The sequence below is a fragment of the Medicago truncatula genome, chromosome 3 (genome assembly GCF_003473485.1).
Source record: "Medicago truncatula cultivar Jemalong A17 chromosome 3, MtrunA17r5.0-ANR, whole genome shotgun sequence".
Lineage (NCBI taxonomy): Eukaryota > Viridiplantae > Streptophyta > Magnoliopsida > Fabales > Fabaceae > Medicago > Medicago truncatula.
Window position 1 is genome coordinate 48160192 of NC_053044.1, and position 132034 is coordinate 48292225.

General features: G+C 33.3%; 15 protein-coding genes across 18 annotated transcripts; 5 read left to right on the plus strand and 10 right to left on the minus strand.

Annotated features, from left to right (window-relative positions):
- The first annotated feature begins 328 nt into the window (after nucleotides 1–328).
- LOC25489896 (probable manganese-transporting ATPase PDR2) lies at nucleotides 329–13969 on the plus strand. The gene is made up of 21 exons (XM_013606179.3): nucleotides 329–577; nucleotides 671–763; nucleotides 2777–2979; nucleotides 3253–3325; nucleotides 3418–3590; nucleotides 3680–3851; nucleotides 4634–4738; nucleotides 4832–4942; nucleotides 5050–5136; nucleotides 5231–5413; nucleotides 5518–5568; nucleotides 5650–5775; nucleotides 6754–6833; nucleotides 8299–8407; nucleotides 9815–9943; nucleotides 10349–10414; nucleotides 10516–10587; nucleotides 11521–11672; nucleotides 11895–12006; nucleotides 12094–12210; nucleotides 12546–13969. Exons 1-21 carry the CDS (start codon nucleotides 329–331, stop codon nucleotides 13656–13658), a joined length of 3576 nt encoding a protein of 1191 aa, XP_013461633.1. The 3' UTR covers nucleotides 13659–13969.
- A 1579-nt stretch (nucleotides 13970–15548) lies between these two features.
- Nucleotides 15549–19002, plus strand: LOC25489897 (protein DYAD). 2 transcript variants are annotated; one of them, XM_024777678.2, is made up of 8 exons: nucleotides 15549–15796; nucleotides 16406–16798; nucleotides 16897–17280; nucleotides 17365–17422; nucleotides 17511–17591; nucleotides 17704–17996; nucleotides 18129–18243; nucleotides 18334–19002. In XM_024777678.2, exons 2-8 carry the CDS (start codon nucleotides 16461–16463, stop codon nucleotides 18427–18429), a joined length of 1365 nt encoding a protein of 454 aa, XP_024633446.1. In that variant the 5' UTR covers nucleotides 15549–15796; nucleotides 16406–16460; the 3' UTR covers nucleotides 18430–19002. The 2 variants fall into 2 exon arrangements, with proteins under 2 accessions (XP_024633446.1, XP_013461634.1); XM_013606180.3 differs by having other exon boundaries at nucleotides 15551–15796; nucleotides 17508–17591.
- A 2183-nt stretch (nucleotides 19003–21185) lies between these two features.
- LOC11424027 (tetratricopeptide repeat protein 27 homolog) lies at nucleotides 21186–33338 on the minus strand. The gene is made up of 20 exons (XM_003602650.4): nucleotides 32862–33338; nucleotides 32116–32251; nucleotides 31643–31956; nucleotides 30334–30415; nucleotides 29939–30257; nucleotides 28447–28505; nucleotides 28199–28288; nucleotides 27316–27407; nucleotides 27122–27220; nucleotides 26956–27033; nucleotides 25347–25431; nucleotides 25185–25243; nucleotides 24970–25039; nucleotides 24393–24484; nucleotides 23854–23916; nucleotides 23622–23688; nucleotides 22751–23008; nucleotides 22403–22525; nucleotides 21848–22000; nucleotides 21186–21754 (listed from the first exon to the last, which is right to left on the minus strand). Exons 1-20 carry the CDS (start codon nucleotides 33245–33247, stop codon nucleotides 21659–21661), a joined length of 2721 nt encoding a protein of 906 aa, XP_003602698.2. The 5' UTR covers nucleotides 33248–33338; the 3' UTR covers nucleotides 21186–21658.
- An 8206-nt stretch (nucleotides 33339–41544) lies between these two features.
- Nucleotides 41545–46537, plus strand: LOC11435049 (calcium-dependent protein kinase SK5). Its single transcript, XM_003602651.4, has 7 exons — nucleotides 41545–42187; nucleotides 43355–43498; nucleotides 43630–43782; nucleotides 43891–44006; nucleotides 45465–45632; nucleotides 45751–45975; nucleotides 46135–46537. Exons 1-7 carry the CDS (start codon nucleotides 41638–41640, stop codon nucleotides 46264–46266), a joined length of 1488 nt encoding a protein of 495 aa, XP_003602699.1. The 5' UTR covers nucleotides 41545–41637; the 3' UTR covers nucleotides 46267–46537.
- Nucleotides 46538–51651: 5114 nt separating this feature from the next.
- Nucleotides 51652–55600, plus strand: LOC11435051 (calcium-dependent protein kinase SK5). Its single transcript, XM_003602653.4, has 7 exons — nucleotides 51652–52278; nucleotides 53167–53310; nucleotides 53441–53593; nucleotides 53702–53817; nucleotides 54587–54754; nucleotides 54872–55096; nucleotides 55265–55600. The coding sequence occupies exons 1-7, from the start codon at nucleotides 51720–51722 to the stop codon at nucleotides 55394–55396; spliced, it is 1497 nt and encodes a 498-aa protein (XP_003602701.2). The 5' UTR covers nucleotides 51652–51719; the 3' UTR covers nucleotides 55397–55600.
- A 432-nt stretch (nucleotides 55601–56032) lies between these two features.
- LOC11419954 (acyl-coenzyme A thioesterase 13) lies at nucleotides 56033–57903 on the minus strand. Its single transcript, XM_003602654.4, has 2 exons — nucleotides 57446–57903; nucleotides 56033–56371 (listed from the first exon to the last, which is right to left on the minus strand). Exons 1-2 carry the CDS (start codon nucleotides 57767–57769, stop codon nucleotides 56228–56230), a joined length of 468 nt encoding a protein of 155 aa, XP_003602702.1. The 5' UTR covers nucleotides 57770–57903; the 3' UTR covers nucleotides 56033–56227.
- A 10762-nt stretch (nucleotides 57904–68665) lies between these two features.
- Nucleotides 68666–70060, minus strand: LOC11424379 (uncharacterized). Its single transcript, XM_003602655.3, has 3 exons — nucleotides 69499–70060; nucleotides 69264–69392; nucleotides 68666–68988 (listed from the first exon to the last, which is right to left on the minus strand). The coding sequence occupies exons 1-3, from the start codon at nucleotides 69814–69816 to the stop codon at nucleotides 68845–68847; spliced, it is 591 nt and encodes a 196-aa protein (XP_003602703.1). The 5' UTR covers nucleotides 69817–70060; the 3' UTR covers nucleotides 68666–68844.
- A 1465-nt stretch (nucleotides 70061–71525) lies between these two features.
- Nucleotides 71526–75028, minus strand: LOC11419955 (acyl-coenzyme A thioesterase 13). The gene is made up of 6 exons (XM_024779953.2): nucleotides 74608–75028; nucleotides 74407–74519; nucleotides 73433–73619; nucleotides 72340–72587; nucleotides 72110–72256; nucleotides 71526–71941 (listed from the first exon to the last, which is right to left on the minus strand). Exons 4-6 carry the CDS (start codon nucleotides 72538–72540, stop codon nucleotides 71798–71800), a joined length of 492 nt encoding a protein of 163 aa, XP_024635721.1. The 5' UTR covers nucleotides 72541–72587; nucleotides 73433–73619; nucleotides 74407–74519; nucleotides 74608–75028; the 3' UTR covers nucleotides 71526–71797.
- A 2026-nt stretch (nucleotides 75029–77054) lies between these two features.
- Nucleotides 77055–78361, minus strand: LOC120579451 (acyl-coenzyme A thioesterase 13). The gene is made up of 3 exons (XM_039831724.1): nucleotides 78156–78361; nucleotides 78047–78088; nucleotides 77055–77411 (listed from the first exon to the last, which is right to left on the minus strand). The coding sequence occupies exons 1-3, from the start codon at nucleotides 78357–78359 to the stop codon at nucleotides 77163–77165; spliced, it is 495 nt and encodes a 164-aa protein (XP_039687658.1). The 5' UTR covers nucleotides 78360–78361; the 3' UTR covers nucleotides 77055–77162.
- Nucleotides 78362–78803: 442 nt separating this feature from the next.
- Nucleotides 78804–83259, minus strand: LOC11431157 (acyl-coenzyme A thioesterase 13). Of its 3 annotated transcripts, none has more exons than XR_005645300.1 (4): nucleotides 83044–83259; nucleotides 82814–82960; nucleotides 81974–82201; nucleotides 78804–79278 (listed from the first exon to the last, which is right to left on the minus strand). XR_005645300.1 is itself a non-coding variant. In XM_003602659.4 (3 exons), exons 1-3 carry the CDS (start codon nucleotides 83233–83235, stop codon nucleotides 82043–82045), a joined length of 498 nt encoding a protein of 165 aa, XP_003602707.1. In that variant the 5' UTR covers nucleotides 83236–83259; the 3' UTR covers nucleotides 81597–82042. The 3 variants fall into 3 exon arrangements, 1 of the variants encoding a protein (XP_003602707.1); XR_005645301.1 differs by lacking the exon at nucleotides 78804–79278 and adding an exon at nucleotides 81597–81850; XM_003602659.4 differs by lacking the exon at nucleotides 78804–79278 and having other exon boundaries at nucleotides 81597–82201.
- A 1274-nt stretch (nucleotides 83260–84533) lies between these two features.
- LOC11428661 (putative esterase C31F10.02) lies at nucleotides 84534–86814 on the minus strand. The gene is made up of 3 exons (XM_003602660.4): nucleotides 86439–86814; nucleotides 86208–86354; nucleotides 84534–85260 (listed from the first exon to the last, which is right to left on the minus strand). The coding sequence occupies exons 1-3, from the start codon at nucleotides 86628–86630 to the stop codon at nucleotides 85117–85119; spliced, it is 483 nt and encodes a 160-aa protein (XP_003602708.1). The 5' UTR covers nucleotides 86631–86814; the 3' UTR covers nucleotides 84534–85116.
- Nucleotides 86815–88570: 1756 nt separating this feature from the next.
- Nucleotides 88571–91196, minus strand: LOC11431158 (uncharacterized). The gene is made up of 3 exons (XM_003602661.3): nucleotides 90931–91196; nucleotides 90682–90828; nucleotides 88571–89109 (listed from the first exon to the last, which is right to left on the minus strand). Exons 1-3 carry the CDS (start codon nucleotides 91114–91116, stop codon nucleotides 88966–88968), a joined length of 477 nt encoding a protein of 158 aa, XP_003602709.1. The 5' UTR covers nucleotides 91117–91196; the 3' UTR covers nucleotides 88571–88965.
- A 7711-nt stretch (nucleotides 91197–98907) lies between these two features.
- On the minus strand, nucleotides 98908–106467 carry LOC11430464 (cleft lip and palate transmembrane protein 1 homolog). Its single transcript, XM_003602662.4, has 12 exons — nucleotides 106025–106467; nucleotides 105209–105355; nucleotides 104979–105093; nucleotides 104800–104888; nucleotides 103559–103662; nucleotides 102993–103030; nucleotides 102107–102342; nucleotides 101651–101744; nucleotides 101353–101543; nucleotides 100732–100951; nucleotides 99798–99965; nucleotides 98908–99480 (listed from the first exon to the last, which is right to left on the minus strand). Exons 1-12 carry the CDS (start codon nucleotides 106238–106240, stop codon nucleotides 99323–99325), a joined length of 1776 nt encoding a protein of 591 aa, XP_003602710.1. The 5' UTR covers nucleotides 106241–106467; the 3' UTR covers nucleotides 98908–99322.
- Nucleotides 106468–113739: 7272 nt separating this feature from the next.
- On the plus strand, nucleotides 113740–116992 carry LOC11425568 (putative pentatricopeptide repeat-containing protein At5g08490). The gene has a single exon (XM_003602664.4). It carries the CDS (start codon nucleotides 114236–114238, stop codon nucleotides 116855–116857), a length of 2622 nt encoding a protein of 873 aa, XP_003602712.2. The 5' UTR covers nucleotides 113740–114235; the 3' UTR covers nucleotides 116858–116992.
- Nucleotides 116993–122224: 5232 nt separating this feature from the next.
- Nucleotides 122225–126356, minus strand: LOC11419957 (protein SUPPRESSOR OF GENE SILENCING 3). The gene is made up of 6 exons (XM_024779023.2): nucleotides 126186–126356; nucleotides 124663–125684; nucleotides 124246–124549; nucleotides 123917–124161; nucleotides 122923–123083; nucleotides 122225–122650 (listed from the first exon to the last, which is right to left on the minus strand). Exons 2-6 carry the CDS (start codon nucleotides 125671–125673, stop codon nucleotides 122446–122448), a joined length of 1926 nt encoding a protein of 641 aa, XP_024634791.1. The 5' UTR covers nucleotides 125674–125684; nucleotides 126186–126356; the 3' UTR covers nucleotides 122225–122445.
- Between the last annotated feature and the right edge of the window lie 5678 nt (nucleotides 126357–132034).

The window sequence follows — 132034 nt, forward strand, 5'->3', positions numbered from 1 at the left end:
AAAATAAAAATAAAAATATACCTTCAATTTTTTTCGTTTCTTTTTCCATATTGGTGATTATATAAATTGGGCGTATAACTCTTTAATTAAACGAAAAAGGCAGATTCTTCACCAAAAACAAAAAAACGAAAAAGGCAGATTGAGAGTAAAAAAACAGAAAAGAGAGACTACACGGCGAATCATAGTTGGGAAGAGTCGTCAGAAACAGAGACAAATCCTCGCCACTAGCGTGGCGTTAAACCCAACCTCTTCACATTCACCAAAAATTCTCAACCAGATCTACAAACCCTAATCACCACTCTTAATCGATTATCAAAATAAGCGATTAATGTCGACTTTTCACGTCGGCGGTAAGGTCGTAGACAAAGTTGATCTACTCCGGAAGAAGCAATTGCCATGGCGCTTAGACGTTTTTCCTTTCGCTATTTTATACGGCGCGTGGATTTCAGTCATTCTTCCTAGTCTCGATTTCATCGATGCTTGTATTGTTTTAGGTGCACTCGCTTCTCTTCATATTCTCGTTTGTCTTTTCACTGCTTGGTCCGTTGATTTCAAATGCTTTGCGTATTACAGCAAGGTTTGTTGAATTTTGGAATGTTTCTTATTGCGTGTTTTGATCAAGTTTGTTCAATTTTGGAATTTTTGTTTATAACTGCGTTTGTGTGTTTAGGTTAAGAATATTGATCAGGCTGATTCATGCAAGATAACTCCGGCGAAATTTTGTGGTTCAAAAGAAGTTGTGCCCCTTAATTCGCGGAAATCGGTAAGTGTTTTGCCTGTCTTTTGATTATTGAGTTGAAATTGAAGTGAGGTTTTTGTTTTTAGTTGTTTAATTGGTGTTGTATTGTAATTATGAGAAGTGAGAGATATATTTAGATGTGAGTTTACTGATTGAGGATAGTATTGAAAGGATTAACTTTTGACTATGACTTAGTGTGTGTGTTTAGTATTTTAAAAAGTCGTGGTGTTACCGCACATTTGAATAGAAGCTAACAATTGGAGCTTTAGGAGACCTGCGATGAGAGGGGTCTTAAAGGTGAGGCAGCGGTGAGCTACAGGGTTGCCAAAAACCCACTTTGTGCATGTTTGGTTATGCGGTGCGAGAAATTGATTTTAGTTAAAAGTGAGTAATGAGTTGAATGTAAAGTGTTTTTTTTTTGTTTGTTTGTTTGTTTATATATCCGTAAAAAAATGAGTTGAACAATTAATCTGCATGTTAAAATCACGTCTGGAAGGAATGGAAAACATCAACATATTTCCAAATAAATTATACTGAAAAACATCTGAACATTTCAAAATAAATTCTACACTTCTAGAATCAATTTTGGCACAGCCAAAAGTGGAACCAAACTTACACTTAGTACTCTGGAACAGTTTATGTCTTAACTCCCAATCCTGTTTTAGAGAGTATTTTGGATCTTATAGTTGGTAAAGAGGCAAGTACACACAATATTTTAGGATTTTCGTTTGATTTGTAAGATTTAATAGAAGGATTTGGATACAGGATTTAAGGGGAGGAAACTTTATTGAAAATTCAGGGAAGATATATATATTGAGTTTATGCTTGAAAAAACCAGATATAAGTGAACCATAAGAATTTTGCAGCTCAGTGCAATGAAAATTGGAAGAAAGTCTGCTACCAGTGTTTAGGAATGCTAATGTCTATTTACATGCCGGTGAGTTCATGCATGGAATATCCTTTAAGGCTGCCCAGTTGAGGTAAGGTAGGTTATTGGGTGAAATGGCTTAAAAAGGCAGGGGTAGGGGGTTCACATATTTATTTATACCTCGTTGTGTGTTGCTAGCACCTAAAGAGGACTAGTATAAATTGCACTTTTCCATCATTTTTGAGCAATTCTTAATTGCCAATTTTGAGGTTTTGAGAGGAGTAAATTAGGCATTGGTTTTTTTTTTTGGCAGTTTGCACTGCATGCACTGACTGGGTTGCCTATGGTTCGGAAAGGAAAGCTAGATTCAGTTTTAAGGACAATTTTTGGTTGCTACCTCTTTTATTGGATAGACCGATCTTTGCTTTTTTGTGTTCCTAGCATACCAGCCACCTTGGCAGGGTTTCATTATTGATATGCTAGGTAGTCAATTCTGGATAGCGGTGCGGCCGACCCCAAAAGTGGGATAGCGGGATCGCCGGGATTGACCATTTTTTTGTATAAATTACATGAATAATATAGAGTATAAACAACCATATACTAAAAACTCATGAAACATTCATAAATCAAAACACAAGTCTTAATCAAAACACTCTAGCATTCCCAAGTCTTAATCAAAACATTACATCCAATTCCAAATACCAACAAAATTCAAGGATTGGCCGGGATCGTGCCGGGATCCTTTCTGGGCTACTCCGCTCCTCTGGGATCACGCCTGGATTGTACACAGTTAGCATATTTGCTAATTTGATGTGTTCATTTTCTTTCTTTATGATTTTGTGTTTAGGTATAATCTTTGCTTGATTTATGCTGGAAAATTTTCTTGTGGTTAGATATTCTTATTTGTTGATGCTCATTGTGCATAATTTTGGTGCCATTGTTTGATGATTTAAAATTAATTGTATTATTTATACGCTATATTCAATGTATTGTTGTGCTTTGATACTGCTGTCCCACTTGCCAGCAGCTGCTTCTTTGTTTACATGTTCTCCTTGTCTTACTGACTCTTTTGTTGAGTTTTTTTTTTCTTTTTCCCTTCTCTTATCCCGTTCTTTCTTCAATGGTTCTTGCTTTGACTGTCTACCATGGTTAAGCATTTTCTTGTGCAGTCTGCAGGTTCTTCATTAGCTGTGGATTTGGAAGAAATTTATTTTGATTTTAGAAAACAATGTTTCGTTTATTCGAAGGAGAAGGGGACCTTTTGCAAACTTTCTTACCCTACCAAGGAAACATTTGGATATTATGTCAAGAGTAGCGGTCATGGCTCCGAAGCCAAAGTTCTTGCTGCTACTGAGAAATGGGGGCGGAATGTGTGGGTTCCTTTTTCTTTGATCATCATCATTTTTTCCACATGCATCTATTTCCCTCCAGTACACAATTTTTTGCGGTGAAATTATAATGTGTTTGTTGTTGAAAGTTTGTGCTTATACAGTATTTATGAATTAGACATGTTTTAGATGCAACCCGTTGCTTTGGTATTTGTGATGATTATCCGTTCCTTCTGTCTTTCTCAAAACGCGTCTTTTGGTCTCTTAAGATTATGTTTTAGTTTTGATCTCTAATGTTCTGCTGGTTGATCTTCTAGATTTGATTATCCTCAGCCAACATTTCAGAAATTGATGAAAGAGCACTGCATGGAACCTTTTTTTGTTTTTCAGGTAAATCTTCTATGCTCTTTTTCTCTGTTAATTGTGTTTGCTCTTCAATCTAACTTTCGATTTGGATTGCTTCTTGCTTATATTATGACCAGGTTTTCTGCGTTGGTCTTTGGTGTTTGGATGAATATTGGTACTATAGTTTGTTCACTCTAGGTATGCTGTTTATGTTTGAGTCAACAATGGCAAAAAGTCGGTTGAGGACTCTGACTGAGTTAAGACGTGTTAGAGTGGATAATCAGATCGTAATGGTACATCGTTGTGGCAAGTATGTTATCTCATCATTAGCTTGCTCATACTTGCGGGGGTTTAATGCAGTGCATTTTTAAAGTTTTTTTGCATTTGTGTTGATTATAGGTGGGTAAAAATTTCTGGTACAGACCTTTTGCCTGGAGATGTTGTCTCTATAGGTCGCTCTGCTGGTCAGAATGGAGAGGAGAAATCTGTACCTGCAGACATGCTTATATTGGCTGGAAGTGCAATTGTGAATGAAGCTATTCTCACAGGCGAGTCTACTCCTCAATGGAAGGTATTTCTCTTTTCTGAACTAATTGCTAAGATAATCATTTATTGTCTATGCAATAATGAATATGTGATGTATAAAAAGTATATGTTGGTTTTCTGGGTCAGGGGGCTATACATGTTTTTTTGAAGTTTTGAGTAGATGAATTTGTATTTGATTGCAAAGTTTGCTATCATTTTTTGCTGGTCTGGACATTGTTGACTGTGGTTGCTTGTTGAGTACCTCCTTGCTATAAGTAATGGTATTGATTTTGCCCATGAAGCTTAGCCAATTATTTAGACAGATATCATATCACTAATATAAGGAATCATTTTGCTTCAAACTTGATTCATGGTTTGTCTGTCCGTCTAAAAGTAATGGTATTGTTTTTTACCCATCCAGCTTAGCCACTTGTTTAGACAGATATGATAAAACATCTTGCTTAATTTTTGTTTACCTTGACTCGCCGATAGGCTCTAAATGTGCCCTGCTATTTTTTCGCCTCCTGTCTTTATTTACTATATATGCCTACTGCGATGTGATTCGATCACTATATGATTTACATAAAACATGCAATTTTTGTTTCAGTTTTTCTTTCCAATATTTTAATTTTACTTGCATGTCTATACTTACTCTGGTTATTTGCATGTAACTATGTGTCTAGTTTTGTAAATTCACTATCATCCTTGGAGCCCTCTTTCTCATGAAAATTAACAAGGCTGGAATAAGACATCTCTGATCTTTCTTTTTTCTTTTCCTTCCTGGTGTTATTTTTAACGATTCTCATTAAGATCTGATCTTCCTTCTAGATTTCTATTGCGGGTAGGCATATTGAGGAGAAGTTGTCAGCAAAGCGAGATAAAACCCATGTTTTATTTGGTGGAACTAAAATATTACAGCATTCTCCAGATAAGGTTATTTCAGGCTGGAAAAAATATCTATTTTTATATAACGTCCGTGTTCATGCTTCTGATCCGCTTTATTTTTAACAATCTTACCGGAGTCAGACCTTTCCTCTAAAAACCCCTGATGGTGGCTGCTTGGCTGTTGTTCTGAGAACGGGATTTGAAACAAGTCAAGGAAAGTTGATGCGAACAATCTTATTCTCCACAGAAAGGGTAAACTGATATAGACTTTATTAATCCCCCCAAAATACATTTTCGGCCTCATTTTGACGAATTAGATTTTTTTTTCCTTTCCTGCTTTCTGATTTGACAAATTGTAGGTGACTGCTAATAGCTGGGAAAGTGGATTGTTCATTTTATTCTTGGTTGTATTCGCTTTAATTGCGGCTGGTTATGTGCTTATTAAGGTAATGCTTCCCTACTGATGAATAGTAAATATAGCTTGGTTTTGATGGTGATTTACGATCCAACTCGATGAAATTTAAATGGTATATGCTGCAGGGGCTAGAAGACCCCACAAGGAGCAAGTATAAACTTATACTAAGTTGTTCTCTTATTGTTACTTCTGTGATACCTCCCGAGTTGCCAATGGAATTATCAATAGCTGTTAATACTTCTCTGATTGCACTGGCACGCCGTGGAATTTTTTGCACAGAACCTTTTCGGATACCATTTGCTGGGAAGGTACCTGAAGGTTTACTGTTTTTGCTATTGCGCTTCCTTTTCTTTGTCAGATATAAATCATATACTTACAGTTGTTTTTATTGAATTTCCTACATCGCCTATAGGTTGATATATGTTGCTTTGACAAGACTGGGACACTTACATCTGATGACATGGTATACCCACATAAGACATGGTATTTATTTATTATCTTAGACCATGTTCTGCAATATAATGCCTTTATTCCCATTTTATAGGAATTTTCTGGAGTTGTTGGGTTGGCAGAAACTACAGATTTGGAATCTGACATGAGTAAAGTGCCTGTGCGAACAGTAGAAATCCTGGCTTCTTGCCATGCATTGGTATTTGTTGAGAATAAGCTGGTATGACTCTTTTCTCTGTGGGTGGTTAACTTCAGTTTTAGTTTCCGAACCTGGTTACGCTGTTGAATATGAATATAGTAGCATGCCACAGTTCAACATTTTTGCTCACTTTTTCCTCCTGAATTCATTGTCGTTTATAGTTTTTGTAATGTAGATTTGTGTAAAGGAACATAAAGAAAGCAAATCACAGAATATATATCTTGTCGACTAAGAAATGAGACTTATTTATATTAAGGGAAATGCTAACAAGTGCCTTGAAGGCACCTGTTAAGAAGTCTAGAGAAGAAATTTTGTCTTGAAAATGGTGCATTCAATGCATTAAAACTTTCAAAAGTAACTTTTTGAACATAAAATTTACCAATTATTTCCATTTTTAGATCCTTAACAAGACCCTTATATTAATAATCTTAAGTAAATAAGGAAACAGTCACAAAAGTTACTATATACTCTTTGAAACACTTGTGGTAATGTCACATACTCACATGCATCTAAACGGGCTCTATATAATCCTTATTCCTTATTTATTCTAAACCTAATTATATAAGAAAATAAATCATGAAAGATAAGGAAACATAGGAATTAATCCCAAAGGTGTAATCCAAGATATTCTAATCTGTAAGATATTTTTGGAATTGTTTCCTTAAACCAAGATCGTCGCTCATGTCACCATATTTTTATGGATATAAAGATCCGAAGCTGCATACTGCAGATGCCATGCTAAATAAATTTTCTAGATGACAGTAGTCAATTTTCCAGGGATTGGAAAAATTCTCCCTTTTACCCTTTCTTTCCACAATTCGTCTTCACCCCAAGTTCTACTTTTCTCGGTTACAAATATTTTTCATGCTTTCGGCTTGATGTGCTATAGGTTTTCATGATTTTTTGCTTGAGAGTGAGAAAGAAATAGATTTTTACTCCTTCTATCTTTGCTATTATTTTTTGATACTATCTTACTATAAATTCCTTAATATCCCACAGGTTGGCGATCCTCTTGAGAAGGCCGCACTTAAGGGAATCGATTGGAGTTATAAATCTGATGAGAAGGCCGTTCCTAAAAGGTGAATACTTTTCTGCTTAAGCATCTTAATTCTGCACGTCTTATCTATTGATTCCGCTGATTTGAATTTTTTTTTGTTGATAATTTTTGGTATTTGAGTTCATTTTATTGGATTGTTTCCCACACAGTCAACAAGATGTTTAAATCCCAGTGTTCCTGTTGCGACAGCTAGAAAATATAATGAGAAAGCAAACAATATTTGACTAATGGGGACATGGTACTATATGTGCGTGTGCGTGTGCGTGTATTTGTAGTCAATAGTGGCTGCTATATCTTAGGAGCCCATGGGTGCTACTCAAAACCCCATAGTGTTGAGTTGAGTTGAGTAGGTAGCTGTAGTGAGGCAAATAGCAGCAGCCACTACATGGAAGCTCCACTCCAAATACCTGATTATGCCCTTAATTCAGCTCTAAAATCAGGTGTGCCCTCATTTGTTTTCTTCTCGCCGAATAGCCAAACATAAGCTCTTCTCCTCGGGCCTGAAAGAATTGGGAACCCAGCTGTCCCCTATAGAGACACAAACCATAGAGAGAGAGGAGGAGGAGGATGAAGAACAAATAAGGTCTAGTAGTGAAGAGAATGAATGAGATGATGAGAAATTGCTTGGAGATAGTAATTCCATTTGAGGAATCACTTGTATCTATGTTGAATGCTTAGCGGAGTTATTTTGAGCCTTTTAGACTCAAACATATTTGTTTTCTATTGGGTTTGAAGATCTGTACCAATGAACTTTGATTATTAGTTACAAATAAGTCTTTAATTGTGTTCTTCTATTTATGAGCTTTTATATTTGTATGATATAAGTTTCTTGTTTTTTTAATTTTAAATTTCGTGTTTTGTTTCCTTAAATTTTGACGTATTGACGATACTGGTGCCCACCACACTGCCATAGTGTTTTGGGGGTTAGATGTAATAATACCTTATTCAATATTGGCTTCATAGCTATCTTATTTGTTGTTTGAATCACTATCTCCATTCCATTTTAAATTGAACTCAATGTATTTGAATCTCTTGTGTATCTATTTTGGACATGAAGTTCATCTTGAACTGTGATTCACTATGATGAATCCTAATTCATTAATGAATCACAACCTGAACTCAAGTGTCCACTTTGTTTTTGTAAACTTCTATAGCTAGTCACTTCTCTTTCGTCATTTGATTTACGACTCAAATATTGAGTTATTTAGAGGTTCGTATATGATATGCCAACTTATATTTTTGCTATGTTAATTGTTTTTACTGTAAAATGTCATATTTTTATTGATCATGCATCACACGATTCATAATAAGATTTGATTCATGATTCATAAAATGGGTTCTGATTTAAGATTTGAATCTCGATTTGATAACCATGGTTTGATTGATTTAGTTTATTCTTTTCACCCCTTGATTGTTCTTCCCATGTTTTCTTTTATAGTTCTTTCTACGTCGTCTTTGTTTTTTCATGATTCGTTATCAAATTTCAGGGGAAGTGGCCATCCTGTCCAAATTGTTCAGCGATACCATTTTGCATCTCACTTAAAACGGATGGCAGTCATTGTTCGTATTCAGGAGGAATTTTTTGCATTTGTGAAGGTTTGTTTGTTTCTCAGTCCGGAGTAGAAATGTACAGTTTTTAGAAATGACACTTTGCGATGGCTTTTATTTCTGGGGTTATGAAATGGTCAACAATATAACTCCATGCTGGGAATGAAAATAAACAGTATAAGTTACCCTTGTCTGATGTGTGTTAAGTATTCAATCATCAAAGAATCTGGGACTCATATATTTTATGTTGTTAACTTATTGGAAAACAACAGAAGAGAAAATGAAGGAAAGTGATGTGGATAATCGGAGAAAAGTTTAGAACTTGCACAGAGGGTTCTGAGAACTGGATCTATTATTTTTTTCAAAATTATTTAAATTTACAGAGGGGTAATTCAATTATAGTAATCAGCAAAATGTATAACAAAAATCATTTATACAAATTTGGCAGTTGCAGCCATACAGTTTCATAGCTGCTATGAGCTGCTGTACAGCATCCACAGACCATTACAAAAATCATTTATGCAAATTTGGCAGTTTTACCATTACAAAAATCATTTATACAATCGAGTTCTTCAAAAGCTTTTGCTTTTAACTTTCTTGCATGTTTGAAGTTTACTGTTGACTTTTCTGCTATGGTTTTCTTTATTTTATGCGTCTTTTGTGCTTCTATTATTTCTTATGCCTCGTTAGATTGAATTATAATGAATTGGCTTAGTTTAAATATAAGGTCAACGTGGTGCTGTAAAGCTCCTGCCAGATTTTAGGGTCCAGGTGGGAGATTCATTATGAGTCCATTGTGTCAGTCACTAATTATGCATTTAGATTTGATTCGTTACCTAGTTTTCTAATAAATTTTCACCTCTCATATGTTGTGTGCATTAAAATGAAAATTGTGTATGCATGTGCACGTCACAGCAAGGGTTGAATCTAGATTTTGGCACACAGTAATGCTTTTGATATTTTTTTCTTTAGTTTTTTTTTTTTTTTTGCGTTCAGGGGTTGGTACTTGGTTTTATTGATCAGGGCACTCTTCATTTTTCAAAAGCTTCTGTGGATGCTACATTCTGCAATAAAATAGTTCTTAGGAACTAGTTTTGATCCTTATCTTTATAGCCAAATTTTTTTGAAACTGTGTTTACTCTTGGAATAGTTTCCTGTTTTACTTTATTTACTGTTTTGAAAGCTCTAGATGACGCAAATTGAGAACAATTTTTTTATGATCCTCAGGTAACAAGAAATGAAATTAGAAAACTTTTTTAAACCATAGGGATGCACAAATACTGACTCAGCATTCGTTTTCTTTATTTTTTATCGTGTTCCCTATTTGTTATTGATCAGCAGTGGACATTTGGACGCACACCTATTTAATATTTTAAGTAGTGGTAACTTAAGATTTACTGTGTTATTTTCCTTTTTGATTCTCTCTTAGCAATTTTCTTTTACCTTATATTTCAGGGTGCCCCAGAAATTATACAAGATAGGCTCATTAATGTGCCTCCATCATATGTTGAGACCTACAAAAGATATACACGTCAGGGTTCTCGTGTTCTAGCTCTGGCTCACAAGTCTCTTTCTGATATGACAGTAAGAATATTAGGGATTTGACAGTGTGCTTTATGAACCTTTCTCCATATTTTTTTAAATTATGCATAGGAAAACAGGAATGATAACCAGCGTAGTTCAGAAATGAATAAACTGTGTTGATTGGAAACATTTCCAATTTATTTTTATTTCAGCTTTAATTTCTATCGACAATTTTTTGTACTTTGTTTAACAAACCAATTTAATTTACCTTTTGTATCATTTCAATCACCTTGGATCCTCAATTCAAGTGTAATTGAGAGAACCAGAACTGCATTTGTTTACGTTGTTGCAGCTTTAGAATGCTCGATTTCCTTCCTCCCCTACCATTTGTTGGATCATAAAGTAATTGAAGGTTGAACATTTGCATGTTTGGACTGTTACTTATCATTTGTTAATTGATTGAAGGTCAGTGAAGCTAGAAGCTTGGATAGGGATATGGTGGAGAGTGGGCTTACCTTTGCTGGTTTTGTGGTAATCAATAATCTTCCTCCTCACATGATACTTTTGTAAATTCTAGACAATTTTCCTCTTAAATGACTTTATGCTAAAAGTTGACATCATGTTGATTTTAGGTGTTTAATTGTCCCATAAGGTCAGATTCAGCTGCTGTTTTATCTGGATTGAAAGAATCTTCACATGACTTGGTAAGTGTGCCATTGAATTGATTTCTCTTTTCGGAACAAATAACAGAACTTTTTAGATTGCAAAATAATTTATCTTACAAGAGCTAGAAACACCAGCCTTTGGGCGGTGGGTCAGCGGGGGGGAATGAACAGATAACCCTAGTTATTTTCTTATGGCCTCTGGGTTGTGTTTTTACCAAGCAATGAGTACATAGTAGGAGTTGGGCTTTAATTTGAGTAGATTCAGTATTAAGAGTTGTCCGTTTTTTAGTCTTTCGTTTATTTACTTTACTTAAAGTTCCAGATTAAAAAAAGCATTCGTTACCCACTACCAGAAGTTAAACTAAAAAGTGCATTCCCTTGTGTCAAATTGATTTTACCATGCATGATAGTGTAATATTATTTAAGAAAATATGTATAAATGATATATAAATCATGTTAGTAGAAGATTATAATTATGTCACATAAAAGTAGTCATGATCTCTTTTGGTTATTCTTATTGGCCGAGTCATGCGGTTCAACTAGTGAGTGGGGACCCACTGGTTCGACCACTGACCGACTATATTGACCGGTTCGGCGACTTGTCCAAGTTTAAAGACATTGAGTAAATGAATTACCTTTGAGGTAGGACTTTATTGACGTCGTTTGATTCATGCAGCCATTCTTATCTAGTGGGAGGAGATTTGGTTATGATTGTCATTATTGTTTCTGTTGTTCAACCTCCTCGGTTCAACATAGTTTAGATTTTTTTCTCACTGTATGGTCCATATTTGATAGATACTAAAGCCTCACAATGTAATTTATTGAAACAATTAATACAATTTCTGTTTCTCTCAAATTCTTTAGATTCTCTAGTTTCTAACAGGTGTTGGGGCAAGATGGAGGGATTTGGGATCCCTGTTTAACTAACAATAACAACTATTTGACAAACATCTTTTTCGGCTAAATTAATAGGTAATGATTACTGGTGATCAAGCTTTGACAGCCTGTCATGTTGCTAGCCAAGTTCATATTATATCAAAACCAACATTAATCCTTAGTCCAGCAAGTAATGGTGAAGGATACAATTGGGTGTCCCCTGATGAGAATGAAAACATTCGCTACAGGTAATTTTAAATTTTGTTTTATCTGGTTGTGCTATCTTATATATCTGACTATTCTTTACTTGTTCTTATTCACTTTGATAAATTGCTGTTGAGTGTATGGTTTTAAGATGATGTTCCTACTCCTGAATGCTTCTGAACTATTTTCTGCTGTTGTTTCTGTTTGTTATTTTTCTATTTTGTTTCTTATAATTTTAGACTGATCATAGATATACTTTGTTTCAGTGGGAAAGAGGTAGAATCTTTATCAGAGACTCATGATCTATGTGTTGGAGGTGATAGCTTTGAGATGTTGCAACAGACATCAGCTCATCTTCTGGTCATTCCTTATGTGAAGGTTCTGATTGATTCTTAAACTTAACTAAAGATTAGAACCTGGCTATTTGTACTGCATTCATCAATGACAGTCAAACTTTTGTCTCAGGTTTTTGCTAGAGTTGCTCCTGAGCAAAAGGAACTTATCTTGACCACTTTCAAAACAGTGGGGCGGGTAACATTGATGTGTGGGGATGGAACCAATGACGTTGGAGCTTTGAAGCAGGTATCCAGTGTTTAAGAAATTATGTTGATAATCAATAAACAATAACTTTTTCCTGAATGTTTGAGAAATAAATAATTTGACAGCATTTTAAATGATCTGTAGTTAAAATGATCTGTTGACAGCATTTTTTTTTAAATAGCTATGTAAATCTCCATAGTGTTTTCATGATTGTAGTTAAAATCATTTGAATCTGGTTTCTACCATGGCTGGTATTTAATCTGTGATACTGCTGGTCTTTACACCACAAGTTGGCTCTATTATGCAGTTCTGTTTGTTGTGTTTCTTTTACCTAAGAGTATAGGCTGCAGGACTACAGACTAACTTCTTTGATTTAGGCCCATGTAGGAGTTGCTCTTCTTAATGCAATCCCTCCAACTCAAGGTGGAAACCCCCCTTCAGATTCATCTGGGGAAGACGGTACAAAATCTGCTAAGCAAAAGAAATCTAAGCTTGCGCTGGAAACATCTGCAAAGACGGTTAGTCCAACTGGAGAAGGCACTTCAAGAGCCAGAGTTGCTTCAAAATCAGACTCTACCAGCAATTCATCTGTTAACCGTCATCAAACAGCCGCTGAGTTGCAAAGACAGAAACTTAAGAAGATGATGGATGAGCTTAATGAGGATGGAGATGGCCGTGCACCCATTGTCAAGCTCGGTGATGCCTCAATGGCATCCCCATTCACTGCTAAGCATGCATCTGTTTCTCCCACCACTGACATAATTCGACAAGGTCGGAGTACCCTAGTGACAACCCTCCAGATGTTTAAAATTCTGGGCCTCAACTGCCTTGCTACTGCATATGTGTTAAGTGTTATGTATCTGGACGGTGTCAAGCTTGGTGATGTACAAGCCACAATAAGTGGTGTCTTTACTGCTGCATTTTTCCTCTTCATTTCACATGCACGCCCTCTTCCCACTCTCTCATCTGAACGTCCCCACCCCAACATTTTCTGTGCTTATGTCTTGCTTTCCCTCTTGGGACAATTTTCAGTTCACCTGTTTTTTCTAATATCATCCGTCAAAGAAGCTGAGAAATACATGCCAGATGAATGTATTGAACCAGATGCAAGTTTTCATCCCAACCTGGTTAATACTGTTTCCTACATGGTGAGCATGATGCTCCAGGTTGCTACATTTGCCGTAAACTATATGGGCCATCCTTTCAACCAAAGTATATCTGAAAACAGGCCATTCCGGTACGCCCTCATTGCTGCTGCCGGTTTCTTTACTGTGATAACATCTGATCTCTTCAGGGATTTGAATGACTGGTTGAAGTTAGTGCCATTGCCAGTGGGGTTGAGGGATAAACTGTTGCTTTGGGCTTTTCTAATGTTTTTCGTATGCTACGCATGGGAGAGACTATTGAGGTGGGCTTTTCCTGGTAAAGTCCCAGCTTGGAAGAGGCGGCAACAGGTTGCCGTATCTAATTTAGAAAAGAAGAAACAGTAGTTGACAATGGGCGGTGCAGTGATAGCTAGGTCAGACACGAGACATGCGGCCTTCAACTTGTGCACCAATTTGCAGAGATATATGTGTAATGAATTTTTGTTATAGGATTTTTCTTTCTAGTTCTTTTCCCATTGATTGGTGGGTAATTTATCTAATGTTAAATCATTTTTGGGAGAAATGTGGGTTTTAGATCACATGCCCTGCCAATTATCTAAGATGTTTTCTTAATTATTTTATTTATTATTCAAATATTACAATTCATTCTGTTTGACTTCTTAACTTGGCGAAATGGAGCAGCATCATGTTAAGAATTCGTTTGTAAAATGTGAGTGTACTCTTGGGCAATCTGTATATGCCGGTGTTGCCTTGTATTTCACAGATGCACGAAAAACTTCCGCTCAATATCTGAACTCCGTAACTATAAGCAAAATAAAAACTTTTTTTTTAGTGATTTGAGCACGTTTATTACGTAAGGAACATTCCTGAAAACAGCAGCTACCAAGTCCTTCGAAGTCCGGAAGGAAATTTAAATGGAAGTCCTACCCTTTCTACTCTTAAATATAAACCACAAAAACATTATATTGTGGTCCCAAAACACTATATGTAATATGTTGTCTGTATATTGTTTACTTAAGAGACTGAGCGCAGTAGATGTAGATGCATATTTTTCACCAGATTAAATTTGTTGTTAAGGGGTCCGGTTTAGTTAACTACTTTCAAAACACTGAATTATTGAAATCGTTTGTCAAGCTTGTAACATATGATCAATGTTTTTGTTTTTTTTTTTAAAGTGTTTTTATTATTTTCATTAATGTTTAATTATCTCCGTATCATTGCTTATCACGTCTGGCATTGGCATCGGTCGTAAACAACATTGTTCTAAACATGATGCATTGAATTGGTTTAAATAAAAACACAAAACTTGCATTTAGATCCACGACAATTTGCATCTCGATTATGTTTCATGTGGGTCCAAAATACTACAAATTACAAGTTTGATTCCTACGACGTCCTCTCACAATGGTTATAAACACATGCCAAAACAAACTGATATCGAGTGTATGTTAAATATGACAGTTAATTTGTTGAAATATTATTAAGAATGTTTAATCACTTTATTAGAGCACAACAACCATGTGAGAGTTGTCACAAACACATGCTAAAACAAAACTAACTAAGATAATTTTCAAATGTAATCGAGATTTTATAGAATGATGAAGCATTCATTATTTGTTCTCCTCGTTGGAGAATTCATGATGTGGCAGTGACAATATCAAATAAATAGTTTAAAAAGTTTAAATAAGCTGCTGCATAAGAAAATCATTAAAAATGCAAATTTCATAAAAATTACTCTTTTTTTTTTTTCTATCATTAGAGCAAAATATCCACGGTGACCGATTGATAAATTTTGATTCGCAATGACAATTTATAACACCTATTAACTAAAAGCAGAAAAACACAAGAGACTACGAAAAGTTACATTATTATATTTTTAAATGTTGTATTTTTTTCCTTCATTTTTAACACCATTAAATATACTATTTTTGTGTTTGTAACCAAATTAATCATTCAATAGTTTATCTCTCGTACGCTTGAATATACACAAATATGATATGATATTGTAGGAACAACTTAATTTGATTATGTTTAAAAAAAAAAAAAAACTTAATATTGATTATGGAACCAAACTATCCATTAAAGATGTAATATATGTTTTTGTAATGATGATAACAGTGAAGTCATTTTTTTAGGGTAAAGTGACTTAAGCACTACTCCATCTGTTATAAATATAAATATAAACAAAATTGAACCTAAATTTTGCCTATATTTAAAAACGGGAGAGTATGACATAATACTGTAAGTGTCCCTCTAGTTAGTCGGTCGAAAGAAACGGCGTTAAAACGTGGGCGCCGTTAACCCAACAGTAACAACACCTCGCGAGAAAGAAGTGAAATGAAATGACCAAAAAATATGATTTGAGCAATGTGGGGTTTTTGGCGGTTAGGGTTTAATTGAGAGAGAAACGATTATTCATTTTCATTTTCACTTTCTTCTCTTCTTACGTTATTTTTGGAGCACCAACTCGCACTGTGTTGTCGGCGTCACTCACACTTTCTCTTTCTTCTTCGCGCTTCTTGGTAGGGTTTTCCTTTTCCAATTCTTCCATTTTTTCAATTCGCGTTTTGCATTTACGTTTATTACGTTTTTCATTATCAGTTTCTTCGTACTTTGTTTCTTAATTTGGGATTAGGGTTTTTCGTTGATACGATTTCATCTCATTGTATGTTAATCGTTTTTGTTTTTTCAATTTATTTTGGTGATAATGTATTTTGCTCGATCGAGTTTAGTTGATTTGATTTGATTACTGTTAGTCAAGTGAAATGCGATAAGGTTATGAAGAGAAGATATTGGTTCTAGGGTTTCTTCAATTTTGCAATGTAACAGTTAGATAACTTGTTTTCGTAACTCTTGTGTGCCAAGAAATCCAATGTTTTTTACTTGCTTGGCTTTTCTAATTTATGAGCTATTGGGTGTGTGCTTTCGTTTGTAAATATTGCTTTTGCTTGTATCGGCGTACTAGTGATGACTATCGTTCCGTGTATATGTTATTGAAGAGTTTCAGAATGATAGTAGTATTTAATGTTTCATGTATAGATGTGATTGAAACAACCTTGGTGACCCAATGGATCACCTACTAAGCTTTTAGGTTATTGTTAGTTAATTGTGTTAGTGTGTTGCTAATGCAGCTGACTTTGGAGTACAGACAAAGCACTTGCAGTAGTTTAACTTAGAGCTGCAGGGATGGATAGGTGGGGTGTTCATCGTCAACAGACATTCATTGGTTGGCGTGCAAGTTCTTTTCCTTCTGTTACTAGGAAGGAAGAGGACTCGGACAACGACAGAGAAGAAGTAAATGTTAAGGATGAACCAATATATTTTCCAGATAGTAAGAAAAGGAAGCGCCTCAGCCTTAGTCAGCTTAGAGAGGTGAAAGTAGAGTCTTGTGAGAAGCTTAGAGAGGTGAAAGAGGAGCCTTATGGTCAGCTTATTGAGGTGAAAGAGGAGTATGCTGGGAATCAAAGCAGTAGCAAGAATAAGAGAAAGAAGCATGATAGTAAGGACAGATGGTCAAGCGAGAGGTGAAGAAAATATATCATTTTTTTTTTACTGTTTGCGTGTTTATGTCTACGATTCCACCAAGTAATTATATATGAGTTAATCATGTAATCTAATGTAGGTACAAGTTGGCTGAGCAAAGCATGTGGGAGGTGTTGAAGGCTGAGGGGGCGACTTTTGAACACCCAATAACCCGACCTGTACTAAGATCAGCTGCCCGTAAATTCATCGGTGATACTGGACTTTTAGACCACTTACTGAAGCACATTGACCGTAAAGTGGCACCTGGGGGGACCGATCGGTTCCGAAGATGGTTCAACCCCGACGGAATTATGGAGTATTGGTTGGAGAGGGCTGACTTGGTTGACGTCCGCGAGGAGGCTGGGGTTGATGACCCCTATTGGATACCACCATCCACTGTTAGGGCCATCCATGCCCCTTGTCAGGATGCTGATTCTTCTGCTGAATTGAAACTGCTTAAAATAGAAATGGCCCAAATGAAGAAGTACTGAACTTGAAAACAGAATATCAAAATAATATTTTATGGTTGCAATTTTATTTTTTCCTAATAATTTTATTTGCATAGCAGAGATATGCAGGAGCTCATTGCCCAGAAGGAAAAGAAAACTGAAAGTAACATGATGGAGGTGAATGTTGAATGCTTTAATATTTTAAGGGTTTTGCTGTCTCTTAAAACACTTTATAATGCTTTATGTTGAATTTCAATGGCAGAAGACTTGCAAGGAACTTATGAAGTGGAAAGCTAAAACTGACTACCGCCTAACTGAAATCATGGATTCTTTGAAGAATTTGCAGGTATATATTCAAGATTTAATGGGATTTTTATAATGTTGAATGCTCTCCTTTTATTTGTTTGATTTCTCCACTTATGGGATATGTGACTTACTGTAGTTCTGTATATTAACAGGGCAAGTATGGCGAGTTCGTGATATGGAAAACTGAAGTGGAGCAAAACCTTATGGATATAACAAATAAATTGAATGCTCTTCAAGCACCAAGAGATTGCACAACTTTTAGTCCTTCAGAAAAATGGAAAGATTGGTTAGAAAACACTAACCCGGACAATATTCAGGATGACGGATTGGCAACTTGGATAGGGAGTTCAGAACTATTTAATGTTCCACAAGAGTGTTTTCTTGAAGATCCCTACTCAGGCATGCCAGTTCAGCCACTCAATGAAGAGCTGACTAACAAGAAGAGGTAATATCTGTTTATTCAAATTCTTTAGCCAAACCCTCAAACATGCACGCACATCTCCTTGGAGGTGGAAAAACCAAGAAGGAAAGAAGTTAATTTTGTTTGTGTTATTTTATTTTTCCTTTGAAATAATAGTCATGTTGAGGAGCTGATACCCACAATGCAAGAGGATCAACCTAATGTCACCCCAGATTCTTCTACAACTGTTAATTCAAAGGCAGACGTTGACAACTCGTTGATAATGTTTCAGGTGATGCTGATAGTGTGTATACATGCCACTTATTCCCATTTTTTCCTTCTACCACCTTCTTATATTCATGATTTATTATTTTTCTTGTAGGAGATGTTTATGGATTTATTCAAATGGAAAGAAAAGATGGAGCAGCAGCTGTTGGATGTATCAAACACTGTATATGGCATGCTAGCAATGAAGTAGACATCTCTGAGGTATCAGGCCTAGGATAGGATTATAACCACCTTTTCTTCACAAGTTTTCTTCTTTACTCTTAAAACTGGTAGAGTTTAGATAACGTACAGCATTAACAATCTGATACTGAAAATCTTTGCCAACCACTAAGTTCATGGAAGAGGTTGAACCTTACCTGCTTGTTGAGCTGCAAATTGTTGATATGTTTGACTGCCTTTTACAGTATAGTTTGATCTAATTTGAGGCAGGTCTTCAACAGGAATGAAATTGGTTGTATTATTGTCTTGTTGGTTAGGATTACCAGTTCTTTTTAGTACAGGTCTTTAGGTAGGCTTTGCTGGTATTTTACATGTTAGCTAGAACCATTCAATGAGAACTTGTACTTAACTATTTATATATAGAATTTCTACAATATCACATATCATCTTGTAGATGTCCTATAGATGTGAATTACAAAATGTAGTCCGACTCAGTTGTTCTTATGCCCTCACTACTCTTGCCTTTTAGTTTAATGGTGGCGGGTGGGGTTATGAGTTGCATATGGTGCTTGTTACATCTATTATGCGCTTCAACTTTTGTTCCCTTCACTGATGTTGAATTTTAATATAATTTTCCTACATTGGCATATACTACAATATTCAATTTTTTGTTTTTCCTCCGATTATGTAGATCTAATGACGCTCCTACCTTAACATGCAAAACCAAAGATTAAATTCCTATGCGACGGGAAATACTTCATTAAGTTTTTATGTAGTGGAATTGAAGCCCTTGATCCGATTCAATCAAAACCCTAGATCACTTCCTCTTTCTCCCTCTCTCTAGCTGCCCACTGTTCCCTCCTCATTTCCATCAGAAGCTTAGCTTTCTCTCGGCTGGACCAAAACACCTATTTTTCATTCAAGTTAATGACCTGCCTATGACACTCAACCATTTCCCACCATCACACTTTTGGATCCAAACCATTACAATTACTGATTTAAACTGTAGTTTTGCAGCTTCGATGTCTGTTGTGCTCAATAATTCATTCACAAAATTGTTTCATGTATGTTTTTGTTTACATGATCATAGGTGCAAATGATCCTGCATCACATCATTTGTGATCTGAATCATGAGGTCAAATCATGTTGCGTTTTGACCCAGTTGAGTCATTTTTACTGGAATTCAAGAGCCACAAATTCTTCTATTAAGTGTTTTTGCGACATTAGTTTTGAGAATTCTTTTGCTCCGTCGTCACATTACTAAAATCTAAAAACTCCTTGTTCAGAACCTGCCTCACGCAATGCTAAATTCCAGTTGTAAATTGGTGATCGCTATGGGTGGAGGTTGATTATCCAATTTGGTCCGTGATAATTTTCTCACGGTCCAATTTAGTTCCGTCAAAAAATATCAAGCCAGTCCCTGACATTTTTAAATTGGGGACAGATTAGTCTTTGTTATATTGAGCCGTGACTAATTTGTCCTCTGAATAAAAATGTTATGGACTAATTTGGATATTATTTTTTATTAGATTAAATTAATCCGTGAGAGAATTATGATTGACCAACTTGAGTCCTTTCTTGAGAAACAGAACAGGGATTAACTTGTGATTTTAACCGCTAAAAAGTCCTTTAACTATAAAAATAGAATGTAGGCACAGTACACCATGTGCATGCTAGCCGGAGCATAGAACTGATTACAAAATTGTTTTTGAATAGAGACTAATTACAATTTTTTTGGCCAGTGAGATCCGTTATGTTTTTTTTAGTGGTGGTTGTTTCAGAAAATTTGCCTAACAAATTGGGCGTTAGAGATTGATGTTGTCACCATTTTCACTTGTGTAGAAATCGCTTTTGGATGAATTCTTGAGAGAGAAAACAAGTCATCAAATCACTTTAATTTAGACGTTTGTCACCAGACAGAACATTTAGCACTACTAACCAACTCTTGTGCAAATTGAAATGATTCAAAAATTTGATAAAACAAATTTGATTGGAGTTGAATTGATTGTCTTCTATGATTAAGATATGTTTAGTTACAGACCATTAGTAGTCCATTACTCCCTAGTTTTATTGTTGAAGACAAAACATTCAAATTTATTGAATTATCGCCATTAGTAGTCCATTGTTCTAAAAGGAACGTGTAAAAAAATGTTTTTGATGGTGAAACAGATTAACCGAATTTTAATCTTGTACTAGAAATAGTTAATGACAACGAGGCTATTCCTCAATAGGATCTAAATCACAAACTAGCTATACCGAGTAGTGCTATCAACACTCTTTTCAACACATTATTTAACACTCTTATTGGCTTAAGTCAAGGTGGGTGCCACACTTTAGAAATGTGTTATACTTAAAGTGGTGGAACGTACATTAATTTTATATAATAAAAGAAAGTGTTGAAAAGAGTGTCTCTCTTGTTATAAAACATCAGGCGAGCCAAATTATGCAAGAGAAATAATTGAAGGATTTAAGCGCAAAACACTGACTTCAAAACTCTCAAAGGAATGTCCATTCCCCCACTTTATTTATTTTTTTGAGGTAATAAGATAACTACCATGTGAAAATGTAGTATACTGGTTTATAGTATTGTTACACTGACCTCTCGAATCACCCCATTTTTTGAATTGCATTTTTAAATTAATAGTATGACAAAAATGGAGGACTTCTATTGGACGTTAACGGAAAGAGAAAAAAAACAAATTTACATAAATAATGTAGGCTATTAAACTATTTAATTTAAAGGGGGTCTTAACTGGGTTAAAGGTTAAATTAGAAGGAGAAAAACACTAACCTAATAACTAACACATTAACATTTGCCCGTAAAAAAACTCTTCAATTTAAACTGTTGCACAATTTTATTTCACAATAATTCTAAATGGGAAAGCCAAATCAAATCACTACAATACTGCATCATTTTGGCCCGCGGAGGGATGGATATGGGCAGCTATTTGTTATATAGAATGCAAAATAAACGACAGTGATACAAAGCCGGTATATAGAATACATAATAAACGATAGTGATACAAAGCCGGTCCATTTTGAAAGGCAACCTTTAGATGTCCATCGACGGAAATCAGGGAGTTGCATAGCCATTCTTAACACTCCAGGTCAAAACTTGGTTGGACTCACTATGATGACTTCAGGATGAGGCATACACCACAACAAGTTCAGTCTTCAGTGGGATAATCAGATTCAGTATGCTGATTTCAGCTCAAAACTTCGGTTTCACAAACATATTGCATAATACCTTTAACAAGATTTTAGCTAGGCATTGAATTTGATTGGAGTTTAATTTTCACTTCATCAAGGCAAGCCTGAATATCCTTGAATTCTTCTGTGTCAGAGAAGCTCTGAGCCTGAGAAAACAAGTAATAAATTAGAAAAACGTTAACTATGCTGCTGACTTCTTCAACTCTCAAACATTAGAAACCTTAAAACAAATATCTTGCCTGTCTGCAAATGTTCTTCAAGTGCATCTCAGCGGTAAACAATTCCTTGATACTGCCAGTTGATGTCGATATTTCCATGTACACCTTGCAAAGTTCTAAAGATGCTTTTGCAAACTTTTGGAAGCGATCTCGGTCATTCCAAGTATCAGAACCCTGAAAGAATATAATTGGACAATTATATTAAGACAACAGATGCAGGAGAAATTTCAGAGAGCTCGAAAATAAGTCAAAAAACAAGAGATCAAAGATACTTCTAATTAAAAATACAAAGGTAGGGAAATAAACGCTTTCGACAATCAAAAGAGAAACATTGCAGTGTTCCTAATGTTAATGTTAATGGTGGATGGTTTATTGTGCACAAGCTACTTTAGACTGGTTGTTCACACTAGCCAAAAACATGTTATTGAACAATAAACCTTTTCCAACAAACACTGCATGTAATGCTTATTTTGCAAATGTGTGGTGATAGGGATGCAATGCAACTGCACAGAAATTATGCTATATCTTTTGGATAAAAAAGATATCTGATATGTACTTTGACCTTAAGGGACATACCTGGAAGGATCGAACTTGCTTCAAAAGGGCTTCAGAACACATAATGAGATCTCCCTTAATTCTGTGCCATTTAGCATATAAACCCCAGATTTCAGGTCCATATCCACTCCCGTTTTTAACTATCTGTATCAGCAAAATAATAATAAATAGGGCCTCGTAAATTTGCACGTACCACTTATTTTTTGCAAGACCTTTATTTAACAAGCAAAGATTATTGAGTTGCACTAGCTGTGGCACTTACAACACACCACCAGGGCATTGGGATGGAGTGGGAACTGGGAAGTGTTCATTAACCACTTCACTAAGTAGAAGGAATCTACAAAAAATAATCTTGATAGAATTGTGTACCTGCTGTAAAACATTTCCAAGCGACAACATTAATTGTTCAGTTTCACGCGATCTTCCAGATACTTGCTCTTGATGTTCTGATCCAGAATCAACAATGCAGAACTGATCTGTATTAGGCTTATTATCAGTTGTCACAGGAGGCACATAATTACTTGTAGAATGCCGCTTTTCCACCTCATTTGTGATTCTTTCCAATAAAACTGTGTCTACTCTTTTATTTTTAGTAATGTCCAACACCATCTGAGCGGCTTCCAGTGCCTAAAAGAATTTATCAAACTAGATGAGCAATGAAGAATCAACAAGTGCTTCAAGTAAAGTTTTTTTAATGCACGAAGCCTACATTTAATATCATTTTAATTTTTAATTTTTTAAAATTGCTAAATCTTTAATGGACCAACCCCCGCCTTTATTGTCTCTCTTCTTTACCCAATTGTCCAATTCACAATTTTATGACAGCGACTTGAATATCATGGGGTGCCTAAGTTCCACATAGAGTAGTATTGGATGCTCCATGGAGTATTTAAGGGGCTTGGTCATTCCCCTTGATAGCTAGCTTTTAAGGGAGGGTTCCTCAAGTGCTTGGGTGCTTATCACATATCATAGAAGGGTGACCCAATAAAATTGTCATAACAATAAGGAAACGTTTGAAAATTAAGTTGATTCCATACCATAACGCAAAATTAAGTACATTCCATCATATTTTAAACAAGACAATGATAATTGATATCATCATATTTCATTTCAATCCAAACATAGCCTTGCAGTGATGGCATACAAGGCATAAAACATGCAATGAAACTGCAAAAACAATATTCCATCATGTGTTAAGAGTCATTTTGACCAACAATATAAAATAAAATAAATCACATACCTGACTGATATTGCCAACGTCAACAGCAACATGGCTGTAATTCTCCCAGAGTTGCCAGCTGTTTCGTCTGTTACAAATCATCATGGTGTTAATGTGTATCCTAGATGGCTAAATTCATAATGATTATGAACTAAAACACATGTATCACAGTAGGTGGACATTTCAGCATGCATATAAAGGCCGATATTCATGTGACATAGAGGAAGTTTACTAAGAAGAATAAATACTAAACTTGAACTTCAAGGCTTCTTTAAATGCAATAAAGGCCTCCTTGCTCTTTTTCTTGATTAAATGCCTGCAATGTTAGATTAAACATATCATTAGTACAGGCAATAAGGAAAAATTTAATAAACCACAACTGTTTTTTCATATCATTATTATTACTTGATAAAGATTTTATTTTACTATTATCATTATATGGACTGGGAATATATTGCGTTGTATTACTGAGCTCACAGTTGTGATACCAAGGTAAAAGGGTTCCGATGCAGTTTCTATAGGATATTTGTGTCCCTATGGATAATCCAAAATGATAAAGCATCGAATACTCCAAGCTGGAGATCTCAACTTAAAACCCAACAGGAAGTGAATTAGGTGAAATTTAAGAGGGCCCTGATTTTCTCCTTATTATGTATCCCAATTTCCGACGCCCAAAAATTTATGCTTTTAAATAATTACAGACGAGGCTTTGCAGAAAGAAACAAAAACTAAAATAGTGTAAACACACGCAAAACTATTTTTGAATATTAGAAGAAAGCAAGAACAACATACAAGCAAGCTATGTTATTCCAAGCTTCCCCATTGTCAGGATCGAGCTGAACAGCACGAGTAAATGCATCTAGAGCCTTTTCAACATCCCGTGCCTGTTGAAATTCTATGGTTAGTTTGAAGTACTCTAGAAAACAAAAGTAAGAAATAGAAAACAAGGGGAGCAAATCTACATTAGACAGCATCAAAACATGGAAATTTGTAATTCTGTGCCCATCCTGACGAACCAATCAGGTGATGCAACATATATATCAATCTGCATAGACAACTGTAACATAAGTGGTAATCTATGCATGTCACAGTGGTGACTCCCTGAAATAAACCATCTGCGCTTAATATTTTCTGATCATAGTCCTTCACATGCAACTACAGTCCAATTCACCAGAGTAGGCTGTAGGCCTAATACTAAAATACTGTCACCGCGTCAACAGCAGTAATAACTAATTTAATAATGGATAGTCCTGGGTATCTAGACATCCACAAGAGAAAAATTGTACAGTAATTGTACATTTTATTGTATATCTAATGATTAAAAAACAAACAGATGATAAGCAAATCTAAAGAACATTACACAATTTACCTTCAATGCAGCAGCCCCAAATGCAAACCAACCATCTGGAAACATAGAGTTCATTGACATCGCAGACTCCCTTAAATTAACAAACAAAATTTACTGTAGTTAACATATCAAACCAAATAGCAATGTTACAATCAAAACAACAGACATTTTTAACATAATGATGACAAAGAAAATGATGAAACTGAAACGCTTCATTCAGGACCAACATAGCTCACCATAAAACTTTAGATGTCTCATATTCTCCTCTATTGTATGCACTGCGGGCCAGAGAGCGCTGTGAACCAGAGAAAATGTAATTTGTTTAAAAAATGTTGATTTAAATTTTTTATAATATGACAGAAGCAAAGTACATTAGATTAAGCATATAATAGGCACACCTTAGCTCTAGCAGACCTATTGTTGGAAACTTCCAGAGCTTTTTCATAGCATGCATCATTATTGGTAATGTCACCCAAGGAGCACCTAGAATAATATTCACACGAGAAAACAAATTATGCAAAATAATGATATTCTTGCTGTTCCATTTTTCAATTTCAATAGTGTAAGCTGGCCTTTCATCTGTCATGGTAGGTTCTTGATTGATGACAAAGTGAGTGAGGAAAAAACAGATAACCACATATACTCCCAGTGAAGATCTCCATGAGTAACAAAAAGGAAAGGGCATACATAATATAATCCAAGTCTGCACTCTTTCAAAATTCGGTCATTGTATTTTTTAAAAATTATAGATGGTCATCTATCACTATATCAACCCTTATGTGATCATTGTTTTCTTATTAAATTGTTCAAAATTAACGTGCTCCAAAATTTTGAACAATTAAGAAACACTGAGATTTTATTAAGCTGTTTGTGGGTATGTGTGCTAATGCAACAAAGTTAAAGGAAGCTCTTGGAAAATTAATTTATCTTTTTCGGAAATAAATTGGGAACCCTTGCATAGGGGATTAAATCTTGTGATCCTTTACTAATTTTCTTAAAGTATTTATTTCTTTCAGTAGCTTGTGCATAGAAAATTATTGTTTGGTTTCTTTCCTTTCCTGCTTCTTATATTACACCTCCCTTCCTGACCTTGAGCTATTTATGCACTGCTCTTCTGGAAAAATTGAACAGCAAACAGACTATTTTCCAGACCTCTATTCTCAGAAGTTAACAGTCACTTTTTAGTCCACGAGTGACAAAGTGATATTGGGCCAAACACGGAAGATAAATACCTAATTATCCTACTTTAGTGAATATCTTATTCCCCTATCATTATAAACTTCCCCTATCTCTCCAACAAAATACTTCATTTTTATTGTTAAAAAATATAAAAGCACTGTCAAATCGTACATCACTTGTAACATTATCAATTTTCTCATATTGCTAATGAAAATGATCCATTAATTAACAATTAAAACTTTTTGCAAAATATCAGGTCATCTGTAATCTATATCCTATGAGTAACATGGTGTAGTTATGAATCTTGTGATCACTAAAATGACAGTGACAAATGTACTGCAAAAAGTAAATTCTTTAAAGAGTTATCCTCCCAGAAGAATCAGATAAAAACATAAATTGAAGGAACAAAAATAATTGTGATATTCTTTTAGTTGCTATAAGATCTGGATGTCCGTCCCCGTACTCATTAGTTGCTATTCCTAAAAATACCGTGTTTGAATAAGCAGCTTAAAGAAGTGCTTTTCACATGAGATCTTATATCATAAATGCTGAAAATATTCAATAAGCATAAGTCTGTTTCCATTAGCTTATTGCTGAAGTGTTTGTGCCATAAGCTAAACCTAAATAAGCTTTAAAAATACTCTTCCAAATGCCCGCAAGACTATCAACAACCCACTTCAACTCAAGAATGGACTGTGTGTCTATATACACACACTACAGTAAAACTTGTCATAGAAATAATCGTAGTAGTTAATTAATTAGCTATTGTTCAAGAGCAACAGCAACCTAATTAAAAAAACCAAAAGCAAGACGAGCCAAGTAACATACCATAATCTAGGGTCATTTGGTCTTTCTGAAAGACGCTTCCTGATGAGTTCAACAGCTGTTGCTTTCTTCTCCAAGAGACTGATTTCCATGTCAAACATCAAACGAACCAATAAGGGGTGAATATTGAGAGAGTAAATTGGTTCATTGATTTCATATCACATCATACCTGTAGCAGTGTATAAGATTGTCCCATAATTCTAAATCTTCAAACTCCTTTATTGCCTCCCCTATCAAGCCACAACGCACCAAAAGTTCCCCGTACTCTCTGAAATTGAAAGATAAAGTAACAAGAGTCAATGGGCTAAATTCCAAAAGAAAAACTTGGGGTGAGGGGGTCATCTACAGAGAAAAAGTTTATACTTTCTCAAAGCGGGAATACTAGCCATGTAAACACCACAACTGAAGGGAATTCTTTCTGCAGTTGCTGGAGAAGATTCATAAATACGCTTCACCTACAGAAATATGCATAATATTTATGTTAGGTGCAATAAATAAATCAAGCCAGTTCACATTTCACAATCACATTGCAGCCAAACTGAAACCAATGTGCTATTTATAGGTACAAAGGTTTAACAAATATTAAATGTTAAACATACATTGCTTCTATTTATTGTCCTTTTAAATATCAAATTGTGATTATTTATTTTTAATATATAAAATGTGAAGTATGTTGAGCACAATTTACTTGCAATGTCATAAATCCTATAAGTCTCTTAAACTCTTCAAGAAGTAATAATCACAGGTTGTGATCCAATTTTGGCCAGTATAAACCATAAAAAAGTTAATTTAAGTTGATAGCTTAGTTTCTTTTTCTACGAGAGTTCAACATCAATATTTTGACACAAATTTATAAAATTTGTTCATTGCAATAGGGAAAAAGCAGAATCAATTATCAGACAAATGATATAGTTTTCTTTTATTAGAACTGAAAAGAGAATGTACATTCATATAGGTAGGAGTCTCCTAGTTAACTCCTAATTAATAAGGAAGATTAATCAACACAATCAATACAATGACTAGTGGAGTTAAAACTAAATAGTCACAACTTTCCAATATCTCCACTAAGTACTTGATTAATTATTCTAACATATTTTTCTATGAGAGTTCAACATCAATATTTTGACACAAAAATTTATAAAATTTGTTCATTGCAATAGGGAAAAAGCAGAATCAATTATCAGACAAATGATATAGTTTTATAAATACAAACAAAGTTAACAGGTTACTAAAATGAAACACATACTAAGTTATCCATCATCAGTAATGCACGCTCCTTTGTTCGACTGCGCAATGACTCCCATCTAATACGCAAGATATCGCAGAAGCTACGTATCTAAAGCAGGAAAAAAACATTAAAAAATGCAGATGATTAAGTGGAACACTAGAATAAAGGAAAATGCACACCATAAGCACAAACAAAGTTGGCTCTATGGTGCGGGAAAAAAGCCTTATTTTAAAACAAATATAAGTGGTAGGTTTTTTTCTACTTACAATGAAGTAAGAGTAATGCTGGGAATCAATTGCCTCAATGTAAGGAGCCATATCCCATCCTGAAACCAAGTCATGAGCCAGCAATTAAGTCAACACCTACAACACACATCCAGTTTGTTTTCTCCTCTTTTCAGGAAAGTTTGTGGTTTTGGATTTTAGAATTCGTTTAGAAATGTAAATAGCACTAAAAGGAGGGAAAAAAGGAAAGCAGACTACTAAACGTTAGAGACCATAATGTAGGTTATTCTATGAAAGAGATGGCTTAATTAGGGATAACATAGTAATGGATCCTGAAAGTTCCAAACAAAAGTGGATATTTAAATAGACACCAGACCACCTTTGAAAAGCAAACAAAATTATTGAAATTGAATTTTTTTTCCTTCAGACAAATCTCTCCTTTCATCAGACTCAAAAATATAAAGACAGCATATGCTTAACAGAAGAATGGGTTAAATTGTAGCAGTTGACCCTAATTTCACCCCTCTGTTGTTTCAAATTTGGCAATCAACACGCTGAAACTTCGAATATGTTGCTAATAAAATTTTTTTTTTTTTGTGAAGAAGCTAAATTAACCCACCCAAATTGGCACTGGAGATAATCGAACCTGAGACCTCGAGGAGGAGCACACTCCCAGATCCCAAGCCACCAGACCAACCCAAGTGGGTTTGCTAATAAAATAATTACTTCATATTAATGTTGTCCAAGTTTAGAAATATTAATAGAATATTCGATTCCACATCAACAGAAGTAACCTAGGAATGCAACTATTGAGTAAAGACAAACCAAAATATCTATTCATTTGATCCGATTTCTATCTTTCCCTCACTTCAAGTTTATCTGAACATAAAAAATAGGCTTTAACGACACTTAATCCCATAGCCGAGGTAGTTTCAAATTAGAAGGTTGAAAGAGGGATGATTTATTTATATGAAGGCAAATGCTAACAAGGGCCCTAAGGGAAAATGTTAAGAAACCAAAGATAGAAACTTTATCTTGGAATTTGTGTTTAGAAAAAAAAAATTAAACTTCAAAGAACTAAATACAAGATTTCCAAGTTAAAATTTCTACATTTCTATTCATTTGATCCGATTTCTATCTTTCTTTCACTTCAAGTTTATCTGAACGTCAAAAATAAGCTTTAACAACATTACAGCACTTTATCCCATATCCTTATCCCATATCCAAGGTAGTTTCAAATTAGAAGAGGTTAAAAGAGGAATTTATTTATATGAAGACAAAGGCTAACAAGTAACAAGTGCCCTAAGGGCACATGTTAAGAAACCAAAGATAGAAACTTTATCTTGGAATTTGTGTTTAAAAGAACAATTTTAAACTTCAAAGAATTAAATACACAATTTCCAAGATAAAATTTCTATCTTTGCGTCCTTAACATGTTCCCTTAGGGAACTTGTTAGCAAGACTCTTATATGAAAGTATACGTATGATAGAAATGATATTGTAAATGCATGTACAAATAATAAAGGCAACTTACGTTGCAATTCATCATGTCGGGAACTCTTCTCGATTAGAAGGCAGTATGCTAGAACTACAGCCTGTTGTGTTGCTGTCATGTTGGAAGTGACAGCACCATTTTCCACATCTTGTGACCTAGTTTTAGAGTCATCAGCATTTTCTAACAACTTCGGTATTACCAGTATGTCAGATGTTTCAGAGGTTTGATGCTGATGCAAATTATTTCGACCATTGCTGTCATCACATGTTTGGATGCCAGTTCCCATTAAGGGGCCGTTGTCCCCAGTGTTTGACGAACTTGTGTTTGTAACAAGTACCATTTGTGCCTTTGGTTCAGCCTGTGTCAAAGAATAACGTATTAAAAGATAAGTACCATGAATGAAACTTTCTGATGGTGCAGTTTACTGTGTTTACCTGATGTACGGTACGGAAACCAAGTACCCCGGTAACTGAAAGCTGAAGCCCAGCTGCCATCTCAGCTGACTCAAAATGTGTCCTGATACAATAAGGTACTTCATCATAAAAGGACACCACGGGAAATCAAAGTTAACCATCATTTCAACATTTAAATAGTATTCTACAGGAAAATTTTACTATAAACTTATTTCTAGTTTCATCAATAACATAGTTATTTTACCAATTCCAAGTCCATCATGCTTCCAATATATATTTGTACACTTCAAGGTGAATCCTCACAACTGGATAGGAAATGCGGGGCGGGGATTATCATTCATACTAAGTTACAGGTCACGACTTAGTATTCTCGGTGAGAAGTAAGAAGCAATGCATACTGTTAAACTAATCAAACACAGGCTGTGCTTGACCTGGTGTTTGTCAACTACTTTTTGCTTAAGACTAGTAAACATATTAAGGGGAAGATATGACAATTTATGTAATGCAAGCCCAAAAACCATGAAAAGGAAAACACAACTTTTTCCCCAACAACTTTCCATTTCCGCAGGGAATGCTTTTAGTTGGTTTCGATTCCAGTAACAGATTACTAAATCCTTCCTGAAAAGGATTTACTTCCAGCATTGCTTGCATAAAGAAGTTGGAACATATAAACAAACCAGAAAAAATAACCTCGCAAATTAATGTGACTAAGCAAATATTGTCATTTGTATGTTGCTAATATCCAAACAAGAACATAGTAATTCCAAGAGGTAACGAGACAGGATACAAAATACAACAATAAGTTTTTTTTTTTTAAGAAGAAGCCAAACTAGCCTACCAAAATTGGCACTGGGGAGAATCGAACCTGAGAACCATAAGAGGAGCATAATCCAAGGTCCCAAGTGAATACCACAAGGCCAACCAAAGTGGGTTTATAATTTTAAGTATATTAACGATAAGACATCACTAAGACTTATAGTGTCGTCATTAGGACAACCGTGATTTGTTGAGTAACAAAATTTTAGAGTTCTGTCCTATACCCCGTATTAAAAGTTTATTTATCCTGTAGCTATTTTAAAAATAAACACAAAACAGACAACATTTTCTTGTCTAGTCCCTTGTTTTTAAACAAACCAAGTGTAGCCTAAATGTAAAGTGCTTCCTTTAAACAGACTACCTTGCATACAAAGAATGGACTAAAATACTCTCCAGGTGATTGAACTATATACAGGTACATAATGAAGCATACCTTCCATTCACATCGCAAACAAAATAATACAAACAAAATCTGTCATAGTAAAAGGAAAAATAAAAATCGAAGAGAACTGACCTACAAGGATCAACTCGTCCATATGCATATTCCATAATTCCAACCTCTAAATGAAGCAAGGAAACAATGGCCAAGCTCTCTCCATCACGCAAACCAACATCCCAATAACTTTGAACTTTTTCTGAAGTGCCAAATTGTCGTAAGGCTTCGCCCATATAAGCATGCAAAAGATCAAAAAGAGTAGAAGATCGCTCATCCAAAATTCTCTGTTCAAGAAGCAAAACCCTTCCAAGCCACCAAGTAAGGCTTCTAATTCTAATATCAACTGATAAATCTTTCATCCTCATAAGCAACATCTTAGAAAAAACTATATACTAGAAAGAGAAAGAAAAAAAAGACTAATTAGTTACTTGAGTTGAATCGAATGTCAATTGATAATTCAAAGTCAAATTATGAAAGATTTCGTTTCAACTAATTTTATATAATTATAGTAATAATGAGCTGTTAAATGCAACGCCTAACGAATGGAGTACCTGAAGATTCGAGAACTTTCCAAGCAAGTCAGAACCATCAGCCATTAGATAATTACGCGCCCAAATATCCCATTCTGCACATTCTAATTCAACCAGAGACAAAGGGAATCTCGGTAGCTCCTTCCCCTTCAAAGGCCTGAAATTACAATCCACTGATTTATAAACCAATAGCTTATTTGGGCTTATCCTCTGGCATACGTACTCATGAAACGGTTATGTTTTTGAGATCTTATGGAAACAGTTTATGACATGTTCATAAGTTGTTTTCAGCTTCATAAAAAAGATTTAAGCTTATTTCCACGAGTTCTCCAGGATAGCTTACATGAAAATCAACTTTGTTATATCTTGTTATAAAAATAGTTTATACATAAGCACTTAAGCTATAAGCAGCTAATTATGGTTCTGTTGGATTGACTTATTTGAGCTTATGTACTGGCGCTTTGTGATGCTGTTTGGAAGAACTTGTGAGAATAATTAATGACAACGAGTATAAGCTTCTTTCAGCTTATTTTCATAAGTTTTCCAAGATAGCTTATGAAAACAGCTTATAGCCTATACAGATTTAACTTATTTTACCTCTTGCTGTAGAAATAACTTATACATAAGAACTTACCATGGTAGGTGCTTGTGTTATAAGTTGCAAATAAGCTATTTATCCAAACATGTCCTAAGTTGTTTATCCAAACCGGACCCAAATAGCAAATAAGAATAAAAACGGTTTCTTTTGTGATGAAAAGGAACATTACCCAGTGAAATTACATTGAGTAAACCCTAGAAATGCAGCAACAGCAATACACAACACAAGAGTAGCCCTGCGAGTCTGTTCAACTGTGCTAACGGTGGCGTCTGTTATAAAAGACTCAGCGCGATCCACAAACTCGGAGTAGAACCGTTCGCCGGAAGAATTTGGTGGCGGCGATTCAAGATTAAGCTGGAAGATGAGTTTACTGGATTGGGAGGTGAGTGCTTCAGCATAGTTTCCACACTCAATTGAGCTCAAGAGCTTGTTGATGAGGTCATCGGGTGATTCGGAATTTGAAGACGGAGACGGTGAAGGAGTGAGGGTGCAACGGAGGAGACGGAGCTCGTAGCGACGGATTCCGGTAACGTCAGATTCTTCCAAGGTTGACATGTTTTCTGGCTAAGCTCACGTTATGTTCTTGCTTCAGGGTTTAGGGTTTTTTCTTTTACATTGTTTTGCTTTCGTAGGTTTTGTTTTGTTTGTTTCTAAAGTTTTTAATAAAACTAGATCATGAACCCGTGCTAGATCACTATGGCTCTGTTTGATAAAAATAGCGGATAGCTGATAGCTTTTAGCTGATAAGTTAATTGAAGTGTTTGGTAAAAATAGCGGTTCATCTAACTGATAAATGTAAAATGACATAAAGGGTATTCTTAATTCATAATAAAAATTATATCATTAATTTAAGTATTTGTAATTTAAATTTATTAATTTAATATATCCTATGTATTATAAATTAAATTAAATTTTATTTACTAAAATTTTATCTTATATTTATTATCGGTGTTTCTACTTTATAAAGAAAATAACATTTACCTCAAAAAAAAAAAAGGTAGCATTAATAAAGTAATACTAATAACAGAGAATAAAGAAAATAACACTTACTTACCTCAAAAAAAATAAAAAAAAAGTAATACTAATAGAATAATAGTATTTTGTTCCGTAAAAAAAAAAACAAAGGTATATATTTTTTCAAAAAAAAAAAAAAGGCCAGCTGATATATATACAAAAATTGGAATAAAGGGATAGTAGTCTTTATTACGTAGCTTATTATAAAAATTATAATGGATAAAAATACAATTTAAATGAAATAATAAGGGTAAAATTGGAAGAAAAAGTGAGAAGCTATAAGCTCAAACGCTACTTGGAATAGCTTCTGAAAAATAGCTTATAAGCTCGTGAAATAAGCTATAAGCTCATGGTGAAAAAGTGTTACCAAACAGAGCTTTTTTTGTCAAACAAGTTTATAAGCTATAAGCTAAAAGCTAAAAGCTCTTTTTTTGGTTTCCCAAACAGACCCTATATATACATGAAAAAGGCATTGTTAATTGACATAATAGTTAAGAAGATATTGCACTTGAAACATCATTACAATATAATCAGTAACAACAACATTAATCAACGGATATTTTAAAACACTTCTTTGTATACTACATTTGAAACGTCATATTTATATCTGAATCCTCATCATAAGTCAATAATATCTTTAGTCCTTTTCGTGAACATATAATTGTTTTTCATTTTCTTTTTATTTCTACTATATGAAGTAAGTAAGGTAGCTTACAAAGACAACTCTTGAAATAAACCTTGATAATGATTAGGGCCTACCTTAATAGCTAATAATGAGTATAATTTGCTTGTTGGAATAAGCTATAAGATAGGTCTGCTCTGAGTTGATTACAAAATCTCATTTAACCATAATAAGAATAATTTGTTTGTTTGAATAAGCTATAGGATATGTCTACTCTAGGTTGATTACAAATATCACTTTACTCTAATGAGTATAATTTGGTTCGTTGAATAAGCTATAGGATAAGTTTGCTCTAGGTTGATTGCAAAATCTTTTATTGTCCATAGTCATACATTAGATATATAAAAAGGACGTGAATTAGTTTAGTTTGCTCATATAAAAGACATGGTCTCATTAATGCTAAACGTATAATTTTTTAAGCTTTTGTTTTTTTAAAGATTCTCCTCACGTTGTTATCATGTCTAGAAGCTTCGGTCATAATTTACAACTTCTCAAGGATATATGTGTGTTTCATTTGAATAAGATATAGGATAGGGCTGCTATTAGTTTAATTAAAAAATCTTGTGATATTAACTAAAGTCAGATACAAATTTTATAGAGTTAGCTCTATAATTTGTTTTAATAATTTAGGAGAAATAATGCTAACAAAAGAGGAGCATAAGAGCCTAATCTGTTCTAAAGTATAGCATATGTTACAACAAACTGATATGCATTACATGAGCTGGAATATTGCCGAATTGGATAGGAACACCAGGCTTTGTTAAACAACTACATTTTTTGCTATAGGTAGTGAATTAACACCAATGATAATAATAAGAAACTTTTTTCATACATAAACAAATTAGTAATGAAACAAAAATTGCATCAACAACGAAACAGAAATTGCATCATTGATAATGATAAGCCAAAAAAGTACATTGCATGATTCACAAATTCATTTGGAACCAGCATTCTTCAAAAGTACATAAAACCAAAACTTAATCTTCAAAATTGAGATCTTCAAATTGCTCAAACCAAAAGAGTTAAACAAAACTGAAGATTACACTTCATATAGTTCCATCACTATTTGATCTTTAGATTACTTGAACCAAAAAAATAAAATGTAAACATATAAAAGTCCACCGCATAATTCCCCCAATACTTAGCAATGTTCATGACATAAAAAATGAGAGAATAAAATCTTCTCTTTCAATAAAACATGTTTGGTAAATCCATCAATCATGGGTGCTGCCAAGGTGGTCCATATTTAAAAAGGCACGCTATTATCATGGTGAAGTGAAGATGAGAGCATGCATGGTTATAGATAAATATTAATCATGAGCTGCAATAATCATGGTTATAGATAATTATAAACCTATCTTGGCCTATATTATATACACTAATATCTGTTGTACATATGAGAGCAGATGAATATGCATCGCGAGCCATAGATGGTTGGGGACACTTTTTATCAGTTTAAATATATGTGAGTGAATGAGAAGTTTAAACAAATTAAAACTTTGGTCTTAGTAGGAGTACATAGAGTATGATCAATTCAAAAAGCTAATGACAGAGTATGATCATTAGCTTCTCAAGCAACAAAACGGATATTTGGCAGCAATTAGTTTTGCTAAGACAATGCTTATAATACACGCAAAAGTAAGCATATTTTGATAAGGCGTTGAAGGTTGTATCAAGATCTGTCTTTTGCTGCAACATTTTATGAGAGGAGGAATGCAAGTGCAGCATCATTTCTTAGGCTTCTATGCCACTTTCCTTGAAAAATGCACGTGCAATGTAAAAGTTAAAGTTGCTTAGGGACAGCACACAATTATTAGTAGAAGAATTTTTTTCTCTCTTAGGGAATACATAGATTACGTGACATATCAGATTATCATGTCTAAGAATTTGATGCATTAGCTATAAGTATTTTTTTTCCAAAATCCAGCCAAGATATCATCTATCATAGAAGTATCTGAATATGTGATTCATATAGGATGGACATTTATCCTAAAAAAATAAAAGAATGTGAAATTCGTATGTTTATCTCATACATTGAGCACCTATCCATAATAATTGTTTCACTGATCCTAGTATGCTAAATTAATAAGTTAAATTAAGTAATACATTGATCTCCTAAACCAAGTGCAGTGTGTTTAATTTATGGCTAACATTGACCATTAGATGATGTTAAATACGATCAACATCAAGCAAATATTAACCATGACAGAGACCTTCCTCAAGTACTCCATTATCTATACTCTCTTATCAATTAGATTGCATTGGGAACAAAAACTATCTCATGTACATTTAAATGCTTATCAGTTAGTATAAGCATGCTTATATTGAGTTGATCGAGTAAGGAAATGATTACAGATTGCAGATATGAATTACCTTGAACACACAACCTATTTGCATTAGGGTATGTCTGAGCATTAATTTATGTATATAACTAGATCATCCACCCATGCTGCCGCACGGGTCATATACATCTTTGCAAAATATTGTAATGCGATATGATTCATCGCTTATGATTATAATTAATTTGATGAAAGAAAACTATAAAATCGCAATAGTGTCTCATTACTTAAATGATGTATGATTATACATTTTGAAAAATCTCTTGATAAACCACATTTGATGTAGTATTGATACAATCGCCATTTTCATCTATCAACAAAATTTTAAGACCATTTCTCAATGTCACTCTTGAAATCATCGCATATAGCTGACCATCAAATTTTTTATTAGAGAGAAGACTGTTTGCCCTCCAAATAAAAGTTTTACGGCTGTGCCAATAAAAATAGACAACACATTCAACAAAATTTATAAAAAAAATTATGTAATATGATATAAGAACCATCTGTCCTAACAGAACACAAAAAATTGGAAGAACATTAATTTCTGAACATATAAAGTCTCAATAATGAACAACATAGGCACGATTATCCCAAAAAAAAAAATATCACACACACATTATATAATTAGATGGGCATGGCAATAGTAATATGATAGTGCTGCCAAGGCTCGTAAACATTGTATACACTACCCATATGTAGTCTTATAAAATATGACTATGTTTAGACAGTTATAAATTTTACATGTTCCACCGTAATCATACAGGAAAAATACACCAGGTCGGTTAGATTCAACCCTTGCCATTATTGTCATATATTATTTTCTGCTTCAAAGTCATAGTTGACATTAAAGGACGATGCTCCTTTCGTAACTTATTTATGTCATACCTCAGCTCATCATATATTAACCTCAGATAGTATGTTGTCTATTATTTAAAACTCAGATATATGACACAATAAGCAACACACAGTAGTGTTATGAATTCAAAAACGTTTCAGCAACCTAATTCTTACACCCGTGGATTGTTGATGATAGCATTGATTGCAGCACATAAACCTCTTGTTGTCTAGTACAAACACCAGAACCGTGTAATATGCAAGGCATCGAAAGCCGTTGCCTTGTTTTTTTTTTCTTTTCTTTTCATAGACTATATGGTACGTACGTGTGTTGTAACTCATCCAAAGTTTATATAGAGACCAAAAATATTAAAAAAAATTAAACCTCGTCTATATTTATTATTTATTTTGTTCATTTTAATTGAAAAGTTTATCTCACGTTATACCAATACTAAATAAACAGTTTATCCCACGTTATGCCAATATTTATTATTTATTATGTATTATTATTATTATTATTTTGTTCATTATGTTAATTATTTTTTATAATTCTTATTAATAAAAATAATGAACAAAATAATAATTTATTATAATCATCTTTCATAAAAATAATGAAAAAAATAATAATAGAACATAATTGTATTATTGAAAGATTTTTCCAAAAAAAAAAGATTTAAGATCAATACCAAAGTGTAAGGACCAATATAAAAAAGTGCGAGGTCTAAAAATTTTGGAATATTTTAATTCTGAAAATTGTCTTGTAGTGTGTCACGTGGTGTGTAATAATTGGTCAACGTAACACATTGTTAGTTTTTTTTTTTCTAACGTGAACTTAATAGAAGGACCAATTGCAAAATATTTAAAAAGTGCAGGCACTAATGTCAAATTATGGTCAAAATGCAAGGACTAATAACATATTTAAACTTAAAACATACATACACTTACCATTTTATTTTATTATTAATGGAAAAAGAGGGAATCACTAAAAAAGAAGAGGGCAATTTCCTAGGCACGAATTACAAATGTTATTAGCAACATTATTACATGTGGCGCAATATCTAACAAAACTATGGTCAGTAGGAGTTTACGCCACGCTATTTTAGATGCAACCTCTTCAAAAGATTTTGGATTGTGGTTTGAATAGCAACAAACTAAATCCGTTGCCTTTAGGGAATAGGCAACGGGTACACTATTCCCACGGTTAGAGAGTGGAAGCTATATTTGTATAGCAACGGTTTTCAGATGTGCAGTTTTTTTGAAGTTTTTGTTTACCAGTGTTTTCGGTCATGTGTAGTCTGTCAAGCGCTTTTTTCTTGGCTGTTTTGAGCATAGCAGTTCGGGTAGGCAAAACTTTATTATAAGGGGTGTTCTGCGCAACAATAAAGGTGTGTATTTGGCATCTGATTTGCCATGATGATCATTTGAAGACAGAATATTTGTGCCGTAAATTCTTGTCAACAACATAGGTGTTTGAGAAGTGCACTCTGCTGCTGTTCCATGGCCTTGGTGTATTTTTTCTTGTTCGCATTATAGCAGATCAGCGTTGGCTTAAAGGACACTTGGATTTTAGCTTCAAATCTCAAATAGAATTTGGTATAATGGTGTGGATTTGCTTGCCATATGCTAGCTATGGTGCTTCCTGGATGCTGGATGAGATTATTGTCATCTTATTAGTTACTGAAGGACCTTTGTAGTTGTTTGCTTTGTTTTCCTTAGGTGTAAATCATGGTTTAATGCTTTTTATGTGTAAGTAGAGCTCTTTCTTTTTGTATCTGAAGGATATTTGGTGTAGTTTTGTACATCTAGTTTTAGCAAATGATTAAGTCCTCTCAAACCTTTATGATGGTCATGATTTTCATGAAAAAAAATAATATCAAAGTATCAGTTTTATATTTAACAAATTCCTTTTTAGTGATTCTATTCTGTTTTCTTAACTATATGCTTTTTTGAGAAATGTTATTTAAACTATTTAAGCACAATATTTAAGAAAGATTATTTTGATAAATACTTTGTTAAGCAAATCGTCAACGAACAAAAGATCAAACACACTCTACCATTTTTTGCCAGTGGTATACATCTATGTTTGGAAAAACCTGAATTAATTGTCTTTTTCAAACAAAATATTTTTCACATACTTTTGTGTAGTTAAATAGACAAGCAACAAAATCTAATACTAGCGCACAACATCAATAACTAAAAAAAATAAAAAATAAAAAATGTTAGACACTGAATTTTTAACGTGAAACTTTTTCTTCCGAGAGAATAAAACTATGTGGCCTAGTCTAATAAAACATTTTACTGTGTAAATAACGAGTACATCAAAGTATTCTTACAAACACTAGGGAACAAGAACAACACTCATCGCAAATGGTGAAAACCAATTAATTGCTAAGTCTTCACAATCACCAAATGACGACTTAGCAAATGATCAACAATTAATTGATAAACAACTACATAATTCATAATTGCTCAACTACATTCACATTCTACTTAATCAACAACTCAAAAATCTAACCTTTATTCATCACCATTGCTCCAGCACATTCTTAACCTTTGTAGATGTGGTCGAGGCATGTCTAAGAAGTTATGAGCAACAGAAAGTAAAAATAAACTTTTTTGAAACGTTTGAGTAAATTGTTCAACACTTGTCATACGAGTGTGGAACAACAATTCAAGGATTGTCGAAGTAAATACATTAATAACAATTGAACACTTTTATAAATTTATCGACACGTGTCAGACAAGTGTTGAAAACCGATACGTGTCAAGAGGTGTTTGTGCTTCATAGAAGTTAACATAGTCAATTTTTGTGTTTGATGTCCTTCACATAGCCTATGGAGATCACTCCTGAGCTTCCGTGAGACTTCCTTCTACTAAGGAAGTTGACTTATGGTTGACCTTCCAGTGGATCTTCCATCATAGTCTTCTAAGCTTCCAATCCCTTTTTTTATGCTCTTAATATGTTCCTTCTTCATGATAAGGAGATCATGCACACTTGAACATATGTTAGTATACAAATTGTTTCTCAATGCTTTGTTATCATCAAAACACAAGAGAGCTTGTATGAACCATTCTTGTTCTAACACACTTGTCATCCATATCTTGACGCATTTTGGATTATGTAATCCAAATGAGCAAAAATTTAAATGAGTTGGATCGTGAATTTTGCCGAAGTAGAAAAGACTTAAAGCTCTTTTTTTTTTACCAAATAGTTTAGTGGCTAGCACCAACCATAGCACCATCCATTGTTGCGACTACATCAAAAGAGGAGATGTTGGATTGAAAGGAAAGAGACTGCGCGAGACAAGGTGTTATCATTAGAGATAAGGTTAGAACACTTTTTAATTCAGAAATCCTACCTTAACTGGTAAAATGTCAAAATTATTAGGCCGGATGCCGCGATCGGAGTTCGAACCCTGATACCTCCTTTTTTTGACAAAATGTTTTAAACTTTTATTCGACACTTTATACTTAAATTAAATTGTTATGCATAAATCACTACAAAAAAAAAAAATTGTTATACATAAATGTACTTTATTTCTGACAGACATATTCAACATAACCGATTAAAATTCTTTGAAAAAAACGATTAAAAATTAAAATCACTGGTAATTACAGCCTAGCATACTAGTTTCTTCACCCTTCACTTTTAGTAGTTTCTTACTAAAAGTAACACCAATTTTTATGATTTTATAACAATTATATTAATGACCTTTCCTTAAAAAAAAGTTATATTAATGACCTCATCCCCGTTTCCATTTTCTTCAACGAAACTTGGTAGTAACCGGGTAACAATTGAAAAAGGAAATAAAAAGTACTCCTCCTATCCTATCACTAAGAAGAAAATCACGGAGTAATTTCTTTCCCATTAAATTACACTTCATAAAAATCTTCAACAAAATATATCAGCAAATAGAAAATCACGGAATTTGATTTAATTCTTTTCATTAAATTTTTGTCATTATTACTTGTGTAATAAGCATAAGTGAAGTCACAAACATTTGACTCTGTCTTTGTCTTTGTGTCTTCTTTTTCTCTTTCTGAACCAAACACCAAACACAGTACAACGTTGAAGAATGTCGAAATCCAACACCACCAACACAACACCACCAAAACCCACATGGGTTCTCCCTTATGTAACTGAAAATCTTCGTGAAGTTTACACCTTAGGCAGAAAACTGGGTCAAGGTCAATTTGGGATCACATATCACTGCATACACAACTCAACGGGTAGAACCTACGCTTGCAAATCAATCTCAAAGAAGAAGCTTTTATGCAAAGAGGATTATGATGATGTTTGGAGAGAGATTCAGATAATGCACCATTTGTCTGAAAATCCAAATGTTGTGAGGATCCATGGAACTTACGAGGATTCGTTTTCTGTTCATTTGGTTATGGAGCTTTGTGAAGGTGGGGAATTGTTTGATAGGATTGTGCAGAAAGGGCATTATAGTGAGAGACAAGCTGCTAAGTTGATTAGAACTATTGTTGAGGTTGTTGAAGCTTGTCATTCTCTTGGAGTTATGCACAGAGACCTTAAACCTGAGAATTTTTTGTTTGATTCTGTTGATGAAGATGCTCTTCTCAAAACTATTGATTTTGGTTTGTCTGTTTTTTACAAGCCAGGTTTGTTTGATTTTTCCTTTATATTTTGATCAGATTCAGTTTATTTGTGAATTGATAAATGATTTGATGATGTTTATGCATCTGCGTCATTGTTCAGATGCGGTGGATTCTATTATGAGGGAGATTTATTGTTCAAGATGAAATGGTTTTGTTGATTTATTTGTTGAACCTGATTTCAATCTTGTTGATTTTGGTTGTGTGTGTTTTTTTGTTTTTAGAGAGAAAAAGGGATGTTGTGTTTTGGTTCTGATTTCATTGCTCCACTTGCTTGAGTCCTTTGTACTAGGAGAGCTTATTTCCAATTGATTATAAACCGTTTCGGGAAATAGATTGAGTTAGGGGAGCAATGGGATCTAGGGAAATATTAAAATCAAAGTTTGGTTTTGGTTGTGTATCTGAATTGATCAGTTTGAGAAAGATATATATACTACTCCCTCCGTCCTAAAGTCACTGCCATTGTTTGACTAATCTGCATTATTTACATAACATACTTGGACGACCATATTTTTCTACTAATATATAAAAAAAACAAATGGTAGCATATAAGATGTTGGATTTGAGTCGATGAGTATTTTCAAAGTTGTGCATTGACGTATGTGAAACAATCAACTAGATAGGTCATTTTGGGACGGAGGGAGTAATTGTTATTGCAGGTTCATGTCATGGTTTATTATGGAACCTCAATCCACAATACACTGTATATGATATAGAATTCCGAAATGAAGAAGAACATGGGGTGATTCAAATCAGGATTTTTCCATCTATTTTCATGTTTCTTCATTCTTTCGATTGAATAGAGCAGTAGACCCTTGCTTTCTGTGTGCAGATTCAGTTTTCTTGTTTTTATTATGTTCAATAGAAATGAAGCTAAAAAGGCAATGTTTAATGAAAAAAAGAATGAAGAGGTTGCTCAAATGGGAAAATTGCAGTGAGAAACATATTTCTGTCTTCTGTAAGTTTGTCCAAAGACATGAACTTTTGGCATTCTAACTGCTCAAAGTTCCAAGTCTGGAAAATGACTGTACTTGCCTTTAATACTATAATATCGGAACATTCATATCAAAGTATAATGTGGATTATACTATTTTAGTTTTCTGTTGTTCGTTTCATTCATCACCGGAAATGATTGCATGATTTGGATGCTTAACAAACTGATGTGTTTTTCAGGTGAAATCTTTAGTGATGTTGTTGGAAGCCCATACTATGTTGCGCCAGAGGTCTTGCACAAACATTATGGACCTGAAGCAGACGTGTGGAGTGCTGGTGTTATTTTGTACATCTTATTAAGCGGGGTGCCTCCGTTTTGGGCCGGTATATATCTGTCATTTATACATCAAATTATCAGCTGTGGATGCAGGCTGTAACGTAGTCATTTTACTGTTTTCCTCACCTTCATCCTTTTCTCATTGCTAATACTGTTATGTGAATTTTCTCACCTACAGAGACCGATCAAGGGATCTTCAGACAGATTTTCCAAGGAAAACTTGATTTCCGGTCTGAGCCGTGGCCTGGGATTTCAGACAGTGCCAAGGATCTAATTCGAAAAATGCTTGATAGGAACCCAAAAACAAGATTTACAGCTCACCAAGTGCTCTGTAAGTCTAAAATTCCATATATAGCAAGTATCTTACTTGTACGAATACTAGAAAAATTATCGGAATGGGGTTGAAAGCTATGAAACTTAAGTGGTTTTTCTGTGTCAGGTCACCCGTGGATTGTCGATGATAACATTGCACCAGATAAACCTCTTGATTCTGCTGTTTTATCTCGCCTGAAGCAGTTCTCTGCGATGAATAAACTTAAAAAGATGGCTTTACGTGTAAGTCTTCTGCACACCTTTTTTATTAGGCTGAATGAAATTAGGCTTAGTAAAAGAACAATTTTATATCGTAGTAATACCTGATTGTATCTTGTTAGATTGAAAAGGTAGATTATATGCATTTTAGTATAATTCAGGCTAAACTGATAGTTAACTGTTGCTTTCTAATTAACTAGCTGTCTTTATTAATGTTGTGTACATTCTCTCTGGCAAGTCTCATACAAAGGCTTCTTCATTCTAAAGGTTTGCATGACAGTATTTTTGTTTGCTTCAACAACAGTGATCCTAGAGCTTTTAGATTTTTTTATTTTATTTTTTGATTTTATGAGCAGGATGCCTAGATGTCTGACATGCCTGCAGGGAATGTCTTGGTTTGGTACATGATCATTGTTCATGCCTTCATGAGTGCAACCTTATGCATTAGATTCACCAAAAAGATTGCAACCTATACCCGCTTTGAAATGAAAGGAATGTGATAATTATTGTGCATATGTTTTTCATGTGTGGACTCTGGTTACACTTCAACCTCATAATATTTGGTGAAGCCAATTTATTTAATATGACTAGACTTTGAATCAGTATGCTGTATTTTTTAAAGAAGAATAAAACATTGAGCGAGTGATAAATTTTTGCTCGATTCTTAACCACCCATATCATCAAGGCAAAACCTCAGGCATTATACTTAGCATTAGAACAACGAAATCTATATCGTTGAACAGGAAAACCCACATTCTGTTCTGCTTTTCTCGACAGCTGTGATCAATTTGATGAACTTCATGAATGAGTGCCAATTTTTGCTTTTATGATGATTATTTTTGTTGTTTCAGAATATCTTTTATATCTATTAATTTTTCTCATGCATCCCATCCTTTTTTGTTGGAATAAAAGAGGGCTGGGAGCCCAAAGAAAGAAAATCAAACAACAATCAGTCCTTTTAAGTGTTGAAGTGCACAAAACCTGACATTCTTACATTGTGTTTTATGCACTGGCCTTAAAATCAGAAGAGAAGGCATGCATGAGTTCAGTTTTGAAGGAACTTGAACCTCATGTTCTTGCTATTTGTGGTTGTTGCTTCAAGCAAGGAACACCAGGGTCGGAAGCTAATATGGATATAATGTTAAAAAGTTTCTTCACATTCACATTTGTATTTTTTCTGATTTATTTTACCACTGCTGATTTATTATGATAATCTTTCCACTGAATCGACATAAATTAGCAGTATTATGAATTAAGGTCACGTTCTTGACAACCTTGACCTGAACTTCAGGCATAATTATGTCTTGGTTTGTGAATATTCGAAATTTTCAAATTTTTAAGCTTAGCCTTACCATTGCTTGTGTCTAGACCTCTATCAGAGGCACATTGTCCTCACTGAGAAGTTAAACAGAATTCATTTCAGTCTTTTGTATGTGAACTCCTAATACCATGGTATTTCTTGTTATGAATACTTTTTCCCAGGTTATTGCGGAGAGGCTTTCTGAGGAAGAAATTGGTGGTTTGAAGGAGTTATTCAGGATGCTTGATGCTGATAATAGTGGAACTATAACATTGGAAGAGTTAAAAGAAGGCTTAAAGCGAGTAGGATCTGAACTTATGGAGTCTGAAATCAAGGATCTTATGGATGCAGTAAGATATATAATTCGTTATTGTTTTAGGTTTTAATCCAGTTTCTTTACTTGTGATGCTAGCCCTAATTATAAATCTGACAATTGGCCAAGCCTTATATTAATCTTGCATGTAACAGGCAGATATAGATAATAACGGGACACTTGACTATGGCGAATTCATTGCTGCTACTGTGCACTTAAATAAGCTGGAGAGAGAGGAAAATCTGTTGTCGGCATTCTCCTACTTTGACAAAGATTGTAGCGGTTACATAACCATCGATGAGATTCAAGCAGCCTGTAAAGAGTTTGGCTTAGATGATGTCCACATTGATGAAATGGTCAAGGAAATTGATCAGGATAATGTAAGTATTTTTTTTCTTTGTTGCTATCAAGAGCTTTCTTGTAGAGATCATAAGTTTATGCAAAAATTGTCTTTAAAGATTATACGCCAACATTAGCATTACTGTGTAAACCCATTAGTTGCTAACTTGTTTGTTTTTGATGAAAATTTTGTGTTGCAGGATGGACAAATAGACTATGGAGAGTTTGCTGCCATGATGAGAAAGGGCAATGGAGGGATTGGAAGGAGAACCATGACAAGCACACTTAATTTCAGAGATGCTCTTGGAATCATAGGCAATGGGTCCAATTAAGTTATTGTACCTTAAATAATTTATTTGGTGATACAAATTTTGGAAGAGGAAAAAAAACTTTGGTAACTTTCAACATTATCAGTAGGCCTGACCAAAATTTGTCTTTATTAACAGATCTGTCATTCTAAAATGTTTTTTTGGTATGAAATTTCCCAAAATGTTTGTCATGAAACGAACCACACCACAAATTGGCGGATTAATTCGAACATTTGTATGGTGTAGAAAAGGACGAGAATAACCATCATGGCTTGTGGTGCAAGTCGTAGTTACCCGAGTCTTTGGTCATGTGTTTGATACATGATTGATGTTTATCGAAAAATATTTGTTGTGAGAGTTCTATCCCTTAGATGAATGTTAGTTTTTTCGAGGGGAGAGGGTTAGTTTGTGCAGTTGCGTGCGGAGGATGTCTTTAGTTTAAAAAAAAAATGCTATCTTATTTTTCTCATGACATAATGAGATGTTGATAACAAGACAATTTCTTTTATATATATTTCTCATGAGTTGATTTTTGTTTTAGAGGTCATTAGATTATACTTAGGGGGTGTATTGGATTAGGATTTTAAAGGATAATTTTTGTTTAAAAAAGTCTTGAGGATTTTAAAAGACTTTGTAGGATTTTGATGACTTTGATGATTTTAAAAGACTATTAAGGATTTCAATAGATTTAATTCATAAGATTTTAAAGATTTTGAAATGATTTTAAGGATTTCAAGAGATTTCAACAGATTTTATGAATTTTAAGAAATAATTGAAAAAAATATCATAACACACTCTCTTTCACAAAATCTCAATTAAGACTCTTTTATTTATTTTATTTTATTCTTTACGGGAGAGCTAGAGCTGGGGAGAGAGAGAATCAGAGAGAGAGAGAGAGAGAGGAGAGGAGAGGAAAAGAGAGAGTAAGAGAGAAGGGAGGAGAGAGAGGGAGAGATAGTAAAATCTTAAAAAGAAAAAAAACAATCTTAAGAAATCTCATGTTTTCATAAAAGACTTTTTCATGCTAAAATTTCACTAAAAAATCCCACAAAATCCATCAAAATCTGATTTATTAAACAATCCTTCGAAACTTGAATAATTTTAAATACCACTAGACTTTTTTTAAGTGATTAAGAGTCTTGATTGAATACTACATGACTTTTTTTAAATGACAAAGAATCTTGATTGAATAACACAAGACTTTTTTTAAATTGAAAAGAGTCTTGATTGAATACCACAAGACTTTTTCATTATAAAAAAGTCTTTTAAAATCCCTTAGTTCGATGAAATATGTTTAAAACATTACCATTTGGTGTACAAGATAGGATAGAGATAGGATATGATATAAAACTGAATAAGGATAGGAAAAGATATAGACAAGATAAACATCTGTCCTATCATATGTTTGATGCACACATGATAACAAACATGATATTATATATATTACAATTAAATGACAAAATTACCCAGGTAATTAATGATATGTTTTAACTTTTTTAATTAAATGCAATCAAGCTATTATTAATTATCCAATGTTATAAAAAAAATTCTCTTAAAAGAAAATTGTCAGGTACCGTTTGGCCAGACTTTTTTTCAGTTTAAAAACTACTTTAAAATAAAGTTCTTTAAGGAAAAAGTTAAAGCTGTTTGGTTTCTTTATTTTTTTTAATTCTAAAGTTATTTTTAAGTTAAAAGTTGTTTGGCAAAATATTGTACAAAACTTTGAATTTATTATATTTTTTTGGTGATGTTCGTGGTTCGAACGCGCGACCTTGCATATATTTATACATTGTCTATATCAACTGAGTTAAGCTAGAAAATAATTTATTTTTTCTTTTCCAATTATACTGTATAACAAAATTTTGTTATAAGAATATCATATTTTTGGTGTCATTTAAAAAGATAAGAATTTATATTATATGATATTATATTTGTTACATTGTTGGTGTCATTGAAAAAGATATGTTTAGTTTTTTTTCATAAGAAAAAGATATGCATAATTTGTTACAATACAAATGTGTAAAATATATATATATATATATATATATATATAAGTATAATTTTTTAGGCATCTATACTAGTACTTTTAATTAAAATCAAAATTTTATAAAAATAATAATTGTACGGATTGCGCAACACTGAAAAAATTATACGCATTAGCGTAACAAAAAAAACAGACATACATACATAAAATATTACTCTAAACGCTAATGTGTGTGTGTATATTTGTGAGGTTGAAGAAAGGGAATAAAAATATTTGGTGTCATTCAATGACAACATGAATAAAAATATTTGTAAGGTTGTCATAATTAAACGATATTAAAATTAAATATATAAGTGATAAAAAGATAATAAAATTCCTTAAAAAATAGATACCTCAATTTTATGCATTCTAAAAAAAGTATATAAGTGTTTGGCCTAAAAAGATAATAAAATTCCTTTAAAAACATAAAAATATATAAGTGATCAATTTTATGCATTCTAAAAAAAATACTTTTTTTCGAAGGTACTTTATTGATATTGTGTTTGACCTAACTTTTCCTTAAAAATGTAAAAAAACTGGAAAAAAAGTCGGGCCAAACGGTACCTCAATCATCTTCCTTTTTTCTTAAGGGTGCCGTCTTCTTCTTCAATTACATAATTCAATTAAAAAAATCATGGCTTCTTGAATTAAAAGAAAAAATCACGGCTTCTTGAATTAAAAAAAATAAATCATTTACAATCTTCTTCCTTCTTGCATAACTCCAACCTGTGTAACTCCAGCCTGTTTCCTTTCTTTTCAAATTGGACATGAATACAAAATTGATAATCAATAAAGAAACAAACAAAAAAATTAAGCAGATGAAAAAAAAGTGATTGTAGGGTGGAATTGGGGTTAGATTTGTGATAAATAGAAGAGATGGTGTTGAAGAGTTATGGAGGAAGAGGTAGAGGTCGATGCATGGAGATCAGAGAGAGAACATGAACGATGAATGGAGAGAAAGGGTAAAATAAGAATTTTAATACTAATCATGATAGGATAATTCTAATCCGCCAAAAACTAAGGATAAAAATAAAAAAAGGTGGGTAGGATAGGATTAAGTTATCATTTCCTGTTCACGTACCAAACAGTGAAATAAGATATGATAGTTTTATCATATCCTATCTTGCTATCCTGTGCACCAAGGGCCTAAATGTTTGTATGGTGCGCAAAATATCATCGAGACATGATAAAATATAAATGAGGATAATTGTTTCATTTGATATAGATAGATTAGTAAAAAAATGATTTGATATAGATAGATTAGTACAAAGAAATATGATATAGATAGGATAAGTTATTGTTTGATGTGCACATGATAACAATTTTATATCAATGTAATGTTTTAAAATTTTATAATAAATGTTTTATGTAATATATAAGATTTCTTTATGTAATAAAAACTAGATAAACTTTCCAATATTTTTTATTTATTTTTTGGTCAAGTAGCCTAGTGGCTAGAGCTCACACAATTAAATTATGGAGAAGTGGAGTGTCGGGGTTCGAATCTCGGCCCCTGCATATGAAATGCAATATCCCTACCAATAAGCTCACGGGGATTAATACTTCCGAATTTTATATATTTTCATTATGGCCTCACACAACAATAGTACAATTATTCAAAGTAAAAAACAATAGTACAGTCCTCGTGAGCTTAGCTCAGTTGGTAGGGACATTGCATAATTTATGCAGGGGCGGGTTCGAACCCCGGACACTCCACTTCTCCACATTTAATTGTGTGAGCTCTAGCCACTAGGCTATTAGACAAAAAAAAAAAAAACAATAGTACAAATAAATTAACTTTTTTTACTTTTCTAATCAAAATAAACTTATTACTAGTACAAATATTACTTTTGACTAATTACAGGCCCCAATCAAGGATATTGGAAATAGCAAAGTCTCACCCTCTATTTATTTCTCATTTTGAATCATACAAGAACTCTACAAAGTAGTTGAATCAATAAGTTTGTTTTTAAAACATCACAATTAAAAAATATGGAAAATGTTAAGAAAAACGTTGTTAATAAGAAGTTTAAAGTAAAAAGTCTATTGTAAATTTGTGTATTCAACACATTCAAACATAAGAAACACAATTTTTTCTACATAAAAGTTATTAATTATTTTTATTTTTAAATCCTTAACAAGTGTTAGACCCTAAAAATATGGGTATTGCTAACCAGTGCCCTAAGGGCAGTGGTTAAGGATTCCAATAATGGAAACTTTGTTTTGGAAATACAAGTCTTTACTTATTTCTTAGCAATAATTACACCACTTTTCAATGCAAACTTACTTATTTTAATACTTTAATCAATACCCCAAAAATAATGGTTAACATTCTCCTAAAAATATTTACTTTTGATCTATTTATAATACATTTATCATTTCTAATTCGTGCTCTTTCATTGATCCTCACAAAAAAAATTATGATGTGGCAACATTTCAATACCAAACAATTTAACTTAAACTAGCGTAGAATCTGGGATTCAAACGCTATTGGACAATATTTTTTAAATAATTAATTTTTCAAAATTAATTTTACAATCTCTAATTAATTTTCTATTCATATTTTATTAAATTTAAATTTTTGAATTTTATGTTATAATTCATAGGGAAAAATTAGTAGCCCTTTTCATTTTATGATATTAGTTACCCAAGAGCGCTTAGATGAGATGATATAAGTTTTTCTAAGTTGACCAAGGTCATGATTACGAATCTAACTTTGAACATATGCAGCAACGTTGAAACTGCTAGGGAGAGTTTGACACTCATTTGAATCTTATAAGACTGATTAGTTTTTGCAGTTACGAGCGGATGATACCCGATTTACACAAAAAAAATAAATACTTATGATGTTGGTTTCTAACTCATATTTAGTATAAAAATTAAAGAAATAAAACAAGTGACAAAAAAAAAAAAGTTTTCAAAATTAACTTATCATCTAATACTACCACATTAAATATTTTTGATTGAGACAACTCCACAAAATATGATACATGATGTTTTATTAAAAAAAAAAATCAAAATTACACGTTATTTTGGGTGTTGCCAAATAATTACTTACGGCCAGCCAAGCATACAGAGTTTCTTACTAAAAGTAACATTTGTTTTAATGATTTTGTAAATATTCTATTAATTACCTTCATTCCTGTTTCCATTTTCATCAACAAAAAGTGGCATATACTAATGTAAAAAGGAAAAAAAAAGAATATCAGTCTCTTCTAAAAAGGAAATAAAATTACGGAATTTGATTTAATGAGATTATATTAACATTATTATTACATTCCATAAAAAAAGAGACTAACATCAGTCTTTACCCTTATTACTTGTAAACCAAGCTAAGCCTATAAATAGTAGCAAGTGAAGTCACAAACACTTTCTGTCTTCTTTCTTTTGCGCTTGTTTTTAGGGTTTCTTTCCCGCTTGTTATTTTTCGGAACCAAGCACAGTAACATGAACAATGTCAAAATCAAACATACCAGACAAGACAACACCAACAACACCGAAAACCACATGGGTTCTCCCTCGTGTAACAAAGAATCTCCATGAAGTTTACACCTTAGGTAGAAAACTGGGTCAAGGTCAATTTGGGATCACATATCACTGCACACACAACTCAACGGGTAGAACCTACGCTTGCAAATCAATCTCAAAGAAGAAGCTTTTGTGTAAAGAGGATTATGATGATGCTTGGAGAGAGATTCAAATAATGCACCATTTATCCGAACATCCAAATGTTGTGAGGATCCGTGAAACATATGAGGATTCATTTTTTGTTCATTTGGTTATGGAGCTTTGTGAAGGTGGGGAATTGTTTGATAGGATTGTGCAGAAGGGTCATTATAGTGAGAGACAAGCTGCTAAGTTGATTAAGACTATTGTTGAGGTTGTTGAAGCTTGTCATTCTCTTGGAGTTATGCATAGAGACCTTAAACCTGAGAATTTTCTATTTGATTCTGTTGATGAAGATGCTGTTCTCAAAACTATTGATTTTGGGCTGTCTGTTTTTTATAAGCCAGGTTTAGTTTTCTTTTTCCTTTCTATTTCTATTTTGATCAATATGTGAAGTGATGAATGATCTTATAATGTTTTCACATCTAGGGCAATGTTCAGATGCGGTCGTTTTTATCATGATGGAATTTTTTTTGTTCAAATTAATTGATTTTGGTGAAATTTTGGTGGGACTTGATTTCAATCTGTTTTTTGTTTTGTTTTTCAGAGGTTGCTTATTTGGGGGGATGATTGTGTCAATCAAATTCTTTAGTACTAGGAGAACGCCTTTGCTAGTTGATTATAATAACATGGTTCAGGAAATAGATGGATTTAAGGGAGTAATGGGATCTAGGGAAATATTAAAATCGAAGCTCAGCTCATCAATTGGTTATGGTTGTTTATTCATTCTGTGCATAGGAATTGACCAATTTGAGAAAGATGTATATAGTCACTGTTATTACAGGTTCATGCCATGATTTATTATGGAACCTTAAAGAGTATATACACTACTACAGTGTTCGATTTAGAATTCCTAACTGATGTAGAACACGGGGTGATTCAAATTTGGAATTCTTCCTATGTGAAGATTAGTTTTTGTTGTTTTTTATTGTATTTGATCGAGATGAAGCCAAAAAGGCAATGTTTGCTGAAGAAAAAAAAAAGGAAGAGGGTTCTCAGATGGGAAGTGTGCATTCAGTAACCTAATTTTCTATGCAACAAGTTGTCCAAACTCCAAAGACATGAACTTCTGGCATTCTAACTGCCAGAAGTTTTAATAGCTTTAGAAGTTTCTCTTAATAGTATAATAATGTGGAATATACAATTTGAATTTTCACTTTTTGTTACATTCATCACCATATCAACCAGAAATGATTGCATGATGCGCATGCTTAACAAACTGATGTGTTTTTCAGGTGAAATCTTTAGTGATATTTCTGGAAGCCCATACTATGTTGCACCAGAGGTCTTGCACAAGAAGTATGGATCTGAAGCTGACGTGTGGAGTGCTGGCGTTATTCTGTACATCTTGTTAAGCGGGAGGCTTCCGTTTTGTGCCGGTATCTATTTGTCATTTATACATTAAGTTGTCATCTGTGGATGCAGATGTACTGTAGGCATGTTACTGTTTTCTTCACCTTCATCCTTTTCTCATTGCTAATATTGTTCTGCAAATTTTCCTGCCTACAGACACCGAAAATGGGATCTTCCGACAGATTTGCCGTGGAAGACTTAATTTCCAGTCTGAGCCATGGCCTGAGATTTCATACAGCGCCAAGGATCTAATCCGAAAGATGCTTGATAGGAATCCAAGAACAAGGTTTACAGCTCACCAAGTGCTCTGTAAGTCTAAAATTTCATATATAGCAAGTATATTATTTGTACGAATACTTGAAAATTTATTCGAATGGAGTTGAAAGCTATGGCACTTAATCGTTTTTCCTGTTTCAGGTCACCCATGGATTGTCGATGATAACATTGCACCAGATAAACCCCTTGATTCTGCTGTTCTATCTCGTCTGAAGCAATTCTCTGCAATGAATAAACTGAAAAAGATGGCTTTACATGTAAGGTCACAGTGAATTTTTTTTCTTAGTAATACATGATTGTATCTTGTTAGATTGAAAATGTAATTATTTGCACATTAGTACAACAATTTAGGCTAAATTGATAGTGAACTTCTACTTTCTAATTAAGTGTCTGTCGTTATGAATTTTGTGCACATTCTCTTTATCAAGTCGCATAAAAAGGCTTCTTCATTCTAAAGGTTAATACAGTTCATGACAAAGCTTCTAGATTTATTCTTTTCTGTTTTATTTGCAAGATGTGTGGTTGCTTGTATGGTTAGTGTGTTTATGTTTTTCATGTATAGAATCTGGTTACACTTCAACCTTGTGATAGCATATATTTTAAAGGAAAATACACATGAGTGAAGATAAATTGTCGCTCGAGTCTTAACCACACCATTATCGTCAAGGTAAAACCTCAGCATTAGTACAAGGAACAGCTATGAAGTTGACAGGAAACCCATATTCTGTTCTGCTTTTCTTGAACATGAGATCAATTTGATGAACTTCATGAATACGAGTGTTTAGTTTTGCTATTATAATGATTCTTTTCATTGTTTCAGAATATTCTTATATCAATAGTAGAATTAAGTTCACTTTCTTGGCAACCTTGACCTGAACTTCAGGCACAAAAGTCTTAGTTTGTGAATGTTGATTTTTTTTCCTTCGTGTTGTCCTGACTCACAAGTTAAAAGGGATTCATTTCGTAGTGTTATCTATGTCAACTCCTGATACCGTGGCCTTTCTTGTTTTGTATACTTATTCCTAGGTTATTGCCAAGAGGCTTAACGAAGAAGAAATTGGTGGTCTGAAAGAATTATTTAGGATGCTTGACGCTGACAATAGTGGAACCATAACATTGGATGAGCTAAAAGAAGGCTTACAGCGAGTAGGATCGGAACTTATGGAGTCTGAAATTAAGGATCTTATGGATGCAGTAAGATAAATAGTTAATTATTGTTTTAGGTTTTAAACCAGTTTTGTTATCTGTGATGCTTTGCGCAAATTATAAACTTGACAATTGGACAAGACTTATAAATGTTGCATGTGACAGGCAGACATTGATAATAACGGGACACTTGACTATGGTGAATTCATTGCTGCTACTGTCCACTTAAATAAGCTGGAGAGAGAGGAAAATCTATTGTCAGCATTCTCGTACTTTGACAAAGATGGAAGTGGTTACATAACCATTGACGAGATACAGGCAGCTTGTAAGGAGTTTGGTTTGGACGATGTCCATATTGATGAAATGGTCAAGGAAATTGATCAAGATAATGTAAGTATTTTTATTTTCTTTGTTGCTGTTAAGAACTTGCTTTTATAGGTCATAAGTTTCTGCAAACTCGTTTTCGAGATTATAGCCAACATTAGTATTGTTTTATTGAAGAACTGTAAACTCAATAGGTACTAACTTGTTAGTTTTTTTATGAAATTTGTGCTGCAGGATGGACAAATAGACTATGGAGAGTTTGCTGCCATGATGAGAAAGGGCAATGGAGGGATCGGAAGGCGAACCATGTCAAGCACACTCGATTCCAGGGATGCTCTAGAAATCATAGGCAATGGGTCCAATTAAGTTATTTTACCTTAATTATTTGCTGATGAACATTTTGGATGAGGAAAAAACGTCGGCAACTTTAAACATTATCAGTACTACTGATTTAGTAGTCTGACAAAAAATTGCCTTTTGTGAATAGACCCATTGTTCTAAACTGTCGTTCATGACACAAACCAATTCTGACATCTGCATAGTTTATAAAAAGGATGAGATTTGCAAGAATGATCGGTTCCTCACCACATAATGAGATGCTGATGAATAGACAGATTTTTTTTTATTTTTTATTTTTTATATATTTTTCATTAGATGCTATCTGGTTTGATGAAAAAAGTTTGAATTAGAGTGAATTAAGAATTATGTTATATAGAACCTTCAACGCAAGAGCACATCCATTCCAGCAAATGTGAGTGAGACAAAATGACATCCAATTGACACAATTGTTACAAATGAGTTGTTTAAGCATCTATAGAAATTAATCACCTACTCCAGTATGTTTTTCTACAGATTGTCCTGTAAAAACTACTTTAAAATATTCATAAAAAGGAAATTGATTTAGAATAAAAAATCGAGTGTAGTGTTCATATTCTTCTAACAACTTTAAACAGCCACGAAGCTAAAATAAAAGCATTGAGAAAGAAGTGTAAAATATAGATGTGCATGGCAACAATAACGACACTTATCACATTAATATGAAGAAATTAAAAGGAAACATTCCACATGCAGCAAATAAGGGATACTCCAGAAACTTATCCAGAAGTGGCATATACATATATTTGTGAGATATTGATATTAAAAGGTTTACACTATACTTGATTGAGAGTACGTTATTTGGTTATGGTTTGTTGATATTCACAATTTACTAGCAGTGGGAAGATATTTTGTATGGCGTCCCTGGGCAAAAACCCTCCCTGTTTTTTTCTTTCTGAACTCCACACTGATTGTTGCAAGGGTCTTCCCTACACGCAGGGCCTTGGCCTCGATCTCAATCTCCTCCTAAAATAACAATCGGAGAAACACAAGTACTAATGCATTGAGATCTTGAATTAAACATTAAAAGCACAAATTGTACAATTTGTACTGTAAGCAAAACCAATACCAATCTATGAAGCACATACAACACAAGACTGAAGACACAACACGAACACACTAGCCACAAGTAGTAGTAAATTAAAAAAAAAAAAAAAAAAAAGTGATTGAATATGTGTTGGCGTCGTATCAATGTTTTACATAAATACATGTCAAACATCAGACACAACCATGGTTTTAAATTGTAACTGGAAGTGCAGCTGCAATCGGTTTTGAATTCTCCGCAACTGCATCACAATTTTGACGGTATCGGACCGCATTTTGTTGCAATACAAAGTTTCGCAAGGAAACCATAATTTAAAACTAATGGACACATCTAATGGTATGTTTGGTTCCACTTCTAGAGGGGGCAGGTGTAGAACTGATTCTGACATGTTGGGCTGCTATCAGGTAGAATTGGTTTTGCCTCCGGAATTGATTCTACCTAAATCTAGAATTTGTAGCTTTTGATTCTAAAATTGATTTTTACACATTAATTTGAAGTTCAACTCACGGTAGGCTGGAAATTCTAGCTTCACATATTCACTGTAAAATGGAATGCTAAACGTGAGTACATAAGCTAAACCAAACATATACTTGGCCAAAATCAATTTTACATAATCAATTCATTCAAAATCAATTCTTGTCACTACAGTGTATTGGTTCCACTTTTAGAGGGTTAAAATTGGTTATGGAGGGTGTAGAATTGATTCTGACTTGTTTGGATGCTTTTGATCCTATAGTTCATCTTTACACACATATTTAAACTTTTACTCATTTTTGCACGTATATAGCCAAACACAAATCACTTTAGTTTCACATCAATTGTAATCATATAATCAATTGTGTGTGATCAATTCACTCAAAATAAATTCTTATAACCAAACATACAGTGTAGTAGCTACATATACATATATAGATAGATACCAATTGAGCTACATAAATCATATCAATGATAATAAGACAGAAGAAAAGTAGAATTGAGAATAGAGAGAGGGGTACATGGGCATAGGCAGCATCCAAGTAGGAAACATTGATCTCGACGGAAACTCCAGTATTCCGACCCAAATATCCAGAAGCTGGAATGGCGGCGGAACCAACAACATCGACGAGTGCAGCGGTGGCGCCACCGTGTAAGGAATTGCCGGAATTGAGTAAACGGGGAGGTATGTTCATAGAACAGATTACACGGCCAGGTTCAATGAGATCGACGCGAAGTGAACTCATAATTAAGGGTTGCAAGAATCCCAGAGGTAATCCATTTACCGTTGACGTTGTTTCTCCTTCTCTTTTTTCCAAATTCCTCTTCACTGATTCAAGGTTCATTTTCACTTTCTTCTCGTTTTAGTTTGTTTTACTCACACACTACCTAACACCTCTCTCTTCAACTGAATGATTTCAGCTTTTCGTTCTACTCCTCTTCGTGTAGACTCATTCCACTTTTCAATCATTACCTTTTTTTAATATTAATTTCATCTAGGGGTGGGTAAAAAGGACCGTGAACCGAACCGAACCAAAAATAACCGAATCATTATAATAGTTCACGAACCGAACCGTTAATTTATTGACAGTTCTTGAACCATAACCGAACCATCTTTAACCGAACCAAACCACTTGATTTTTTTATTTTTTTTTAAAGGAAACCACTTGAACTCTTTGTTGGATCTTTCCAAAAAAACAACTTATTTAAAATAGCTTATTTTAAAAAACAACTTATTCAAAACAGTTTATTTTATGAAAACAACTTATTTTAAAAAAATAGCTTATTCAAAACACCTAATTTTATGCAAAATAGCTTATTTTAAAAAATAACTTATTCAAAAAAACTTATTTTATGCAAAACACCTTATTTTAAAAAACAGCTTATTAAAAAAAAAAACCTATTTTTAAAAAAAAAAAAACAGCTTATTCAAAACAGATTATTTGAAAAACAACTTATTTTATGAAAAACACCTTATTTTAAAAACAGCTTATTCAAAACAGCTTATTTTCAAAAAAACAACTTATTCAAAACATGTTTTGAATAAAATGAGTTGTTTTAAAATAAGTAGTTTTTTTAAAATAATTTGTTTTCATAAAATAAGCTGTTTTTAAAAATAAGGTGTTTTGCATAAAATAAGCTATTTTTTAAAATAAGTTGTTATGCATAAAATAAACTGTTTTGAATAAGTTGTTTTGCATAAAATAAACTGTTTTGATTAAGTTGTTTTTTAAAAAGAGATCGTAACAAGCTATTTTTAATAAAATAAGCTTTTTAGAATAAGCTGTTTTTCATAAAAGAAGCTGTTTTGAATAAGCTGTTTTAAAAAATAAGTTGTTTTTCATAAAATAAGCTGTGTTTTTTAAAATAAGGTGTTTTGCATAAACTCAGTTGTTTTTCATAAAATAAGTTGTTTATCAAATAAGTTGTTTTTTTTTTTTTAAATAAGGTATTTTCATAAAATAAGTTGTTTCTTAAAATAAGGTGTTTTCATAAAATAAACGGTTTTGAATAAGCTATTTTTAAAAAGAGATCGTAATAAATTATTTTTCATAAAATAAGTTTTTTTGAATAAGCTGTTTTTTAAAATAAACTGTTTTGCATAAGATAAGCTGTTTTTGAAGAAATAAATTATTCTAACTTTTAATTTTAATTTGTTATTTTTATAATAAAAGTGGTTTTATTTATTGGATAAAAAATATTTATTTTGGTTCGGTTCGGTATGGTTAATAGTTAAGCAAATGGTTAACTAAACCATAACTTTGGTTCAGTTCGGTTAACTCCAAACTTAAAATTGTTCGGTTCGGTTTTTGCGAACCATTTCAAAATTTCGGTTCGGTTTGGTTTTTTGGGTTAACGGAACCATGACCACCCCTAATTTCATCAATCATTTACCTTTTCAATCCACTAATATTAAAAAGTCTCGTTTCCCTTCAAAAAAAAATAAAATAAAAACTCTCGTTAACGACTATCCAGGACACTTCGTAAGAATCCAAAATTTAGACATGATATAGTTGATCATATTACACATGTCAATGCATAATTTAGAGTTTAAATAGTTTGAATAATATGTTAGAAAAAATTATGAAAATTTGATATTTTGAAAATATTCATCGAAACGATTTTTTTTTAAGAGATTAAAATGGATTATATCAACAACAAAAAAGACCTTCTGAGCACAAGATGAGCCAAGAAGGAACAAAAGAGTCTATACAATATTTACAGAAAGGAAAAAAAAAATACAAAAAATGACGAAAGAAATAACAATTATCCGTAGCCCAACATTGCGAGGGGACTAAGCCACCAACCATGATAATTGAGGGAGATCTAAACATTTTTCTCCTTCAACCACGAGAAAGAAAGTGACTTTATTTTGTCCACAATCCGCATAATTGGGCATTGTAACACCCCGTTTCCCAAAAATCAATTTAATTATAATATAAAATCAGAGTTTCAACATCAAACGGTATGTCACACTTCAAAATATAAATTCTTAAATAGATTAAAACTATTTAACAACATCCTTCAATTAACTGCAGCGGAATAATCTTTAAATTAAACTCCATTATCCAAAATAATCTTGGCATTAAGCCTCAACATAAAATATTCCATCAATCATAGGGCTACAACATTAACCAAAATTTGATACATAGAATGAATTTAAACAATAAAATCCCATCCCACGTATCAGAGCCCTAGACACTTGAGCCACCACCAACTACTCAGGATCACCTGCAAGTTACCCATAGGAAGGGCAACATTTTCAAGCAGAAGGGGTGAGATTCACAACAAAATATAGATAAAGAATACATCAATTGAATCTAACACCCTATCATAAATCATCAACATTATTATTGTTTATATAACATCATTTTCGCATCTTATCACAATATTAATTCATACACCTCTCAACAATATATACAACTTATCACCACTCCACTAAGACTCCTCTAAACACCCATGCATGTGGTACCAAAAATCAGGGCCGTGACCCACACCGCTGTCGAATGGTTAAAGCATTCTCAACAGGACATAAGTCCTCACCACTACACCACTTTGAGTAACTAGTACTCCACCACTTTGAACGACTAAGCATTCCAGAGCCGAAGCTCTCCCACTGTTATGTTAATGCAACTAATCCTCATAGAGTATATCTACATACCAACCAACCTAGACATATACATATATATGATTCACCAACCAACTTACACCTTTAAGGGAATTTAATTAAATACAACATTCATTCAGTCAGCATCCATTCATCAAAACCAACGAAAACATCCAGGGAAATATATATCAGCATACAAGCCATGCAATAATTCAACCAAATACACAATCCAAACAACAACAGAAATTAACCAACCAAATACTGGGCAGCTCGCCTCGCGAGCTCATCTACTCGCTATGGCGAGCTCAGAAAAACAGGTACTCGCCATGGCGAGTTGGAGGCGAACTCGAGGCGAACAGAAATATGGTGCTCTCGGGAAAAATGACATTTTTCTCACTCAAACCTCAATTCTAAGCTCCCTAATCATCTTTTACACTTAAAACTTGCTCTAGTCCTCTTAAGAATCATCTAGGTACACAAAACTACCCAAAATACGGCTTATAACAACTTTTTCAAAATCCAGATTTTTACAAGGCTACTCGCCATGGCGAGCTGATTCACTCGCGAGGCGAGCGATGAAGTTGTTCACTCGCTATGGCGAACAATGGCTACTCGCGAGGCGAGCGATGAACTCCTGTACGGGCAGAATGCAGTTTTTCCCAAAAAATCCCATTTTTCCTCAATTCACTCCCCAAATTAGTTTACAGATATGCAATGAAAGGTTTTATGCACCCAGAACCCATTTCTACCCTCAATTCTATGATTTTTACACTCAAAACTCCTTAATCAACAAAAACCCAATTTCTCCCAAATCCTCACATAAACCTGTTAGAACACAATCAACATTCAGAATCTATATAATTGCGGTAAACCTCACCCTTACCTTAGATTCACAGAAAAATGCAGCAGCAATTGATTCCTAAGCTTCTCTCCCTTGCACTTGGCTTTTCTCCCAAAACTTGTATGTTTTCACGTTAAAAATGTTTTCTCTATTTTTCTTTCCTTAACTCCCAAAGTGTAACCTCCCCCACTCCTTAATTAGCAATTAACTCCCTACTAACTATACTAATTATTTCATAACCCCCAAAATAATAATTAATCCTATTCTTATATTATTTTAATTATTTAATAAAATAATCATATAATAAATAAATATACATTACATAAATCACCAAAAATCACATAAATGACACCACACAATTAAAAATAATTAAATAAAAATTAGAGTGTTACAACTCTCCCCAAATTACTGAATTTCGTCCTCGAAATCTTACCTCAAACAAACAACTCAGGATACGAGTCCCTCATCTTACTTTCCAGCTCCCAAGTCAAACTTTCACCCGTTGCTCCACCCCAAACTACTCTCACCAAAGGTATTTCCTTGCCCCTCAATGCCTTTACTTTCCGATCATCGATCCTCAACGGCAAGGTCTCAACTGTGAGATTGTCCCTAACCTGCACATCATCTCTCGGAATAACATGCGAAGGATCCGCTACATACTTCCGCAACTGTGACACGTGAAACACATCATGCAAGTTCGATAGATGTGGTGGCAAGCCAACTCTATATGCCACCGTTCCGATCCTCTCTGAAATCTGATACGGGCCAATGAACTTCGGAGTTAACTTCCTCGATTTCAAAGCACGTCCTACACCTGTCATCGGAGTGACTCTTAGAAATACATGATCACCCTCTTGGAACTCAAGGGCCTTCCTCCTCTTGTCATGGTAACTCTTCTGTCGACTCTGCGACGCTTTCATCTTCTCTCTGATCATCTTGACTTTTTCTGTAGTCTCCTGAACTAAATCTGGTCCCAACACAACACTTTCTCCTGTCTCGAACCAACACAAAGGAGTCCTGCACCTTCGACCATATAATGCTTCGAATGGTGCCATTCCTATACTCGAATGATAACTGTTGTTGTAGGTGAACTCTATCAATGGCAGGTGACTATCCCAAGCTCCACCCTGTTCAAGCACACACACTCTCAACAAGTCTTCCAATGATTGGATCGTCCTCTCCGACTGACCATCTGTCTGAGGATGATAAGCCGAACTCAGCCTCAACTTCGAGCCCAAAGCATCCTGTAAACTCTTCCAGAACCTAGAAGTAAACCTCGGATCTCTATCCGACACAATGCTAGACGGAACACCATGTAGCTTCACAACACTATGTATATAAATTTCAGCCAACTGAGCTACCGGATAATTGATGTTGATAGGAATAAAATGTGCCGACTTCGTCAACCTATCAACCACCACCCAAATCGAATCATGTCCCTTCGGAGTGTTTGGTAAACTCGTCACAAAATCCATAGAAATGCTATCCCATTTCCACTCTGGTACATCCAATGGTGTCAACAATCCTGCGGGCTTCTGATGTTCAACCTTAGACTTCTGACAAGTTAAACATGCATACACAAAATGAGCAACATCTCGCTTCAACCCAGACCACCAAAACAGCTTTTTCAAATCGTGATACATCTTCGTAGCTCCCGGATGAATGCTTAAGCTACTCTTATGACTTTCCTCTAGGATTAACTTTTTCATTTCTTCATTATCAGGAATACAAATTCTACCTCTGAATCTTAGCACACCCTGATCATCAACCTTGAAGTCACCATCTTCGATACCATTACCAGCAACCATTAGATCAACCAACTTGACATCCACTTGCTGCGCTTCCCGGATACTATTCAGGAAATCACTGTTAATCTTTAGCATCCCCAACTGTATGCTCTGAGGCGACAACTCACACACCAAACTCATGTCTCTAAACTGTTCCAGTAAATCAAATTCTTTCATCATCATAGCAGACATATGCAGTGTCTTCCTACTCAATGCATCAGCGACTACATTAGCTTTGCCCGGATGGTAATTCAACCCAAAATCATAATCTTTTAACAGCTCAAGCCATCTCCTCTGCCTCATATTCAATTCCTTCTGGTCAAACAAATATTTCAAGCTCTTGTGGTCACTGAACACTTCAAATCTGGAACCATACAAGTAGTGTCTCCAAATTTTCAAAACAAAAACCACCGCAGCTAACTCTAAATCATGAGTGGGATAATTCTTTTCATGCACCCTCAGTTGCCTAGAAGCATATGCTACCACCTTGCCATCTTGCATCAAAACACCTCCTAAACCCAGCTTAGACGCATCACAATAAACAACGAATGGCTCTTCCGGCTTAGGCAAGATCAAAATAGGAGCAGTTGTCAATCTTTTCTTTAATTCAATGAAACTACTCTCACACTGAGCATTCCACACAAAAGACTTACCCTTACAGGTTAACTGAGTCAACGGCAATGCAATCTTTGAAAATCCTTCTATGAATCTACGATAATAACCAGCCAAGCCCAAGAAACTTCTGATTTCAGTCACCGACTTCGGAGTCTCCCATTGTGATACTGCATCAACTTTTGATGGATCAACCGCTATACCATCACCAGAAATAATATGACCAAGGAAACTCACTTCACTTAGCCAAAACTCACATTTCGACAGTTTGGCATACAATTTCCTTTCTTTCAAAACTTGCAACACAATTCTCAGATGTTCTGCATGCTCTTCTTCAGTCTTCGAATAAATCAGAATGTCATCAATAAATACCACCACGAATTTATCCAGAAAAGCATGAAAAATTCGATTCATAAACTCCATGAATACACCGGGCGCGTTAGTAACACCGAAAGGCATCACTTTGTATTCGTAATGACCGTATCGTGTCCTAAAGGCCGTCTTCTGCATATCCTCATCCTTCACCTTAATTTGATGGTAACCTGACCTCAAGTCAATCTTACTGAACACCTTTGCACCCACTAGCTGGTCCATCAAGTCATCAATTCTCGGAAGCGGATATCTATTCTTAATTGTAACTTTGTTCAATTGACGATAGTCAATGCACAACCTCATACTACCATCCTTTTTCTTCACCAACAACACAGGTGCTCCCCACGGCGAAACACTGGGTCTTACAAACTTCTTATCAAGTAAATCTTCCAACTGTTTCTTCAATTCAGCTAACTCAGAAGCTGACATACGGTACGGTGCCATCGACACCGGCTTTGTTCCAGGAACAAGGTCAATTGAAAACTCCACCTCCCTCTCTGGCGGCACATCAGGAATCTCATCAGGGAACACCTCCGGAAACTCATTCACCACTGCTAGCTTGTCAATCACAGCTTGATTTTCTAACGACAGATATGCCATTAGAGAAAACATCAGAATTCCATCACGTTCTAACTGCTTCATCTGCTTTGTAGATAAAATTTCAACTCCATTTTCTTCTTCAGCAGAAGAAAAATGCACCGTCTTACTAAAACAATTGATATGAACTCGGTTATACTCTAACCAGTTCATACCAAGGACACAACAACAACAACAAAGACAACATTAAAGTTGACACTCTATCCTAGGTAGCTCAACACGACTCTACTACTTGGCCGGACGGACCAACCAGGCTCTGATACCAATTGTAACACCCCGTTTCCCAAAAATCAATTTAATTATAATATAAAATCAGAGTTTCAACATCAAACGGTATGTCACACTTCAAAATATAAATTCTTAAATAGATTAAAACTATTTAACAACATCCTTCAATTAACTGCAGCGGAATAATCTTTAAATTAAACTCCATTATCCAAAATAATCTTGGCATTAAGCCTCAACATAAAATATTCCATCAATCATAGGGCTACAACATTAACCAAAATTTGATACATAGAATGAATTTAAACAATAAAATCCCATCCCACGTATCAGAGCCCTAGACACTTGAGCCACCACCAACTACTCAGGATCACCTGCAAGTTACCCATAGGAAGGGCAACATTTTCAAGCAGAAGGGGTGAGATTCACAACAAAATATAGATAAAGAATACATCAATTGAATCTAACACCCTATCATAAATCATCAACATTATTATTGTTTATATAACATCATTTTCGCATCTTATCACAATATTAATTCATACACCTCTCAACAATATATACAACTTATCACCACTCCACTAAGACTCCTCTAAACACCCATGCATGTGGTACCAAAAATCAGGGCCGTGACCCACACCGCTGTCGAATGGTTAAAGCATTCTCAACAGGACATAAGTCCTCACCACTACACCACTTTGAGTAACTAGTACTCCACCACTTTGAACGACTAAGCATTCCAGAGCCGAAGCTCTCCCACTGTTATGTTAATGCAACTAATCCTCATAGAGTATATCTACATACCAACCAACCTAGACATATACATATATATGATTCACCAACCAACTTACACCTTTAAGGGAATTTAATTAAATACAACATTCATTCAGTCAGCATCCATTCATCAAAACCAACGAAAACATCCAGGGAAATATATATCAGCATACAAGCCATGCAATAATTCAACCAAATACACAATCCAAACAACAACAGAAATTAACCAACCAAATACTGGGCAGCTCGCCTCGCGAGCTCATCTACTCGCTATGGCGAGCTCAGAAAAACAGGTACTCGCCATGGCGAGTTGGAGGCGAACTCGAGGCGAACAGAAATATGGTGCTCTCGGGAAAAATGACATTTTTCTCACTCAAACCTCAATTCTAAGCTCCCTAATCATCTTTTACACTTAAAACTTGCTCTAGTCCTCTTAAGAATCATCTAGGTACACAAAACTACCCAAAATACGGCTTATAACAACTTTTTCAAAATCCAGATTTTTACAAGGCTACTCGCCATGGCGAGCTGATTCACTCGCGAGGCGAGCGATGAAGTTGTTCACTCGCTATGGCGAACAATGGCTACTCGCGAGGCGAGCGATGAACTCCTGTACGGGCAGAATGCAGTTTTTCCCAAAAAATCCCATTTTTCCTCAATTCACTCCCCAAATTAGTTTACAGATATGCAATGAAAGGTTTTATGCACCCAGAACCCATTTCTACCCTCAATTCTATGATTTTTACACTCAAAACTCCTTAATCAACAAAAACCCAATTTCTCCCAAATCCTCACATAAACCTGTTAGAACACAATCAACATTCAGAATCTATATAATTGCGGTAAACCTCACCCTTACCTTAGATTCACAGAAAAATGCAGCAGCAATTGATTCCTAAGCTTCTCTCCCTTGCACTTGGCTTTTCTCCCAAAACTTGTATGTTTTCACGTTAAAAATGTTTTCTCTATTTTTCTTTCCTTAACTCCCAAAGTGTAACCTCCCCCACTCCTTAATTAGCAATTAACTCCCTACTAACTATACTAATTATTTCATAACCCCCAAAATAATAATTAATCCTATTCTTATATTATTTTAATTATTTAATAAAATAATCATATAATAAATAAATATACATTACATAAATCACCAAAAATCACATAAATGACACCACACAATTAAAAATAATTAAATAAAAATTAGAGTGTTACAGGCATTCTTTGTCATTGAAAATTCTGTTATTTCTTTCTTTCCAAATTTCCCACACAGTAGCAAACCAAATGCATTTAAAATTGAGTGCCGCACCTGAGTTTCGCCACCACCCAAACATAATTGAGTAAAATGATTTGAAACAGTTAGTGGGACGACGGTAGAGAGACCAATCCAACGGAGAATACAGTTCCAAACCGTCCCAAAAACAAAGTAAAGTAAGTTAGTTCAAAATTGCAAATTTTCAAATAGGTCATCTATTGCGGGACGGAGGGAGTAAATGTTACAAATACAATGCATTGATTACACATATTTTTATAAAAAAACTTACTCTTAAATAGTGCTCCGGGGCACTCGTTAACATTCCCCGTATTAAAAACAAACACATTAAATAAGGGGTAGAAAAAGTTTTTTAAACAATAATTACACTTGTGACATTCTCTTATAATTAGGACCAATTTATATATATATATATATATATATGACCGGATGGAGTACTAATTAAAGAAAGAAATGTATTTTTTACCCTTTTAAAGGTTAACCTTGATTTCTGTGACTCATGCGTGATGTAAAAAATTCAGTTGGGAGTAGAAAAATCATAAAATTTAGTGTTGATATTGTGAGTTTTTTTTATGAAAAATAAAAAAAGTCGATATATATCATATCATGTCATAATAATGAGATGCGTTTAAAAACATGATAAATTCTTTAAAAAAAAGGATAACATTATATTTTCATATTTGTCATCGCATGTACATTATGTTGGGAAATGCCTGCATAATTTCCCTCCTCCGTGAACTCAAAATAGACACTAGCGGAAACGTGAAATATAAACGTAATGACACAAAGAGAATTTTAGCGTGGAAAACCTTCTCAATATGAGAAAGGGAAAAAACCACGGGACCCTTGGACCTCTTAAAACTTCCACTATAATGATAATGGGAATACAACAACTTCACCCTTAGGTGGATCTCACTACAATATATCTCTCAATTTGCAAGGAACACTCTCACAAATTGGCTCACTATTTCTCTCACAAGAAAACTCTCTATGAGGATGACTTTTCTCTTGAGCAAGGCTCTCTTTCTCTTGCTCTTTGTTGTTCTTCTCTTGTGGTGTGTTTTGAATGCTTGCTCATGGTCCTATTTATAGGAGAAGCAAGCCAAAGTTGCCTTACATGCATGAAGACATTTGTCATTTGCCTTTTATGCAAAACACCAAGTGTCCCTTGCAATGCATGCACCACACCAAATGTCTCTCATGCATTACACCATGTGTTACTCATACACTACACCATGTGTACACCATGCATCTTGCTACTTGTCACCACATGCAACCTTCCATCTTGTCAAATGTATGTTGAACATGTGGCAATGGCTGGACCCCACACATTAAATATATGATATGATAAGATAAATGTTTATTTTGTTCACATCATATATTGTCATTATCCAACTCTATATTTTATCATCTTCCTACCAATTTCATAATATTTTTTTGTTTAAATTCACTTTTGATCTGTAGTTTTAGTTTATATAATATTTTGGTCTCCATTTTTAATTGCAGTAATTTGATTCCTATTTCAAAAATTCAAATATTTTTTCTTTGACAAAATAAAATTCAAACATTTGGTTCTTGTGTGAAATAAAAGGCAAAATAGAGAGACGAAAAAACATGGAAAAGATGAGGTCTATATAGTCGTTGCTTGCGCGGTTCGGATGGAATGGAAATGAGGTCAATTTACAGATCTCCAAAGATGCTTGCAAAGTTTATATATTACAACCTTAAATAGGTCTTGTATCAGAAAATTATATTACATGGAAGTGGAAATATTATTGAGAAAAACCAAAAGCACATAAATTATAGATCATATCCTATTATCTCATCTGGTCTCAGTTTCACATTTTACTAGTAATGGAAAGATATGTGGTATGACGTCCATGAGCAAAAACTTGGCCAGTCTTTTTCTTCCTAAACTCCATGCTTACAACAGCTATAACCTTTCCTACTCGTAGAACCCTTGCTTCTATCTCAATCTCTTCCTATCAAACATAAGCCATATGGAGTTAAAAATTAACTATTGTTGTGATATCTTCATTACACAAATCTAATATATGAAACCAGGAAAAGAATATCATATTTCTCAAATTATGTAGAGAAAATACATTGATTATTTAAAATTGATGTAATGAGAAAAGTCGATTACAAATTTATAATGAGACGTTGATCTAGACAGTAGACATATGCATGGAAGGATTTTAACCAACATAGAGAATAGTAACTAAGAAGAATAGTAGATGAGATGTTAGGTACCAACATGAACATAGGCAGCATCCAAGCATGAGACGTTGATCTCGACAGAAACTCCACCGGTGGGAATTGCAACTCCGCCTACCATATCCACCAGACTAGCAATGACACCACCTTGCAAGTACTTACCTGAATTCTGCGAGTTAATGCATAAAATTAGGTGAATCAAGAAGAACAAAACTAGTGTTATTATATGAGAAAGGGAAGAAAATTGAAGAGAGTATGATATGATATATACGAACGAGTAAACGTGGAGGTATCTTCATTGAGAAGACAATACAGCCAGGTTGTAAGAGATCCAGGCGCAGGCCATGACAGATTAGATGTTCCAAAAACTTAGGAGGCAATGCATCTAACGTTGATGCTGTTTTTCCTCTTTTCTCCAAGTAATTCTTCACTGATCTCAACTTGGTTCTTTCTTCTGCTTTTCCCATTCTATTTTTGTTCCTTTGTTTAGCACGTTCACTTGGACCTTCTAACTTATGTTCACGTTCATAATCAATGATAACTAAAGGACAATAAATGTTCATTATTCCACTTTCACTTTTTTTGGTTAACATTGTTATATATGTACAAAGTTTTCATAACTGAGAAATCACTTGTTCGGCACATAAGAACCAAATTTCTTCGGAGGCAAGAGTTATAAAACAAAAAGACGATATAAAGAAGGATAACACTCCACTGCGCTGCCCCTTAGGTTTTTAGTTATTTATGATATAAATTGCTCATTCGGTTTAAATAAACAAGGTCAAAATTATATGTATGAAAGAAATTTTTTTTGTTATTTTACACAATAATTAATCATTATAATGATGAGAAAAATAAATTAAAAGAATTGAAAGAAAAAAAAGAGTAAATTGTAAGTGATATATAATACTAAAATAAACAATAAGTGTTTCATTGATGCCGTAAAACAACACATAAAATTAGACTACTTTTTGGCTGGGATGACTTATATTGTGGGATGGAGTAGATACATTGGGTAATTACTACTAGAGAAATTTTAGTGTAGAAACGCACTTAACACTTGTTATTTACAAACAAAAAGAATAGTTTTTTTTTTTTTTTAGGAAAAAAATGGTAATATTGAAAAACCCAAGGGTGAAAAATCTTCAGCCTTCAATTCGCAATTAATAGCCTTACGTGAGTAAAAATCTGAAACCCCTTCAATCTATTAAAGCTTGACCTAAATAGATGTAAATAATATTTGGTGCTGTAGTGACTCGTTTCCTCAGTTTTGACAATTGGCAAACTCGCATGGATGGACAGGTGCCTCACGTCTTTGGTGGAACACCTCGTGTAACCCACATGGAATTCTAAACTACTTCCTCCGGTTCTATTTATAAGAGAATTTTGGGTCAACAAAAGTTGATGTATCTAGTTAAAAATTCAGTCCAAATACATTCACTTTTGTTGACCTAAATTTCTCTTATAAATAGGACCGGAGGTAGTATTTACCATGGGGATTTCAGGCTCCAAGTATCGCAATGAAACGCCTTGCATTTACAAAGGTACGCCTAACTTTTGGGAAAGAAGTTCCCCCAATTATTTGGTGTTGATTTCTTCACTTTGCCTTGACTTTTCTCAATAACATTCAGAGGGACACGAATAACTTGTTTGACTTATACCAAAAGATACAACACATTACATGGTTGTCTGGTTAAGGAAATTTAAAGTATTACAAAGATTTTTAACACAAAAGGACTTTTCCAAACTCTTGGTAAAACTCGGCTATAAGCCTCTAGAAATCCTAAAAATCCTTATAAAAAGATTCTGGAAAGACAAAAAATATTTGTTATGACTGGGACTCATCACATGACAAGAACAAAATTCAATATTGGACCTATTAAACAATCTGAATGGAGAAATCGTTGCTACACAAAAACTCATTCACCCTTTCATAGAACATCTCTTCCAAAAGTTTCTTTTGCAAAGAAGAATGGTTCATTTGTGAAGGAAGAAGACTGACTAATCTTATATAGAGGTAGGACAACACATAAATACAATTGAAATATTAAATTAAATAAGGGATTTTTTTGTCCAACAAATATCTCCACCTTCAGACAATATACTATTAGAAGTGATATTTTTTTAAAGTGATTTTGTTTTAAAAAAAATCTTATGTAACAAATAACCTCTTAAACTCTCTCTATTTGAGATTAGTTTCACCACATAATTGAAAAAAATGAGTCACAAGACGAAAATTTCAAGGTTTTTAGGAGCAGCCTCTTCCTGCCACTCAACAAGATTTTAAATTGGCTTCAAAATCTAAAACAAACAAATTCTTAAAAGTAGAGGTGTCCGTAAGTACAAATTGACTCGATTAATATGATGATTCAACTCAATCAGAAGCGTTTGATTCAATTTTATTTTAGTCTAAATCGAACCAAAATAACTCAATCAGTTTGTAAGAATGAAAACAAAAACAAAACCCAACGGAATTTCCCATCCAATCTTTTATAGTTTTTTGAATCATGGACGAAGAGGGAGTTTTCTACCTCAAATATGTCATAATTCCTCTTCTATACTTTATTCTCAGTTTCACATTTTACTGATAAAGGGTATATATTTGGTATGACGCCCCTGAGCAAAAATTTGGCCAGTTTTTTTCTTCCTTAACTCCACGCTTATAACAGCTATAGTCTTTCCTACTCGTAGGACTCTGCCATCGATCTCAATCTCCTCCTATCATCACATAAGCCATTGTGAATTTAAAAAAATAATAATGTTGTTATATCAATTATGATTAGTTACTTCGTGTTGGTAAAATGAAGTAAAAAAATTTAACATTCTCATATTTCATTCGAGTTTTGATAGTAATTAAAAATAGAAAATAGATAGATTGATACGAACATCGACATATGCAGCATCCAAGCATGATACATTGATCTCGACTGAAACTCCTGAACTCCATGAAAATCCCGCGGTGGGAACTGCAGTTGCGCCTACCAGATCCACCAAAGTAGTGATGGCACCACCGTGTAAGCAGTTACTAGAATTCTGCAAATAAATGAAAAAGAACAAAATCCATTAATGTTATTTATTATGGAAAGATAAAAAGATGAAAAGAGTAAGATACGAACAAGTAAATTGGGAGGTATCTTCATTGAGAAAACGATACGGCCAGGCTCAATGAGATCAAGGCGTAAGCCACGTACGACTAGATGTCCCAAAAACTCCTGAGGCAATTCATTGTCTACCGTTGGTGCTGATTCTTCTCCTTTCTTCTCCAAGTACCTCTTCACTGATTCTAAATCCGTGATCCTTTCTTCTGTTTTTGCCATTGTGTTGTTTTTTTTCTTTTGTTTCTCTCGTTTGGTTAGGGTGTTTACTTTGTTTTTCAGGTTATTTTCATGTTCATATAAAAACAAATTGATTAAAGGGAAAGAAATTATCATTGTTCATAATTAAATGACAATAAATGTTTATTACTTCACTTCCAAATTTCGAAATGGGATTACTATGTATGTAAAGCTTCTTCTAATAATAAAATTAATGGGATATAAAGTTTTTCTTTTAAAAAGAACAAATACTATAAAGTTGAACAATCTTCTTAAAAATAATTAAACAAACAAAATTTACTAGTAACGGGAACATATTTGGTATAACGCCCCTAGCAAAAAAATTGATCAGTCTATATGTTAGTAGTTTCTCTCTCTTTGAACCAGTCCTTTAATTTCTTCAATTCTTTTAACTCTACCTCAAATTAGTTGAACCACTCAATCCCCTTAAAATGCTGAATCAACTAATTTCACATTTTACAAAGTTATTGAATGTAATAGCAAACGTAATTGATGTTTATAATAAACCTTGAATGAAATGTAAGGTTACAAATAAAACAACTAAACTAAATCATTGCAATGAGACAAGTTAAATGACAAAGATTCACATCCTTTTACAACTATTTATAATTTATCAACAACACAATTATGAGAATTATTACACAGACCATTTATGATATAAGCCATCCTTTCCTTTGTATAAACTATGTTACAATGGGTCAAAATACACAACCCTACTATCGTAAGCTTACTCAAAATCAGTTATTCGTGGCTTTGTTCTCATCTATATGGAACTGAGAAAACCAAACAATGATAAAAGTACAACTCTAATATTTCTCGCAAGAATGATATGAATGAAAAACAGAAACAAAACCTAATAGAGGGAGTTTTCTACCTCAAAAGTTTCGTATATGCTCTTCTGTCATTTGTTCTCAGTTTCACATTTTAGTGATAAAGGAAATATATTTGGTATGACGTCCCTGAGCAAAAATTTGGCCAGTCTTTTTCTTCCTGAACTCCACGCTTACAACAGCCATACCCTTCCCTGCTCGTAGAACTTTAGCATCGATCTCAATCTCCTCCTACAATTACACAAGTCATAGGGAATTTTTTTAAAAATAAACTAACTGTGATATATTCATCACAATTCACACAGATCCAATATAGGAAACCAGGAAAAGAATCTCCTATTCCTCAAATTATGTATTTGATATCACAAATAAAATCGATGTTATTGTCAAAAGTTCAAAGTAGCATTAATGATTTGCTTTCTGTTGGTTAATCAGCTATGACTAGTTACTTTCAGTTATGTTAGTGAATGATTCTGTTAGCTTAGTTGGACTTGGCAGCTATCTATTGTACATACTTGTATCTAACTTTCAATGAATGACCAATGGATTTAGCACATTCACTCTTTCAATTATGTCTTGTCTTTCCACTCCCTCACTTCAGACTAAATAAGCAGTGTTAAACCAAAAAAAAAAGCATAAAAAAAGAGTTTTGTCTTGGTATGTTGGATCAAAAATCAAAATCAAATGATTTAGATTTGAAGTTTGGTATGTTGGACTGACTTTCAAAAAAGAAAAATAAAAAATTGTTTATTTTGTGAACTATCCAACGATCGTCAATGAACTGACGAAAGGTATGCAAAGACTAATCCCTTTGAGAAAACTTGGATCTTTTAAGAGTTGACATCTCTCAACAAATATTTTTCCATGCATTGGCTAGAGATCAAATTTTAAACTAAATAGTTAAGAGACTCAAATATCCAGGACTTGTCATTGTCACACACTATATTGGTCATCTTTTATTGATATAAATATGCATTTTAGAAGAACATAAGATAAAAATAGATAGATAAATACGAACGTTGACATAGGCCCGACTCCCACGGAAATCCAGCGGCGGGAATTGCAGCTGCGCCTATCACATCCACCAAAGTAGTGATGGCACCACCGTGCAAGTACGTACTTACCTGAATTCTGCAAATTAATCAATTAATTTAGGTACTAAAAAAAATAATATATATCAGGGAAAGAGGAAGATGAAGAGAGTAGGTAGGATACGAACGAGTAAACGTGAGGGTATGCTCATTTGAGAAGAGGACACGACCAGGCTTAATGAGATCCAATCGTAGGCCACGCAAGATTAGATCTAAGACAAACTCTTGAGTAAATTTATCTATTAGCTTTGATGTTTCTCTTCTCTCATCCAAGTACCCTCTTTCACCGATTCCAACTCAGTTCTTTTTTCTTCTGTTCTTCCCATTCTATTCTCGACTCGTTCATTGCAGCATTGACTTTTTAATTGTAAGTGAAACTACAGTGTTCCCAAATTAAAACCGAAAACCAATACAAAAAATAAAAATCGCACTAAATCAAATAAATTTGACCTAAATGAAAACCGCTCAGATCCAATTTTAGATTGTTTTTACAAAATAAAAAAATTAAAATAAACTAACTAAAACTAATAAGTTGATATTGAATGTCAGAGCACATCCTTTAATCACATACATTACATTTTTAGGTTAGTATTTTAAAAAGTGTTTGTTTTGTCACAAAAATAAGACGTTATGTTTAGAACAATTATATTTTATTTATTTTTCAATCGAGTTATAGATGAGGATAATCTATGGTAACTTGCTTCAAAAGAAAGCTAGTCACAACATCGGAACTATCAATTAAACTTGCTCCAAATAGTCAATCAAGATACATTTGCATGAAAAGTTGTCCTTCATTGAGAACACAATTAACCAATTTACTTTCTTCTTATTGCATTACAAAATGTGGTATAAGGAATCCTTTCTTTTGTTTAAAGAAGGGGGTGTCATGGACACTCTCTTCTCTTTCTAATAACATTGTCTCAAATATTTAATTTTTTATTGGATAAAACTCATGTGAATTCAACAATTTAAAAATGAGTCTAATATAAAATGGAAAGATGCACGTGACTTTCATTCAATAAAAGAATAAATGTTTGAGAGAATGTTAGAAAAATATTGTTTTTAGCTTTTCTCTTATATAAATTATGTTACAATGGATGCAAATACCCATCACCCAAAGCAACCCGATTTTAAGGATATTTGTGGTTTTGTTCTCAACTATATCAAACTGAGAAAAGCAGACATCGATGAAAGTACAATTCTAAGACCGTGTTTACTTTATAAGATGTTTTCTATTTTAATTTTTTAAAGCATTGTTCATTTTAACTTGCTAATAAGAAAGAGTCTTACTATTGTTAAAAAAAAGAGTCTTACTAACAAGTGATTTAAGAACATTGTTTAAGGAATCCATAAAAATAAAGGGTCATGCTAACCGGTATCCCGGGGTACTGGTTAAGCACACAATAAAAGAAAAGCATTACTAAAAAAGGAAACTTTTTATGCATTAATTACACAATTTTCACTACATTAATTTCTATAAAATTTTCTTTTTTGGTACCTTAACCGGTGCCGGGGAGCACCGGATAGCATTTCCCTTATTTTTGTTTTGAAAATACATGTCAAATATAAAAATCATAAATACACAATTTTTAATATAAAAGTTAATTACTTTTAGATGTAGGGATGTCAATGGGTACCCATGGGTACGGATAGTATGATACCCGTCCCCGCCCCGTTGTATAAAAATGATACATGTGTCCGCCCCGTACCCTCATGGGCACCCACTATGCAGGTATCCGTGGGTATTGAGGTATCCATGGGTATTTATGGGTATCCATGGAATTTTTAATTTTTTTTTGTACAAATAATAACTTTTTTTTAATTACCAAAATATTTTAACTTTTAAACATCCATACATAATCAATTCAAAATTTCATAAATCATACATAATTCATAGAAAATTCATGATTCTTACATAATGCATATGATATGTTTTATGATGTGAATGAAGTGAAAACGGTAAACTTAATAAGATGAATTAAAAAAATAAAAATATGTTATTAATGAGGAATCTTTGATCGGCAGTAAAGTTTTCTTCAATAAGGTAACAACTTTAAGTAATAATTAAGATAAGATAAGATATATAATGATATTTTAGTAATTTGTTTAATTTATTATCGGGTAATTTTAGTAATTTGTTTAATTTATTATCGGGTATGGGTACCCGTGGGTATGGATACAATCAAATCCGTGTCCATATCCATATAATAATGGATAGTCAAATACCCATTTATTATACCCGTGGGTACCCGTTTAACTACCCGCTCCATACCCATGACGGATACCCATGGGCATGGGTATTTTTGGCACCCCTATTTAGATGTCTAGACAATAGCCCAATGAAAACATCTGTTAGCACTTTCCAATAAGAAAATACCAAGATTGATATATATGAAACATAAACAAAACATGATAAAAATCCTAGCTCAACTGGCAAAATGCTAAAATTGTTAGACCGGACGCATGATCGGGGTTCGAACCCCGTTACCTCCACTTATGTGTGTGAGTTTATAATGGTTTACCATTTCGTCTATCTACCCAAAAAAAAATCTGATAAAAATCCAATACTATCACCTGAGAAATAATGAATGTTAAATGGAATTTTTTATTTGAATCATGGTAGAATAGAGAGTTTTCTACCGCAGAAAGTGCATACATCTTCTAGTGTCCTTTGGTCTCGGTTTCACATTTTACTTACAAAGGGAATATATTTGGTATGACGCCCTTGAGCAAAAACTTGTCCAGTCTTTTTCTTCTTGAACTCCACGCTTACAACAGCTACAGCCTTTCCTATTCGTAAAACTCTAGCATCAATCTCAATCTCTTCATTGACATAAGTAGCATCAAAGCATGAGATATTAATCTCAATGGAAACTCCAGAATTCCACGGAAATCCAGCTGCGGGAATTGCGGCTGCGCCTACTATATCCACCAGAGTTAGGGATGGCAATTGGACCCAGACCCAATGGATACCCGCAAAAAATACCCACAATGGGTAGGGTAAAACCCCGCTTTTCTAGGTCTGGGCACGGGTACGGGTAATACCCACAAAATTAAATGGGTATGGGCACGGGTAAGGGTACTATACTGCCCAGACCCGCAGACCCGCATATACATATTTATATAATATCATAAATTATTTATTTATTTTTTATGTATAATTAATTAATTTATTTAGCTGTTTAAGCCTAAACCTAAACTTAAAACAAACAACTACTTAATACAATAACAACTCCATCATGCTGGTGTATAATTTTTTAGGCATATTTCAGATGTTTTCTATTTGACTAAATACCACGGTTCATATTATTTTATGAGTTAATTTTAAAAAATTGGGATCGTAGTTTTATTTCATTTGTGATGTTTTTTTTTTTTTGTTTTTCCATAGTTAAAGTGCGGGTAATGGGTGCGGGTATGGGTACTTAAGTACCCATAGGGTATGGGGAAGGGGACTAAAGTTGTTGCCCACGAGGGTACGGGCACGGATACGGGTATTTTTTATAAATGCGGGTATGGGGACGGGCATTGTAGTACCCTACCCATTGGGTACCCATTGCCATCCCTAACCAGAGTAGTTATAGCACCACCGTGCAAGTATTTACTTGAATTCTGCGAATTAATTAGTTAATATTGGTAAAAAACAAAAAGAAGATGATGAATAGTGTAGGATACGAACGAGTAAACGTGGAGGTATGTTCATTGAGAAGACGACACGACCAGGTTCAATGCGATCCAATCGTAGGCCGCGCAAGGTTAGATGTTCCAGAAACTCCTGAGGCAATTCATCGTCTACCATTGACGATGCTTCTCCTTTCTTCGTTGACGCTTCTGTTTTTCCCATTCTGTTTTTTTGTTTGTTTGTTTGTTTGTTTAGCAGCATTGACTTTTAGTTTGTAGCTTTTTTTTCACCATATAAAATTGATAAAGAAGGATAACACTTCACGCTGTCCTCTCGGTTTGAATAACTTAGTCTAGATAAGGATGGTAATCAAGTCAATAAAAATAATGAACCTATGACAAGAAGTTAGTCCAGTCAAAAAAAAGAAGACAAATATTTAACAGTTTATGCATACTTCTTCGTGTTTGTTTCAAAAGGTGTCCACAAGCAATAGTCAACTTGATCTATTCAACCAACGATTCAACCCAATCTAAAGCATTTGATTAAAAAAAAAAAATGTTTGTTTGTTTCTTTGTACCAAAAATAAAGGAACGATGTAACACTTTCACCTCACTGCCCTCTCAGTTTGAATGCTCTCATTATATTATTAAATTAAATCCAAGCTAAGCCAAGTTTGCTTAATTTTTATTTTTTAGAAGCCAAAAATAAGATAAATTATAAAAGCTTTCATAGCACAAGGCATGTCAAGAACATACAATGATTACAAAGAGTTTACAAGATAGAAATCAGGTGGAGTTTAACATGGAAAATGTCAATCCTTTTCCACCATGGACCATTGCAAATCAACCATCAAATTTTAGAGTATATTACATCTTATCATGTGTGTCTCACACTAGATCCAACTATCCATTTTCTACAACTCATCTCCCTCAATCCGGATCTGCACAGTTTTAATTTGTCCAATTCTCAATTCCCGACATCTGGTAAGAAAGATTCAACTCTTGAGATCAAACATTATCTGAGAAGTAACAAAACATTGAAACAATGCCAAGTTCTCTCGCATCTCCTGGATATCCTCATGTTCTCAAAATCTGGTTGTTATATGCATCAGACTCACCGTCGCTGACTCACCGTCTTTCTCACCGTCGCGGTGTCCCCTTTTTCAGTTTTATGATGACATCTAAGTGCATGAAATTGGAGATAATTTAGTAGTGCATGTTTAATCTTGCAAGGTGAAGGCTTGGATTTTACAATTCTTTGATCTCTCGTGAAATTAATTAAGTGTTTTAATGACTAATACCTCAAATTCGTCCTTGAATTTTGAAAATCGGCCAATTTCATCCCTGAATTTTGCGAAATATCAAATTAGTCCCTGAATTTTGCAGAAGTCCATCAAATTCGTCCCTCCGTCCAAAAGGTCCGTTAATAGTGATGATGTGGCTTCTTGCATGCTTTGTTGTCCTGTACACGTGTCAGCAAGTCAGCCACGTGTACAAGGACTAAATTGATGGAAATGGTCAAAATTTGATATTTAACATTTCAGTCTCTTTTTTCCTGTGTTTCCAATTATACCCCTCTATTACATGTATTGTCCTGGATCGATTTGAGACTTACTGTCATAATTTGAGGACTAATTTGATGAATTTTGTTATAATTTAAGGGCTCATATGATTGATTTTATTTGCAGAGAATGAGTACAAGGAGATATGGCATGAGAGGACCAATGAATTCAAATGACATGCATAAACAAACACCACTGAGGGGTCCTGCTCCACAAGATCCAACTGCTCTTGGAGTTATTAGAATTTCAAATCCAAATTACGGGTCATCCGCTTCTACTCAACCCCAATACATGGAGTTTATCCCAGCTCCAGAATTTCCAAAGCATTGATGCATGTTTAAATTATGTTTTTGGACTAGTTTAATTAATGCTTTTTGGACTTGTTTAGTTTACGCTTTTTTGGATATATAATCACTTAAGAACATCAAATGATTTGATGACTATGTAATGTTATTTTTTTGGCTATGTAATGACTTATGAACATCAAATATATGACTTATGATGGTATGAAAATGTCCGTCTTTTTATAATCAAAGTGTCTGTCTTTTACTTTTTACTTTGTTCAGCAAATGTATGCACCAAGGATCACAGTGATATCTGTTGTGAAAATTCAAGGACCTATTTGATGGTATTTAAACTAATTTGAGGATCGATATGATGGATATGGATATAATTCAAGAACCAATTTGATTGAAATATTTTGACATAATGGTTTGGTTCATTCATCGACAACCTCTTTTCATTACAACATTACATGGACTTGGCATAATACAATATTATTTTAAACAACTCAATCAAACAAAATACTCCTATCAATATCTTAATCAACCTAAGCTCACTTCCTACACAATCAACTTTATCCATCAACCTTGTCCTCCAAAATACACCTAGAGCTTGAAGATGAATACCGGTTGTTGTAGTTGTTTTTGCCCATTTGCGCACCACCCATCAATTTTGAACACCGAATCTACAAGGCAGACCACTTGATTTATGAATTTTGAATTTAATCAAAAAAATTAGGGTTATAAGTTTTTTGAATTGGGGAAGAAATTTGACATCAATTCATGGAAGAAATTTTGGGGATTTTGAACTTTGTAAGGAATTATAACATTAGGGTTCCAAATTTATATATTTGGGGAAGAAATAGCCCTTAATGAGGAAGAGAAGAAAGAGCTGTTACTCACAAAGAAGGGAAAGAGCCGCTGCCAATTTTCTGAAAATCCATCAATTTGGTCCTTGGAAATTTTGTGTAAATTCATCAATTTGGTCCTTGGAAATTTTGTGTAAATCAATCAGTTTGATCCCTGCTTGCGTGGCATCTTACGTGGTAAGCTTTGTCAGAGGTTAACGTTACACGTCACCTCCATTAACAGACCAACTTAACGGAGGGACTGATTTGTTTGATATTTTGTAAATTCATGGACTAATTTGATATTTCGCAAAATTCAGGAACGAAATTAGCCGATTTTTCAAAATTCAAGGACGAATTTGAGGTATTAGTCGTGTTTTAATCTCATGTTTAACGATGGCGACGACGACAGCGAGAAGATGTAGCGGAGGATTGCAGACCAGTTGCAGATTTGTGTTTTGGTTCCTATGGGTTTAATTTACCAATTCTCAAAATAAGTTTTGCAAATAAAAAAGAAAACTACATATATAAGTTAAATTAGTTGTGTTGGAAAGTGGAAAAGAAATGATCTAATATCGACGGTGTATAATAAGATTATGTTCTTCAATTAATTTAATGTCAAAACAATTATACAAGGTGTCTACGACAAAATCACAACTCAAAATCAATGAACATCAATGCCTAAATATTGTAAAGGTTATGTACTACCGGTAAAAAAACAAAAGAAAATATGTAAACTTTTGTTTTAATTCATGACCATATCAAAAAAATTATCATATCAATGATTGGACCTTTCCTACGATCTTGCTAATCAAAAATCAAATTGTTACTATATTTCCAAGTCGATCAAATGCATGCCAAGTACCAACAATATAGAGCAAAGATTTTCATGATTTGCTTAACCATGACACACATGTTAAACTGAGTGACGTGTAAAAAAATATTAAACGATGCACGTCTAACACTCAACCTAATCTTTATCAACACATCTGACCCAACCTTGCTAAAATAAAGGACATTAAAAGAATAAAGATTGTGACGTTTCATTCACTTCCCATCCTCCTACACAAAAGGAGGAATCTAAATTATTAATCTCACGAGGAAGCACGTTGTATTTCGTTGGAAGACGATCATCATAATCAATCAATATATTAATAATAGAGAAATAAGTTTCTTTTCTTTTACCGAGTAAACATCATCAAACTTCTACTTCCATCTGTCAGCTTTGCTTCCTTCACAATTACTTGTACATATTCACATTTTACTCTTAAGGGGAAGATATTTTAGGGGAAGAAATTTTGTATGACGCCCTTGAGCAAAAACTTGGCCAGTTTTTTTCTTCCTCAACTCCACGCTTAGAACAGCTACAGCCTTTCCTAGTCTTAGAACCCTGGTATCAATCTCAATCTCCTCCTAACACAAAAAACCAGTAAAAAAATATCCTATTCCTCCAATTATCAAAATTTAATATCACAAAAAAAAATTAAACAATACATCATGTAAAAAATTGAAAGGAGTGGTATTATTCATTTACTTTCAGATATTTAATCAGTCATAATTATTCACTCTGTTGTGTCGGCAGCTAGCTACTGTAGACACTTTGTTTGTATATGAAGCTTCAATAAATGAACAATGGACTCAGATTCAATAAGAAGTGGTAAAAAAGCATCATAACAAAGAGTTTGTCTTGGTGTTTTTGTATAAATATGCATTTTCTATAAACGAAAAAGATATTCAAATTTTCAAACCATCGTTTTCAGCTAACTAGCTTTCACATTATCTCTATTATTATAATTAGAAATGAAAATTCATATCTAAATGTCATTCTGATTCAAAGTAAAAAAAGAAAATAGAAATTTAAAATGCTGTTAGAAGGTGAAGATAGTTTCATTAGTCTTTGTGAATTAGCAAATGTGCTTAATGGACATGGCTTGACAGTGTAAAATAGTTTTACCATACAACTAATTACAAAAATTGTAGGATTAGCGATAATGCAAGAGTGATTAAGCTTTGAAATAAACTAACATTGACATAGGCAGCATCCAAGCATGATATATTGATCTCTACGGAAACTCCGGATTTCCACGGAAATCCAGCTGCGGGAATTGCGGTTCCGCCTGCGATATCCACCAGAGTAGTGATAGCACCACCGTGCAAGTACTTACCTGAATTCTGCGAATTAATGAATTAATTTATGTCAAATGAAGAAGAAGAAGAAGAAGAAGAAGAAGAAGAAGATTGAAGAGAGTACGAACGAGTAAACGTGGGGGTATGTTCATTGAGAAGACGACACGACCAGGTTCAATGAGATCCAATCGCAGGGCGCGCAAGATTAGATGTTGCAAAAACTTTGGAGGAAATTCATCATCTACCGTTGATGCTAGTCTTTTCTCCAAATACTTCTTCACTGATTCCAAATCTGGCATAGTTCCTTCTGTTTTTTCCATTCTATTTTTTTTTTTCAATGTAGCTTCTGTTTTTGAAATAGATTATAAAGCTTTTTTTTTTTTTTTTTTTGGCAAATGGTCTTTTAAGTTTTTCGTTTTTTCCAAAGTTGTTCTTTAAGTTTCAAAAGTCCTAAACATGTCCTTTTTAGTTTTTGAATCGTTTCAAACACGTCCTTTTAGAGGATAACGGTGATGATTCATATGATAGCAACAAAGAGCATTATCCACCATTTGACATGCCTAAAAAATGAGTAATTTTAAGTGGGTGTTAGGAGCCAGATTCGGTACCAAAGATGAGTTCAAGAAAGCAATTACCAACTATGCTATCTACAATAGGACTTGTTTGAAACGATTCAAAAACTAAAAGGACTTGTATGAGAATTTTGAAACTTAAAGCACCACTTTGGGAAAAATAAAAAACTTAAAGGACCTTTAGATGTATTTGACTTTTTTTTTTGTCTAATAACCTAGTGGCTTGAGCAATTAAATGCGAAGTGGGGTGTTCGGGGTTCAAATCCCGATCCCTCCATAAATTATGCAATTTCCCTACCAACTGAATTAAGTTCAAGAGGACTTATAAACTTCTTTTTACAATGAATTTTGCTCTTCTCCCAACACATTTTGCTCGCGCCTAACTGAACTTCCTAAAATACCGCTAAGTGAGTTAACTCACGCACGTGTTAATTCCCAACGTGAGTTAACTCACGCAAGTGTTAGTTCCAGCGTGAATTAAATTGTGCAGCGCATGTTAAGATGCATAGATTTTAACACATGCATTACTTAACTAACGCAGGGGTATTTTCGATATTTCAGTTGGACGCGAACAAAATGTGTTGGGAGAGAGTTGAATTCTTTTACAATATATATATATATATATAGAGACAAAAATAAAGATATAAAGACCACTTTACCGGCCCTCGCGTGAAGAACGTGGTCCAATATATATATATATACCAAATCCAAGCTAAGCCAAGTTTTTTTTTTTTTTTTTGTGGTGATCGGGGTTTGAACCCTGGACTTTGCATATTTTATGTATTGTTCTTATCAAATAAGTTAAGCTCACGAGGACGCCAAGTTTTTATTAACTGCATTTGGTTAATATTTTAAAGGGATAATAGTCGTTTTGGTAAAAAAAATAAAAAAATATTTTGGTCAATGTAACGAGTTAGTTAGAATAGTTTATCAATATATCAAAATTTCAAAACACATAGGATTGATATAGGGACGTTAAAATAAGTAAATACTTCAATAATACAATAACTCTTTTCTTATATAACTGATAGTGTATTACAAGTGAGTACATTGAAAACAGTATTAACCATATATTTTAACTCGAGGGACGAGTTGGATGTGCATAATCAAGGACTACTTTATCATTTTGATACATTCATTTACTATTGTGCCTATTTATTACACATTAAGAGACTAAAATGAATATTTGAACAATGTTTTGTTACTAAAAAAACTAATATATCACGGCATTTATTGTTTTGTCTATTAAGTGGATAAATAGTGTCTATAGTAATGGACGCGTATATTACTAGTTTGTTAAATTTGAATTTGCAATGAAATGAACCTAAAACAAGCAGATAAAAGTGTTTATGTTTTTGTTGTTGTTGACCGAACAGTGTTTCTGTTTATTTCTCCTCTATTTACTACTTTGTTTCGCAATTTGGTTGTAAAGCCAATCATTTATGTTTACAAAGATTAATGTAGCTACACCTCGATGATCTTTTGTCCTTTTGGATACCTCCATAACTTGCCAATTGCCATCACCCACCCTTTGAACCTCTAGAAAACATTACTGGCCAAGTACATTTCCAAAGGTCTTGAAAAAAAACCTATCAGGTTTGCTTCCTTCACAATTACTTGTATGCACATTCACATTTTACTGACAAAGGGAAGATACTTGGTATGACGCCCTTGAGCAAAAATTTGGCCCGTCTTTTTCTTCCTGAACTCTACGCTTACAACAGCTATAGCATTTCCTACTCGTAGAACCTTGTTATCAATCTCAATCTCCTCCTACCATTGCATAAGCCATAGGGAATTAAACAAAGAAAGAACTATTTTTGTGATATCTTCATCACACAAATTTAATAAAAAAAACCAGGAAAAGAATATCATATTCCTCTAATTATCAATTTGATATCACAGATAACAACAAAGCATGTAAAAAATTGAAAGGAGTAGTATTACTCATTCACTTTCTGTTATTTTAGTGAATGATACATTACCGTTAGCTTAGTGGGGCAGTGAGATAGTGTAGTCTGTATAGATGCTATGTATAAGAAGTTTCAATGAATGATGAATGAACTCAGAAGAACATTCATTCTCTCAATTCTGTTCAGTCTTCACACTTCCTCATTCTCATATTCAATTAGCAGTGGTGAAAAACATCATAAAAAGAGTTTGTCTTTGTATTTTAAGAATAAATATGCATCCTTTGTTTTCCCTTTATTAATCTAGACTGAATACGGGTCCGTTTTCTTTTTCGGGTAATACACTACAAAAGATAACATAAAAGTTTTTGAAAATGCTGAAATTTTGAAAACATTCTTTTAAACAAGAATTAGTGTTGAAGGGCATTGTTTGTTTATAAACCGAAGTCATCACAACTATGCTAACACAAAATCACCCCGACAATTATTTACAGAACACCAATAAATATTAGTATTAAGAAACGAAAAAAGAGATTGAAATATTCAAAACATCGATTTCAGCTGGAGGGACGTATCCTCACTAATTATAGCTATCACTTTATATGCATCACAATTACAATTCAAAGTAAAAATTGAAAATGTTGTTAGAAAGTAAACATAACTTCTTAATTGATGGTGTACAAAACCGTGAAAAACAAATTTACATCTTCTATTAGTTAATTAGGACAATAGTAGTATTAAATATTAATTAATTAAAAAATGTTTGATTAGCGATAATACAAGAGTAATTAAGCTTTTAAATATACTAACATGGACATAAGCAGCATCGAAGCATGACACATTGATCTCGAGGGAAACTCCAGTATCCATTGGAAATCCAGCGGCAGGAATTGCAATTGCTCCTACCACATCCACCAGAGTAACAATAGCACCAACGTGCAAGTGCTTACCTGAATTCTGCGTGTTAATTAAATAATTAAGGTCAAAACAACAACAAAATCCATCATCAAAAGCAAGAAGAAGATTGAGGAGAGTACGAACGAGTAAACGTGGAGGTATGTTCATTGAGAAAACGACATGGCCAGGCTCAATGAGATCCAATCGTAGGCCACGCAAGATGAAAGGTTCCAGGAACTTGGGAGGAAATTCATCATCTACCGTTGATGCTTCTCTTTTCTCTAAATATCTCTTCACTGATTCTAAATCCGTAATCGTTCCTTCTCTTTTTTCCATTCTTTTTCCTTCACCTTTTCCCCAATCTTTACTATCTTCAATTCATCTTCGTAATTATATCATGATCAACTTTTTATTTATTATTTCAATTTCATTTTTGAAATAGAATGAGATCTACACAAAAATAAAGTAAAGATATAAAGAAGGATAACACTTCACTTTACTGGCCCCCTCGCGTGAAGAACGTGGTCCAACTATATATCAAATCCAAGCTAAAAGCCAAGTTTTTTTATATAATAATAAAAAGTTCATTTTGTCAAAAAATATAAAATAATAAAAAGCTCATTTATTAAATGTATTTGGTTTAATACTTTAAACAATGTGTTTTTTTGTTTCAAAACTAAGATTTTATGCCATCTATTGTTTTAAGTCTAATAAGATAACCTGAATGGTTACGGACGTATATACTTGGATATTAGACTAAACAGAAACCAAACGCCAAAACAATTATACAAGGTGGCTATGACAAAATCACAACTCAAAATCAATGAACATCAACACCTAAACAATGTAAATAAAATGTCACCAGTAAGATTTTGTTTGATTTGTCTCAATTAATATTTTTAAAGTATCAATTTTTTTAATGATTTTATTATAAAATATTAAAGATATTAATGGTCAAAATTGTGTATTGTCACGTGTGCAGTAATGATTGCGATATGTAATTAAGATACGAAGGGAGTGATAGAGAAATAAGCTTGTTTGACCGAGTAAACGTCATCAAAACTCTATTTCCTCTCATCCTTTATTATCATGAAATACATTAGGTTATAGTGTTTTTTTTTTAACTAATAGGCTAACACTCCGTTTTTAATCTTTGCTCGTTTAATATTGGCTAAAATATGGTTTTAGTCCCTGCAAATATGCGTCGTTTTGGTTTTAGTTCCTGTAAAAAAAAATTGTTGTTTTTGGTCCCTGAAAATATTTTGTAAAAGTAAAATATTTTGCAAAGACCTTTTTAAAAATCAAAAGATTTTGCAAGGACTATTTTTCTAATAAATAGGTTCAGTCATTATGTGTCATGTGTGCAAATCATCACAAAAGTGGGACCAGAGACCAAAACGAGACATATTTGCAGGGATCAAAATCATATTTTAGCCTTTAATATTTAAACACATCTTAAAAAATACTCCTACTCCTTTATTTCGGGTATAAGAACTAAACCAATCGAACAAATCTCAAAAAACAAATTCACACCTCATAAATTGGTTCAATTTTTTCTCATGATTGCCTTCAATCAAAGAACCAAATTAATCAAATTCAACATCAATTAGTCCGGGTATCGATTCCATGTTATTCAAAATCGATCATCCGGAGTCTGAATCAAACCATTATATTTGATTATTATTTCTTTTTATTTGACATTATATTAACTAGTGTTCAGACGGACACATATCCGTCTGTTCACTCTTTTTCTTACGCTAATGTGTATAAATTATGAATAATAGGTGTTATAAAAATTTGATTAAAATTATTTTGATTTTGTTGAAAATTATAGGTATAGATATTTTGTACATTATATTGTAATAAATTATACATATCTTTTTAATTACTCCAATAATATAACTAATATGATATAGATTCTTTTGCTAAAAAAGAAATTATATAGATTCTTATCATTTTTTTTCTTGGGGTGAAAACCTTGATATATACACGTTTTATCGCTCCGCTTAATGAAATAAGTTACATTCTTATCTTGATACCAACAATATATGTATATGCAATTTTGTTTAAATGTATAATTGGAAGTGAAAAAGTCTATTCAAAATCATGTAATCTCTTTGTATGCAGTATAGATTGTGTTCGTGTAATTTTTAACAATTTTACATTATCTTTTATTAAGCTTATTACTTATTTTATATTATTTATTCATGTTTCTGAAGAGGAAGAACCAATAAGAATTTCCCTAAAAAAACTAGAATTTGATGCGCTCCCTCATCTTCATCTTTGTGTTGCTGCCACATCTCATTCTTTCTAAATCAATTAATCAACAACAACCTTCTATTTCTTTCCTCCATCCAATCATTTTGGTTGCCCAAGGCAAGTAAGTAGAAAGAAACAAATGATTGCATTCATGCTTCCAACATTATTAATTAAAACTTCATGAACTCTTTCAGAGTGAATGGTCATTTTGAGCTGTACCTCTTGGTCGTAGAGATGGGACAACAACAAGTGAGAGTCAGGAAAATAACTTGCCATCACCCACCCTTTGAACCTCTAGAAAACATTCATTACTGCCAGCCAAGTTCATTTCCAAAGGTCTTGAAAAAAATAAATAATAACGGGATGTAGCAGTGTTATCAGGTTTGCTTCCTTCACAATTATTTGTACATATTCACATTTTACTCCTAAAGGGAAGATATTTTGTAAGACGCCCTTGAGCAAAAACTTGGTCCGTCTTTTTCTTCCTCAACTCCACGCTTACAACAGCTACGGCCTTTCCTACTCGTAGAACCCTAGCATCAATCTCAATCTCCTCCTACCATGCATAAGCAACAGGGAATTAAACAAAACTGTTGTTATGATATCTCCCATCACACAAATCTAATACAAAAAACCAGTAAAAGATTAATATCCTATTCCTCTAATTATCTATTTAATATCGCTAACAAAAAATACATCATGTAAAAAGTTGAAAGGAGTAGTATTATTCATTTACTTTCCGATATTTAATCAGTTATAGTTATTTTATGTGGGCAGCTAGCATACTGTGGATACTTTGTATATGAATTTTCAATAAATGACCAATGGACTCAGAAGAACCTTCATTCTGCCAATTATGTTCATCTTCACACTTCCTCACTATCATATTCAAGAAGCAGACGCAGTGGTGAAAAAACATTCATAACAAAGAGTTTGTCTTGGTGTTTTTGTATAAATATATTTTCTATAAACGAAAAAGATATTGAAAACTTTCAAACCATCGTTTTCAGTTTTTCTAGAAATGTATCTATCCTCTCTAACTATCTTTCATATTATCTCTATTATTATAATGAGAAAGGAAAATTCATAACTAAATGTCATTCTAATTCAAACTAAAAATTGAAAATAGAAATTTTAAATGTTGTTGGAAAGTAAAGATATTTTCATTAATCTTTGTGAAATAGCATATGTGCTTAATGAAGATGCATTGACGGTGTAAAATAGTTTTATAATATTATCTAATAAGAACTCATTTATCTTACTTGTCATGCAACTAGGGTCTTAATATTTGTTAAATAGGACAGTAATATAAATTAATATTTTACTTCTCTCCTTTGTTAAAAAAAAATATATTTTATTTTCTCCGTCCTAATTATAAGACGTTTTAAACATTTCACACGTATTAAGAAATATAATTAATTTTGTATGAGAAATAGATATTATTTTGAAAAATTGTTTTTAATAAATAATATGAGAATGATAAATTAAAAAAAAATTGAAAGAAATGAGAGCAATAAGGTCATTTTTTGACCTAAAATCACCACTCTGCATCTTTTTTTCCGTCTAAATAAGTGATTTCCACATATATCAAGTGTTTTCTTCTGTGTTTTTTTTTCGTGATTTTGTCGTCTAGGTGTGGCGTTGTGTGTTTACTGTTTTGTGCGGCGTTGTTTAATTTCACGTCTTGTTGCGGTGTTCGTTTGGTGCATATTGAAATATCATCCTCAGTCAATCACATATGCAATCAATAATTTGGACTCAACGTTGCAAATCCGAGAGCATGGGTATTATGGTGATTTAGATTTTATCATATTGTTTGTAGGCATTTTGTCATTGTATGCTATTAACTTGGGTATGTGAGTTTGTTCGCATTCACCTTTTAAGTTTTTAGCTAGTTGATTTTGATGTATTATATCCATTTGAATTATTGAATAACGTTTTTTTTTGTCAACAAAAATTTTTTGTTAAGGGTATAATAAAAAAAGTAACATTAATATTGTAAAGAAACTTTGAATTTGGAAAAGAGGGAGTGCATCTTCTGTATGTAAATAGGAGAATAATATAAATTAATTGAAAATTTCATGATTAGCGATAATACAAGAGTGATTAAGCTTTGAAATACACTAACATGGAGATAAGCAGCGTCCAAGCATGAGACATTGATCTCAACGGAAGTTCCAGTATCCAACGGAAATCCAGCGGCGGGAATTGCGATTGAACCTACCACATCCACCAGAGTAACCGTGGCACCAAGGTGCAAGTACTTACCTGAATTCTGCAAGTTAATTCATTAATAAATTCAGCTCAAAAACAACAATAAAATCCATCATAAAAAATGATGAAGAAGAAGAAGAAAAAGATTGAAGAGAGTACGAACGAGTAAACGTGGGGGTATGTTCATTGTGAAAATGACACGGCCAGGCTCAATGACATCGAAGCGTAGGCCACGCAAGATTAGATGTTCCAGAAACTTTGGAGGAAATTCATCATCATCTACCTTTAACGATGCTTCTCCTTTCTCCTCCAAGTACCTCTTCGCTGATTCCAAATCTGTTTTTTCCATTCTGTTTCCTTTCTTCTTCCTTCACTTTTTTTCCGAATGTTTACTATCTTCAATTCATCTTCATAATAATACCATGACAGAGAAACTCTTGCATGGTACAAACTTTTGGACAAAGTACTTAGACACTCACACACAAAAATACATTTTATTTAATTATTTAAAAAATAAATATGATTTAATTATCTTCTCTCTATCTTTTCTCAATTATGTATGTGTGCCTAGTTGGCTAGTTTAGTGACCAAACACTTGTGCCTAGACAAGTATTTTCCTATCATGACAATAAAAAAAATTGATTTCAATTTCAGTTTTAAAATTGAATATAAAACTTCTTTTTACAACATTGACTATGTTTGGTAAATATAGCGTATAGCTGATAGTTTATAGTTGATGGCCGATAGCTGCTAAATTAATTAAAGTATTTGGTAAAATTAACGGTTCAACTAGCTTATAAATGTAAAATGACATTAAAGGACATTTTTAATTCTAATATAATTATTAACTTATTATTTTTTGCTCTTTCAAAAAAAAAAATACTCTTTTGTTGAAGTTTTATTTTAAATTTATTTCATTTCAGTTTTTATACTTTACCAAAAAAATTCAAGTATAATTATTTTATAAAAAAGAATAAATTATAAATTTTATTTTAAAATAAAAATTGTTTCAAGAAAAGAAAAATAAAAATAAAATCGTGATATACGTGGAAAACATTGAAACGTAGGAACATATGGAACAAAGCATTTACAATATGGTTTTTTCTAGATTACCTTTGAAGAATGGTGGGTAATTTACCCACCAACCAATGAAAATGAGCAATTTGTTGGTGGAATCAAGATAGTTCATGGATACCACTTAAAAATGTGCTTATGTGGCTAATATGTATTGGTTGAAGTAAATTATCCACAATTCTTTCATGGGTACCCTAGTTGTCACCTTACAATATTGAAAACGTTTTTTTCTTAGAGCTATAATATTGAAAACGTTGTTGCGTATAAATTGACCCGTAAGAAAATTGGTCCATCATGGACCACATTTTTCAATTGGTCCCAAAGTTACTATGGTTTATATGTATTCAATCTAACTCAATTTAACTTTATCTCTAACACTATACTCACTCTCTCCATTAAATGAAAAATAATATCAGAACAATCATTCTGTGATAATATTTTTTGTATACTTTTATTTTTCTCTCTATTTTGATTCATATTATATTTTCATTTTCTCTTTTTATTATTTTGATTTCGGTGTCAATACATATTTTCTTTGTAAATATATGATTGTTTCAAAAGTTTTCTTTCGTTGTTCAAATAACACATCTCCTATCATATTGGGGATGATTTTGTTCCATTGCACACCCCAAATATTTTCCGTTGCACTCTAAATTAACAAAAATAACCCCTACTTGTTTAAAAATTTCTAAGCACTGCCATTTTAAAATTTTCAACGGCTAGCTGCAGGAGCAACCCCTCTACAGTCCCTCACGAACTAACGAGGTGGCAGACAATTCCACTCCAACAGATTCCCTGGTCAACTACTTACTCTACACGGTTCAACGACAAACGTCGATAACCGAGGAGCAGAATCGACGCATTGCTGACCTCAATCGATCAAAAAGGAAGTTGAACCCTCTCTGCAATGCTCCTTCCCCATCACTTAACAGAAGGGGAAGGAGCCCTCGCCTGTCCAAATCCAGATCTCCAACACGTTTCGTCAGCGTGAGATCTCCAAACCACGACCGACGATCACCCAGAAGGAGATCCCCTCGACGATCTCCCACAAGGAGGTCACCACCAAGACACAACAGTTCTTGGTCCTCCTCCAGTTCTGAAGACAATCGCGATGCTCGAAGCGCGTACGGTCCCTTCACACGACGCATCCGCGATGCCCAAATCCGTCGTGGATTGAAGAAGCCACCCTAGATGGACTTGTACGATGGAACCACGGATCCGCACAAGCACATCGAAAACATCGAGGCCGTCCTCACCTACAGATCGGTGTGAGGCGTCGTAAAATGCAAGCTCTTCGTCACCTAAGGAGGAACTCCATCGACTCATGGGACGATTTGTGCCATGAGTTCACTGCTCATTTCACTACTTCAAGGACCCAACCCAAAACTGTGGCGTCCCTTGAAGCAATAGTGCAAGGGAAGAGTGAACCTCTTCGAGAGATTCAACAAAGAAGTCGTGCAAGTACGAGGTACCGATGAATCAATGAAAATGTACCTCATTGCAAAGGGTTTGTGCGCTGACACAGACGTCAAAAAGGTTGTTCAGCTCGATCGCCCAAGGACTTTGAATGAGTTCCTAGCAATGGCCAACCCCCCGCAGTTCTAGTGCATAAACTGACGCATTTCCACCACCTTCAACCACCACATTTAAGAGTACCAACAATCACCTTATGATCAGGTACGATGAATATATATGGGGGTCGCTAACTTACTCCCACCTAAAAACATAAAGAGTAAGATAGCAACCCTACTTATTAAAATCTAATCTCTTTCTATTTAAATTATGTTATTAGTAAAGGATAAATCTCTAAATTGAACAAAAAAAACATGTTTTCTTAATATTTGTTGTGTACTAAAACACTCTGTTTTTTATTTTATTTAAAAAAAAAAAAAAAAAAAAAAAAACCTCTTAATCTTTTTTAGGAAAACAAAATCACCAGATTTTTTTTTGCGAAAACACTAGTTAACGTAGTTAAGTTGTTATCCACAATAACCATTATATACCACACACAAAAAAAGTTATAAAATAATAATTTAGATCCGTAAAAAAAAAAGGGTTAAATATGTTTTTAATCCCTATAAAATTACGAACTTCTAAGTTTAGTCCTTACTTAATTTTAATAGGTTTTTTAGTCCATGCAAAAGAAAATTACTTCTAATTTTAGTTCATGTTACAACAAAGTTTGTTCAATTATCCTTAAACTCTTAAATTTTTGAACGATTTTTTTTTAGACAGGTTTATAACACTATGAAAGGTTCATTTACTAAAATTTAGAATTTTTTAACATAAAATGAATTAAATATGAATTTTTAAAAACGACAAAAGTTAAAGATAAAATTAACAAAATTTTGACGTAAAAATCAAATTTTGCGACAACTTTTTGCAAAGGAACTTTTAGTAATATTCTTAACACGTGTGCAAAAAATTGTTTAAAAACTCCAGAGTTTAAGCATAAATTAAACAAATTTGAATTGAGGAGGGACTAATTTTGGGTGCAATTTTTTTTAGGGACTAAAAGAACTATTAAAATTAAGTAAGGACTAAACTTAAAAGGTTCCAATTTTATAGGGACCAAAAACATATTTAACCCAAAAAAAAAAATTAGAGAGCAAGGTATCTAAATAATGCCTTGATCGTGTATCTGAATTTTTATTTTTTTTGGTACAAAAGAGGGCTAAGGTCCAGCAGAAAACTAAACAACTAATTGAACATGTCTAGGAAAACAAGTTCCAGAAATATCATCAAAAAAAACCTAATCTAAATTATAAATAGAACCAAGACCTTTTTTTGTGTTAGGATAAAAAAAAATACGTATGTTATTCTTGGGTTAGAAATAATATGCCAATCTTGAAAATAATAATTTGGGGTTTTTTCAAGTAATCTTCCTAGTTAGATTACCAAGTTTTATAAAAAAGAATGGTATATAAACGTCCTTTTATTTCATTTTACATATATCAGTTAGTTGAACGCTATTTTTTTAACGAGCTTATATATATATATTCCTTCCTTCAAAAAAAAAAATATATATATTAATTTTGTGAGTAAATATTAATTTAATATTATAATATACAAGATATGTTAAATTAATAAATTTAAATTATTAAATTCTAATGGCTATAAATATTGAAAAATTGTTTTTTTGACATGGAATACTTCCTATTGACACAGATAATTTATTAAAAAGTCTTCAGCGGTAGTTAACTACCGTTGGAAAAACCGCCGGCAGTTAACTGCCGCTAGACCCAGCGGTTGTTAACTACCGCTGAATTCCTTTCTTCACATACACTCTGTAAATAAAATTAAAACACCCAAAAACTGTAATTGTTCTTTACCATTTCATTCCCAACTCTTATGTTTGTGTTTTCCACTATCAACTACTCATGAATCAGGATAGATCTAGAGTTTTGGATTGACTGCAATTCATTCCTCTTTGTATTTTGAGTCTGATTGTGTTGTTTGGGAATTTGAAAAAATTGACTATTTTCTCTCTCTAATTTGATGATTGAGAATTATTTGATTCCATTATGTTTGGCAAATATGAGTCCAAGAAGCAATATTATTGGCATCTTACCCTATTTGTCAAAGACATTGTTGTTGTTCCCACCTTCATATCCATAAACAAGATACCCATATTGTAAAAATAGAACCATTCTTAATTGAATTAAGGTACATATACAGCGGTAGTGCTTGAGGTAATATGTAAGTAGTTATTTGTTGTGATTTGCTAAGAAATACACAATATTTGTGGATATTTCAATCCAATACGTACTTACTATGCTTATGGAACAAAGGGATGCTACAGCAATGAAATTTTGGTGAATTTATTCAACTGAAAAAATGGAAAAAGGGTCTACTATCTCCCTACTTTGCCTCACATTTCCTTTTTCTCTTTGAAAATGAGAAGAAAATTTGAAATGAATGAACAAGGCAGCGTGAGACAAATGAAACGTTAGAAGGAAAAGTGGAGAAGACAAGCATCTTTTACAGTTTTACATTCAGCGGTAGTTAACTACCGCTGGAGGTATTTAAGTATTTTACTTTTGTCATTGTAAAGTTTTCAACGTCAGAAAAGCAATTTTCTAAATATTTGTCTATTATGGACCAATACTTACATAGGTCCAAGCTAAGTGGCACCATAAAAACATAATATACATAGCAACTGGAAACGAGGAAAAAAAAAATAGTGGCAAAGCATTGAAAACGTAATGAGTGTGTTTTAATATATAAAGGGTAAAGGTGGGTTTTAATTAAAATTATAAGCGTAAAATTGGAATAAAAAATTATAAGTTAAAAGCTATAAGTTCAAACGTTATTTGAAATAACATCTAAAAAATAAACTATTAACTAACAAAATAAGTTATAAGCTCGAGGTGAAAAGACCGTTATTAAACGAGACTTTTTTTGTCAGACAAGTTTATAAGCTATCCGCTATAAGTTCACCTTTTGGCTTATATGCAAGGTCCAGATTCAAAACTCAAAAAAAAAAAAAATCCAAGTTTTTTTATAATAAAAAGTTTATTTATTAAATGCATTTGGTTAATACTTTAAACAATGTTTTGTTACTACAAAACTAAGATTTATGGCATCTATTGTTTTGTTTATAAGTTAACCTGAATCGTTATGGACTGATATACTTGGATATTAGTTTGTTAAATTTGCAATGAAATGGACCTAAAACAAGAAGATAAACGGTGTTTTTGTTTTTAGGTGTTGTTGACACTAACGGTATTTATATTATTAATTAAGAAATTTTAGGCATTGAGCGGAGCAGGGGCGGATTTATGATATCAGGCCTCACCCCACTTCCTTATATCAGTCCTGTCCCTGCCCCTAAATTCAGTCAGGGGTATTAGTTTAACACTCAACCTGCCTCTAATGAGGACACCCACCTGCAAAAACTGTATTTTAAAAAATGAAATAAAAAATGTATGTTTTTTTAGTTTTTTCACAACAAAAAATAATAATTAAATTAATAATAAAAAAATCTAATAAACCTTTTTCAAAAGAGCAAAGTAGGATGGATTATTTCACTTTCTTTCTCTTTATATAGGTGTCATGCTAAAAAGGGTAAATGGGTAACAAGATTATTAAATATAAGGGCAACAAGGTAAATTCTAATAAGAGGGGTGGGGTTTGGGGTGGGTCCAGGCAAGGGCGGATTCTGAAGTCATCTATAGGAAAGTTTGATCCTCTGATCCTTTATTTTACTTTACAATTTACTTATATTTTTTTATCAAGCAATTATTTATGTTTGGCTTAAGACTCATCACCATCATCATTTTCTAGATATCCAGCTCTCACACTATCAAATTTTCGCAAAGGAGAAGAGGTGGGGGAAAGCTCACGTGCTCCTCTCTTTAATCCTTTCCTTTTTTTTTATTTTGGTAAAAAAGAAGGTCAAAGGCCCAACAGAAAACTAAACAACTAATTGAACATGCTTAGAAAAATAAGTCCCAGAAAAATTATCAAAAAGAAACCTATGGAGCTCACTAAGTGGATACTCCAATCTAGTAACAACAAAAGAGTCTAAGTAAAGGCTAAAGGTTGTCAGCCAATCAGCACAACGATTACCCTCCCTCCAACTCCAAGTATGACGAAACTGGACATGCAAATCTAAAGTCAAAAGGTTGCAACTATGTTGCACCAGTGTGGGAATGGATCCACTAAAATTACAATTACAGTAACAATATCAATAAGAGTTTTAGAGTCGCTTTCCACAATGAGTTGTGGAATATGTTATCGCCAAGCCATATTCAAACCAAGGTACAAGCCCCACAATTCAGCATGAAGCGCGTCACATGCAGATCGTCTCTTTTCGTTGAAGATTGCGATGAGGCGTAAGGGTTGAACAAAGGTCTATCTGTCTAGTAAAGTCTTGGATCACCATGACAAGGTTGTTTGGCTGGTGAAAATCATTTTCAAAGATAACTTTGTTTCTCCACGTCCGTAACAACCAACAAGATGTCATGAAAATGGTCTTCCCGTTTTTAGTAGTCACACATATGCCACGCTTGTCGAGGTTGTTGAAAATCCAATCCATGCAATCAAAAGTAAAGAAATCAGTTATGAAATGAGATGGAATTAGGCGGAGCCATACTTGAGTTTCATAAACACAATCCCAGAGTACATGAATGGTAGTTTCATCTTCTCTCCCACATCTAAAACAAATGGAGATATGCCCACTTCCCACTTGCTTCTACGAAAGTTGGTAAGGATGCGCTCTTGGGCTGTAAGCAAGATAAAAGTTTGAATACAATGAGGTCCTTTTCAGGTCTGTAAAAAATTAAATGAAGTTTAAAACAAATAACTGACCTGGAGACAAAGGGTCCTTATTTATTTGTCATTTGTATGCATAAACTTTCCCACATTATAGCTAACTAGGTAGAAACGGAGTACTGGAAATCAATGTGTGCATGCAGGTATGGTCCCCTAGCCTTATTCATCTTATTTGTTTTAAACTTCTTTTAGTTTTAGAGAAATGATATTTAAACAACTATTTTTTACAATTTTTGTGACAGCTTTCTCTCTCATACTCACATTATTTTTTAACTTTCTCTCTCTCTATTGCTTGGGTTTTTGTGCCACTACCTAATTTCCTTTGTAAAATTTTGATTGCCACAAAAGTTGTCACATATATAGATGTTCAAATCACACAACTCTTAATGCCCCCATAATTTTGTAGAGCAATGTTATTTGAACATCAATGTGATTGACAACCACGTGGACATTTTACAAAGAAAACCATGTATTGACACGAAAACCAAAGCAATAGAGAGATAAAGTAAAAATATAATGTGAGTATGAGAGAGAGTTGTCACAAAAGTTGTTAGAAAATGATTGTACATATATCATTTCTCAATTTTGTATAGATTTGAGAAAATCCTAAATAATTGCAAGATGGCAAAATAGACATTCATTACACTAGCTAATCTTCTTAATGTGTAAAATTATCAACATGTGCTTATAAGTTTGGACAACGGTAGTATATGACTGGTTATTTCAAACTAGTCACAAATCAAATTGATCGCCTAAATTTTAAAAAAAGAAAGAAAAAAAAAACATTTAGTGTAAAAAATTAGTTTAATCTGAAATGCTAAAAAAGTTGAACAAAAATTACAAAAAACTATAATAATTTAAGATCAAGGATAACTTGGTCAAAAATACATAATGAAGGGAAAAGAAAATACATGAAAAAATGGCCTATCCCAAAAATAAGACATAAATATTTGATAACAAAAAAAGGTAGGGAGAAGGCATTCTTCATACAAGCCTCATGACCATCACAATCTGCCGTGCAGTAGTCAGACCACCCTTCATCCTTCTGTCCTGGAAAAACTTCCAGATGGTAAGGGCCAAGATTGCTTCAAACAAAAATCTTAAGAGCAAATGTATGCCCAAAGGGGGAGTAAACATAAACTAATCCCTGTTGAATTCTAGAATATTTAGTATCAACTCCCTCAAGTGCTCGAGAAAAAACCAAATCAATTAGTTTTCTTCTCTTCTTCCTTAGCAGCAACAGTCTCTGCAGAATCCACAGCCGGAGGCTGATCATCCTCACCTCCAAATCCAAATTCATTAACACGCTTCTTGTCAACTGGATAAATCCACCTTTGGTATACATATATAAGGAAGATAAGATCTGCAAGGAAAGGAAAAGAAATCAAGTCAATGATTGAATGATGAAGAAAGACAACTCAAATGTCGTATATCGTCAGGAAGTACTTGACCCGAGGTTCTATCCCATAGTAATTCTACTACAGTTAACTCCCGCCCCCTTCCTCCTCCCCCAATCAGGTCTTTAGCCTCTTATGTCAAGAGGAGAAGAGGGGGAAGAAAAAGAAGAAAATGCAGCATTGCAAACAACACAAGCATATTAAAGTTAAAATGAGGTTATGTCTAGTATCTGAAGCAATTGCAACTTGCAAATAACAAAGAGAGTCATGGTTCCAAACTTACCATCACGGAAGACAGAAAGTCGATGTAGTGTTGGCATTTTAATGACGAAGGCAAAAAGATCATCAATAATGGTGTTGAGAAACTTGTAAGTCATCTGCCTCCATGGTAAGTGAGCAACAGATTTCAGCTTGTAGTTGATGAACAGTTGAGGGCACATCATAATAAAGCCTGCAAAGGTTTTTCAGTAGAGTATGAACACAAAGTTTACCAAACTAGAAACTTCAAGATCAATAACATTTGTGTTAAAATCGGTCGAATATGCTGTCATGAAAGTATTTTTTTCCACAAGTAGAAATGGAGAAAAAAGCTTTTTTTTTCATAAGCAGAAACAGAGGAAAAAAAGATAAGAACTTAGAAGACATTGAATACTTTTTTATATAAAAAAATAAATAAAATAACAATGCTGTCAAGGGAAGTACCAAATGCAAATAGTGTGGACTGTGGATTTACTAGAGGTGAAATTTGTTTTTATTCTATCTTTGTCCAAAGACAGCACAAAAAAAAAAAAAAAAAAAAAAAAAAACACAAGTAGGCAAATTTCCGACATTTGTTCTAATTTACTTCTCCTATAAAGGAACTACACATGCTAACAGCAGGGGGTCGAAGAAAAAAGTAAAAAATCCCCAATTTTTATTTAAACAATTTATAAAAGCTTTTTGCAATAAGGAGGTTTAACTCAAATTTTACTTTTTAGTCTCTGCTACAATAGCAGCCCTTGTAATTCAAATCCATGGCAAAAAAGGTTCATCCTGGTTCAGGACAATCTTACTCAGGACACATGAGCTGCTACTACAACTGGGAACTTAAAGCATGCCAAATTTATAACAGTCTACGCATTTCTGTTAACTTGGTTTAATAGTAATTAGTCACAGTCATAAATGATAGTGTCACTCCAAAACACGAGATAACTTAACCAATTTAGAAGGGTGCTTACCAAACATGTATACACAACTTGTGAGGGAAGACAGAATCCAAGAATACCAGCTCTTGTGGCGCTCGTACTTTAGTGAGTAAACGGCGAAGCCAGCAGCAAGGAGAAATAGAACATAGGTTAAATACTTCATTGCAATATCATCATACTCTTTTGTCTTGTTCCCTGCATATGACTCTCGATCGCGGAACCTCAACATAGGTATCCTCCCTGTCCTATCAATCTGGCAGATTTCAAATAAAAATAATTAAGGAACATAGAAATTGTGGAAGTAGACAAAGCTAGAAAGGATTTCAAATAAAAATAATTAAGGAACATTGAATTTTTGGAAGTAGACAAAGCTAGAAAGGAACATCTGCCTCACTCAAAGAAACGATAAAACAGTAATTTGAAAAGAAAGGCCCTAGAAAATATTCTCCATACATGGTTACAAAATCAGTAAATATGAAAGGTCTCAGCAAACTATTTTGTACACACGATAGCGGTATGCTATACATGATGGTAAAGGGGGAAAAGCCGGCAATCTCAGTAATAGCAATTATTGTCTTTGGAACTATATTACTTGCTATATAAAAAATTCAAAAGGCACTCTCTAGAACAAAGCTAGAAGATCACAAACAATACCTCTATATGCATGGCTTTTCCAATTTTCCAGAACTCAATAACCAAACCAACTCCAGAGCTTAGAAGAATCATCCAAGAGGTGTCGTTGTCAAGCAGATAAAGGAAGATGATAAGCTGACAAATAAAGCTCACAACAACAGTCTTTGCAGAGAGTCCTTCCATAGACTTATTTTTGTTCCAAAATTGGATGTCTGTGCAGAAAGAAAATCACTAGATTATAATCTATCCTCTAACCATATCGATAACAATTTTTGGGTTTAAGCTAGTGGCCTAAAGATTGTAATGCAAGATAACTTACCATTCTTGAAAGCCAAAAAGTCAAATACTGAATGAAGAAGAGAAACAATCATGGTAATACCGAGGAGGTAAGGATTTCCTTCCAAGAATACCCTCTGATACAATCATAAATACACCAAATTGTCAGACAATTAGAAAAATAAGGCATCTATTATTTGATACATAGACTCTGCACAAAAAACATGAGATTCTTATATTTTGAAAATCCATATTAAAATCTTTTAGAGTATTAAGGCCTGTTTGTTTACCCAAAAAATAAAATCAATCTTCGAAAAAATAGAGGGTTTTTTCATTATTTATTCTTTTTACCTTTTGAGATCAAACACAAGAAAATCTTATGTTCAGGTTTTTGCTTTTTTTTTTTTCTGAAGAACTTGCATAATTATTAGTTTTTTGTGAAAAAATCTTTTGATATAAGGACAAGGTGGTACTTTACAAGTTTTAGAGAACAACAGACCTTAAGTTCATCAGCCTCACCATCAAGCATGCTTCCGTAACTACGGTGAATCTGGAAGGACTGGTCAATTTGCATGAATAATTGCCATTTCGTCATGCTAATGGGACCAACTTCCAGATTAAGTGTGAGTTCAGTTACTGTCTCATTCAAAGCTATCAACTTATCCCGCAGTAACCAGAATTCATTGAAGAAAATAGTTGGATAGTAGTTCCCAGTGATAGGATCAATGTTCAAGTCTGGTCACCAAAAGTTAAGGAAACTGATATATATGATTAGCTAACTTGCAGGAATAAGGCAGTGAATCAGTGTCAACATATCGTATGGTTAAAAAAGGAACTTCAAATTCAAACAGTAGGAGAAAAAAAAATACATCACTGAGTTGCACATTCAAGGAATATGTCAGGGCTAGACAAGTTCTCATTTTTCCAATATTTGGTTGCATAGGATGACCATCAGTATTGGCAAAAAGTCCCACATTGAAAGTATATAAGACCTAAAAAGAGTTTAATAAAGAGTGGCACTCCTCCCTTACAAGCTGGTTTTCTAAGAATGAATTAGACCAATATAAATACCTAATATGGTATTAGAGCTTATTGATCTAGGTCACCTACCAAATTATACATGCACCAAACCCAATAGTGTTGGCGTGAGGGTATTAGAAAAAATCCAAGTACCACATTGAAAATAGATAAAAACATGAAAAAGTTTATAAAGAGTAACACTCTTCACCTTACAAATCGGTTTTGCAAGGATGAGTTAAACACAACATAAAAACCTAATAACCATATTATTTTAAGGCTACACATGGTATCCTGAAACCAATGCCAAGAAACAAATGGAATGGGTAACAAAAGGAAATGGCAAACAATGTTAATGGCAAGGATACATGGAGCGATGTTAGGTGGTATGCCTGTATTTGGGTACCTGCAAACAGAAAAAGTTTAAAATAACAATTAGCAAGGTTAGTTTAAAATAACAATTAGCAAGGTTAGAAATAATATCCATTCAACAACTGGGTTGGCAACATACAGATTTAGATGATTTTAAATGTTTTTCAAGCCATATCACATCTAATGTGAGAATCTCAACCACAGTTAACAAAATAAATCTTCCACAGATCCACAATAAATTATACGAAGTTCAGGTTTACAGCCAGGCTCACTGCAAAAGTAAAGGGAATTGAAAGGGAGGAAAAAAAACTGAATTTTCATTCTGAATAAGGTAGCTAACTATTTTCAATTTTCAACCATCTCTCTTACTGCAAAACTTCAGATAAAAGTAATTCCACTTAAAAGAAGGCCAATTTATCCAACAGTCTCTTTTACCTCTGGTATTAGATTTTTTACATAAATTAGCGTTACTAACTTTGAAGGGAAATTATGACCGGCCAAAATCCAGAGCATGTACATAAAAAATAATGCACCAAAAAATAATGATTTCCAAGAAACATACTGAGTGAAGTCAGCAATCAGGTTAATCGTTATATTTGGTTTCCAATATGCACGCCACTCCACAGGACCTTCGTCTTTAGAATCATCTTCAATATCATCAATGACCTAACACAACCAAAAGAGATAAATTCAGAGACCATAGTTAAACAAGTAACCACCTCACACATTTAACAGATGAGATCGTTATTGATACAGACATAATTTAACAGCAAATGAGAACGTTATTGATACAGACATAATTTAACAGCAACAACAGTGACATAGATATACAATATTAAGAAAATATATGGACTGCGAGTAGTTCCCTGCACACATACCTAGTCATAGCATAATGATTAGATCTAGGGGTACCTCGTCTGGGACCTTAGGAAGTAGGAATGAGATTACCGAACAATATCTCAATATTATCGAAACTTTTAAATGCCGATTTGAGCATAATGAATAGAATTACTAAACCGTATCCTCTGTTTAAAGGCCAGATGAGGGGGGAAAGGGGCAGAAAAAATTCCATTTTGAATTAATTGAATTGCCAACCTCCCACAAATTTTCTAGCATATACATCCTCGATGAGATGGCCTACGAGGGCCTTTATTATTTATAAGCATGTGTCCAAGTTTCGCTGTTCTCAACAAGTATCTATCTTTATAAATGAAAAAAGAAAAGAAAAAAATAACACTTCCACAGGAGACAAGATGTTATCTGTCCCGCATATGGTCATAATTGCGAGCTTGCGTAGAGGACAAATTTGCAAGAGGGAAGCTTAAGAAAGTGCTTTGAAAGATCTTCCTGGCATTAAAGCTACGAGAATATATGTTTTCTATGAAAGTATCAAGACAGGATTACGAAAGAAAGAAAGAGCCAAGGAAGTAGTTATTGTATAAAATGTGATATGATACTCATGGCTTAGGTGATTTTTTCATGTGTAAAATCACATGTAAGGAGTGTAAATGAGATGAAAGATAGTTTGGTAGTTATTGATAGATGAAGACTAGCAATAACTATAGGCATAAATATTAAGGATTTGATTTAAACAGTCTATCACTGGATGATATTAATGAAAAATGACGCAATCATGGTAAAATATTTTGGATATTGCTGTTGACCTAGAGATTGTACAAAATATAATACAATTAATCTATCACGTAAAAACTCAACAAGAAATACCTTGAACTCAGTCCAAAGTAACATCATAAAAAAAATCTTATAAAGCTGATTATAAAATTATTTGAGTAAATAACAAACCTCAGGTGCCACTTGACCCTCACTTGAATCAGCTCCCAACAGACTCTTCCTTTTATCTGCTTTAGACTTTGGCTTGTATATCACAACAGCTGAAGCCCATAAAAAGAGAGGCATCTAGTAAACCACTTTCCTTAAGTTAAATATATTTAGCATTACTTATTAACAAGTAATAAACATACGATGTGTCCTTCCAAATGCTGCTTGAGGCTGGTATTCTGGATCACTAGGGTCAGGCGAATATCCAGATTGTGCAAAGAAAACATGAGCATATAAACTCCCATTGTGCTTCAAGGACTGTAAAAAGAATATTGTAACCATAAAATTCAATTTCAAAAGAACTACTATAAAGTCCGAGTTGTATGTAAATAAACCACACATAAGTAGCAGTAACAATTTCAGACAGTCGTACCTCAGTCGGGGGATAATTCAAAGTAAGAGTCCTGGTATTCTCAGGTCCCCATTCGGCATATAGAATATTGGTTTCGTGCCATACAAGAGCACTTTCATTACCAAATTCGTTGAACTTGTCATTCTCGGTAAGATAAACCCACATATCCTGAATAAAACGTCATTCAAAAACAACCCAACTAGGTTAGAAAACAAGAAACAACCCAAACAAGGACAGTTATTGTGGTTTGAACCAACTGCAGAACACAGACCAGTTACTTTCTCTCTATCCTTTTCCTAAAAAAAAAAAACTTCAGGTACCTAATAATCACACATTTATGCAATCATGGTTTAAAAAAAAAAAGAACCAGAACTGTGATAAAGGGTAACTTTTGCAAAATTACGGCGGCTCCGCTCACCATGATTCTGTCAAAGTCACGACATACACCAATTTTTTTTGTTTCTAGGACTGCTCCACAATCAAAACCACGTCAACTTCACTTAACTATAATTCTCTTCAATAGCATGATCGTAATTTAAAACCTATTTATTTTCACTGTTATACATGTTTATTTGATACTTCCGTGAACAAAACTAGTATCATAAATATGGAAATCTTGTTGAATAAAAGATTATAACCTATAAGTAACATGAAAATTTAAAACAATTAAGTAACCTAAAAGTATAATTAACGTCTTATTATTAGTATCATCAACAGAATTAACAGTGAATAACAAAGCTGGTACACTTAATATATAAAACCTAACTGAATGAATCGAAATCTGAATTAAATAGAGTAATTGAAGAAAGATCGATGATAGAATGGAAGAGTGTGTACCATAGGCTGTGCTTTATGGAAGAGGTTGGAGATGAGAATAGCAGGTTCATTGTTAGGTGATTTTTTAGAGGCAGGGGAGAAGAATTTAGAAGCGAAATACCAGAAAACAACCATGCGAATGATTCCGGTTAAGCTAAATCCACCACCGGCTTGTTGTCTACCTTGCGGTGCTGCTGCGGCGTCTCCGCCTTCAACTACTGCCGTTGGCGGCGCCATGGAATCGAAGATTTGAAACGGCGATGGAAGATATGCTAGTTACTTACTACTGCTAAGACGGTGTTGTGATGTGTGTGTAAGGTGATAGTTGATAAAGAAAAGAAATTTGGTTGGGAATTGCGATGCTAGTGGCCTGGTGAGTAAGAAAAGGAATTTTGTTAAAGTGGACACGCAACGTTCCACCGATTAAGATCTCCTGCAGCCTGCAACTTCTTTTTCAACCGTAGAGGATCTTTTTTCTCAACCTTTACCTATGATTGTCTATATATAGTACTCTCTCCGTCCTTTAATACTTGACACAATTGACCTTATTACATATGTCAATGCATAACTTTGAGCTTAAATATCTTGAATAATATATTAGAAAAAATTATGAAAATTTGATATTTTGAAAATATTCATCGAATCTAACGACATCTCATATGATGTTATTTATCTTTGTATATTAGTTGAAAAATACGGTCAAAGTCAGTTAGGTCAAAATTAAAAAAATTTCAAATAGGTCAAGGGACGGAGGAGGTAATTTAATAATATCTTTTTTTGAAGGACTAAAAAGAAAATATCAGAAATTACAAAATACAACATCATATGTATCACCACCATTCACCAATATAAGTCGGTTAGCTAAACAAAAACATTGTTATGTATATTTGTCTTTTCGTTTTTTTTATTGCACTAATATATATGGATTATCGATGATATTTTATAGGAATCTTGTGTCTAAAACCACAAAACGATATCTATATTATATATAAAGAAAATTATCCATTTCAGCACACTTTTGGGTTGGACTTTTCTTTTCAATAATTTTTAATTTTAATTTTAAATACAAATAACACATGTAACAAATAGTCTATACTATATATAAAGAAAATTATTCATTTCAGCACACTTTTGGGTTGGATTTTTCTTTCCAAAAATACCCTTAATTTTTAATTTTAATTTTAAACACAAATAACACATGTAACAAATAGCTTATACTATATATCAAGAAAATCATCCATTTCAGCACACTTTTGGGTTGAACATTTCTTTCCAAAAATACCCTTAATTTTTAATTTTAATTTTAAATACAAATAACACATGTAACAAATAGATAAGAATAAATTTAATTTAAGGAGAAAACTTACACACAACTCTTTATGAATTGTTCTTATTGTTAGCCAATTATAAAACAACACATGGATTACTAATTCATGTCACTAATCGTCCCCGTTAACCCTCTTTTACATCTGTTAACCAAAGATCAAACTTACAAAAAACTAGCACAAAACATAAACTCATGTTACTTTTTTATCAGCCGATTTTTTGTTGTAGATCTGTGTTATTCCCCTCAATACAACCGACAAACATTGCCAAGTATTTTCATATCCCTTCCACAAAAAATAGTATTTCCATATTATTTTATTATGTTATCCTTCCTTAGCCTTTGATCAATTGTAACAAACGTGAGCAAAAAATAATGGTAAAGATTGGACTTTAAATGCTCTAAAAAAAATTAGTAACAAACGTGACAAAAAAATAATGTTAAAGGTTGGACTTTAAATCCTCTAAAATAAATATTAGTAACGAACATGAGCAAAAAATAATGTTAAATATTGGACTGCAAAAAATAATGTTAAATATTGGACTTTAAATCTTCTGTAAAAATGATTAGCAACAAATGTGAGCAAAATATAACATTAAAGATTGGACTTTAAATCCTTTCATGTTACAACTAATCAAAGTTAATTAATTTTATGGATTATATTTATATTTGACTTTGCTGGTTTATAAGTGATTATGATTCAAATTGTTTACGATTAATTTTGAGGATTATTTGACTTTGTTGTTTATAATTGCTTATACAAACTGTGATAGTGTAGTTTTTTTTTTTTTTTATATAAAGAGAACTGTGGTTTTTATTAATTATTATTAAATAAAGGAAAAATAAGAAATAACATCCTCTGCCGTTAAGCTTCTTCCCATGTCGTTCTGCATGTATACAATTGATAAACTGCTCCCATGATCTCCATCCAATATCTAACAAAATACAGTGAAATGAAAGTGTTAAAATCATTTAAACAATTCAAAATTGTTAAACCATAATCACACTCATCTTACCAACAACTAAAAACAGAAACACTAAAAAGCTTCAAACCACCATCTTTTGTTTTTTGTTACATTCAAACCACCATCTGAGAGACCATTAAGAGAGGACCGTTGATTAAGAAGTATGGATACGAACAACGACACCAGATACAACATGAATACTGACACGCCAATAACGTTATAATTTGAGAAAATCACATAATTTAGGTTAATTATATTTGTGTACGCTGATGCAACACGTGTTTAAATACATCTAATGTAAGGAGTGTATGCGATTCATAGGTGAGGAGTAATATCATAATTCGTAATCACAATATAAAAGAAAAAAGAATCAAATAGAAGTGGAAATACAACCGGTTGATTAAAGATGAATAAATAGGGTAGAAAGAAACAAGTGGCTACACTACCATATCAACCGGAATTCTTAAACTCAATTACTCAAGTAAGTATCCCACCATATATTTTAAAGGTAAAAAGAGGTGCACCTTTGATGTTGTTGCGAAACATAAACCCTAGATATGGTATGTGTAATGGGACACGAATGTTATGTCGTGATTTATTTAAGAATATGTTGAATGTGGAAATCCTAACGGGAAGCAATGCTAGAAAAAGAGCATTCTTGCCCATAATTAAATTAAAAACAAATGCGAGTTCAAGACTTCCCTTTGTGCTTAGTAGAAAACAATTTTCTGTTAGACTAAGTTTTGTTATTACCATAAATAAGTCGCAAGGGCATACCATTTCCAATTTCTAAATCTATCTTTCACAAATGGTCAATTATATGTAACTTTATGAAGAGGAGTTTCTCAAAATTCAACAAAAGTTCTCATTAAAGAAGGAAAAATAAAAGGAGAGGATGTAGACTTTACGAAAAATGTAGTTTTTAAAGATATTCTTTTATCGTAATTATAACAATGTTTCTTTTACATAACATGACATTTATGTTATGATGTTACTAATTATTATTAGAATAAACTATAAATAATCATTATTTTATCTTAATTTTATATGCAGGCAAACTAAAATATGTTGAGTTCAAAAATAATTTTGCTATATATGCCTATTAATAAAATAATCAATAAACCAATACATCAATAATTTCCATTAATATTTTCTTTATAAACCAATATATCAATAATTTCCATTAATATTTTCTTTATAAACCAATATATCAATAATTTCCATTAATATTTTGAAATTTCAAAATTTTAATAAAAATTATACAAACAAACATAATAAAATAATCACATGCATTCGTGCCCGTCTTTTCGCTGGTTTCATATAATATTTTTGATGTAGGTTTTTTCCGATAGAAAAATCATTTTTGCAAAAATTGCATGCAGTCTTTTCTATGCCATCCAGATCTTTACCGATTTTTTTCAAAAAAAATTCCAAACTCCTCGCTTTGTTTTCTTATGAGTATCATTATTCTCAAATGCCACAACTGTTTCATCTTGACCTTCTCCATTCACATCCATATACATAGGCTCTATATTGTAATAAAGAGATGTTCCCATACATTTAAACAAATAACACAATTAAATAACATTACAAAACTCAACCAGAAACTAACAACATACATGAATGAAACAGAGAATTGAAAAAAATCATATAGCATCAACTAAACACATATAGACTTAAATTTTAAACTTTATATAAAATCGACATAGAACCCTAAAATTCATATCGCAAGCTTCACCAAATTTTAAGAATTAGGGTTTATGCCAAAAGAGGGAATACCATAGAATTGATCACATAAAATTAAAATACAATCATGTAATTGCTATAATGCATATCAATTTCATAGATTTGAACAAAATCGTAAAGTGTCAACAAGATTTCAGGGTTTTGTTAAATGCACAAATGAAAAAGAAGAGATATGGGAAAAGAATCTGACTTAGGAGAGCAGAGCCAAAGAGAGACGAACGACAACGACGATAGACGACAATGATGGACGGAGATGGTGGTGAACTGTGAAGTGAGAAGAGAAGTGAGAACGTAATAATTGTGAATGAGAGTAGAGTTTTAGTAGGCCTGGAGCCCCCTCACCATAGCCCACTGAAAAAATTAGACGGTATAGAGGGCAGGATAAATTTCAGAAGAATCAGACGACATTCTTAAATTATGGTGTAAATTTAATTTTATATTTGAAAATAAATAGAATTGTTAAAAGGATACAAAGACATACATATTTATAACAAACTTAATCATAATTAATGAATTTAAATGTAAAATAGTTTGAGGGTAACTTATGTATATTAAAAAATAGGCTACACAACAATAAAAAATTTATAAGAAGAACAATAAAACTATATCCCCTTTATCAGTGGTATGTAAAATATAAAAACCATTGTATAACAACGAATGTATTTGAAAATTATACATGTTTTGCGGCTAAATTAGGATTTGAATTTTTTTCTATCCAATTTTAATAAGATTTTTTTAATCTATAATAAAATAAAAAGACACGTTTAGGAAGAAAAAAAAAAGTTAAATCCTAGTGAAAGAAACACCCATGACATCGCCTTAGAAGAACTTCTAATGAATACAATTGAGAGAAGGTTCCGTATAAATTGGACCTCTAAGAAATTGATCCATCATGGACCCGTTTTTTTTCAATGATAGATTAGAGCATTCCACTAAAGCTTATCATGGTCCATCTACATTATATCCAACCCATGTGTCAACTTTGTCTCTCTTTGCACACACTCTCTTTTCTCGAGCCTGACTCAACAGCAATCTTCATTTTCCAAAACCATAATTTATCTACCGAAGCTTCTTTTATTGTTCTAAAGGATGCAAATCTATCATAATAGTCACTCGGTATGCATCCATACTTCTTTTCCTTCCATCTTCCTTCTATGTCTTAACGTCGTCAATCGTGACCGGAAAACTCACTTCTGAAAATGACCCATTTTCAAGTAAACACTTTTTTAAATTCTTCTTTGATAGAAAGATAATGAGATTGAGAGAATGCTGAACATGTAGTTTATTTTTACTATAGGCTGCCAGAAGAAGGCTGAATGTTGCTGGTAGTGGGACGGCCATGATGGTCAGAGGCGGGGCCACCTCTTAGTGAGGGTGTGCACCTGCACCCCTGGGATTGTAAAATTTCAACCAACTATCTCAGTTTATTTGCATTTGCACAGCCTCGAAAATTTATTTTGCACTAGCTTGTTGTTTCACTTAGGGATTTTGCACTTATCCAATTATTCTTCTCTCAGCTTCTGCAAATATCATTGTTAATCAACTTGTCTTCCGTCAACGCAAGCTTCTACTTTCTTAAAAGTGTGTGTAGATTAGTTTTCCTCATTTTTTTATTATATTGTATCACTTCAAATTAAGTTCTTAGTTAAAATAAAACTAAATGTAGGACAAATACATTCAAGTCATGATCAGGACTATAGCATATGGCCAAGTTCACAGTTTGCATATTTAATGCGGAAAATACTTATATGTTACTTTTTTTTTTGAATGAATACTTATAAGTTATATGTTACTTATATCTTACACAGTTTTTCTCAAATATGTGAGTGTACCCTTGTATTGTGTTCATCCAAAACTAGTTCATATAATACTCAACAAATCATTTTTGTTTATTTCATTCATTCTCTTTTTTTACTATATCCATTCTAAAATTATTGTGGATCATCAATTTGTCATATAAAAATGTCTAAAATAAATATCATATTGCTTTTTTAATTTTGTATTAATTATTGATCTAATTATACTTCTAAATTAATATTGTCTACATACTTTTGAATCATGAAAAACATGAAAATTTATGTGCTTACTTTTATTTATATTTGGAAAAGGAGAAATTATATTTGTACAACTTTTGTACAATTTTTTCTCTCAAACTCACATTATCTTTTTATTATCTCTCTTTCTTTTTCTCTCTCCATTGTTTTTGGCTAATGAAAAGACAGCACAACAAGGTTGTCCTAAAAGTTGTAGCAAAAAAGTTGTTCAAATATCATTACTCTATTGCATATTAAATGCAGGGGCCGGGGTACGAACCCCGGACACTCCACTTCCCCGCAATTAACAATTAAATTGTGTGAGCTCTAGCAACTAGACTATTTGACCCAAAAAAATTATGAAATTATAAATTTTGTCGTTTAAATTATTTACGCCAAGACTCTGCACCCCTGACCGAGGGTCGTGGATATGCCACTGATGATGGTGGTTGCAAGGTAGAGAAGAACCAAAAAAAAATAAAAATGAAAGGGGTAGAAGAAGAACAACGTTGTCTAGAGAGGACGGAAACAAATAAAAAAAGTGGTGAAATAAATATTCTACCATTAATCTAATAAAATTAATATTCACAAAATTTATTAAGGAAGTAGAGACATTGGATCCGTGGTGAAAGAGAGAGAAAATGAGAGAAAGCATGGAAGAAGATAGAGTTGATAGCTTTGATTTGGTGTAGATAGGTTATGATAAGATTTGGTGGGATATACTAATCTAAACGTTAAAAAATTGGTCCATTATGGACCAATTCTTCAATAGGTCCATGCTAAATGCCACCTGATGTTTCGATCTTTAAGAGGTCTTTGTTTCAAGGTTGAGAATATCATTTGTGTGAATAATTTTTTTGGGAAATACCAATGAACATCTTATTGCCAGATAATTTAAAAAAAAAAATTTGTTTTGTTAATAGTTGTTACATTCGTTAGAAGTGCTTGAAATAGTGACTATTATAGATGGTTATTTCAATGTTATTCCCATCTACATGGGAATCTATTATTCTCACTCGTCTTCTTGGGAATAAAATCATGGGCAGGTAGAAGCGATTTTTTCTTGGGAATGTTTTATTTCTACGAGTTAACTCTTTTTTTACTTTATAACAAATGCAAGAATTTACATTAGAAACCCGATAAAGTGTTGATGTATTATATATTAAATGAGTTTGAATCTCACTCTTAAAACGTGACACAAATGATCAAACACATATATGTTTTTTTTAGGGAATCAAACACATATATGTTGTACATTGGAAGAGTGAAACTTCACATGTTCGCTATTATCCACCCATAGATTTCTCACATCTTCCACAATAAAATTCAAACCAAAGTCATTATGAAATCTTAGTCGAGTCCTTAGTAAGTAAAAAAAAAAAAAACCCTTTTAAAAGGATCCTCTGACTTTGGATCATCTTTGTTTAACTAAATTTAGATTATAAAGAAGTGAAATATTAATTTATGCCTTTAAAACGTCAATATAGAAGCATATTTTTTTTTCGATAAAAAAAGCATAACATTGAAAATTGTGTATTCAAATTTAAAATTTATTTTTTAAAGTCAAAATTTATGTTTTATTTACATTTTTAAAAACTTAATTTGTTCGACCCACAGACACCATAAAAAAAAAAAAGAAAAAAAAAGCTAACCCTTGTAAAGAAAATAATAGTGTGGAAAATTATGGACCAAAATCATATATGAATTAAACGAGGGCCAAAAATTGTAATTAAGCATAGATCACCTTTTATGAATGAATTTTCAATGGAAGATTACACTAAGCTCAGCTCACTACAGACGTTTAAAAATTCTCTCCTAATTCATTTCTTAAAAGAGAATTCAGTCTATTCCCGACGGTGCCACCGCTCGTCACTTTCCCGGTGAAGAAACCGTGTAATCCACAGCGGGGCACACGGTGGCGAATACAAATATCAACCTCAACCGCCGCTAGAGTCTTCTTGTTTTCCCATTCAACTAGTTTTAACCAGCACATTGAAATTCATCACTGGGTCTTTTTCATTTAGCACATCCACTGTTTGTGAAAATGCCTCAGAGGAACGCAGAAACGGAAAGCCCATGATTTGAAGATTTTTGTAGCATTCCATGCGTTCTGTTTTCATATGGCAGTATAACATTGAAGTCCCATCGGTAAATTCTCGTGGGCATGCTTCAACGCAATTTCATGACATGGGCTTCAACCATTAGGAGTTTATGTGTAGATTCTAGGCACAATGAAGCCCTTTCCTTTTTCCATCATTGTTTGAAGGATAGTGCAGCTTTTAAACCAGATCATGAAGTTCTTGCTGCGATTCTCAAGTCCTGTTCTGCCCTTCTGGCTTCCAACTTGGGAAAATGTTTGCATAGTTATGTTGTTAAACAAGGTCATGTTTCTTGCCATGTTACCAGTAAAGCATTGCTTAACATGTATGCTAAATGTGGCATGCTTGATGATTGTCATAAGCTGTTTGATCAGTTTGGTCGCTGTGATCCGGTTATTTGGAACATTGTTTTGTCAGGGTATTCGAGGTCTGGTAAAAATGATGCTGATGTGATGAAGGTGTTTAGGGCGATGCATTCGAGTGGAGAGGTTATGCCTAGTTCTGTTACCATTGCTACTGTTCTTCCTGTTTGTGCTCGTTCAGGGAATCTGAATGGTGGAAAGAGTGTGCACGGTTATGTTATCAAATCTGGTTTTGAAATGGACACATTTGCTGGAAATGCTTTGGTGTCGATGTATGCTAAGTGTGGACTTGTGGCTTGTGATGCATATGCTGTCTTTGATAGCATTATTCACAAAGATGTTGTTTCGTGGAATGCAATGATCGCAGGCCTTGCTGAGAATGGGTTGTTAAAAGAAGCATTCTCGTTATTTAGTTTGATGATGAAAGGATCTGTAAAGCCAAATTATGCAACAGTAGCCAATATCCTGCCGGTTTGTGCTTCATTTGATGAGAATATTGCCCACCGTTGTGGAAGGCAAATCCACTCTTATGTGCTGCAGTGGCCTGAATTGTCAGCTGATGTTTCCGTATGTAACGCTTTGCTGAGCTTCTACTTAAAAGTTGGACGGACAAAAGAAGCCGAATCTTTGTTTTGGGCAATGGATGCAAGGGATTTGGTCTCTTGGAATACAATTATTGCAGGATACGCATTGAATGGTGAATGGTTAAAATCATTGCATGTATTTGGTAATTTAGTGTCTCTAGAAATGTTATTGTTGGATTCTGTGACCATGGTCAGCATCCTTCCTGCATGTGCACAATTGGACAATTTGCAGGCGGGGAAACAAGTCCATGCGTATATTTTGAGACATCCTTTTCTTTTTGAAGACACTTCTGCTGGAAATGCTTTAGTTAGTTTCTATGCAAAATGTGGCTATATAGAAGAAGCATATCACACATTTTCTATGATATCTAGAAAAGATTTGATTTCATGGAATTCTATTTTGGATGCCTTTGGAGAGAAGAGGCATCATTCAAGATTTCTCAGCCTGTTACATGTGATGCTTAAACTAGATATTAGACCCGACTCCGTTACAATATTGACCATAATCCATTTTTGTGCTTCTCTTTTGAGAGTAAAAAAGGTGAAAGAAATACACGGCTATTCAATTAGGAGTGGATCTCTATTATGTGCTACCGCGCCAACTGTTGGGAATGCAATACTTGATGCATATTCCAAATGTGGCAACATTGAGTATGCAAATAAAATGTTTCAGAATCTGTCAGAAAAAAGGAATCTGGTCACATGCAATTCACTGATATCAGGTTATGTGGGTTTAGGATCACATTATGATGCAAATATGATATTTAGTGGGATGTCGGAGACGGACCTTACCACATGGAATCTAATGGTTCGAGTATATGCCGAAAATGATTGTCCCGAGCAGGCGCTTGAATTGTTCTTAAAGTTACAAACTCAAGGGATGAAGCCTGATGTGGTGACTATCATGAGCCTCATTCCAGTATGCACACAAATGGCGTCAGTTCACTTACTGCGCCAGTGTCATGGATACATTATTCGGTCTAGTTTTGAGGATCTTCATCTTAAAGGAACCCTCTTAGATGCTTATGCAAAATGTGGCATCATAGGCTATGCATATAAGATATTTCAATCAAGTGTTGATAAGGATCTGGTTATGTTTACTGCTATGATTGGTGGGTATGCTATGCATGGCATGAGTGAAAAAGCACTTGAGACTTTTTCTCATATGCTCAATATGGGAATCAAGCCAGATCATGTTATATTTACTTCCATATTATCTGCTTGCAGTCACGCTGGCCGCATAGCTGAAGGACTGAAGATATTTGATTCAATAGAGAAAATCCATGGTATGAAACCAACTATTGAACAGTTTGCTTGCGTGGTGGACCTCCTCGCTCGAGGTGGACACGTTAGTGAAGCATATTCTTTTGTGACCAAGATACCAATTGAAGCCAATGCAAATATTTGGGGGACATTGCTTGGTGCCTGCAAAACTTATCATGAGGTCGAATTGGGTCGTATTGTAGCAGACAAACTTTTCAAAATTGAAGCTAATGATATTGGAAACTACATTGTATTGTCAAATTTGTATGCTGCAGATGATAGATGGGATGGAGTAATGGAGGTTAGAAAGATGATGAGGAACAAAGATTTGAAAAAACCAGCAGGATGCAGCTGGATCGAAGTTGAGAGGACAAATAACATTTTTGTAGTTGGAGATTGTTCCCATCCACAAAGAAATTTGATTTATAGTACACTTTGTACATTAGATCAACAAGTAAAGGAACCGATGGAATTTTAGCTCAATCTGTACATTATGGCATTCCTGATGTTTCAAGAGAAATCAAATCCCACCAAGATTTTTGAGTATGAGAAATACTTGTATAGAACACATCCATTTTAAGGAGATATGATATAATAAGGTTATCATATCCTACTCATCTATTATTTGATGCACCAATATATATACACTAATCACATTACTATTCCCATCAAACTCGCTCTTTGTAATTTCTACATAGTTGGGTTACCTGAAAAGATTAAAAATAACATATTTTCGTTATGCACTAACCTTTATGAAACTAAATTGCCCCGCACGTGTAAGATCTCGCTCTCGCATTCCATCTTTGTTTTCAATCTCTTGCTCTCGTGCTCCAACTTTTGTCTCTTTATATTCTTTTCATCTTGTACTTTTTTATATGGTTGGATTGTTAGGAAAAAAAATGTGTTATTGTTTCACAAGGACAATTTGGTCACGTTAACATGTGCCCTTAGGGCACATGATAAGGTTTCCATATTATTGAAAAAAAAATTAAATTTCAATCTCTTGTGAATTAAATTGTCACAATTTCTAATGTATAATTCTATCTTTGTTACCAACATATGCTCTAAATGCAGATGTTAAAATTTCCCTTAAATAAAACATGTATGTTATGTTATATCATGTCAATATCAAGAGTGTACCAAACACATGACAAAATAAATAATGTTAGTTTGTTTGTTATTATGTACGTGTGCATCAAACACATGATAATATAGTTTTAAAATTCGGCTCGGTCATCGACTCGACGGGAGTACTGGGTCAATGGTCGAACCACCGAGTCATTGGTCGAACCGCATGACTGAACCGGAACCACTCGGATAACTCGGTTAGATAACTCGGTCCTTAGATTAAATTTATATAGTTATTTAACCGGATTAACTCGGATTAAATTGGTGAGTCGGCCACTTTAAAAACTAAAATAATGACCCCAGTAAAATAAGATAAAAAGTGTTACAATTTAAAAACTAACATTATACTAATATTTGTATATATATTAATATTAATATAATATGTAGATTTTCTAAAAGAAATATATAATTTTTATATTTATTTTTTAGCCGAGAGATATTATTATTATTATTGTTATTATTATTATGTTAATATTATATTTAATAATGATGTGGTCTTTTGAAAAGAAAATAAAACGATGTGTTCATTTTCTTTAGAATATGAAAACGTAATATATTTACATATATAATATATTTCAACTTATAACACAAATAATCAGCTATTGAAATGGTTAAATTTTCTGCTAATCATATTAATGTGCAGGGTTTGACTCCTGCTATCTCCAAATTTTTTAATATTATTCTTGATTTTCCTACTAAAGTCAAATAAGTTGAAGCATTTATTGTAGCGCTTGCATTGGGAATCCGTATTAATTAGCATTAATCATGCACTAATTAACATTAATCTGACTAATTATAAGAATAAATATGGAAAATAAAATTAAACCGGTTTGGCTCCGAAACCAGCCGAGTCACCGATTTTAACGAGTTTTACCGGTTTGCACCGGTTCAATTATATGGCCGATCTGATATTAGGCTCGAACCGGCATATCCACCGGTTCCTAGTTGGACCGGTTCGACCGGTCGGTCCAAGCCGATTTTTAAAACTATGCATGATAATACAATGTTTATTTTGACTCGATCCTATGGTATCTTATTTTGGTACTATCATATCTTTATCCAACTATATATCACATAGTAACCACCAAATGGCCCCTCACTGGCACAAGAATGATATGTGCAGCATGTAACTTTCAAATAAGAATTCTGCTCATTACCCAAATGGTTCCGTTTATTTCCAAAGTAAAAGTCCAAAATGCCCCTACGCATATTAACATGTGCTAGTTGTAATCTATACTTATGTTAAGTCACCCTACGTAGCGTGACTTAACTTGCGCTAGTGTATTCTGAGCGTGAGTTAACTCACGCTAGTTGGCCGGTGCAGAACTGAAGAACAAACGTTTTTTGGTATGTGGTCAGTTTTTCAACATTCAATCCACACGTTTTTAACACTATTTTACACGTTTTTTTTTACCATATTAATGGTGTTTACAACCTATACTACCATTTGCACCTATAAATACCGCTCCATACTTCCCTAATTCCTCACACCATATCACTTTCTCCCCCTCCTCACTCTCTCCCTCTATTTCTCTTCTTTCTTTCTTTTTCAATATTCTCTTCGGAGGCAAAAGTGATAAATCTTCGTCGGGGTAAAATAGTGAGTAGCCGATTTGGGAAAGTGACCGACCCTTGGGATAAGTTTAAATCTGCATTTTTAAACCCCATAAACTTTTTATCGTGGATAAAAAGAATCTTCTTGGGGTAAAAAAAACAGATTTAAATTTAGCCCAAGGGTTGATGATGTATTTTCCCCAAGAAGGCTGCTCACTATTTTACCCCAAGATAATTGGTCACCTTTTACCCCAAAGAGGGAGAAAATAAGTAGTGAATTTGAATAAATTGTTGTAAGAATTATTGTATTGTATGAATTATTAATAAAATGAGATATTGTTATATGCCTCAATTTTGTCCATTCCTTTTTATTTTATATTTGCTTTTATATTCTAATTTTGTATTAATGAATAAATATTAATTTTGTTCATTTACTTTTATTTATATTTGTATTTATTTAATGAAAAAAATCGAATCAATATTTATTTTAAGTGCATAAATAAATTAGAATAAAGTTAATCAAATAATTTGAATATAGTAAATAAAATAATTTAGATTAATGTAAACAAAATAATTTAGATTAATATAAACAAAATAATATAGATTAAATTAATAAAATAATTTAGAATAAAGTAAAATAATAATAATTTAGAATAAAGTAAATAAAAAAAAATAGAATAAAGTAAATAAAATAATTTAGAATAAAGTTAATAAAAAAAAATAGAATAAAGTTAATAATTTTTTTTAGAATAAAGGCCTAATAAAATGATTGACTGCGTATTGAATTAAAAATTCGAGTAAAGTCAATAAATAAATTAAAATAAATTTAGCGTGAATGTGAATAAAAATTGTACCAGCGTGAATTTGAATAAAAATTGAGACATCGTGAATTCGAATAAAAATTGTGACAACGTGAATTCAAATAAAAATTGCGACATCGTGAATTCGAATAAAAAGTCTAACTAAGGTTTCGTTACATTACATAAATGACATGCATGTCAACAATTACATTACATTACATGCACCTTCCAACTACAACAATTGTCTTGCTCCTGAATGGGGCAAATTCAAACTTGCTAAGCAACAAGACTCCAACATACGATCAACATCTTGAATGATGATATTCAAGTGTCAAAAGAATGAGGTGCATTCCTTGACACTTGAATACCATCGTTCAAGATGCTTATCGAATGTTGGAGTCCTGCGGATTAACGAGTTTGAATTGCCCCATCTAGAGTAAGACAATTGTTGTAGTTGGAATGTGCATTCCAACTACAACAATTGTCTTACCTTTGAATGGGGTAAATTCAAACTTACCAAACAACAGGACTCAAACATTTCGCCCGGCATTCATGTTTTCCTTTGAAAAGAATAAATTTTTGTTAGGCTTGCTTTAGATGATGGTATTCAAGTGCCAACGAAATGAGGTTCATTCCTTGACACTTAATACCTTCATCTAAACCAGCCTAACAAGAATTTAATCTTTTCAAAGGAAAAACATGAATGCCGAGCGAAGTGCTTGAGTCCTGGCCGTTTGACAAGTTTGAATTACCCCATTTCAAAGGTAAGACAATTGTTGTAGTTGGAATGCACCTTACCCTAACTAATGACGATCTTCTGACGGAATCAAGCTGTTGATGATATTTTCAGTTGATCTCAACAACCTTACCCGCATATCCATCCACTGGAACATTCTATGCTCCCAAAACATGCTCGTCACGTTTTCGTCGTTCTTTAACTCCACCCAAATGAATGATACTCTCCCCTCGTCGAACGTTGAATGTTTATATCGAACGTATTCCACCCTCCTTGCGTCTCTAGGGTTGACTCCTTGGTTGAATTCATTTAGTTGATCCTTAAGACCTCTTAACGTTACATCAAGGCACCGAACCTTCAACCTCTGAGGTTCTCTGTCGTTGAATTCTACATGAACGTCGATCCACCCGACCATTGTTTCAAATCTACACAATAAGAAATTAAACACAATCAATGAAAAACTCATTCCAATATTTCATCAAACACTTGGAGTGCCAATTATACATAAACCCTAAAAATGATAACTACAATATAAACATGCAAACATCTAAATAATTAAGCAATATTACTCATTTGCATGTAACATTGGGTCATATCTTGCAAAAAAAAAATAATAATTTAAACAAACCCTAAATCTAAAAAAATCTAATCTAAGTGTAAAAAATCTAACATAGTATCTAAACATCATAACAATTAAGCACTATAAATCATTTGCATGTAACATTCTATAATTTCTTGCAAAAAAAAAATTAAAATTTTAACAAAACAATAAACCTAAAAAATTATAGATTAAGTGAAAAAATCTATCATACCAACATAATTTAAGTGAAAGCTTACTTGTTCTTGTTGTTGGAGTGTTGGAGTGTTGTTTGATTTGAAGTTGAAGGAATTTTGAAGTTGGGTAATTTGAGAGAAAATTAAGATTTGTGTGTGTTGTGTTTGAAAATGAGGCAGAATGAGGTTCTGCCTGGACTAATTACAGCACGCAGCGTGACTTAAGTCACGCAGCGCAACTTAAGTCACGTTTCTCTTATAACTAGCGCAACTTAAGTCACGCTACACATGTTAACATGCGTAGGGGCAATATGGACATTTACTTTAGAAATGAGCGGAACCATTTAGATAATGAGCAGAATTCTTCAAATAATAACCACCATTCTCTCATAACTTTGGTCAAATCTCATATTTATATGTTTCTTCTCTTTCTTGTATAATACCACTCCGGGTTGGAGCTTCTCTCCCCTTTCAAGCAACTATAAAAAAGATGAGCAATAACCCTCCAATTATATAGGAGTCTGGAGGCAAAGAGTCATGAATGCTCCTATTGTTCTACTTTACTTCCATAAAAACTGGCAAGCAGTAGGCCAAGCATCTCTCCACATGGCCATCATGGCATTTCTAACATTTTCATTTACAAGCCAAACGATTAAGTTCATCTATCAAAAGCGTATTGACAGACATGTTTGATGACATCACCTTTTAGGTATTGTATCAGACTTTGACTTTCTTGAAAGATATCGATAGTAATTAGCAGTTAATTTAATATACTTGTAAACATTAAAACCAGATGCTAAGAAACATCTAATAATCCAATTGCACTTCACACACAAGGGTTTGCAACTCGCAATTTGTAAAAATAGGTCAATCAAATTAAAATGTTACAATAACGTAATTGAGTGTCAAGGACCAATACTTCAAAGTTACAAACAACATTCTGAGTTCCAAATTTTTAAATTTTAATAAGTTATTATTTCAGCACTATTCATTTTGTCTTTCTATTTTCTTCCCATGTTTATAGTTGCATGCACCTGTGCTACCCCACACTGAAAGAGACCATTGGATTTTTTTCTACCGGTGAGATGGGGAGTACTTTTCCATGAGTTTAGCCAAGTCCTCATCAAACTTCTTCTCCATCTCTTCCTCTTCCTCCCAGTGCCTCTTCCTCATAGCAGCAATACTCTCTTCGTGGGCTTGGCTTAGTTTCTCCTTTTCTTCAACAAAGTTCTCCATTTCTTTGTCTTGAAGTTCAACAAATTTAAGGTATCCCTCCACCCTACATCCAAAAAGATCAAATTCATTGTAAGTCATTAAAATATATAAATATTACAGTACAATCCCCATAGCTTGACGATAACATTTTGTACATGTGTTGAGCATTTCAAATTAGGTTTTCTTCTTAAACTTGTCCTTTAACCATATTTAGAATCACCTAAACAATATTAATTTCATAATATTTATTGACAAGCACTAGCTTGAGATGTGGATAGGGAGATCAACATTCCAATGGAATAGAAAACATAGTCTAAAGGAAAGAAAATTGCTTACTTGAGTCGCCGTTCCTCGGCATTTGAAGGAGGACCAATACTTGACTTCTTAACCTTCTCACGCTCTTCCTGCTGCATCCTCTCAAAATTTTCTTCCTTTGCATTCCTTTTATTGCGGATGCTACTGATCCGTTCCTTGAAGAATTGTTCTTGTTCATACATCTTCCATCAAGTAACAGGAAAAATGGTGAGAAAAAGTAACAACAATAAGAAACATACAAAGAACTAGATGAAATTTAAGACAAGATAGCCATCCAACTGTGGAAAATTAACAAAACATTCTGATTCTTCACGAGAAAAGAGATAAAATGTTCAAGCAATTTATTGTAAAAAGAGTAAACAACAACTTATTTGAAATTACCTGGACACATGGTACAGAAATTATCTGATTGATTTATAATAAACCGGTCTGGAAAACTGGTTAATCAATAGTATGCATCAAACCTCTACAACAAAATTTAAGTACTCAACCCAAATCCAAATCTTTCTAAGACTCTGCTTTCATTTTAAAGCACTGCAAAACAACACCTCTGGATAAATGTCCAACACACTATGGGCTAGACGACCTCGTTACCATTGCTCATTGATTTGTCTACTATTAAGAATAGAGGAAAAGGTACAGCAGCAACAACTAAACATTTCATGGCAGTATCTGTATTTCTATCTTATTTTCCTTCCTAGTCTACTTTGAAAGGTCGTAGTGGAGGAGTTTAATGGGTACAAAAATCACATTTTTGTAGGCAAAATCATCTCATATGAGAAGAAATTGAGAATGTGACAAAAAAATATTTTTATCTTATTCTTATCCATCCGTGAACTACAAAAATATAAATAACAATGTTGCAACAGCAAAAACTTTTCAACAAAACAGCCAAGCAGAAGCACATCCTAACTCCAACTTGATGATGCTCCACAAATAATTATATATTGAGTAAATTAAGTAATAAAAAGTAAACCAAATATGCAACAAGAAATGTGTCTGAAGTCAATATTACCTCTTCTTTTATTTCTTCATGCTGCATTTTTGTTCTCCGCCTCACAATGCGATTCTCCTCCATTGTCTTTCGCAGCTTCTCAGTCACTATACCAAAGGATTCCTCGAGAGCTTTTGAATGTTGCATCTCTTTGACCATCTTGTTCTTCAAATAGAGAAGTTGCTGGTTGTCCTCGCTCATTTGACGGATTTGGTGTACAACCATCTCCTGATATGATTTCATTTCATACTTGAGTCTTGGTTTACCTACAGAATCAGATTAAAAAGAAACAAGAGCATGTCAGTAAATAGTGAAAGTGTAAAGAGAAAAAATAACTGAAGAGAATGAACCTTGGCAATGCCTGTTGAAAAACTCCAAGTCATCTTTAGCTGCCATGTATCCGAAGAGCTGTCGATTGCCACCAGGGAGAAACAAATTGGAACTTCGGTGATTGCTAAACCAAGTTTCTCTATTAGTTCCTTGATCAGTAAAATGTTTGTGCAGACGTTCTGCCTCCAGATAACCACTAGCTGAGGCTTCAAACATCAAAACACTCATCCCTCGATGACCATTAGGGCCATATGAGTGTCGCGCTCTCACAGCGGCATAAGAGCTAAAATAATCAAGAAGCTCTTGATTACCCATACCTGTCCACTAAATAAAAAGAATAAAATCTCAAGTTAACACAATCAAGCAAAGTAATAATTAAGATATTGCTACTTTATTCATCATCCAGCATTTGATGCAAATAAGAAATATAGCTCTACCTTATTATTTTCATCTTCTTCAAGCTTTGTATTCTGAATGATAACCATTGGAGGCCAAACTATTTCATGATCTTTCTCTTCTTCTTTTAAACCTTTCCATTTACCAAATGATTCCCCAGCTGGAACTACGGTACCACCCCTTCTACGCAATTCCTCATCAAGAAGTACAGCAAGCTCCCTGTGAACCTTCACCCTCTTTGAACCCTTTGTCTTAGCATGATTCATCAGGGGCAGCAGGCCACTGTACCAATCAATAGAACCAGGACCACTTTGACAAGCTGGACAATGCCACTCTCTTTCCGGTTCATTTATCTGTTCAATAGTCATTTTATCCAAATACTCAAAGAATTTTCTGAACCATTTGCTCTTCTTTCGTGTCTCATGGCTCTTTTGACTCGCATCCGAATCATATTCATCACTCATTAGATCATAATCAGTGTCTTCCAGATCATCGCAGTCGTCATCCCCCTCATCATCATCATCTTCATCATCATTCTTCTGTTCAAATTCAAACTCCTCTGGTACAATTTCATCCCTTACATGCATTGATTTCCGGTTGCAGACACCCTCCGGAGGAGGACGAATGATAGGATTAGAAGTCCCATTGTATCCATATCCACCTGTACCTGGATGGGGCCTTCCATAGCCTCTACCAGCAGGTCTCATATAACCAGTATTTGGTGTCCGTCGAAGGTTTCCAGCAGCTCTTCCAGCTCCACTGTAATCGCGCATGCCTGGCATTGGAGCCATATCTGTATCCCCCCCACATGCTCTAGGATTAGAACTTCGGGCTGAACAACCCAACTGTTTGGCAGCAATGCTTCCACCTCGATTCTTCGATTTCTTTGAATAAGTCTCCCATAGGCCATCATCCTGTCCTGAGCCTAGGTTAACATCAGCAATACCTTGAATCAGCTGCTCATTATTGGGGTAAAATTGAGATACACATTTTCCCCGAAAATCATTATTGTGGACCACAGTAAAGGGCCTCCCACTTCTTCTGTAACTCATTTTTGTGTGCCCTGTTCAGGATCATTACTTTTGTCAGTCAATCATTAACACGAAGGTTAAGTGATTAAAACATTACAACACAGAAGGAGCCTCACAAAATACCATTCAATAAGAATAAAAAAAAAAAAACAGCAAATCCACCAATATACAGAGAAATGTTAACCTAATGAAGCAAGTATACATATACACACTCAAAAAGGGGCATTATAATCAACACTTGGTTACGAACTCAGACAGAACACAAAAAGAAACAAGAAACCAAAAAAGGCTTAGACCGAAAAGGAAAAAAACTAGTTCACTTTTTACACTGCTTCATCACAACCGTTCAAAACACAAAACAGAGTTATAACAAAACATCCTAAAAATAACCACTGCAAACAAACTAACTAAAAACATTACAAAGAAAACCCACAACAGAAAAACCTCATTTCATTTCTTGTTTTCTAACTATTATTATTTTTTTCTTTCATTTTATAAGCAGAGAAAGAAAAAAGCATGCAAACTGCACAAACCACACTATCTTTGATCACTGGTGAGAAGAGCAGTGAGAGCCACGCGAAACGTGAAGTTCGGGACAAAATGCAAAATGTCATGAAATGAGTCTGTGGTCTTATAGGCTATAGCAGGTGAGATTTTCATGTGCTGCTGGGACATGTATAAGAAATGTTTTATGCAAGGAAACATATGTTAGTAAATTGAGTTGACTAAACTAATCAATCAATAAAAAATGATTTTTTCTAGATTACCGTCTCTTATTTAGAGGGTATTTTACCCTCTCATGATATCAACCAATCAAAATGTAATATACATTGACAATATTAAATGTCATAAATGAGTCAATTTATTTTCTAAAAAAAGAATCAATTATAATCATAATGTAACTTTTAATACTTTTAATTTTTATTTAATTATAGACATGATTACATTATAGATCTTTTATCTTTATTTTTTTCGCTTAGGTCTTTTATCTCTTATAAAAGCACATATACATCATTTTTTTCATTTTTTTATTAAAAAATACATAATTTTATTTTTTAAAATATATTTTTATTAAAAATAAAACAAATCCAGAAATATGATGAAGATGTTCATCATCTTCATCTTCTTTCTTTGAATCTTCATCATCTTCATTGAATCAAAAAAAATTCTACACAAATATATCTCCAAATATCATGAATTAATGTTATATTCACCTCAAATCTTCTTTTAAACACAAAAATCAAACCCCTATAGAGAAAGAGATTTAGTTTCATCACAAAAAAAAATAAAATTAGTTATATAAATTGTCACGCTGTATATTATTATTATTATTTTCTAACTCAATATTCAAGCCCGACATAAAAATAACCCCAAAATTGATAGCAGCTTTGCACATCAATTTTGTTGTTTCCAGAACAATCTTAACTTTCGTAAAGCCTAACCCTTCCGCAGTGACTAAGCCTCCACCATTCGCCTTGCAACATTTGTGAAATTAAGGTTTTGATTTTTGTGTTTAAAATAAGATTTGAAGTGAATATAACATTAATTCACGATATTTGGAGATATATTTTAGTAGAATTTTTTTTTATTTAAAGAAGATGATGAAGATTCAAAGGAAGAACATGATGAACATCTTCATCATATTTTTGGATTTTTTTCAATTTTAATAAAAATATATTTTTAAAAATAAAATTATGTATTTTTTAATAAAAAAAATGCGAAAAAAGATGTATATGTGCTTTTAAGAGAGATAAAGACCTAAACGGGAAAAAATAAAGACAAAGGACCAAAGTGTTACAAATAAATAAGATAAAGGACTCATAATGTAATATTGCCTTAATTATATTTAGGTGTTCAATCTTAATTAATTTACACTACAGGACTCGCTTAGAACAATTAAAATTTCACATCAAATTTCTTTCATCTGAATGTCCTTAAATTTATCAGTTATATTCATAAAATTTATTCCTTCCATTTTGATTGTTCAATTTTGTCGTTCCCAACCGCCGCATTTTTCAATTTTCGTGAGAATCGTCATGATTTCAAATATCGCGAGAATTGCCGTTATTTCCAGCAACGTCAGGTATGATGACTTGATTTTTATTTTTGATTTGATTTTTCTTGGTTGTGAGGTAGTTAATTATAACAATTGAGTAAATCATCCGTTATACTTTGAGGGCTGCTAGCAGGTGTTGCCGCTGTGATGTTGTGGGAGTTTGCTAGCATTTTTTTGGTTGCTGCTGAAATGGTTATGTGATGAGGCTTTTGTTCTTTTATTTGAACTTACAGGCTTTTGCAGATAGTGAGACAGGTCTATGCGTGTTAACAGATTTTATTAGGTTGACTGCTTAAATAAATAAAAAAAAGTCACGATACCTGACGCGGTTCTAGAAACAACGACAATTCTCACGATAATTGGAAATTGCGGCAATTTGGAACAACAAAATTGAACAATCAAAATGGGAAAAATAATGAAAAAGAAACAAAAATTGATCAATATGGAAGAATAAAGAAGAAGAAATTTGAAAGAAGGAGATGTTTTTGTTCTCACGTTCGGGGTTCTGGAATTGAAGAAATTTTATGAATGTAAATGATGAATTTAAGGACATCCAGATGAAAGAAATTTAATGTAAAATTTTATTTGTTATAAGTCTTGTAGTGTAAATTAATTAAGATTGAACACCTTAATATAAAAAAAAAAAATTAAATCATTTGTTGTTTCAAAAAAATTAAATTAAATAAAAATTAAAAGTTACCTTATGATTAAGATTAACTCTCCTTCAAAAAATAATAATTAAGATTAACTCTTTTATTTTTAGAAAAAATCTACTCATTTATTTGACATTTAATGTTACCTATGTATATTACATTTTGATTGGTTGATATCATGAGAGGGTAAATTACCCTCTAAACAAGAGAGGGTAACGTAGGCCTCATCATAAAAAATTAATTATTAAGAAGTCTTTTTTTTTTTTTTTGAGAAATTAATTATTAAGAAGTCATTTGATGATAAATAAGATAAGGAAACATGACAAATAAGGCTAAGTTTAGTTATTAACTTATACTAGTACTGTATAAGATTAAAAATAACATATTCTCCTTATGCGCTAACAATTATGAAACTAAAATGTTCCACTCGCCTACCATCTTGTGTTCCATCTATTAAGCAATAAAACTATAGAAGAAATCTTCAACATGTGGAAATTTAATCAAGAAAAAAAAAAACGAAGGAGTAAGTTTAATTTTCCACGATACATCTCAATTAGGAAAGACCTTTGGAAATTTGCTAAAAATAGCTTGGAAGGATTGGTTGAAGTTGGTAAAGATGTATTTGATGATTCAAGAAACATTTTGAACGAGTTCAAGAAAATTGTGTTAACAGAAAAAGATCAATTTTGTTGTAGTAGACAAAATATTATGTGTCATGTTGTTTACACGTATTTGGGGCTATCTTGATGTTCATCGCCTTGCATTTGTTAAGTCATTGCTATAATAATTTTGAGTAGTGCGGCTAGCAACACTTTTTTTTGGGCATACTTTCTAACATTCATTCTTTTATTGAATAAAATAAATGTATGTCCCACCATTTCATGTGAGTTCAATTTTTAAAGTGTATGACCCACAATGATTTAATCCAATAAAAAAGTGAGTGTTAGAGAGAGTGTCAAAAAGAGAGTCTTGCTATCATTACTCAATAATTTTTTTTTGGTTAATTTTACGTGTTTTTTTTCTTCCAAAAGTGTGTGACCTTATATTTTTTTGCATCTTACATAAAATGGTGGAATTCATATCAATATTCTTACGATTTTTTCATCAAACAAGAGAGTAAATATTAGAGAGAGTGTTGTCAGTGTTTCTCTTCTCTTCTTCTTTACTATTATTTTAGTATTACTTGTGTGTATGCCATTTTTTATTTCATAATTTATTTAACTTTTTTTTTGTATTTCTTCAACTATAAAATTTATATTTTACAAGTTAATTTGAAGGAAAAAAAATGTTATTGTTTCACAAGGACAATATTTTTTTTGGGTATAAACACAAGGACAATTTACTCATTTTAATAAAAATATGTATGTCATATCATGCCATTATCACGTGTGTACCAAACATATGATAAAATTTTATCTTATTTGTTATTATTGTGCATCAAGTCCATGATAAAATAATGTTTATCTTTCCTCAAAAAAAGATAATGTATATCTTGACTCTATCCTATAATTAGATCTGTCAAAGGCGGCCCGGCCCTAAATAGGCCGCCCTAACAGACTTTGAGCTTTATCGGGCCGGGCCAAAAAATCCGGTTGAAAAATGGGTTTGAAATATACTACCCGAGCCTGGACCTACACGGGCTAACGGGCTGGCCTGTATTAAAAATTACATTTTTTTTATATAAAAAATTACTATAAAATACTCGTATAGATTTTTTTTATAAATAAATTTTTAATATGTTTAAATAATGTCTAGCACAAAAATAAATTGTAAACATTTTAGTACACGAGTCGTAAACTAAAACGGCGAGAAAAACAATTTTAAATAAATTAGATACGTTATGGTTATAGATATTTACTTCCCTAAAAAAAGTTATAGATATTTATATATTTGATCTTTAAAATTATAAATAACGAAACGAGTAAATATAATTTTATATTATATTCATATGTGTTAATTCATTGAATTTTCACTTTTATTTTTTACTTTGATAATCAACTAAGTAAAAAATTATTTGAAAAATATATATAATTTATAGGATTTTTTATTATGCGAGCTAACGGGCTACCTGCAGCCCGTTCGGGCTAGCCCTAACGGGTACCGGGCTTCTTAAAGCCGGGCTAAAAAGTCCTATTAAAATTCGGGCTCAATATTTAAAACCCAAACCCTATAATTAATCGGGCTAAATTGCCCGACCCGTTTTGACAGCTATACCTATAATATCTCTTTTTGGTACTATCATATTTTTTCTTTTTTTGGTAAAAGATTCTATCATATCTTTATTCAACTATGCATCATATCATATCATATCATAACTACCAAATGGACCCTCATAGGCGAAATATTTGTATGACTCTGTTATACGGAAAAACGTTAATTGTTATGAGGATGTTGATAAGAAACACAAGGGTCTGTTTGGTTAACCTCAAAAAAGAGTTTTTAGCTTTTAGCTTATAGCTTATAAGCTCGTTTGACAAAAAAAGCTCTGTTTGGTAACACTTTTTCACCATGAGCTTATAGCTTATTTCACGAGCTTATAAGCTATTTTTCAGAAGCTATTCCAAGTAGCGTTTGAGCTTATAGCTTATAGCTTCTCACTTTTTCTTCCAATTTTACCCTTATTATTTCATTTAAATTGTATTATTATCCATTATAATTTTTATAATAAGTTACGTAATAAAGACTACTATCCCTTTATTCCAATTTTTGTATATATATCAGCTGAACTTTTTTTTTTTTTTTTGAAAAAATATATACCTTCGTTTTTTTTACGTAACAAAATATTATTATTCTATTAGTGTTACTTTTTTTTTTTTTGAGGTAAGTGTTATTTTCTTTATTCTCTGTTATTAGTATTACTCTATTAGTGCTACTTTTTTTTTTGTTTTTGAGGTAAATGTTATTTTTTTTATAAAGTGGAAACACTTAAATGATAATAAATATAAGATAAAATTTTAGTGAATAAAATTTAATTTGATTTATAATACATAGGATATATTAAATTAATAAATTTAAAGTATTTTTTTTAAAGAAAAATTAGTTTACAAAATTACAAATACTTAAATTAATGATATAATTTTTATTATGAATTAAGAATACCCTTTATATCATTTTACATTTATCAGTTAGTTGAACCGCTATTTTTACCAAACACTTCAGTTAGCTTATCAGCTAAAAGCTATCAGCTAGCTTATCAGCTATCCGCTATTTTTACCAAACAAGCCAAGAACCATATGCAGCAACATGTAACTATTGCAAACAATAACCACCATTCCTTGGTAAGTCAGAACGGTCAAATACTCAAATCTAATATTTTTGTGCATTCTTCGTTTTCTTGTTTAAATCTTTCCTACTTTAGTTTATTATCCAATTTATCGTATGGTTGGTAAATCGTATTCAAACTGCATTGCAAAACAATTTAACGATCTGCTTAGACTATTTAATTTTATATTCTTATGTCTTTTGTTTGATATATTATGTTTTTTAATGGAAAATGCTATATTCAGCAAAATAAATCATCCACACTATATCTCTGTGATATTAGTTCAGTTGTTAAGGATATTGCATAATATATGCTGGTGTTAGGGTCAAACCACGATACCTTATTTACTCACCTTAAAAGATAAATTTCTAACCACTAACTTAGTTGACAAACGAAAAAATTATCTCAACT

What these genes read in the sequence shown, in the direction of transcription:
- LOC25489896 (XM_013606179.3), top strand. Translation starts at nt 329, where the DNA reads ATGTCGACTTTTCACGTCGGCGGTAAGGTCGTAGACAAAGTTGATCTA. An exon ending in TACAGCATTCTCCAGATAAG is followed by an intron (nt 4,739 to 4,831) that starts GTTATTTCAGGC and finishes TACCGGAGTCAG; the next exon opens with ACCTTTCCTCTAAAAACCCC. An exon ending in ACGTTGGAGCTTTGAAGCAG is followed by an intron (nt 12,211 to 12,545) that starts GTATCCAGTGTT and finishes TCTTTGATTTAG; the next exon opens with GCCCATGTAGGAGTTGCTCT.
- LOC25489897 (XM_013606180.3), top strand. Translation starts at nt 16,461, where the DNA reads ATGGATAGGTGGGGTGTTCATCGTCAACAGACATTCATTGGTTGGCGT. An exon ending in GAAATGGCCCAAATGAAGAA is followed by an intron (nt 17,281 to 17,364) that starts GTACTGAACTTG and finishes TTTGCATAGCAG; the next exon opens with AGATATGCAGGAGCTCATTG. An exon ending in ATTCTTTGAAGAATTTGCAG is followed by an intron (nt 17,592 to 17,703) that starts GTATATATTCAA and finishes GTATATTAACAG; the next exon opens with GGCAAGTATGGCGAGTTCGT.
- LOC11424027 (XM_003602650.4), bottom strand. Translation starts at nt 33,247, where the DNA reads ATGTCAACCTTGGAAGAATCTGACGTTACCGGAATCCGTCGCTACGAG. An exon ending in ACTCAATGTAATTTCACTGG is followed by an intron (nt 32,252 to 32,861) that starts GTAATGTTCCTT and finishes TTGTAATTTCAG; the next exon opens with GCCTTTGAAGGGGAAGGAGC. An exon ending in TGGAATAACATAGCTTGCTT is followed by an intron (nt 23,917 to 24,392) that starts GTATGTTGTTCT and finishes CTAACATTGCAG; the next exon opens with GCATTTAATCAAGAAAAAGA.
- LOC11435049 (XM_003602651.4), top strand. Translation starts at nt 41,638, where the DNA reads ATGTCGAAATCCAACACCACCAACACAACACCACCAAAACCCACATGG. An exon ending in GTCTGTTTTTTACAAGCCAG is followed by an intron (nt 42,188 to 43,354) that starts GTTTGTTTGATT and finishes TGTGTTTTTCAG; the next exon opens with GTGAAATCTTTAGTGATGTT. An exon ending in TACAGCTCACCAAGTGCTCT is followed by an intron (nt 43,783 to 43,890) that starts GTAAGTCTAAAA and finishes TTTCTGTGTCAG; the next exon opens with GTCACCCGTGGATTGTCGAT.
- LOC11435051 (XM_003602653.4), top strand. Translation starts at nt 51,720, where the DNA reads ATGTCAAAATCAAACATACCAGACAAGACAACACCAACAACACCGAAA. An exon ending in GAGGCTTCCGTTTTGTGCCG is followed by an intron (nt 53,311 to 53,440) that starts GTATCTATTTGT and finishes TCCTGCCTACAG; the next exon opens with ACACCGAAAATGGGATCTTC. An exon ending in AGGAAATTGATCAAGATAAT is followed by an intron (nt 55,097 to 55,264) that starts GTAAGTATTTTT and finishes TTTGTGCTGCAG; the next exon opens with GATGGACAAATAGACTATGG.
- LOC11419954 (XM_003602654.4), bottom strand. Translation starts at nt 57,769, where the DNA reads ATGAACCTTGAATCAGTGAAGAGGAATTTGGAAAAAAGAGAAGGAGAA. An exon ending in TGGATGCTGCCTATGCCCAT is followed by an intron (nt 56,372 to 57,445) that starts GTACCCCTCTCT and finishes TTGTTATTTTAG; the next exon opens with GAGGAGATTGAGATCGAGGC.
- LOC11424379 (XM_003602655.3), bottom strand. Translation starts at nt 69,816, where the DNA reads ATGTTAACCAAAAAAAGTGAAAGTGGAATAATGAACATTTATTGTCCT. An exon ending in AGATACCTCCACGTTTACTC is followed by an intron (nt 69,393 to 69,498) that starts GTTCGTATATAT and finishes ATTAACTCGCAG; the next exon opens with AATTCAGGTAAGTACTTGCA. An exon ending in TGGATGCTGCCTATGTTCAT is followed by an intron (nt 68,989 to 69,263) that starts GTTGGTACCTAA and finishes TATGTTTGATAG; the next exon opens with GAAGAGATTGAGATAGAAGC.
- LOC11419955 (XM_024779953.2), bottom strand. Translation starts at nt 72,540, where the DNA reads ATGGCAAAAACAGAAGAAAGGATCACGGATTTAGAATCAGTGAAGAGG. An exon ending in AGATACCTCCCAATTTACTT is followed by an intron (nt 72,257 to 72,339) that starts GTTCGTATCTTA and finishes ATTTATTTGCAG; the next exon opens with AATTCTAGTAACTGCTTACA. An exon ending in TGGATGCTGCATATGTCGAT is followed by an intron (nt 71,942 to 72,109) that starts GTTCGTATCAAT and finishes ATGTGATGATAG; the next exon opens with GAGGAGATTGAGATCGATGG.
- LOC120579451 (XM_039831724.1), bottom strand. Translation starts at nt 78,359, where the DNA reads ATGCTGCTAAACAAACAAACAAACAAACAAAAAAACAGAATGGGAAAA. An exon ending in ACATACCTCCACGTTTACTC is followed by an intron (nt 78,089 to 78,155) that starts GTTCGTATCCTA and finishes ATTAATTCGCAG; the next exon opens with AATTCAAGTAAATACTTGCA. An exon ending in GTGGTGCTATAACTACTCTG is followed by an intron (nt 77,412 to 78,046) that starts GTTAGGGATGGC and finishes TCCCTAACTCTG; the next exon opens with GTGGATATAGTAGGCGCAGC.
- LOC11431157 (XM_003602659.4), bottom strand. Translation starts at nt 83,235, where the DNA reads ATGGAAAAAACAGAAGGAACTATGCCAGATTTGGAATCAGTGAAGAAG. An exon ending in ACATACCCCCACGTTTACTC is followed by an intron (nt 82,961 to 83,043) that starts GTTCGTACTCTC and finishes ATTAATTCGCAG; the next exon opens with AATTCAGGTAAGTACTTGCA. An exon ending in TGGATGCTGCCTATGTCAAT is followed by an intron (nt 82,202 to 82,813) that starts GTTAGTTTATTT and finishes TTTTTGTGTTAG; the next exon opens with GAGGAGATTGAGATTGATAC.
- LOC11428661 (XM_003602660.4), bottom strand. Translation starts at nt 86,630, where the DNA reads ATGGAAAAAAGAGAAGGAACGATTACGGATTTAGAATCAGTGAAGAGA. An exon ending in ACATACCTCCACGTTTACTC is followed by an intron (nt 86,355 to 86,438) that starts GTTCGTACTCTC and finishes ATTAACACGCAG; the next exon opens with AATTCAGGTAAGCACTTGCA. An exon ending in TCGATGCTGCTTATGTCCAT is followed by an intron (nt 85,261 to 86,207) that starts GTTAGTATATTT and finishes ATGCAATGGTAG; the next exon opens with GAGGAGATTGAGATTGATAA.
- LOC11431158 (XM_003602661.3), bottom strand. Translation starts at nt 91,116, where the DNA reads ATGGAAAAAACAGATTTGGAATCAGCGAAGAGGTACTTGGAGGAGAAA. An exon ending in ACATACCCCCACGTTTACTC is followed by an intron (nt 90,829 to 90,930) that starts GTTCGTACTCTC and finishes ATTAACTTGCAG; the next exon opens with AATTCAGGTAAGTACTTGCA. An exon ending in TGGACGCTGCTTATCTCCAT is followed by an intron (nt 89,110 to 90,681) that starts GTTAGTGTATTT and finishes TATGCATGGTAG; the next exon opens with GAGGAGATTGAGATTGATGC.
- LOC11430464 (XM_003602662.4), bottom strand. Translation starts at nt 106,240, where the DNA reads ATGGCGCCGCCAACGGCAGTAGTTGAAGGCGGAGACGCCGCAGCAGCA. An exon ending in GAAAAGCCATGCATATAGAG is followed by an intron (nt 100,952 to 101,352) that starts GTATTGTTTGTG and finishes GAAATCTGCCAG; the next exon opens with ATTGATAGGACAGGGAGGAT. An exon ending in ACTTTCTGTCTTCCGTGATG is followed by an intron (nt 99,481 to 99,797) that starts GTAAGTTTGGAA and finishes CTTTCCTTGCAG; the next exon opens with ATCTTATCTTCCTTATATAT.
- LOC11425568 (XM_003602664.4), top strand. Translation starts at nt 114,236, where the DNA reads ATGCTTCAACGCAATTTCATGACATGGGCTTCAACCATTAGGAGTTTA.
- LOC11419957 (XM_024779023.2), bottom strand. Translation starts at nt 125,673, where the DNA reads ATGAGTTACAGAAGAAGTGGGAGGCCCTTTACTGTGGTCCACAATAAT. An exon ending in TTTCAACAGGCATTGCCAAG is followed by an intron (nt 124,162 to 124,245) that starts GTTCATTCTCTT and finishes CTGATTCTGTAG; the next exon opens with GTAAACCAAGACTCAAGTAT. An exon ending in ATGAAGAAATAAAAGAAGAG is followed by an intron (nt 123,084 to 123,916) that starts GTAATATTGACT and finishes ACTTGATGGAAG; the next exon opens with ATGTATGAACAAGAACAATT.